Here is a 144179-nt window from a genome sequence, read left to right as displayed (position 1 = left end):
AAGGACTTGAGTTTTTGTTCTGCTATTCCATATTCACTTTATGTTTGGAGGCTTCTTATACAAAGCAAGAAGAGAGCAGGAGACTGACAAGTGTGGCTGCAGCATGTTATATTCTGGATATGACAAATCCATTACACCCATAGACTCACAGCAGTTGGAGTTTCCTATATGTGGCTGAGCCTGTAGATATCTCAGCATTAATGAGGGAGGGGCCCATGACACACCACACCTCCAGGAGTACAGAGCAGAAACTGATGACTTCTGGGAGAGGAGAAATTTTCCCTTTGGGGGGTTAGCTGCTGGTGTGTGGTACAAGTAAATATTAAACATTTGATTTCCACAAATTTAAGGTGTTTTCTTTCTTTTTTTTTTTTTTTTTTTTTTTGGTTTTTCGAGGTATGGGGTCTCAATCTAGCTCAGGCTCACCTGGAATTCACTATGGAGTCTCAGGCTGGCCTTGAACTTACGGTGATCCTCCTACCTCTGCCTCCTGAGTGCTGGGATTAAAGGCATGCACCACCATGCCTGGATTTTAGGTATTTTTAAACTTACCATGAACTTAGGTTTATTTTGTTTTTGTTTTTGTTTTTGTAGTTATGGACATACTCAGTATGTAAACAGCACATGTTGGTACCACCCTGTCCCTCATACTTGGCCCCCTCCCTCCAAAGGAACCCTCCTCATTGGGGATACAGGTCATCCCTATGGGGATTGTGGGTCATGCATCATGGAGGCAGTTGTCCCTTGGTGCATTTAAGGGAAACTAGTACTCATGACTATGGGCCCCCACCCAATCCATGTAATGGTTGAATCCTTACCAAGCCTTTTGGCCACTGACTCCATATACTCTTCTTCAGTCAGGATTTTGCAGTCTCCCATTGAGATAAGTAGGGCTCCAGTGTTGGTTGTGTGGTTTCTGTGATGTTGTTACCATATCACAGTGGACTGAGCTCACAAAGATGTTATTATCCAAAAGGGCTCATATCAGTAATTTGTCAAAACAATGGAGTGGTATAGAGTGGGAGCCAGAGAGGTTTCCACTTAGAATGTTCCCACATTATGGCATGGGAAGGTGGGTCATCCTGCTTCAGTGAGGCATGTTCATCTGTTCTTAAAGGGACTTACAACAGAAATGCTAGCACAAGTCCTTCTTATATTTACATTTCAGGGATTTACATGGTCTATAGTTGGATCTTATTTCAAGATTTAAAACAGATTTTAAATATTCATATAAAGACTTCCTGTCTTTACATAGTTATTGTACATTTTTTTGAAATTTTGAGTGGTAGGTTTCTGATAAGTATACTTATCCCCATTAATCTCCTGTGATTGTCTCATTAGTTCATAGCATGATAATCTGAGTTACAATGGTGATATTAATTGATTGTTATACTGATAATGTATCATTCATGCTGCTTTTTTGAACAGTAATGCTAGATTTAAAAACATGACTCCACTTATTAAAATGAGACTGCATACACAAAATCAAATAGAAAATAGTTTAAATAAAAGTCTATGAAATCAACTATGGGTTTAGTTTTCTTTGTTCTTTTCTCCTGGGAAAACATGTTTCCTTACCAAATGTTCTTCATTATTGATTCTTGTTCCCAACAAGTGACTTTTGATGACATGGATTATAACATAATAGCAATGAGCAGTATAAGTAGCTTTGTTCATCTGGAATATTCAAATAATCTCAGTGAAAGTTCATGTGACCATCATTTCAAAGCTGAAACTTTATATCACTATCATTTTCTGCTTTCCACACTATATTCAAGGTATATTGCCGTGTGTGTGTATATGTGTGTGTCTGTGTGTGTGTTTTGCATTCATGTGGAGGCCAAAGGAAACTGGCTGTTTTCTCAAGGAACAGTCTCCACCAGTTTTTCAGACTTGGTCTTTCTTTGGCTTGGAGTTCCTCATTAGGCTAGATCAGAAATCCTGCTGTATCTGTCTTCCCAGCACTGGGATTACAGGAAAACTGCCTCCACAGTCAGTGTGTTATATGAGAACTGGGTGTCAAACTCAGTTCCTCCAGCATGCTCAGCCAACATCTTAACTACTAAGCAATTTCCCCAGCCCCATATATTTGAATGTTTTAAGGCAGATCTGAAGCATAATCACAAGACACAGTTGGTGATTGAAGTGAGATTCGGAAGAGATTTCCCACATGATCATGGACTTTCAGACTGGCTGCATACTCAGTGCTTCCAGAGAGAGGGAACTTTCAGATGAAACGAGTAGAAAAAATGTAAGGTATGAGGCACAGGAAGCACACTGAGGGAAGACAAAAGGCCTTGGATGTGAAAGGTATAGTCAAAAATAAGTGATGTAGGGACATTGGGAGAGAGGCAGAGGCAGGCTGTGATTCTGATGACTACCAGTGCTGAGGAGGAACTTAGACAGGCCTAAGCAGGCTTGGAGGCCACTAAGAAAGGAACCTTCCCTCAGGATCACCTTTGGCCACACTTCTTTCCCTGGTAAAGAGAAGAGGATAAACATATCTGAGCTTTGATGAGGAAAAAGCAATATCCACCTTGTCAACAGATGAGAATTTTAGTTTACTTCTCTCCTGGATGGAGACAAGTATAAAGTACCCAATACATAAACTAACACTCACTAAAGAGTAAATCTAATAGATCCTGCCAATTACTTAGCCAAGAGCCCACCTCTCACCTAAAGGCTTTCTAAGAAGGAGGGAGGAATTGTTGTACCTTTCAAGACATCATGTTCTTTAACCTGCAGAAGCCACTTGACTACATGCCAGCTATCTTCTCAGCTAAGCCTGCCTGCATCTCTGAGTTCTAACTCCAAATTCCCAGGAATGCTTACCCAGCCACTCTAGGGTTTCTCACTATTTCTCTGAAGACATGCCCACCATTCCCCAGCCACATGCAGCTGCTTGCCAATCACCATTGTTAAATCTGCCCACTTTTTGGATTTTTACATGACTTTCTCTCTTTTCATTATTCATCTCCCTCTTCCCACAGTTTATGAGATTATGGTTTAACTTCTTTATGATTTTTTTCTCTTAAATGCTAATAAAGTTGCCCTCAAGCTGTCTTTTGAGTCCTTACTAAAATTCTTTCATTAACCCAACTAAGAACCATGAAAAGGAAGACCGGTTCCCTGAGAGAAACTCTGCTGACTAAAGGATAAACCAGAATGTAGAGCTGGAGAATGGAGGGCAGGTGGCATCGGGGTGGGGTGTGCACTGCTGCTAAGACCCCAAAAAGAAGAGGTGAATGGAATAAGTGTGGGAGAAAGAGGTCTGAACTGCCAGGTGACATGGAGAATGTAGCAATGGAGACAGCCTTAGGCAAGAGTGGAGTGGAAACAGATGAGACCATGGAGGGAATTGGAAGCATTCTCCTCAGAAGAGTCTTCTGTTTTCTTAAACCCAAAGCCAGTCCACCAGCCAAGAGAATGTGTACTGGGAAATGTTCAGACTGCTTCAACTCATGTTAGGATCACTTGCCACCAATAAAATCCATTGTACATATAAAGATCTTGTAAATGAATTTCCATGAACATTTGTAGAAACATCTAGACGTGTTCTTAAGGAACAAAGACCCTCAAGAGTCCAGTGATATCATAGAGATCCTTGTATTCAACTCCTACGTTGAAGTCACTATTTAGTATGCAGCAGAAGTGAGCAAAGAAGAGGTTTTACTTTTTCTTAGAGACTAGAAATGGCATAACTTAGTAAATAAGCAACTTTGCATTAAGTTATTTCTTTATGCATTCAATGCAATGATTTTTAAAACCCAATGTGTCAGATTTTCAAAATTTATATAATCCTAATTTAGAAAACTTTAATGTACAAATGTGACTTTCTCACTTCATGTCAGTATGTTCACAGCTCTTTTCCACCAGCATTTGTCTTTTGCCCTCAACAACTTTATTTTGAATTCCACAAGTACCGCCTACTCTTTGTCTCACTTTAAGAAAACCTTCCCACCACCCAGAACCTATTTTTCCATGTGATTCTGTGAGCTAATATGAGGATAAAATATAAAGATTGTCTAAACAGTATTCATGATCCTGACTGATGCTTAAGGGATTAAAAATAAATGCTTGATTCAGTCATCTTTTGATGCATGAGCCAGGTCTATTATATCTGCCCATGATCCTGGAGTCAACAATGGTTATTGGCCAAATGGAACCCTGTGTTCAAGTATAGTGCCATTATGAGCAGAGACTGTTAAGGTCAAGGTCATAAGTGCAGGAAGATGTGACCATTGGAGGCCTTCATACCTGAAACTCATAGTCTGTTCTTTCTCTTTTGATCCTGGATGATTGAATAGTGTGGGCCTTCAATGTCTCTAAACACTAAACACATGCACTTGTCAACAATGTTTTTATTCACCTTTTTAGTTATTAACACTACTATAAATTCTATATTTTTTATAAATGTGAAATATGCTTAGCACTGTCTGGCATAGATTATTATTTATTATAACTCAATATTTACCTTCTACTTACTCTTTATTGTACATTACATTAAAAAGATTATTAAGGGAGTATATTTTCTTTATAATTTCTATATCATATTACTCTTTTTAAGCAAGGTGTGATGGTATATATTTGTGTTCCCAATACTTAGAAGCTCCAGTAGGACAGCTCCAAATCTGAGGCCAACATGAGCTATATAGCAAATTCCAGGCCAGCATGTTCCACATAACATGGCCTTGTTTCAAAAATGAGAACAAAAAGTACAGTTTTTTTTTCCTTAAGTCCATAGACCCTCCCTTCCTGAGCAGGTCCTATAAATGTTAATTCTGAAAAACCAGGGAAGATGACAAGGTTGAATAATGAAAGAGCACATCTATCAAACACAGTGATATGAGTTAACTAAATGAGTGTCTTTTGACAAGATAAACCTCGCAAGCCTGTTGTCTTATGCATAACTTGTAACAGTGATCCTACCTAACTGCATGAATGTTGGCTGTGGTGTGGGAAAGCATTCTGAATGCAGTTAGTTGCTGTAAAATGGAAGTTTCCACTTCATACCTGATTTTTGTTTTTATTCCACTAGCTAGCTTTCCTTGACTGTGCACACCAAGCTAACTGGTTAAGGACCATAGACAGAAATACTCACTAGTCTTCTTGTTACACACTGTGACATTATGTATAAAACATGTCATGTGTGCCTTGCTGTAAGGTGAACCCATGCAGATAGGATCCATTCCTTTATTTTTGTATCTGAAAGGATAGCACAGTAATAAGTACATAGACCTGTCCATGCATGGTCTATGTACACAGAGCCCTACTGGAACCAGATTCCTCCATCAAACAAGCAGTTTGTTAATGAACTAGGCCTATACGAGGTAATGGAAGCTTAGTCATGGATGGAGGAACTATGAAAGAGAATGTAACTAAAACAAAAAAAAAAAACTATGGTTTTGTGTAATTTATAATTTAGTCTTAGCTTGGTGTGGTGATTCACATCTGTAATCTCACGACTTGAGAGGCTGAAGCAGATGGATTGGTATAAGTTCATGACAAGCCTGGACTACATATTAAGTTCCAGGCCAATCTAGACTGAAGAGTAAGACTTTGTCTCAAAAATTTAAAAATAAAATTTACTTTTCAATATAGAGACATTCATTTTTTAAATGAAGTCTTTGATTTTAGTAATACAAAAATGGCTATCATATATATATGCATATGGTTTACTGTCCTTGTCAAATACTAATCACTTATGTATAAAACTATACTTATCCTCATAAGTATATTGATGTGCAGAGTATTATTTAAATCTTAAAGATGCATGTTGCAGACAGGTTTGCATTGCTGGTAGAAATCACCAAACCAAGAGCAGCTTGTGGGAAAAAGAGTTTTATTTTGGCTCACATACTCAAGGGGAAGCTCCACAATGGCAGGGGAAAATGACAGTATGAGCAGAGGATGGAAAGCACCCTGAGGCCCACATATGATAGACAACAGAAACAGTAGAGTGTGCCAAACACTGGCATGGGGAAACTGGCTATAACACCCATAAGACCACCCCCAACAATACACCCCTTCCAGGAGGAATTAATTCCCAAATCTTTATCAGCTAGGAACCTAGAATTCAGAACACCTAAGGTTATGGGAGACACCTGAATCAAACCACTACATTCTGCCTCTTGCCCCCATGAACTGACAACCATACATGATGTAAAATGCAATGCATTCATCCAACTTTAAAAGTCCCCATAGTTTTTATCAATCCCAATGGCTTTCAAACATCCCCATAATCTAACTGAGCCATAATACAGAAAAAATAAAAATAAAATCCCCAAACAAACCATAATGGCACAGAATAAACATTCATACTACAGGACATGGCATTGGGCATGACAAATAAATATTCAACCAATACAAGATTGAAAATAACCACAGAAAACATCAAACTCTGTAGCTTCAAGTCCAACAACTCTAGTCAAGTCCAATAATTCTAACCAGCAACAACTCCCTGGAGTTCCAGTTCCACTCCTCTAGCTATGCTACCCACAGTCCTGGGAAACTTCATCCAGAGCTGGCACCTTTCCTTGGCAACCATCTCATAGACTTAGCATCTCCACTGGGTCTCCACTGCAACCCACGGTCCATCCTCATGGCTCCATGGGGTCCCCATGCAGACATCCAGCAAACCTGCTTCACACTGCCTATGGCCATTTCCAAAACACAAGACCATGTTGCAAACACAATGACCCTCTCTTTCTTGCATTTTTCCACAATACTAGGTATGGTGCCAATTTGTTAATCCAGGGGTGAATAAAGCAGACTTTGAAGAACAGGATACTTCTTGAGCACTCAAGCCCCTTCAAAAGAGTCTACATTCTTCCTTTTGCCCCAATGCAGGTCAGATGGCCCAATCTCAAAGGTTTTAATCTCCCAATTGCAGCTGAACAGGCAGCAGTTTCAGCCTAAACATTTCTTTCAGTGCCATATCCCTGTGCTGACACGAGTTTATTTCTATACAAAACAACCCTGCACAACTTCTCAGGACATGGGCATAACAACAAGCTTTTCACACAAACTGCCTCTGGCCCAGTCCAAGCAAAGCTCTTTCTCATCCTCATAAGCCAAGCCTCATAGTCCATAGTTCTTACTACATTGAGGTCTTTTTACTCTGACCAGAATAGTCCATCAAGCTGTGCTTAGAGCACTGCAAGGCATCTCTTAATGCCAAGGTTACAAATCCTTCCACATTCCTCTTGAAAATCAGTTCCAAAAGGCCAAAGCCAAACAGTCAAGTCTCAACCACCAACCCCACTCTATGTACCACTTTACTGTTGTAGTCAGGTTCATAATGCTGGTAGAAAACACCCAACCAAGAGTAGCTTATGGGAAAAAGAGGTTTATTTTGGCTTATTGGCTCAAGGAGAAGCTCCACGGTGGCAGGAGGAAAACAATGGCATGAGCCGAGGGTGGAAATTACCCCCTTGCCCACATAACATGGAGAACAGGAAGAGAACAGTGTTCCAAACACTAGCATAAGAAAACTGGCCATAAAACCCATAAACCATCTCGCAACAATACACTCCATCCAGGAGGCATTAATTTCCAAATCTCCATCAGCTGGGAATCTAGCATTCAGAACACCTAAGTTTATGAGGGACACCTGAATCAAACCACCACAATGCATTCATCCACCCATTCTTCCAACAATTATAAGTCCATATCAACCAAGTATCTATCATACCTCTTACTTCCCTGTCCATCTTTCTATCCATCCATTTATTGACCAATCCATCAGCCCATCAGCCCATTCCAACCTAACTAAATATCCATCCATCAGTGCACCTCAGCCATCCATCTGCTCATCAATGCACTCATCCATCCATTCTTCCACTCATTCATCAATCCACCCACCTATCAATCTATCCCAACCATCTACCTTACCATCCATCTACTCATCCATTCATGCACTTAATTATTTAGCAAATAACTTTGAATTGTAAAACTTTGTGACAATGTTTGTCCCACACTTTGAGAATGCAGCATCAAAAATGGGTATAAATTTCTTTGTTAATTAGACCATAGCAAATATAATAACTTGAAGAAAGATTACTAGAGAGAATTAGAGGAGACTGTCCTGTAATCCACCAACATAATAAACCATGCTCTACAGTTGGCAGCATTATCATTTCTGTATATAAATTATGGAATGTGGGATCAGAGTATACAATTGTCTCACTGCCCAATGATAGGGAGTGGCAGAGACAGACAGGATTCAAAGCATGTAACTTGCTATCAAGCTATGTGCATGTTATGTGTATACATACATGTAAATATGTTTGCTTATGTGCAAGTGTATGATTTTCAAATAAAATTGATGCAAAATTATAAGAATTATAAAGGTCCATGGGAATTTTACTTACTTCTTCCTTTTTAAAAAATATATTTAGATTACTATTGGGATAAATAGCAAGCCTTTTGTATGATAACAAATAAATGAGTGAAATTTTTTTTAGTTTTCAGTTAGTACACTGTTTTATCTATACCTGTAAATTAATATTTAAAATAAAATATATGATCAAAAATTCATTATACATGGAAGGGGAAAACATTACATAACAATTATTACAGTACTTACAACTGATCAAGAAAATTCTCACCTAAAATGAGGTTTGCCTTTGTGCCCTAGTTTAGGGGGGGGGCATCCTAAATTTAAAGAAGACTAACCTCTGAAACTTTCCTATCTACAAGTGAGTAAACTGCTTCTAAGAGCACAGCCTTGGAGGTGAGAGAGCTAACTCTTGATGCCCCCATTCCCAGTATGGGCTCGCTGCTTCTAGTAGCAGCCTGAGCGGGTGGGGGGAAGATAACTGAAGAGAAGTTTGGTTTAAGCCTTTAGTGAATCTGCTTGCAACCACTGTCACCACTGCTCTGAAGTCACTGTGGCTGTGGTTTCCTCTCTCCTCATACAGGTCCTCAGTGTCACTTTTATTGAACAGGCAAAATCCAGTAATACATAAACAAGTAATATATTGTATGAGCAAATGATAAGAAACTTTAAACCTTGGCTAATATTTAAACATTTGTTAAAGGAGAGGATTTAGGTCATGACCTGCTAGACTCTGCTCATCCAGACCACACACATTCTGATCATAAGAGCAATCACATTAAGTCCACCTGTCACCTTCAACATATCTGTAAGTCTAGTTCCTGACATATTATCTGCTATGCTATGATCAGCCCTTCTTAGGCATATATGTGTTTTCTGAGTTGAGAGTCCAACCAGGCCTCTGAAGAAAGGAACATAGAGCATCATATATGGTCAGTCAGCATCTCTAAACATTGATTGTTAATATTGGTCATCTGTGCTGTTCAGGCCAAAGGTATACCAAGGCAGAGAAGATTTAGTCACATTACTTTAAGCAGGTGGATTACACACTTGTAAGATTAAATTTAAAGCAAGTTGCAAGTGAGGAACTTAGCATCTCATAAAAATAATATTACACAAGTTAATTGTAAGGTCCATAATAAATATATATTCCAATATATTCCAATATTCCAATAAAAATATATTCCAATAGTTCTTTGCCATAGTTCATCACCATATTTCATTCCTATAGTTTATAACCACACTTTTGCATGTTCCTAAGGGCAGAATATATAAAAATTAATATGAGCTTATATGAGTGTTGAATTATTAGCCACAGCTATAAATTAAAATTCAGTATCCTTCAAATTAGTCAAATTAAGTTTTTGAGTTTCCTAAAAATAGAAATAATAATTTATCACTGCAATCTCATGTTCTTTAGTATGTGGAAGAAAATTCAATTTACATATGATAATTCAATTCATATTAACAGCTGTGCCTTGTAGGACTTTACATGTTAATTTTGGAGTAACAAAACTAGTATGCATATGAAAATAACAGTATAAAATAGATGATTATACTGGAGTTAACATCATGAGAAGAAAATAATCATTCATGCTTTTGAGAAGGTTACAGATGAGTGTTAGTTTTAAGAATGCATAATGCCAAAATATGTGCACCCTATCGAAGCAGATGAAAGAAGAAAGAGACAAGAGTTCACAAGGGGACTTTCTGGGGTGTGGTGTTGGATTAAAAGCTATGTTCATGATGCAGTGAATGAGAAGAAATGGGACAATACAGAATGTCAAATAATTCCACAGAGAGAGAAAGGTTGAATGGTAGAACATCAGTAATATCAAAGTGGATGATAGGACAGTTGCAAAGTAAAAAATAGATTCACACAGCAAAAAAAGAGCAAACAGAGCAGGTCTCCACCTGCAGGCCTCTCAGCAAGGTGAGGACACGAAGCAGAACCTCCGCCACTAGCTAAGGGAGGCAGCCACGGTGACAAGAGTATGCTATCCTTCCCAGTGGATAAATTCATAGAGATGATAGCCTCAATCCACTTGGGAGATTCAGTAAGACAATTATCCCTCATGCTTACCCAATCATCATTCAACAGGAAGTCCAAATTGTCACTCCAGAAGACTAGGAGAATTATGGCTAAACACCATCTTGAAATGGCATTACTTATCTGTTAAGAATGGACTATCCTGGCCAGGCATGATGGTGCATGCCTTTAATCCCACACTTGGGAGGTAGAGGTGGGAGGATCGCCATGAGTTCAAGGCCACCCTGAGACTACATAGTGAGTTCCAGGTCATCTTGGGCTAGAGTGAGACTGTACCTTGAAAAACCAAAAAGACAAACAAGAATGGACTATCCTGGATTATAGGGTGAGTTCTAGGTCAGCCTGTGCTAGAGTGAGGCCCTATCTTGAAAAAAGAAATACTGTTAAGAATAGATTATCTTTCTCTTTTCAGATGGTAATAACCACTGGGAGATTCAAAACTCACCAAAGGGCTGAGAAGAAGTATCAGTGGAGTTTTCAGCACTAAATGAGGCAGTTCTGCCACACTCTCCAAGGTTCATGGAGCCTTGTGGAAGAGAAGAGATGGCAGGAAGAATGTAAGACAACAAATGGGAGAAGGGCTTTGCAATCTTCCAGACACAAAGTGGCTGTGGTAGTCATGACCTCACAAAGTCTGGCTACACCTACACAAGACCTATATGGTGGGAGGGAAAAAAAACAAATGACATCAAAATAGAAAAGAAGTGAGTTGTAAAGAAAAAAAGGATTCAGGGCTAGAGAGATATCTCAATGGTTAAGGCACTTGCTACAATATCTAATGACCTGAGATCAATTTCCTAGTACCATATAAAGGCAGATGCACAAAGTGGTATATTCATCTGGAGTCATTTGTAGTGGCTGGAGGCCCTGGAACAACCATTCACATTCTTCTCTCCTTACAAATAGGAGGATTGCTGTGAATTCAAGGCTACCCTGAGACTACAGAGTGGATTCCAGTCAGCCTGAGCTGGAGTGAGACCCTATCTCAGAAAACAACAACAAATAAATAAATAAATAAATAAATAAACTGAAAACAGAAAAAGGGATTCAGTGGAGAGGAGACTTGAGGAAGAAAAGGGGGTGGAAGTTGATTATCATCATGGTACATTAGCTATATATTTGTAGGTTTTCTATAAAAAGTTAAAAATGAATGAGCTATCTATCTCACATTTGTGTCTGTGGTATTGCTGGTATAGTAGTTTAAATTGATTTAAAATATATTTTTCATCTACTTTTATTTGTTGGTGCCACTGTTACAATGAGTTATGTTACCTTCTTTGTGTATGGAATCAGATTCAGCCACAGAAATTCAGGAAAGAATAATTTTCCATGGGAAAAACGGAAGAACAAATGATAAATAGGAAAGAATAAATCATATCCAACTCCATAAGCCAACAAACTCTTAAATGTGTAGCAGAGATAGAAAAAAAATGCCTTTAATATGAATTCAAGGACCCAATCATATAAGTAGATGCCCTAAAAAGGCTTTGAAAAGTTTAATATCCCTTCTATAATAAATAGCCTAATGAAACTAGGAATAGAAGGAGCAAACATCAACATATTAAAGAGTTTATGTTTCAAACCTAAAGCCACCACTATATTTAATGGGGGAAGGGATAATATTTCCTGTAAAATCAGGAATGAGAAAAGGATGTTAACTCCCTCTAGTTTTGCTCAACATAGTTTTTGAAGTCTCAGCTAGGGCAAGTTATATAATAAGAGAAAGAGATAAAAGAGATACAAGTAGAAAAGGAAGAATCCAACCATGCCTATTTGCAGTCAGGTGAAGAGTTGTTTGGCAAGTGGGCTGAGAGTCTACAGCTGGAAACCAATGAGAAACCATTTAATGCAAGAGGAAGAAATGAAAAGTGAAAGAAACGTTACTGCCAGTGCAGGGCTTAAAGAGAAGGCAGGCGGAGGTGGGGAAACAAGTTGAATCAGAGAAGTGTTAAAATAAAGTGGCTTGTTCATCACTTTGACACATTTAGTTCTCAGCACAATCATGATAAAGAGTTAACTTGGTCTACAAATAACAAAAGGAAAGAGAAAACAAAAAGACTCAATGTCCTAGTCAGACATTGAAGCCATCCTGACAGTGTAACAAAACCTTAACTGAATGCTTTTTAAAGCTAGAACCAGGTTAAAAAAAAAAAAAAAAAAAAAAAAAAAAACACTGGGGAGTGAGATTGGATTCAACTCCAAACTCAGCAAGGATCTTGAGATTTATAGCCATAAGCCACCCACATCCCATGTTATTTCTATGGGAATTTGAAATTTGTGGAATATTGAGGGTTACAATAGCAGCCAGAAATCCAAACACACACTAGCTCCTAGGTCAGTGCAAGTCCCAGGCAAAAGGCCAAGGAAAGAAAGTACATACCTCTAAGCATAAGGATTTGTCACATCAGTCATTATTACCCTCCACAACATGAGACGTGTGAAAAGGGAGAAAGAACAAAATACACCCAAGAGACAAAGAAATCATCAGAAGCCAACTCAGGTACAATTCACATTTCAGAGCTGTTGCCAGTGATGTGAAGATGCGAGGAAAAAGGAAATGTATTTAGAAATGTCAGGAACCAAAATTACAACAAATTTAGTGCCACAATCATTTCTTGCTTTATCTTTATTCTAGAATGTTGGAATACCTCATTCCAGAAAATTAAATATGTGCCTGGTAGGCTGGCAGAGGAGGGCTGAACTTAATAGAAACAAGAACATAGAAAAAAAAAAAAAAAAAAAAACGATGGCTATTCCCAAGTCACCCACCTTGTAAGATGGAAACAAAGAAAAAGAGACATGGATAAGGTGATTCACAATCTGGAGATTGTTTTATTCATTATTTCTACCTCAAGGGGAAGAAGAAGAGAGTTTACTCTAGAGATGAGTTAGTGACTTTGTCCTGGGAACACAGATTCAGGTTACAACACATGCTATGTTCCAATGTGGTAGCAGTTTCATGAATTTTTTGCAATACTAGAGCAAAGGTATGTGAAGTCAAGTTCCCTTAAAACAGCTGCACCTACTTCAAACACCTTACAAGGACAATTGATAGAACCTCTGTGGCCATGGGGAAATGGAATATTGCAGATGCACAGTTTTGTCTATGTTTAGAACCTTTAGCAGCAATTTATTATATTCCTCGGTGTCTTGCCTAACATCCTTGTGACTACCAGGTGATCATATGTTACGAAATCTTTTTGGAATTTACAAAGAGACCACAAATTTCCATTAACCCAGAAGCTAAGAATATCATCATATAACATCTGAAGCTTTTAGTACAGACTTCCCTGCTTTTTTGTAGTGAATTTTAAAAATACCTTGATGTATATCTTTCTTTCATTCTGTAGCTATAGGCTTCATGAAATTGTTAACATGTTGGAATTTGAGATATTCAAAATCTGTGGTTCCAGGCTATGGTCACTCCTATTTAGCTTCAGAATAAACTACCGCCTGTTCCTTTTGAGGTGAGAGCTGTGTGTTTTATTTTGACAGCTATATATCCAAACCCTTTTCAAATTCATTGGTGGAGTAGGCTATGATGTCTCACGGCTTCAATCCTAGCACTCAGGAGGCAGAGGTAGGAGGATGCCATCAATTTGAGACCAGCCTGGGATTACAGAGTAAGTTCTAGGTCAACCTGGGCAAGAGACCCTATCGCAGGACAAAATTAAATAAAGTATGTAGATAAAAACATTGGCTAAGTAGGCCACCATAACATTCAAAACTGTGTTGGTGGAAGCTGCAGGTTTATTTGTGTACAATGGTGTGAGGTCAAGCACAGGTAAGAATTAAATGGCTTCCTAGAAAGCTAAAGATAGTCCAAAAGATAGCCTAAAGATAGCCCAAAATAAATTTGGCTCCCAACCTGTAACACTCCAACTTCCCACAATCAAAGTCATGAAGAATCGTTAATACATGTGTGGTTTCTGTTTTCTGGGAACTTCAGCTCGAATTTCCTCTCCTGAGTTTTCACAAGGAAAGATTTCATGGAACTTATAAATGACTTCACTTTGACTTTTAGACTGATCTGTTGCTTACTAATTGGGTGAGTTCAAACTAAAAGCCTCCTGTAATGGCTATAAGAGAAATGAGACTGATATTAGACATCCCAAATACTAAACAAAACACTATATACCCAGGATTTACTACCCAGCAAAGACTTTTTAAATGACTGAGTTATAAAGTCATTTCTGACAAAAAAGAGAATAAGAGGAGAAAGAAGAGAGGAAGAGGAAATGCAAAAAGAAATAATTCCTAGCAGACATGGTATATAAGGAATATTCAAAAACTCTTTGAGACTGAGATAATTCTCATCTTGTAACAAGAATCTACACACAGAAATGAAGGTTACTGAAATGGAAACAAATGAAAACAAGATTAAATTTGTTATTTTCTTGATTTGAATTGCTTTTAAAGGTTACCTACTCTAGCAAACAACAGCAGCAATTGCTGTGTGCTTATATCATATGTAAAAGTCAAAAGTATTAGAAAGTATTACAAGCAATAGGAGGCAGGAATTTAGAACTTATGGTTCTGAAATACCCACCATAGAGGGATTGGGTGTAAAGAATGCAAGAGCTCCATTGAGCTGCATTAATACCCCTTGGAGGAATCTACAGAAACAATTTAAAAGGGATATAAATAATAGATCAACCATAAAAATAAATAGAATCATAAAAGTTATTAATTAACATAAGACATGACAGAAAATGATAAAAAGAAATGGAAGGACAACAAACAATGAGTTTATAGACATTCAGAATTTTAATAAAAATATATTTATCATAATCTCATTAAATGTGAATGGAATGAACATAGCACTACCAAGAAGAACATGTCTTAGTGGGATAATCAGAGAGAAAAATAACTTATCTGCTACAAGAAATGAACTTTAAGTATAAAGACATGGGATAAATGTAGTGGATGAAGAAACATAAATTGCAGAGTGACTACTATATTCTTGCTGGATAATGCAAGAACCAGACCATAGCAGGAATTATATAAAATAATGGGATCAGTTTTCTAAGAAGACAAAAATATAATGAGTTTATATCTCTTAGCAATAGTTTCCAAATACTGTCATGCAACTCTCTGGAAATTAGGTGATTTGTTTTGTCATCTCTAGATGCTTACAGGAAATACATTATTAAGAGCAGCTTCTGCCCCCAGTCCTTGGCCTTGGCATTAGAAGGAAACAACACTGCCCTAAAACATCAGAATGGCTACCTTGCTGACTTCTCTCCTAGCTCCACTGCTAAGACTCTCAGCTGAGTTAACATATTCCCTGGCCTTTGTTTCATCCTTTCTGTAAATTGTAACACTAAAGTGGAGAAGGTGAACACAGACTGAGAATGGCTCTCTCAGTCAGTAATATGCTTACCCCACAAGTATGAGGACCTGAATTTAATCCACAGAATCTATATTTTAAAAGTTGGCTATGATGATGATGCACATGTTTAATGCCATGGTGGAGACAGGAGCATGCTGGGAGCATACTAGCCCTGCATTCTAGTCTAACTGGTAAGCTCCAGCCAGTGAGAGACCTTGCCTCAACAAAAGGTGATGGCACCTTAAGAACAACCCAGATTGGTCCTCTGTCCTCCATATACAAGCACATATATAACCCCCCCCAACACACAAGCATATATATGTGCATAATGATAAAGATTAGGAGCAAAGTAGCCTTATCCTGATAGGTAGTTAGCTAGGGACTGGCCCATGAAAACATGAATGCCACCTGCTCTGGCAAGACCAGACCTCTTGTCTTATTCAGTATAATTCAAGATGGCTGCAAGGAACATACTTCTAATCCACACTCAGCAACAGCAATAGCTTCCTGGTTTTTCCTTAGTTTCATGGGCTTAGCCCCATGGGTGGGCCCTTCCTGAGTCAATGTTCCTCTTGGGCCCACCAAACCCATTAGGTTTCTCCCTACCTACCTAAGTCTGGTGATAAGTTTCCTTCTAATTCAATGTTTGGTTCTTGTAACTGGACCTGAGTCACATATGAGCTTTCTCTGCCCCTACTTAGTTTTCTTAGCCTTTTACCCTTCCCAGACTTTTCTCTGTTTCCCTATGTTAGGAGAGATCTTCTTCGTCTCCCCTGCTTTTCCCATTCAGGATGGGAATGGGGAGAATTTCTTTTGGCTTATCTTTCCTTCTTAATCCTAACTGGTCGTAAAATAAATTGTATAAGGTACCCTTCCCATGAATCTGCATTCTTAATTCTTTGCAATAATGTAGGTAAAAAGCTGAGACATAAGAGCTGCTGATATAGGAGATATAAGCATTCTCAATCCCACATCATATCACCCATATAAAAAGAAAAGTAGGGCTGCAGGGTTAAGGTGCTTACCTGCAAGGCCTAAGAACTCATGTTCAAATCTGTAGGTCCCACATAAGCCAGAAACACAGTGATGCAAGCACACAATATTGCACATGTGCACAAGGCGACACACACATCTGGAGTTCCTTTGCAGTGGCTGAAGGCCCTGGTGCACCCATTCTCTCTCTCTCTCTCTGCCTTTCTCTCTCTCTCTCTCTCTCTCTCTCTCTCTCTCTCTCTGTCCCAAATAAGTAGTAAAAAAAGAAAAAAAAAGCAAATTAATCCATGTTTAAGCAGATTAAAGGAAAGCATGAAAGTTAGGGAAGAAATCATGATGAGAAGAAATAAAAATGACATGGAGATACAGCTTTGCAGATGTCAGAACACGGGTCTGTGTCCCATGTTACCAAATCAAAACCGATTTCTAGTATTGATTCCCTTTCCAAAACACACCCCATGTGCCTACAGCTGAAGTAGTTACAGATAAATGTAAATTGACGAATACTCTGATAAATAGGTAGTAATAATTCTCAAAAATGCTACCACTAAAATGACCATGGCAATGAGACACTCTCTATAATAAATTGAAGAGAGTAAAAGCACTGAAAAGCGGCTTTCTGAGCCTGATCGTGGGCCAAGACATTCTCTGCTACAAATATGTAACTGAGATGAAATACCTGAACAATCAATGTGAAATTTTCTGGCCTTGATCATGATTTTGTGATGGAGGGAAGCCATGCCCTTGTAGCTTCTCCAGTGGTTCAGAAAAATATGAATGTATGAGCACATGTATGTAATTGTGTATTTGTTTGCACACTTGTGTGTGTGTATGTGTGTGCACATGGATAGGAGAGTGAACAGGTGAGTCTTATTAAAGATTAAGGATATATGATTTCCAATTGGCATAGTGGGGCATTCCTTTAATTCCAGCACTGAGGTGGCAGAGGTAAGAGAATTTCCATGAGTTCAAGGCCAGCCTGGAACTACAGGGTGTATTCCAGGTCAAGCTGGGCTAGAGGAGGCCCTGCTTCAAAAAGAAAAAAAAAAGAGAGAGATGCAATTTCCACATAGTGATATAATAACTGTTAGATACATGTGAAGTTACATCAGAGTAAAATGTTACAACCCCATTGGAAATGAAATAATGGAAAGATCTGTACCTGAACATCTGTAAATCCAAGTCTCAGCCTTTTCCACTCTTCCACACAGTATCCCCCAATGTCTAATCATCCTCACAATTGTCCTGGATTGCATTAAGTGATCTATAAAGTTCACCTTTCTGGAGAGTAAAGATCAATGCAGGAGGAAGAATGTCCATTGGTTATCTTGATGGATCAATGCCTGGCTTAAAAGGCAGACATAAAATCATCAAATGCCATATATTAAGAAGACAGAACTTCCTAATGAGAAAAGGCAATCTTTCTGCTAATAGCTTTCTAATTGATATTTCCTCCAGATTATTTTTAGCTTATATTTTAATTGATGCAATAATTTGTACATACACATTATCTTAAGCTCCTTTACCCCAAATCTAGCCTAAAGTTTCCTCATCTTGCCTCATTATCTATACCAGTTTATGCCTAAGCACTAAGCAATATCTCATAGGGTATTGACTTCACACTCTACTTTCAGGGTGCCCATGTCTCCTGCTATCTTCTTTTGCCTTCTGAATTTCTTTCTATTTATGATACAAAGTAAAATAAAGCCCATTAAGCCATTTATTTACATGAAATCAGTGCACTTGTTCAGGCTTAGCATGTGGTCTGAAGAGAAAGATATTCAAGCATACATCCATTTTTTTCCTGATTGCACAAGGCAATTTTGTTTTGGGGGAATAGAAAACTGTGGAAAGCCAGGGTGCTCAGAATTTGAAATGAGGCCTTCCTCTGTTAACACTCTGTGCCTGGTGTAGACACTGAGACTTGATCATGGCTGTGTCAGCTGAGTTCCTGTACTCCTGCAGATAGCGGGTCTGAGGCCTGTTGTTCTAGCAGTTACACCCCTCTCTGCTTTTGAAGAGAGAGGCCAAAGCTGCCTGATAACTACCGATGTTTATATGCCATCCATCTACCCAAGCCTAGGATGTGATCTGTAAGGTGGGAGCCCAAATGTTATACCAAGATCTCCAGAAAAAGAAAAGCCATGCCTTTCTTAACATCTCCAAAGTATCTTCTGTGGCAACTAAAGGAAGTAAAAGGCTGAAATAGCCTTTGAAATTGTAACAAATTATACCTGACTGAGGGCAGGAGTGCCTGAAAGGGCTGAGAAGAGCGCCCCCCCCCCTCATCTTTGTACTGGACACTTAGAGTCAACCTACCATTCAAGGTGGAATGGGCCTCAGGTGACCTCAGACACAACCCTTCCTGGTCTAAACTTCTGACTAAAGTTAATCTCTATAAGTTAGAAATAAAATAAGACAAACCTCACAAAGGGTGGATTTTTCCTCCAAGCAAATCTTAAAAATGGCTCTATTTAGGAGCATACTGTGGACTTACTAACTAAGCTTGGAAATAATAAACTGAAAAGTTTGAAAAATAAGAAGTATAAATCTTCCCATATGTTTAAAGTATAATTTTATGATGATAAATGAAAATTAGCTTATTCTAACTATGCAAATAGCTTTATTATTTAATTATCTTACTCTAAACTTTAAAGTTTCTCAACGTATCAAGTCTGTGATTTATCTAACCTCGATTTATTTGACTTTTGCCATGTATCAGTGTAAATCACATTGGAGGGAACAAAGAAAGACACAGATAGTGTCCTTAAGGAAATAGCAAGATAGAAACGGAGGAATTCATGGGAACAACTACAGCATGATATGACACAGTGAATAATGAGAGCTCTATTTAAGATTGTTTGGTGCATGAACATCATGCAGTATTGAACTTGGATAAAAATTGCCCATTTGTGTTGCCATCATGCATGAATGAAAGGGCCACTGGCACATTGACATGTTGGAGCACACTGTGTGGCAATAAAGAGTTGGCCTCTAACCTAAGACTAGATAGTGAATTACATGTCATCCTGGGCTAGAGTGACACCCTGCCTCAAGAAGACAAAAAAAAAAAAGGTTGGTCTACTCATGAAGCTGTTCTTTTCTGAGTAGGCAGGTCTGTCCTTGTCGTTTAAGTAGTTAGCTATCTGTGTTGTTCCCCTTGGTTTCATTGTTTCCAGCTCTTCTCCTGATTCCCCACTATGCTCATTCCATCTTGAAACCACTGTGCAAGTCTTCATTCTCTGAGTTCTATGTATTGCTGCTACTCTGGGCTAGATTTTCTTCTGCTGCTCCCTCCATTGATGTCCTGAAGGAAATGACCCTCTTCCACTGTATTACACGTCACTGATGCACCAGTCTCCTAGGACCAAGACCTCTGTCAGGACATTCCTGCTGGGCTCACAAGTCTGACCTCCTACACAGTAATTCTATTTGGGAACTAGGAAATGAGCATTATCTTTCTGCTTCTCTTCCTTTCCCAGTTTAGGCAACAAAGGAAAGCACACTACATTCGTTAACTTCTTTCACAGAGCACAAAACAAAGACAAAGCAAGTTATCGTGAACATTTTAGTCTATTTTATCAACTTATTTTCCCAAGAATCTTTGCAGCTGAAGAACCTAAATTTTCAAGCAAAGATTATATATTAGTAACAGCAGTGTGATTTATGGTAGAGAAATGTTTACATTCAGATTTATTTAAATGTCTCCATATCTTAATGAAATGCTCTGCCTTAGCTCGAAGAACATCTCCTCAACAGCCTTGTTCCCATGCACCATGTCCACAATCCAGGACTCATATCACTCTGAATACTCAGATAGAGGGTAATGTGTTCTCTGACTCCGTATGATCTCCACCCCCCCTTTCCCCATTCTCTTCCTCTATTCTTGACTTCTCTTCTTCCCTCTCCCTCTTTCTCTTTGTCCTCTCCTTCCTTGACTAAATATTTTTAGTCAAGTTTTCAATCCCCTAAGAGTTTTAAAAATGATTTAAAAGTTGGCTGGGTGTGGTGGCACATGCCTTTAACCCCAGCACTCCAGAGGCAGAGGTTGGGGGAACACCATGAGTTCAAGGCTACTCTGAGACTACATAGTGAATTCCAGGTGAGCCTGGGCTAGAGTGAGATCCTACCTGGAAAAAAATATATATATATAAAGCTATTAGCTATATAAATGCATTATACAAAAAAAAAAAAAACACTCTAGTTGCTTCAGGTAAACATCTTTTTGGCTTTATTAATCTAAAAGAAAAGGACATTATTTAGAAGAAACAAACTTTTTTTAATTTTTTTTTTTTATTTGAGAGCAACAGACACAGAGAGAAAGACAGATAGAGGGAGAGAGAGAATGGGTGCACCAGGGCTTCCAGCCTCTGCAAACGAACTCCAGACGCATGCGCCCCCTTGTGCATCTGACTAACGTGGGACCTGGGGAACCGAGCCTCGAACCGGGGTCCTTAGGCTTCACAGGCAAGCGCTTAACCTCTAAGCCATCTCTCCAGCCCTAGAAGAAACAAATTTTAAAAAGAAATTAAGGGGAGGAATTACCATGGGATATATTTTATAATCATGGAAAATGTTAATAAAAATTTTTTTAAAAAGTAAAAAAAAATCAAAACATAAAAAAAAATTAGAATGAAAAAATCAATGCTATTTGTTTTTCCCCGTAAAAATAACATTAATTCCCTTAGAGCTTAAATTTTCAGGCATGTTTTCTACTTCACATACCTCAGTTTATCCATGAACTTAAAAGAAAAATAAAAAGAAGAAAACAAGTTTGAAGTTTATGTCTTGTCACTGAACATAAACTCTTCCAGGACATCTGTTCCACTGTTCCTTATGAGAACCTACTTTATGCAAGGTTAATGGTTTCAAATGGAGTTTTTCACCCAAGTTTCTAGAAATAGAGATTGTTATCAGGGATTAGGAATTTAATTCTGCATAGTATTAAAGAAAAGCACTAGATTTATAGATTGCCTTTTCAAATGAAAGGACAAAGAAGCCTGTTTCCTATTGAATGACAGGAATAGAAAATCCTTTCAAACTTGATCTTCTACATGAATAATGGGTCACCTTACCCATTCTTTGATCATCACCTGTTGTGCTCTCAAATGGACAATGGACCTTTTCTGTTAACTGTCTCAGGGAGTATAAGACAGGGGCACAGTCACCAAGTCCTGGTATATTGGTGATCTGCACGGAGAGGTTCCACATGTTGATCAGCAGTGTGCCAACCACTCGGAGCTGGAGCCTTGTGTGGCTTTTGTCCCAGCCCCGATCAGCTGCTCTCTGAATCCTGAATTCATCTGGCAGAGCCCAAAGCTCTGCAGTTTCCCCTTCAACTTAATTCCCTCACTGCTCATTTCAGGAGATTGTAACAAAGCAGCATGAACAGGCAAGGGGAAGAGAGGGCTTATGTCACAGCTCTTCTTCCCCACAGAACTGTAGGCTGAGATATAAGACTAATATTCATAAGTGGACATCTTCTCATGTCTTCACATAATGGAAGAAGGAAGGGCTCCCTCTGGTTCCCTTCTTTTTACTTTTCTTTCCTCCATACCTGTCTTCCTCCATCCTTTTCTTCTTTCATTCATTCCTTCCCTGCTTTCTTCCTATTTTTCTTGTTTAAATTACAGTGCCTCATTTCTTTCCTCCCTTCCTTCTTTCTTTATTTATTTTTTCTTTCTTTGTGATAGAACTTCATTCTGTAGTCTAGATTCACTGGAATTCCCTATGTTGTCTAGGCAGGAACCAAACTGTAACAATCCCCTATGTCAGCCTCCCAAGGGCTGGAATTGTAAGTGTAAGACCCCATGCCCAGCTGTTGCACTAAAACGCTATTGCTTTAGGGATTAGTTAGGATTTCTGTAGACCAATGTTGTAGGGACACAAACACCCAGCCCACTGTCCTCTCCAAGTCACCTGCTGTGATAACTTAACATTGCACTATGGGATCCGTATAACCCCTACTTTCTTTACAGTTGTAAATGAATTATTACAATCATGATTACAGAAATCTAGGAATTCTGGTGTGTCCCCATCAACACAGTCCAGAAGCCAGAGGAAAGGCGCAAAGAGTGATGGTGAAAAGATGAAAGGCAATGATGCCCTGATGCTGATGACCTGAAGGAAAGCTGACTTGGTATCTTTACATATATTATTAAATGCACTTAATATAATAGGGGCACCAACTCTTCTTTCTGCCACAATCAAACATCTTCTAGAACATTCCAATGACATAAACTCAAATTAGCTGGCCCATTCTACTTATATTTTTGTTGCCAGACAATAAAGTAGATATAGTCATTTATTTTCTGTTATTTTATTGCTTGTTATTTATGAGGAATTTTTAATCATTTCTCAGTATAGAAAATGCCAGCAGAACTTAGAGCTGACCAATTTGGGGCTGAGGAGATAGAAAACATGCTTTGAATGTCAGGGTTTAGGCAATTGGGAGTCTAACTTTTGACAAATTAAATTCAAGATGCCTATTAGATATTAGCATAGAGACAAGCCAGTGAATGTCCTTAATGTAGACAGACAATCTAGAAATGAATAGAAATGTACCAGGTACAGATGCTTGGAACAAACATGGGGAAAACACAGAAAAAAGACTTCTGTAAGAAGTATACTGGGGCAGAGAATTGAATGAGGTTTGAGGCGCCTGCATTTCAGGTGGGAGGAAAGGCAAGAGCAAGGTCAGTGAATGCATGGAGCAGGAACCCACTGTGAAGCCTGGATCCTGTGAACCTGGGAGGTGGAGTAGAGACATGCAGGAGGAAGTCCCAGCTATATCCTGATCAGCAGAGACTGCAAGAAAAGATGCTTCAGATAGCAACCACCGGCCACAATGGAAATCAAAGTCTGACCTCACAGATCCTGATTACTGACTGGTCTTCAACAGTCTGGAATTTACCAACATAGCCTACTACCATTTCCTTGTCCTACTTCACAATTCATGACTTCAGAAAAAGGCCCCATCTGGCTAGCCATCAGATTGCCAGCTCCCAAGAGATGGTGATCAGACCTGTTCTGAAGTAAAAGAACACAAAAGGGCTATGGACTCAGACTCCTTGCTAAGATGGGGCATATCATAGGCACCCTTCAAAGACTCTGGGACAGGAGACTGTCCTCCACACCTGGGCATAGCCCTTTGTACTCCTTCCATCCCATTCCTCTGGTCCATATAAGGAAAACCCTTTGGGGCACCTGCCTGTGCTCTATGTCACTTGTCCCCTTCCCAACCCACAGTGTCACCTATGGGGAAGACTAAGAGCTTCTCTCCTGTGCCTCCAACCTCCACTTGGCAGTTGGCCACAGTGATTCTAGAACTCACTTGGCAGGCATTTTCTACAAATGTCTACTGTTTCTTTACAAGGCATGCCTACTGATAAGAATGTAATTCAAATTGTTGAAAGGATACATCATTCTTTGTTAGGAGAAAGCTGGGCACAGCTGGCTCAATGCTGAACACAGGATGACAAAGGCAAGGAGAGAGGACACACTAGGACAGCCACAAGGGTGGAGTGTGCAGATGGCCAAGAAGGGAAGAAATGTAGACTGCAACAAGAGGGTGATCTGAGAGACCTCATGACACACACTCTAGGTGAGAAGGAAGAGTAGTGAGGGTTTAGGTCATGTGCAGGAGAGAGGGCAGTGAATGATGTCTGCTAGTGTTGTGAGAAGAGACCTCAGGGAGGGCAGAGGGGAACACTTGACCTCTTAGACTCTGCCTTCAGAAAAACCCGAGTGAGGGAAGACTTGGAATTCTGGCCTCCAGCAAGCTGTAAAGTGGCAGGTTAATGTGCTAGGCCTTGGGTGTTTACTTATCAGGGGAGTCAAACAGCAAAGCCAAGGAGGTCAGTGGCACATAGCACACAGTTCCTGGACTACAGCAATGCTCAGCATGCAGCAGTCGGCAGCAGTGGTGACTCGAGATGCCACTGGTTCGGCCATTCTTGTAAGCAGTTGTAATTAGAGACCTAGCTCTAGTTCTCAGCTGTGCAAAGCTGCCCTGTATGGCAGGCACACAGCTTCCTGCTTTGGGAAGGAAGTAAGTTGGCCCCCAACCCTGGTGCTCTTTAGCTCAGTCTGTTTAAAGCTGTGTTTCCTAGCTGGGCATCAATGGCCCTGCACTGAGGTTATCACAGGAGTTCTCTCCTTTCAGTATTTACAGGTCTGCTCACTGCCAGGAGAGGCACATCAGGGGAATGTGTTGCATGTAACCACTGAGGAACAACAGAACAGTTTCAGGGACACACACTCAAAATCTCGGAATCAACAGGCATTAGTTATGGTGCTGCCTTTCAAGATGTCTCCCTGTTCAGCTTCAGACAACTTGTTGAGAGTGGTAGTAATGTCCCTTCAGAAAGTTCAATGGACAGATGAGAACCATAACTCAGGAGCTATTATCTTGGCAGCCTCGCTCTATCCTCAGCCTCAGGGCTGACTGCAGGCCTTGCACATAGTAGACATTAAGGGGTGGGCTTTTTGTTGTTGCTTTTTTAAAAAAAGGCCAAAGAGCAAGATTGAAAAAAAGTGGAAATAACATTTGTTTCTGATGTTGATTTCATCAATAATTCCATCAGATATTTTTACTTCTCTCTCTCTCTCTCTCTCTCTTTCTCTCTCTCTCTTTCTCTCTCACTCTCTCTCTCTCTCTTTTGACACAGGTCTTACTGTAGCCCAAGCTGACCTGGAACTTACTCTGTAGCCCCAGACAAATTCATCTCATGGCAAACCTCTTTGTCAACTTCCAGGGTGCTGAAGCTAAAGGTGTTTGCCACCAGGCCTGGCTTTTTCTTTTTTTTTTTCTTTCTACTGATTTTCTTTGGCATGTCACCTTTTACATTTTTTCCATTGTCCCCTGAACATGATGTGTTAGAAGCCTCTCTGTAGTAACCCACTCTGTGGTAACATGCGTGATGCTCTATCTCATACAGAATGCCGGAGGAAGGGTGGGAAAGGAAGAGAGAGGAAGAGGAAGTGTGTGTGCTCGATTCATCCTTTCATAAGAAACTGATCACAATAATGAAACAGTGCAACTGTAAAGGGGGATCCTCCAAGGTCTCTTCTCTTAACACTATCTGATCGAGATATTTGTCTTTTGGGATAGGCTCTCCTTTTTTTATCATAGGCTGGCTTGAAAATTACTGTGTAGTTGGCCTTGAATTCAAAGTAATCCACCTGCCTCAGCTTCCTGAGTATAGGAATTACACATGTCTATAACTTTGTCTGCCTGGGATTAAATTTCCTTTTCTTGTTGTTGTTGTTGGTGGTGGTGGTTTTTTACATAGTAGGGTCTCACTCTAGTCCAGGCTGACCTGGAACTCATTCTGTAGTCCCAGACTGGTTTTAAACTCACAGCGATCCACTTACCTCTGACTCCCAAGTGCTAGTATTAAAGGTGTGTGTGTCAACCCCCTGGGATTAAATTTCTGATACTTGACGTCTGAGGGCACATTCACAACATAGCAGTCACAGAGATAGTTTTGTGTGTGTTGCACATGATCTGAACACATCCATACAGTGTATATAATGTAACTATGTGCTGACACACATCAAAGCAATTCCTGACATCCACAACCTTTAAGTAGAATACTGTTTGTTTGGTGGTTGGGGGAGGAAACCTTCATGGCAGGGAATCCTGATAGAAAATTGCCTTTGCTTCTCACTCTAGTGCATATATATATATATATATATACATATATATATATATATATATATGTAAATGTCTAGTTACTATAGCAACAGGCAGAAATGTTTCTCTGTATTTATAGAACATACATATTAGAGATGACTACACATGCTAAATTTCTATTTTTATATATCCAAATTAAAAGACTTTCCAACCAAAATGTTCTCTTTCTCCCCTTCTAACACGCATGAGAAAATGAAACTACTTTTTAAAACTTAGTATACCATGAGTCTCTAAATTATCAACCAAGAAATACAAGTATGGAAACATCTTTCAGAGCTTTGATTTTCACTGCAAGCCTTGCCCAGCATTGTACATATACTTGTACTACACACACACACACACACACACACACACACACATATATATATATACATTTATATACATTTTATACATATATTAGCATTATATACATTTACATATATTATTAAAATACATTATATACATGCACATAATATACATTTATACACATTATATTCATGTACATTTTATTTTGTCTATATGCATATCAAGGTTATGTAAATGTTATGAGCTCCAGACTGCCTGACCTCAGCTCTCTTGTGTCACAGTTCCATCATTCAGACCCATGATCTCCCATCTCAGTCTCCATGCATCCTGTGAGAACAGTTCCTGATAAGTGACCATGATTGGGCAGCAGCAAGAGATCCAGAACATGTCTGAAACCCTGAGTAGAAGGCATGTTTAAGGCCCAAAGATCTAAATTTAAATTTAGCCTTTGGTACTTACAGTTGAATCCATGGGATTCTATTTACTCAGTTGCAAAACTAGATTAATAACTCTATTGAACTCAAAATGTTATGAAGTAGATTAAATGAGATAATGAACATAAATCTCTCCACACCAGCCACAGCATGCTGCAAGCACTCAATGGACATTGATTAATAATCATATTTTTAAATGTTAAAGAAAAGCACAAGGTTTCTTCTGGCCAAATTAGTACCTTAATATCAGAGCATAAATTTCCAAGTGAATGTGATAAATACCTCCACATTGCTATTTTGCAACAAATTATAAAAATAGCAGGAGCAAATTTTGAAGATATTAGGAAACTAGCTCTGGGTAAAGTAGCACAATAAAAGAAAGGAGTCTTCCCTGAACCTCTTCAGGAGCCAATGAAAGCATATACAAGATGAGGTGGCAGATGCTATGGTAGGTTGAATGTGGACTATCCCATAGAGCCTCATGTGTTTGTGATTAAGGCTCATACCTTAACCCCAGCTGGTTGAGCCTTTGGGAGGTGGAGCCATGCAGGAGGAAATGTGTCATTTGGAATGGACCTAGAGGTTTATTATTCCTGCCCACTGGGTGTTCAAAGCTAACTCACTCTTATACTACACCTTCCTGCTGCTGTGACAAGATGTGATGTCCTAGCTGCCTACTTGTTCAAGCTTCCCCTGCCATGATGAAATGTTCTCTCAAAACTGTAAGCTGAAATAAAACCTTTCTTCCCACAAGCTGCTATTAGTTGGGTGGGATTTTTTTTTTTTCCCCAGCAATGGAAGGTAACTGCTACAGATGGTGAGGCACCATAAAATAACAGCACCATAAAATCAAAGTCCAATGAATTATGAACAGGGCCTTAAGGGTGCAGTGTGAGAGTAGGGTTTTGTCCGCAAAGCCCAACATTTGTCCTAATGAACCATAAATCACATGTTCTTAGTCTTCTCTTTCATCAGCATGATAAAAATTGTCATTGTCACCTGAAGGGGGCAGAAAGACCCAAAGGTGACAATCAATGACTCAAATGTAATCTCAGGCAGATGGAAATACCTGTGTCAAAAGGGCAGTTCTGGGGGCTGGAGAGATGGCTTAGCAGTTAAGTGCTTGACTGTGAGGACTAAGGACCCCAGTTCGAGGCTCAATTCCCCAGTACCCACAAAAGCCAGATGCACAAGGCATACATCTGGAGTTCATTTGCAGTGGCTGGAGGCCCTGGCAGGCTCATTCTCTATCTATCTGGTTCTTTCTCTCTGTGTCTGTCTGTCACTGTCAAATAAATAAATAAAATTTTTAAGAAAAAGGCAGCTCTTCAGAGTGAGGTTAAGAACCTCTTCATCCAGTGGGGAAAAGTAGTATTTGAACTGCACACGATAGAATGGACAACACTTCAGATGGGCAGAAATGGTGCCAGGAAAGAGGCAGACAGGGAAGGAAAAAGAATAATAAAACCCTGGCCAAGCTATTGTCATAAACTACTGTATGAGGCAGCAAGTGCTTAGTACATGGGAGGGATAAACTTTAATAAACTTTAAAATCTGCTCAATAAATAATGTAATTATCTCACCCATGAGTATACACTTGTCTTTGAACTGTTTTATTCCCCCCACACCCTGTCTCTCTCTGTCTCTCTTTCTCTCTCTTCTTACTCTATAGTCCATGCACTGGCCCTCCTGCATCAACCTTCCAGGTGCTAAAATTACAAGTGGTAAATACTGCTCTATGTTATAAACTTCTTTTTAAATATTTTATTTCTTTATTTATTTGAGAGAGGGAGGAAGAGGCAGAGAGAAAGAGAGAATGGGCAAGCCAAGGCCTCCAGCCACTGCAGATGAACTCCAGACACATATGCCCCGTGTGCATCTGGCTTATTTGGGTTCTGGGGAATTGAACCAGAGTCCTTAGGTTTCACAGGCAAATGCCTTAACAGCTAAGACATTTCCCCAGCCCAATAAACTTCTTTACTTCTCTTTCCGAAATGGTTAGATTGGGAGCAAAAATTCAAAGAAAGGGGGTGTTTTTAAATACTTTGGTAAACATACCTCACCTTTGAACAAATATATTTCTTTTTTTTCTTGGGAATATTTATGGGGCTTTCACAGTGTTATGGTTCAGGAATTCAGTATGAGGAAACTTGTACTCTCATAATATTGAGATTAAGTGTCCCTCTCTGTTTTGAGTTCTGATGCTGTGCAGGTGAATCCAACCTGCATGAGTGGAGGTGTGTGTGTATGTGTTCATGCATGCACATGTGCATATGCAAGTCACTCATGAATGAGTGTGATTGCAGACATGTGTCGTGGCACATGTATGGAGTTCAGAGGACAACTGTCAGGTGTTGGTCCTTACCATCTCCCTCCTTTGAGGTAGGTTTTCTCTTCTCTCATTATTCATTATATTCATTATCCTGCTTTTTTCAGGCTGGCTGACACTTAACCTTCTGATAGATTCTGCTGTTTTTGCTTACCTTCTTACCCACAGGCATGGGTGGGATTAAAATTGCTTGTCACAGTGTCTGGCTTTTTATGAGGGAGCTGGTGTTCTGAGCTTGAATAGTCATGTTTTCATGACAAACACTCTGTACACTGAGTCATCTTCCCAGCCCAAGGTCTTTCCTTTACTGGTTTGCAAGCCAAGTTTATACATTTTGACCCCAGGGTACGCTGCATATAAAACAGGACTTGGAACCAAAACATTAATTCTGGCCGAGCATGGTGGCGCACGCCTTTAATCCCAGCACTTGGGAGGCAGAGGTAGGAGGATCGCCGTGAGTTCGAGGCCACCCTGAGACTACATAGTTAATTCCAGGTCAGCCTGGGCCAGAGTGAGACCCTACCTTGAAAAACCAAAAAATAAAAATAAAAAAACAAAACATTAATTCTGTGTCAACAAACCATTCCTCTAACATGTCTTTAGCATTATCAAGCACTTGCCAATTCTAACAAATATTTGAGGTGTTTTTTGTTTTTGTGTTTTTTTTTTTTTATCTGACATACAAGAAGTTTATTGGCACTTCTAGAATTCTAGAATTCACACTCTTCTGCTGAGGTTCATTCTTGTAGCTGATGAACTTATGAGTCCCTAAGCTCCACTACACTGGCCTCTAAACAGAGACAAGCTGAGATCCAAATGTGCTCTCAAGGTCTTAAAAATGTATGTTCTTTGATATCCTTTAAAAGCACATCCCTTTTTCTGCAGTTTGCTATTAAGGGCTATTACATTCAAACACTTCAGAGTTACTTGTATAGTCAATCACCTACAATCAGAGGAATGGTATCAATTCTCTATGTTATTTAAAAGAATATTCTCTGGAAATAAATCTGCAAGAATGTGATTTTTACTGAATAGGACAAGCAATATTGATAAATCTTCTCTTAAGGAAAAAAGATTTAAATAAAATATAAACGTTATCCCTAATACATCCCTGGAATTTAGAAACATCATGTTCAAGATTAAAGGAAAACTGTGTATGTGATGTGAGAGAAGGGGGTGTGCTCGGCTTGCAAGACTGATCTAGGAGCCACAGACATTTAGAGAGAAGATATGACACAAAATACAGGTAGCCACAGCCATAGGGATCTGTGGGGTTTATCTAACTGGCCATGAGCTGAGATAAATATGGAGATGCTAACACTTGTAATCATTTCTTACAAGCATGAATAGATAAAATCAAGTTATTTTCTATTAAATGCTGTGTATATTATAAAATTTTTATATTCTACTAATGGGGTAAATTAATGAAAATGATATAAATGTATTAACACTACCTCTGCAGAACAAATGGAATGAGTTGATATTAAAAGGACAATTTATTGGATTAGCTTATGGCAGTCAAACAATAACTGTCTGCAGGCTTGAGAATGAAGGAACCTGGTAGCTTCCCAGTCAGCATTAATGCCTCATCACTGCAGTTCAGCACTGAAGGCCTAAAGAATAGCCGAACTGGACAGATGCAAGAACAAGTGACTAGCAAGGTGCTGCTAGGTAAAGGGCACTTGCCAGCCAGTAATAAAGGCAGTCAGGTGAAAAGAGGCTATGTCCCCTCAGAGCTTCCTTGCATATAGCCCACCACCAGGGTGCCACCCGCACTAGAGTAAGGACTCAAGGACTCACTCTGGAAGAAGGACTTCCTGTTTCAGTTGATCCTTCCTGGAAGCAACCTCATGGACCTACCCAAGATCTCTTCCCCCACTTTTCATAGCCCCCTTATAACTTCATGATTTACATACATACAGAAGTGTGTGTGTATGTATACAAAATTATTTAAATCTAGATTCTGCATATAAAGAAAATTTGGGGCCTGAAGGGATGGCTTAGTGGTTAAGGCATTTGCCTGCAAAGCCAAAGGACCAAGGTTCAATTCCCCAGGACCCACATTAGCCAGATGCACAAGAGGGCGCATGAGTCTGGAGTTTGTCTGCAGTGGCTAGAGGCTGTAGCATGCCCATTCTCTTTCTCTCTCTTTCTCTCCCTCTTTCTTTGTCAAATAAATAAAAAATAACATTAAAAAAAAGAAAATTTGCAATTTTTCCTTTCTGAATCTGACTTTGTTTAGGGTATTCCAATGAAATTCAAGGATCACTAGGGAATATTTTGAAACTTTCATTCCAAAAACCTAGAAGAAATGAATAGATTCTTAGATGGCTTAAAAATTTAATACAGAAAATATTAACAACTTAAACAATATAAATAGATTTATAGTAAACAATAAGATTGAAGAAGTAATTAAAAATCTCCCCACAAAGAAAAGCCCAGTACTAGACAGATTCATTGTCAAGTTATATCCAAACTTTTAAGGAAGAGCTAACAAAAAATGTTCCTCCAACTGCTCCACAACACAGAAGGGGAAGGAACATTACCAAACTCATTCTATAAAACCAGTATCATCCTGATACCAAAACCACATAAAAACACAACAACAACAAAAGAAAATTATACACCAATTTCCCTGATGTACATAGAAAAACATTTCAACAAAATCCTAATAAATCAAATTCAAGAACAAATTAATAGTATCATACACCATGACAAAGTTGGTTTCATCTTCAAGGTTGGTTCCGCATACATATATTACAATGTAATGCAATGCATAAATAGACTTGGGAAAAATCACACAATTATTATTTTTTAATTCTTTAAACTTGTTTAGACAGTAGGCTAAAAGCAAACAGTATTAAAATATTTACTTTATGGGCTGGAGAGATGGCTTAGCGGTTAAGCACTTGCCTGTGAAGCCTAAGGACCCCGGTTCGAGGCTCGGTTCCCTAGGTCCCACGTTAGCCAGATGCACAAGGGGGCGCACGCGTCTGGAGTTCGTTTGCAGAGGCTGGAAGCCCTGGCGTGCCCATTCTCTCTCTCTCCCTCTATCTGTCTTTCTCTCTGTGTCTGTCCCTCTCAAATAAATAAAAATTTAAAAAATATATATATTTACTTTATATAGTCCATATGTACAATTTGTTGGTGTTTTATTTTCAGGCAAAATATTGAAACAAGTATTATAATATAAACAAAAACTATACAGAAGAATTTGTCATAACAATAGTTTAAATTTATAATGTCTCAAAGGTTCATATATCTGGTAACAAACTCACAATCCAGTATCATTCTTTTCAAATGAAGTCTACATTTTTGAGACTCAAATTTCTTTTCCAAAGCCTAATTAAAAAATATTCAGCTGGGTGTGAAGATACACACCTTTAATCCCTGCACTTGGTAGGCAGAGGTAGGTAGGAGGATCACTGTGAGTTCAAGGCCACCATGAAACTGAATAATGAATTCCAGGTCCGCCTGGGCTAGAGTGAGACCCTACCTTGAAAAACCAAAATAATAATGATAATAATGTATACGTAGCTAGTCTATATGCAGCACATCTAAATTAATAGATTTCTAGGAATCAATATACATTAATGTTTTCTTCCTTAAGAAAAGTGAAGTTTAGATCAAGTTATAATCTTTACCACTTTGACACTTTTATCTTAATGTAGGAATTAGAAATAGCCCCTAACAACTTTGCAAACATAAATAAAGCCTTAGTTACTAAATTTTAAAAAAATTCTATGGATATCATAGAGTAATAAAGTGACTTTTTCACATAAATAGTTTGTAAAGGTATTTTTATCCAATTTATGATATACAACCTATATATCACAACCTCAAGTACTAGATGAGGCATTTATCTTGTTTATAATTTCTTTGGTTCATCCACTAGTTAGAGCACAGTTTAAACAACAAGTTCATCAATGCCATACTGACTAAATAATATGGCAAGGCAAATAAACTAGTTGAAAACAGATTAAACTTTGCATTTATAAAAATACATGTTTTATCATAGCTCATTACAACAGCTGCAGATGAATTAATCGTCACCTTACTACAAAACTAAATCTTTGTAAACAAGTTTACATTTTATTTTCAAGAACCAAATTGCATTAGTCAAGAACATCGGCATTTGGAGAATCTGAAAAAAGATAGTTCAAAGTATTGGGTCACTCAATGTATGCTTTAAGTTATCACTTGTCCAGTCAATAATGATGGTGCTTAAATTCCAAGTTTATCAAGATAAATACCATAACAATGGACTTAAGAAACACACATAAACAGAAACACTTGCAATGGCATAAATGGTGCCCGGCTAGTAACCTTCAGAATGAAGTCATCTTTAAACAAATCCTTCTGGGTACAGCTATTGTAGAAAAGAATGTTTTGTTTAGTGGCAAATTTTAAAGGGTTGTTGTTGTTTTGCTAGAAATTAACCTGGACCAGAGTCTCATACATGCTAGGCATTTAGTGCCAATTTTAAGTAGTTTTTAAAACAAAACTATGGCAGTGTAATTTCTGAATTACTAAGGACAATTACACTGATATTTCGTTCTGAAAAACTTTCTGCTGTATAGTTCTGTCCAATATTTGTTCAATTTCAACCTGTTTCACTTTAGTATTTTCCTGGTGGCTTTGCAGTGTTCTTTGGTGGTGTCATGATGCTTCCATTGCACACTGATGGCAACTACGCTCCTTTTCTGAAGGTGTTTACATAATTTACTTCACTCAGCAAAGCCAAATATTTTTGTATGTGTCTGGATATGTCTATCTTCCATGGGTATCTTCTTAAAAGTCTTCAGTTTCACTGGACTAGTACCATCCAGTCCACACATTCTAACATGTTATGCCATTTCCAAACGCGGGGCTTTCTTGACTGCTTCAGTGGAGGTAAAATGGCATAAGGCAGAGGCAGCCAGAATTCTGTATCACAAGTTCTATCCTTAAAGTACCCCCTCCTCTGCAAGCACCATCAGTGACATAAGAAAACTCTTAATGTTTTGGAATGTAGATTTCCTCAAGTTTAGACTCAATGAATAATGAAGCAATTCCACTGGGTTGAAGCATAATTTACTTATATTATTTTGTGTCAACATAAAACTATCAAAAAATTCTTGTGCAAGATAAAGTGTTTCCCTATGAAGTGTGTATACTTTACAGACTTCTAAAAGCCAGTCTAAGAATATTGACCTCATTTGGAGTTACAAGTCAAAATAAAGAACTTCAAAATATTTGTTATGAACATATATGTTCTCTTTTGAGCATCCCAATCTTAAACCTGGCAGAGGGGAAGGATTAATAAAAATATTTTTAAATCTGTAATTTGTAAATCTGGAGAAGTCACTTGCTCCTATTTCTTTGTGGGGTGTTCTGATGATAATGCAAGGGCTGGTTTTCCCAGACAATGCAGGTGGTCATCAATTCCTAACCTCATACTGATGTTTCTTGGTGACCTCCTTTTTTCTTTTCTGTTCTGTTCTTTTCTTTCTTTTCTACTTTTCTTGTTATCCTTTGCTATTTTTCTCTTCTTCACCTGGATTACCTCTGCTTCTTGGGGGAGTTCGACTGGTTGTTCCTGGCATGCTGCTGTATAGCTTGTAAACAGCGACTATGTGTGGATATTCTCTATGTTCAGGTGTATAAAACCTCTGCTGGCAAGACACTGCAGCCAGGAGCCTCTCAGTGGCTCCTCCTCTGTGCCAGGCCCCAGACACCAGGCTCTAGCATCTCCCTCCAGTTGGCTCCAGACCCTAGCACCCTCCCACTATAACTTTCTGATCTCCAGGTATCTGGCAGCTGCTCAGCACATCATCTTAGAGAGGTGACCTGAATGAGTTTAGAATGGAAAGGAAGTAGCCAATACAGGGATGCACCCTGGCTGCCACTCCAAGACATGATTGTCTTAATAGGAACAGGAAAGAACTTTGAAAGCCCTGAAGAAATTGGAAAGGAATATATATCAACATAATACTTGCTATATATGACCATTCTTATCAAGTATACTGGTAGAAGACTTAACTAGAGCAATAAGGTAAGAGAAGGAAATAAAAGGAATAAAAACAGGAAAGGAAGACATCATATTATTGCTATTTGCAGATGATATGATCCTGTTTTTACAAGACCCTAAGCACTCCATCAAAAAATTCAAGCCTAATATGCATTTTCAGCAAAGTTTCAGGACACATATTCAATATATAGAAATCACTAAAAAAATTAAAAATAAGCAAAATGCTTTATAATAGCTTTAAAGTAAACAAAATGCTTTGGAATAAACATTAAAGAAGAGAAAGACCTCACTGATGAAAACTTCAAGATATTGAAGGAAGAAATTGGAGAAGATTCTAGAAGATGGAACTGCATACCATACTCATAGATTGGTGGAATTAATAATAAGAAAATATCAAAATCAATCAGATTCATTGCAGTATTCATCAAAATTCCAATTACACTCTTCACATAACTAGGAAAAAGGTCCTAAGAATTTTATGGAAGCCCAAAGCAATCCTAAAGCAGAAAGAGCAAAGCTTAAAGAATAACCAAACTCAAGTTTTATCACAGAAACATAATAACAAAAACTGCATGACATTATCACACAAAAAGTCACTTATATTAATGGAACAGAATAGAAAATCCAGAAATAAACTTATACAAATACAGCCATCTTGTTTTAGAGAAAAAATATATATATATTGGAGAAAAGATGGCCTCTTCAACAAATGATGCTAGGAATCCTGGATAGCCACATGCACAGAATTAAACTAGATCCATATCTCTCATCCTGAACCAAAAACTCAATTCAAAGTATATCAAAGATCTGAACATATGACCTAAAACTTGGAAGCTACTATAGGAAAACATATGTGGAATACTTCAAGATATAGGTATAGACAAGTACTTTCTGAAAAAGAGTCTAATAGTATAAAAAATGATCCCAAGAATTACCATATTAAAAAGTACCTATACACCAAAGGAAACAATGGCAGAGTGAAGAGACAGCCCATAGAATATGAAGGAAACTTTGCCAGCAATGTATCCCATCTTGTTCTACTGTAATCAGACCTTGATATAAGACTGAGTGTTAAAGACCCACAAACATATGCATAGAAAATTATTAGAACTTACCATCAATGACATTTTCCATCCTATTTCAAATGAAACTATTATGCTGTCAAAAATCCTTCCCAAATAGAAAACAATTCACACTGTGAAATGCACTTCTTGTCATAATCAATTAAACAAGTGTCTTCAGGCTGCCTGTTAATTTTCTTAATCATGTAACTTGTTAAGAATTTAATTTCCAGGCTGGAGAGATGGCTGAGCAGTTAAGGAATTTGCCTACAAACCAAAGGACCCAAGTTCTATTCCCCAATACCCACATAAGCCAGATACACAAGGTGAAGCAAGCATCTGTTCATTGCAGTAGCTAGAGGCCCTGGTGTACTCATTCCCATTCTCTCTCTCTTTTCCCTCTCTCTCAAATAAATAAGTAAATTAAATATAAGAATTTAATTTCCATGTTTTTTTTTCTTGACTTTCTTCTATTTTCTTGTGGGTGATTTCCATTTATATTTATAATTTATTAACTCGGCATTTTGTTACATCACATTAAGTAAGTAAGGTGGACATACAGTGCTCTGAGCAGCAGAAGGATGGGAGGCCACAGCAAGTTGATTGCTTCCTATATTTCTGGAACTGTTTTTCAGATTCAGGGAATGGTTCTGGGAGTTACCACCACAAGAAAGATTGATAGTAATTTTTACAGTGAGTGTTTTACCAATTAAAAGCGTGTTGGAGCCAGGCGTAGTGGTGTTTGCCTTTAATCCCAGCACTCAGGAGGCATAGGTAGGAGAATCACCATGAGTTTGAGGCCACTTGAAAATACAGAGTGAATTCCAGGTCAGTCTGGGTTAGAGTGAGACCATACCTCAAAAAACAAAACAAAGAAAAATGTTGGAAAAAAATTATATAAAATTTAGCTTTCAGAAAAATGATGTGATGACTTTGACTTTGGGTTGTTTTCCTTTAATCTGCTATCTTAAAGATTGGACATTTGCTATAAATGCAAGTAGCAGCAATTATATCAATAGGTCAGTTTTATAAGCTAAATGCTTGCAATTTAAAGAACTTTTAATGATATTTTATAACAAAAATGTCAATAAGGCTTCCAACAGAAAAAAAAAAAGAAAAGAAAAGAAAAAGAAAACCTCAGCTTTTAGGTGTAGCAAGCTCGCCATCTACTGATAAGTAGGTTTACTCTTCTAAGTAGAAGTAAGTTTTAACTGGGAATAGGGCTGCGTGTAAATTAGTGGTGTTGATTTTTTAAATTAAATTAATGAGTAGCATTTACTACAAAGCATGAGGCTCGGTCCCAAGGAAGTTATTGAGGAGATAAACACTGCATTGAGTTCAAAATAATAAGTTTGGATCTGGGCATGGTGGCACATGCATTTAATCCTAGCACTGAGAGGCAGAGGTAGGGGGATTGCCATGAGTTCAAGGCCAGCCTAAGACTACATAGTGAATTCCAGGTCAGCCTGGGCTAGAGCGAGACCCTATATCAGAAAATAGTGATGATGATGATGATGATGTCTGTAGGGCGCATACAAAACACATAAAAAGAGAGACAAGGAGGTCTGTCAATGAGTGCTTCTATTTTTAGGGCATTCTGAAGGGACTTGCTATCCACACATTGTGTGCTCTGTTTACTCTGCTACCCCACATGCAACCCTCCTGCCCTGAACTCAGGCACTAGTGGTACTTTGAGTAACTATTTTGCATTGCTGTTTTGGAGAGGTCCATAAGGGCACCAAGATGTCAAATAAGAGGAGCATAAAGCTGGTACTAAAATAGAGTATAAACCTAGTGTCCAATATACAGAAAACTAAGGGTGAGAGAATCTGAAGCTGCAGGCTGCAAACAAGGAGCACAGCCTATGGCTGTGTCCACTGCAAAACAAGGGCCACAATCCATGTATGATCTCTGCCTCCGAGTCTGTGTTCTATATGGCAAATGTTGGGATGAGTGGAAACAAGATGGCTATCAATCAATGTCTAATATAGTATGTGATTAAAACAAACATCTAGTATGAATTCACTTATCAGCATTCATCTATGCCACAGAAATGATTATCCCAACCTACCATCAGGCCACAGTACAGTCACTCTTGCCCAATGTCCTATGTGCCCAAACTTGAACCTGTGAAGATTAAAGTGATATCCAGTGACGTCTTTTACTGTCAACTCGACAGGACCTAGAGTCATCTTTGAGGGTGTTTAGACTAGCCTCTGTGCATTTCTGAGAGAGCATATTGGTTAGGCTACTTAGGGTGGAAAGATGTACCTGAACTGTGGGCAGCACCCAGCCACAGGCTGGGTCTTGCACTTACTACAAGGGGAGAACTGGTTGAGCAGCTACTTCCCCACTATGGATCAGATGGGACCATGTCCTGCTGCCATGCCTACCCCTTATCATGGACCATAATCTGGAACTGTAAACTGAAATAAGCCCTTCTTCCCTTAAACTGATTTTTGTCAGGTATTTTGTCCTAGCAGTGAGAAAGTAACTGATACAAGTCCAAGGCCCGAGGGAGCCAGGCCCCTCTGCAATTCCTCATCTGTGCTAGTGCAGGAACATGTTTCTGATTTCTGCAGTAGCTTGTGTTTTGAGAAGTAGTGTACAGAACCTGTTTTAATCTACTCTTAACATGCTGTATGCAGGGAGATTGATCCAACAACTTTTACAGAGTGGTGGTAAGATACATGATCATGCAGAAACTCAAGAGGAGAACTTGCTTTTTAAAAGTAAAGATGAAGCTCTTACATGTGTTCATGCACAGTTAAGGACCCTAGTCTCTTCGTGAAACCAAAGGCATTTTATTTTAGAATAAATCTCTAAATTGGCAGGTGCCAATTTAAGGGGAAAGTGATTTATTTTTCCTTTGAAGGTAATGACATTTAATTTGCAAATCTTCTTTATGGCATTTCTAAAATTATCTTATTTCTAGCCAAGATTATTTTTAAGGAAAAGGATAGATAGGGATTAAAAACAGATTGGGTCTAAGTTTCAAAAGGCTTTGTAGAGAGGATTATTTTGATGTATTTTTGTAGGCATTTTATATGAAGTCTGACATTATTTTAGTGTTAGATCAAAATAGTATAAGCCAACTCCCAACCTTAAAAGTCCACTCTTAAAATATTGTTAGTGTGAACATTTCCATTCCCATTGCCTTTATACCTACATAATCACATAGCCACACCCACCAACTGCCACTGTCCAATAACACAGCAGCACAATTACTAGGCTGTTGGTACCAACATTCTGTTCTCAGTTGAGTCTTTAATTTACTGAGTGACTATATGTTGGACCCTTACTTCTCACTGATGTCTTTTAACACATTAATGATACTTACTTTACTTGCTCTCATTCTTTAACTCAGAAACGTGTTGCTTTAAACAATCTATGGTGTCTTAATTTCCCAGATTATATGACACACCAAAACCTGAATATATTCCCAGGGTTAACTTTGGGATAAATGGAATCTTTTACTGTGAACACGCCTCAAGGTTACCCTTGATGCGAGTACACTTGCTGTCCAGTGCTGTACAAGGTCAATGCTTCTTAGAGTCTTGTTTTCCTCATCCTATTCTAATCTAATGCTAAAATCTTGCCAAACTTCATTTAAAATGCTTACAAAAATATATCAAATGAACTCTCTCTGCCTCTTGGTTTCTTCCCTTTCCACCACCCTGTTTCTTTTCTTTTCTTTTGTGTTTTTTTCTTTTTCATTCATTTGGTTAGTCAACTACCTCACAGATAAATGATCCTCTGCTCACAAGTGACAAGGTTCTGTACTGCACTGCAGACCCACCCTCCCCTGTCCTTGCTGACAGCCACCACATGATAATTTCACTTCTTCCAGTCACTCTGCAAACCTAGAAACTTATGTCTGAGCCAAGTGAAAAAGGAACCACACAGTGTAACTAGTATTGCCTGAAAGTCATATTGCAACCACACAACCTCGGCATCCCAATATGCTTTTCTTCTTCAGAGGTAGTCTAGCAAGCTTTCTCACCTACATGCTTCTTTGAAGACACAGGGGCTTCCCAGGAGGGCACCACACAGGACATCTTCTGTGAACTGTCCCCTCCACTTCCTGCCAGCTTTCTGAGTGATTACAGATGAGAAGGAGAATGGCGGCAATGACAGCACAACTACTGATGATTTCTGACTACCTTCTGGGAGGTTTTCCTTCATTCTGGATGTATGCTGTGTATTACAGGCTGGATTTGAGCAAGTATCTTCTGCCCTGCAGTGACAGTTTCCTTTTTAATAATGGTGGTGTTGGTGAAGGAAACTATAAATTTAATGCTATCCAATCAGTCTTTTCTTCTGGGGTGGTTCCAAACTCACTAGTAATGATGGCAGTGAGAACATGTGCTGCCTTGTGCTTAAGACTGACAGCCCAGCCACAACCAGATTCCATCGAAAGCTAAGACAGAGGGAGTGGACAGTCCAGCCAGAAGGTCAGCCAGTTCTGGCAGGAACAGCTGAGGTTGGACTTAGTGGAACCAAATTGAAGCCAGAGAAGTGGCTTAGGAAACAAAAGCAACTTTTGATGTCAGAAATGGATATTTGAGTTCTGACTCTATGGAATATAGTTGTTATAGGTGTCCTGACCTGGCCTGAACCTTTCTTTTACTCTTGTTTAGCAAGCCGTAAATAGTCCAATGAACACAGGGTAGATGGGTGGAGTCTGAAGAAGCCAAGCGGATTATGGGGGAAATGAAATGAAGAATATAAAGGTGCATGCTTGGAAACTGAAAAGAAGTTGTCCCATTATTAAGGTATTGAATGGTTAAAAATAATTACCTTGACCTCTCAAATTGTGACAATAACATACTTATAGTGCAAAAGGTTTGCTGACACATGCCATGAAAATAAATTCTCCAGCATTCTACTCAGAAGCCAGGAGGTCATCCCCATCTTATTGTGGCAAAACTGACAGGCACAGATGCAAGGAGGTGCCTCAATTTACAGGGTCAGGGCCTGGCTCTGCTGACTTGAAATTCCATGCTGCTTTAAATTAAAAGAGTACAGTAAAAGCCATTTCACTGTTAGACACATTTTCTTTCCTGATATGAGGTTGATTTACACAATATCCAGCATATATAAACAACCTAAATGTTCACTTAAGAATTAATAGGTAACCAGGCATGGCGGTGCACACCTTTAATCCCAGCACTCGGGAGGCAGAGGTAGGAGGATTGCTGTGAGTTTGAGGCCACCCTGAGACTACATAGTGAATTCCAGATCAGTCTGAGCTAGAGTGAAACCCTATTGCAAAAAAAACAAAAAAAAAAAAAATTAATAGATAAAGAAAATGTGAATGTGTATGCATGTGTCTGTGTGTGAATGCATGTGGATGTGTGTGTATATGAATATGTGTATATGTATAAGTCTCTGAATGTCTGTGTGTATGTGTATATGTGTGTGAATGTGTCTTTGTACATATTACCCAAACTTCAGAGAGAAGGCAATCTTGTCATTTGTCCCAACATGAGGGGTGTTAGGTGAAACAAGCCTGACTCTAAAAGAAAAATGCTCATGGTTTAACTTACAAAGACTGAATATCCATAATCCAAAAACTTGAAATGCCAAATGCTCCAAATTATCAAACATCTAATGTGACAAGTTGAAAAGTACATACCATAAAACTCTTTCATGTATAAGATTATATGCAAAATCATATGAAATTACCTTCATCCTGGGTGTAAGGTGTCTGAAAAAATAAATGAATGTTGTTTAGAGTTTGTGTCCAGCAGAAAACATTCTGATATTAACTACCTTCAGTTTTATGTCAGCTGAGTGCCTGCATGGGTCTGCTCTCATCTGCATGTCCACAGCTTCTCTCTCCACATGCTTCCTTTCTCTTACTCTTGCCAAGTTCAAAATAAATCTGTTTCTGGCTTTCTCAGCCTTCACTTCATCCTTGCTTACACTTTCTGGATTAACTGCTCTGCCAAGCACAGCTGTACGAATGTGTCATCCCCAACATGCCATGCAGAGTTCAGCCCCAGTCTTCCCACCTCCACCTCCATTTTACATTCTAGAAATCCACTCACCCACCCGCCAGTCAAGGCTGGGCTCTCTACTCTGAAGTACCAGGTAGTACTTGGCCCAGAAAGAATTCTCTGGGCTCCAGCATTGACACGCAGCCATCTCTGTGAGGCTAAGGATAGGAACGGTGGCAGGCCTCTTGGCCTTCTTGCCTCCTTGGCCCACTTGAGTGACAAAGACACCCTGCACAGGGGCATTCCCTGGAAGTGGTCTGAGAGATGATGGTCAGGATTAAGGGAGCAGGATCAGATGGCGGGTGAAGTGGAAGGGAGAGTGGTGAAAACCACACTCTGCCCCTCAGCTTGTTCACTTACCAAGAGAGCACTCCCCCACCTCCCATTCAAGACTGCTCTTCATATCACCTGACTTTGGTCAAAAGAAGGGTCTGAAGTTCAGGCAGATCATGAAGGAGCAGGCAGATTGGGCTTCCTGATGAATACACCCCAGATGAGCAGACCCTTTTTCAGGGAAGGGATGTGGCCAGCAGAGTCTAGCATCTCTATCACACTTATAAGGCACTTCTCACACCATTAAACTGGTTTAAATTTGGTAAGATCTGATCTCTTTGAACAGAACTTGAGGAAAATAGCAGCATCTGTGGTTGATGTCTCTTTCTATCTCAAAAAAAAAAAAAAAAAACCTCATTGTAATGACTAATCTATAATAAAGTCCAGGGAAGGTTAGTGCTTGGAAAGGGCCTAGCACCCCTTATAAACCTTCACTGCCCTGATCTTGCTTAGGATCATAGGATCAAATTGGTAGCTAGTATAAATCCTTAGTCTCAGGTGAGAATGAAAAGCACGGGTCGGTACCATACACCATACTGACAAAGATAATTGATGCCCCAGCTGGGTTTTGTCAGTATCTGTCAGAACCCAAATCCCACGATCCTGTCATGTTGGAGTACCTGTCTCAGATGTAAAAACTCATGGTGATTTCTTTTATAGGTGAGGGAAATGTAAAAATTCTGTTTTCTAAAAAATATTTTTATTCATATTTGAGAGAGGGGGAGAGGGAGAAAGAGAGTAAAAGAGAATGGGCACAACGGGGCTTCCAGCCACTGGAAATGAACTCCACAAATGCATCTAGCCTACTTAGGTACTGGGGAATCAATCCTGGGTTTTTAGCCTTTGTAGGGAAGTGCCTTAACGACTAAGCCATCTTTACAGCCCCACAATTCGGTTTTTATTCAGAAAAAGATACTGTTTTCATGCAGAAACAATTCTGTTTCCATTCAGATTTGATGGTGGTAGAAAACATGTGAAAACGCCAATGTTTACAAGCTATTTATTCCAATACATTGTTAGTATGATCCACAATTTTCCTCCATGCCCTTCTGTGCATGTTACAGTACCCTCAGATTTGGTCCACATGGGAGCAGGTACACAGCCCCAAAGGTTTTCTCAGGGCCTGTGCATGTGATCTCAGAAGTATGTAACAGTTCAGTCAAATGTAATAAACACCCCGGTTGGAAGGATCCTATGCTTCTTGTATAAAATATCTTCTCCTGAGTACCCATTGACAAGTAATTCCTGCTGAATGGTGCTCCACTCTGAACTACATCAAGCAGTTCAAGCAAATAAGGAAAAGGTTGATGTATCTGACTATAAATCTCAGCAATAGTACATGCTTTGCTATAGAGAGAGAAAATATGTTGGAAGAAACAGCAAAGACTGTTTCTTGCTGGTCGGTGGCTAGAGTGGAATCTTATTACTCAACCCTTCTGGGGACTTATTTAGTAAACTCAGAGCACCTAAATTCATGACAGACTGAAAGTACCTTTAGAAATTAGAGTTAATTATCGAAGTTTATTACCAGTTACAAATGGCAGTATGTTTGTCTGAATAATGTTATTTCACTATAATTTATCTGAAGTGTTTTTGTATTATGTCTGTATTATTATTTCAAATAATCATATGTTTATTTCCACTATGGTATTCAACAAAGATCATATCATTGATTACTAATTCCACTTCATTTAAAACCCAGTCTATAGCAGGATATCATGTAATACACCTGCAACTTCAGCACTTGGAAGACTGAGGTAAGAGAATCATGAATCCTTGACCACCCTGGTATACATAGTGAGTTTTAGGTCAGACTGAGCTACCTAGGGATACTCTCTCTCCAAAAGTAGACAAGCAATAGAAATATATCTCAGCCTGGAGGGGTGGCTTAGAAGGGTTTCTTTTTGTCAACACATAGTAATAAAAAATATCTACACAAATACTCCATTTTGAAAAAAATCACAATAGGGAATGGCTAATCACTATAATTATTCTTCTTTCCCCAGAGCAAAATAACAAAACAAAACAAAAACTCCAAATCAAAGAAAAAAACTAGAGAAAAATAAAATGTAAACTAGGAACTAAAAAATGTAGCGTTGTCCTCTATCTCGCTTTTTGGATAAAGATTTGACACCCAAAGAACATTGCAGTAGGTAGTAAAGCTTAACATTTCATGGTCCTTACTTTCAACTCTGTACTCTAAGTGTTTTATATTGACCAATGAACTTATATAACAGAACAGTATTTTGAGCCCCTCAGCTACAGGCACCCCAGATGCGCATCAGTACATGAACGCTGAAGAGGAACAACACGGAAATGCGTACATATCCTTCAGAGCCAAGCAGGCATCTCCCATGTGCTAGTCACAGTCACAGAACAGACCCGAACCACCTGACCTTTGCTGTGCGGGGAGGAAAGAGCATAGACCTTAATGCCTACCTTTCCAAAATGGAATGTGTTCCTTAGTTCCCTAGGCTTCAGTGGCTAAGCAAAGTTAAAATGTCTGGCCAAGTAGTAGAATCACATAAAGCTGAAAGTGTATCCCTATACAGGAAGAAAAATGAAAAAGGATACTCCTAAAGGAATATTAAACATGGCAGTCATCACTATTTTCTTGCAAAGGTGACCAAAAAGTAATCCAATTTTTAAAAAAGGGAGACTTCCACATGTCAGCTAAATCTGGGATTAGGGAAGAAGGTTCTGGTGATAGAAATGGACTAGTTGACAATGAAGAAGGAGAAAAGGGGTCCCATCTGGTAGTAAAGTGAATGCGGGGGGGGGGCAATTTATAATGTATCAGGATACAAAGACTCACAAATCCTCTAGAGAACAAGGGCCTCATTTGCTGGGAAGGAGTTGTACAATCCAGACCCCAATTCATGCTGCTCACACTGGACATCAGGACACACAAGCAGGTTTAGATGTCAGGATAAAACTTTCTTGCAGTCAGTCATGTGCTTCTTTGACAGAATATATCAGACTATTGTTATTTTTAGACAGGGTCCCACTCTAGCCCAGACTGACCTGGAACTTACTCTGTTGCCCAGGCTGGTCTCAAGCCCATGGCAATCCTCCTACTTCAGCTTCCTGAGTGCTTGGATTGATGGTGTGTGCCATCATGCCCAGTATCAGAGCTTTTTTTTTTTTTTTTTTTTTTTAATGGAAAAACTTGTTGATATTTAGCAACATTTTCAGTGACATGGGAGGCAGACAAGCATAGGGAGCAGGTGAAACCTCCCAGAATACCACTTGACTTGGGCAACAAATATACCCCTTTCCTCTCTATGCATTTGAACAGTCTGAGATCTCTACCTGCACCATCCTGTGGGGACAGCACACTCCAAACAATGAAAAAAGTTTCTACTCCATAGCAACCATCCATGGCCAGTTTCTATTCAAATGCATTCTTAGATGTAGTAAGGATAGGAACATACTAGACAGGTTTGCCCCTAAGTGAATTTTTCATCATCTTAAGCCTATTCTTAACTGGATATACATATGATTAAAATCATCATCATGAAAAGGGACAGGCAAAGTAGAACAAAGGTTATGTAATCTAAATCTTCCAATCAAAACAGAGCACTATCCATACTATGCCCATGGCAACCAACCTCTCCTTCTCATAGACTCCTTAAAAAATAGCTCAGGGGGCTGGAGAGATGGCCTAACAGGTAAGGCATTTGCCTGTGAAGCCTAAGGACCCAGGTTCAATTCGCCAGGACCCATGTAAGCCAGATGCACAAGGGGGCACACGCATTTGGCGTTCATTTGCAGTAGCTGGAGGCCCTGGGGTGCCTATTCTCTCTCTCTCTCTCTCTCTCTGCCTCTTTCTCTCTTTCAAATAAATAAATGAATAAATAAATAAATAAATGAATAAATAAATAAATAAATAAAAATAGCCCAGGTAATAAACAAGGCCCTTGAGTAGTCTCCACTAGAGCAGCCTGTTGATCCACTTGGCAGTGTATTAAAACTTTTGTTATCACGTTGCCTTTAATACAGTCTTTGGCTGTTCACTACTTGGGTGTCCTTTCTTCAATTTTCTCAATAAAAAATTAACAACTGGGAAACAGAAAGAAAGAGATTGCTGGTAACATGTCAATCTCTTGGTGTCAATCAGATTTTTATGGCTATATGCTTAAAATTGACAACTATGTGATAGGAGACAGAAATTAGCCAGACATCAGGGTAACAAACCCCAAAAATGAATGGTTATTTATTCCTTGACTAAAAGCAGGAAATGTCACCAAGCTTGCAGAAACCCTCCAAGAGAGACTTCTAGATTATGCTTGCACCCTTCCTAGAAGATAGAAACTCTGATTCTTACCTAAGATTACTGGCAATACCGTAAAATCTGGTCCATAGTAATCTGTGGACCTCTCTTCCTCATGTAGCCACTCTCCATAAAAATGCAAATTTGAGTCTAGAGGTGGACTTCTCAACGACTCCCTCTTGTCTCTCTGGATAAGATTTCTGTCTTCTCTCATGGGCCTTCTCAAACTTGCTCTTGCTTTCCTGGGCAAGAGGTCCACCTTGCTTCCTTCTCTTATGTTCTAGGCTTAAAACCCCTTCTCTTAGTCCTCCTAAGGCTTTAAGTTATAATAAAATCTTTCTGAACCTTATCCTCTGGACTATGGATTTCATTCTTCAAATTCATAGGACAAGAATCTGGGAACACCCCAAATTATTGTTGCATTGGCAAACAAGGTAGCCAAAATTCCTTTACCATATGTAAGTAAGTGTTTGAGGTCATAATTAAGGTATATTTATTATTTGAAGTTTTAGCAAGTACATAAAATAGTTGTAGATTTCCAAGGAAATCTACAGTGTGGTAAGAACATTTTGGAAGTAAGAGGTAGGACTCAGTGCATTTCAGCATGAATTCTATGAGTACACACTAGGGATTACTATTCAGTGAAACAGATACATCACTGATGCTCCTTGAAATAATCAGCATCTCACTGGTCATGGATGAAAACACACATGATGATTCTGCTTTGTTAGGCAGTGAAGGTGACTGGACCGCAAAAATAAAGGCAGGAATGTCTGCTCTCACAATCTGTACTTGCTAGAGATCAGAGGATGATCTGACTTCATATCTCTTATCTAAAGGATTTCCCCAGATCTGTTTTCCACAAACAACATGAGCCCCTCCTGGGAGGGAATTCCCCTTTCCTATCATTTAAATTGAATCCTGGCATTGTGGTTTGTCAAGTTAAGGACCCATAACTTAGTGTCATGGCTGGCTTCTTCCTGAGCCAGCCCCTAGCCCAGACCAATCATTCCTTACTCTGGTTCATCTGAGCCAGAAGCTAAAACCTACCACAATAAGATTATAAATAGATTTGTGCCAGGAGACAAGTCCCTCTCTTGGGGCTACCTGACATCACTCCTGAACCTCTAGGCTCTGCTGAGCTTCCCCTCATCTTAACCCTGACCCATACTCCCAGCTGGGCTTTCCACCCTCTCCTGCCCTCCACATGGCAAGAGCTCCTTAATCTTTGTTTCTTTCCTCTCTAAATCCCTTTTCACATTTTTTCCCAGGCCGACCAAATGGGCTCCTAGGCCACATGAGTGTATTCATTTTCCTTCCCTTGGTTCTATACGTCCCTCAATAAAGGTGGTAATTTAATAATTATCCATCTAAGTTTGGTTTGCCCAATTCTTTGGTTAAATACAAGACTACAAGACAAACTAGGGATTGGGATTCTAATGCCCTGTAACAGCATGAATGCATTCTATTTCAAAATGTAACTATAAGGCTCTTTATTAAATAAACACATGCTTATTAAGTAACTAGAAGTTTCTTTTGTTTATTTTTTGTTTAAAGCAATTCATTTTGTGTAATCTGTATTTGTGTGTGGTGTGTGTGTGTTTGTATGTATGCTTCTGTGGGGGTTCTTATGTGCAAGTGTGTTTGTGTATACGTGTGTATGGGAGCTGGGAGTCAACATCAGGGATGTTTCTCAGTCACTCTCCACCACTGAACCATCTTCCCACCTCTTCCAATTTATTTTTTTAATATTTGTTTATGAGAGAGAAAGAACATGCCAAGGCCTCCTGTCACTGCAAATAAACTTAAGATGCATGTTCCCCTTTGTGACTCTGGCTTTATGTAGGTGCTGGGAAATTGAACCCAGGCTATTAGGCTTTGCAAGCAAATGTCTTTAACCAGTGACCCATCTTTCACTGGTGATTTTGTTGTGGTTATTTGAAACAGGGTCTTACTCAACCTAGAGCTCACCCATTTGGCTAGACTGGCTAGCCATAGGGTTCCACTTGTCCCTGCCTCCCCAGCACTGAGATTATAGGTACATGCCATCAAACCCAGCTTTTACATGGGCTCTGAGGATCAGAAGTCACACCTCTATGCTTGTGCAGGAAGTGCTTTACCCACTGATCCATCACTCAAGTCTTCTTTAAGCAGTTCTTTAGCTCAAACTCTCATGAGTCTAATAGATTTTTCTGCAGTAGTTTAAAAGTTTATGAGGTGATCAGATTCCAGTTGATTAGAACTGAGGGTTTCTCTTGGGACGCTCACAGACAAGCTATCTTATTGTGGACAGTTTTCATTCATACCTGTTCCAGACCCCTCACCCCATACTGCAAATTACTGGCTGGTGGAAGCTGGGCCTAGGTGAACCTGATTAAGGTTGAATCCATTTTAGATGCCCCTCCAAGTATTGCAGCTGCTTTTTAAACAGCAGGAAAAACCTATGGAGGTGGATCCCCAGGTTACTACTTTCCTCATGGCCATAACCATATACTATTGTCCTCCTTCATTTAATATGTGGATTTCCCATAGTCCTTAGCCAATCCTGAGCAAAGTCGCTTATTCTTATTGGGTTAACCAATCATATAAGAAAACCTCTGCAAGGCCCCACAGCCACATGGACATGCATGTCATACATCCATCCATCCAATCTGTTCTGTATTATGTGGCCAGAGCTACACCAGTAGTCTCTCTCTTATTCCTCCTCCACACCTCTCCCAGTCTGACTTCCAATTTCTCATTTGATCATCTTAATTAAGGGACACTCTTACTTTACATTATTATTTCATTGATAACTTTTAAATTAATCCTCCCAAAAAATGCCAGAAAGGAATATAAAAAACATAATAGAACACCAAACAGAAATCACAGTCATTCCCAGATAGGTGGCAAAGAGAGATTGTTTATGGATATATGCATACAATTTTAACATATTTATGTGTAAAATGTGTAATAATGGGCTATTATATAAGGATAGCATACAATCTCACCATGTCTTGTGCTAATAAAGTTGCTAGTTTTCATTATGGTGAATTAGCCACATCCCTATTTGTGGTGGTTTTATTCAGGTGTCCCCCATAAACTTAGGTGTCCTGAATGCTAGGTTCCCAGCTGATAGAGATTTGGGAACTAATGTCTCCTGGAGGCAGTTGTATTGTTGGGAGTGGACTTATGGGTATCATAGTCAGTCTTCCCTTGCCAATGTTTGGAACATTCTTCTCCTATTGTCCACCTAACATTGGCCAGGAGATGATGTCCACCCTCTGCTCATGCCATTGTTTTCCCACACCATCACTGAGCTTCCCCTCAAGTCTGTAAGCCAAAATAAACCCTTTTTCCACAAGCTGCTCTTGGTCGGGTGATTTCTGCCAGCAATGTGAACCTGACTGTAACACTATCTTAATATGATCTTAAAAATTTATGTTGTATCAAGACGGTTATATCTGAAATTTCTTGTGCTGCGTGAATAGCTTGAGACTCAAAGTGCATGGTCTTAAATAGGTATCAAATTCCCAACTAAATGTTTAGCCTAGAGACCTCTTCATGCCATCCATCAGGCCTCGCTACAGCTGCTGAGTGACAAACACTCCCTACAACTTCTGACAACCACCCAGGCAGGCAGTGAGAACAATCATTCCTCCACTGCAGAGTTGAGGCTACTGAGGCGGGCCTTGACACACAGCTGGTGAGTGACTGAGAGAGGCCAGAGGGCCAGTGTGGAGAAACAGTGCAGAAATGCTTAAGACAGTTCACATCTGAGTTGCTGTAGAAACCAGTTATAGTGATATGGCTTTAATGTCCATAGTTTCCATTAAATGTAGAGGCTAATTCATCCACTTTAACACAAATTCAGAAGGTGAAGGATTAACTTACAATTCACTGGTCACATTTTTCCTTGCAAAGAAAATGCTTGGCATGCTCCTGGAAATCAGACTTAAAAGTTGAAAAGTCACCGGGCATGGTGGTACACACCTTTAATCCCAGCACTCGAGAGGCAAAGATAGAGGATCACCATGAGTTCAAGGTCACACTAAACTACAAAGTGAATTCCAGGTCATCCTGAGGTAGAATGAAACCCTACCTAAAAAAAAAAAAAAAAAAAAAAAAAAAGTTGAAAAACCTCAAGATGAGGCTGGGGAAATGATTCAGTTGACAAAGTGTTTACTGTGCAAGCATGAGGACAAGAGTCTGATCCCCAGTACCCAGCTAAACACATCAGGTGAGACGGTATGCGCTTATAATCCCTGTACTAGAATGGCAGGAACAGAGGATCCCTGGGGATTGCTGGCCAGCTTGTCTAGCCTATTTGGTCAGAGCTCTAGGTCAGTGAAAGATTTTGTCTCCAAAAGAGGTGGATAATGTTCCTAAGGACAACACCTAAGGTTGATCTTTGCCACTGCCCACCAAACATATGCACATGTGTACCCACACACATGTATGTGCCTTTACATACTTGAACATGCATACATACGTGTATACCCCCAAATATACATAGTCTCAGGGTTCATTGTCTAGATGGTACATTTTACATTGGGATAATGTAATATGTAGTTTATATTATGAATGTTTTAATTTAATAATAAAATTAAATCAGAAATCCCCTCTGATTCTCCTTAAAAACATATATATATGGTTGTTTGAATTATGTGTCCCTCATAAACTCCTGTGTCTTGAAAGTTTACTTTCCAGATGATGGAATTTAGGAGGTGTAGCTGTGCTGGAGGAGGTGTATCAGTGGGGGGGGGGGGTAGACCTTAAGATTTATTAACTCTCAGTTTGCCAGTGTTAGTTGGCTCATTTTCACACTGCAGTGTTCCACCTGCTGTGGCAGAAGTGATGTCTGTCCTCTGCTGATATCACCCTTTCCCTTGCAATCATGGAGCTTCCTCTTGAGTCTGTAAACCAAACTAAACAATGTTCCTCCCATCAGATGCTTTTGGTTGGTTGTTTTATTCCAGCAACATGGAGATAACTGCAAGAGAACATTGGTACTGTGAAGCGGGGTCCTTGCTGTTAGAAACCTGACTGTCTCACCTTGCCTTTTGGAACTGATTTGTGGGAGGAATGTGGAAGGATTTAAAACTTGGAAAACGAGTTACCTTGCAGTGCAGAAGGCAGAGTTTCATGGACTATTCTAGTCAGAGTTGAAAGACCTGGAGGAAGTAAGAACTATGGACTGTGAAGTTTGACTTATGAGGGAAAGAACTTTGTTGACCCTGGTCCAGAAGCAATTTGTGTGAGAGGCTTGCTGCATCCTTCCTGCCTGTGTCCTGAACTTATGCAGAGTTGTGTTGCATCTAAATGAACTAGTGTCTATTTGAATGACTATAGCACAGAAAAAATTAAAAATTTCAAGCTAGAGATAGTGTTCATTCCGTTAAAATTGTTTGATATTACAGCTATTGAAATTGAGCTAACTGTTCTGCATTGGAACAGCTGAAAAATTCTTTTAAAGGCAAGGATTCTGAATGCTGAAGGAGTGTCCTTCTCTCAAAGTCAGCTTTATTCCTCCCTGGATTAATAATTTGGTAGCCCACTTGGTACTATGGAGTATAATAAATGCAGGAAGAGGAGGGTCATTACATTTGCAATGCAATTTTGTTTTATGGAAGTGGCCATGGGCAATGTGAAGCAGGCTTGTTTGAAGTCCCTGCATGGAGTCTCAATGGAGCTACGAATTGTGGTGTGTGTGTGTGTGTGTGTGTGTGTGTGTGTGTGTGTGTGTGTCTAATTTCATAAAAATGTTTTGCAGTATTTCTGATCTGCATTAATGAATAAAAGATGAAAAATTAGATTATGATGGAAAGGGCCTTCTGTTAATTTGATTTTAGTGAAAAGATTCATTACATATGGATGCCCCTATTTAAGATTTTTAAAGTCAAAAGAATTGAGTGAGATATGTGGCAAAGTCATGTGGAACCAGTATCCGGTATATTTTTACAAATAAAATTGAGCAATGATTCTTCAGTTAATAAATCCAAATATTATCATATTATCAAGTAAAGGAGAATGAATGGAAGAGATAATATTCTCTTCAAATCTGCATCAGTTTCTAGAAATCAACTTGCACTCTAAACAAATTGAGTAAATAACGCTAAAGTATGCTAATAGCCTCACTATGTGATAAAAATAATAACTAGTCAATGTCATACAAATATAGCCCAATTATAAAATTTATCTGGAAAGAATGAGTATGTGCCAGGCATGGTGACACATGCCTTTAATCCCAGCCCTCTGGAGGCAGAGGTAGGAGGATCATTGTGAGTTCAAGACCACCCTGGGACTACATAGTGAATTCCAGGTCAGCCTGGGCTATATAGTAAGACCCTATCTTGAAAAAAAAAAAAAAAGAATGAGTATGTTACCAAATTACTTTGAATGAAATGCCAGGGGGTGGGCAGGAGGGACTTGGTAAAAGAAAATGCCAGTGTTAACTATATTAGACCTCAATGTCAAAGAGAAGGAAAAATCACCATGTTCTCTTCAAGTGTTCAATACAACTTTAAAATGTGTACCACCAAATTAGTTGCAATATGTAAGGTTTATTAATTACAATTTATTATGCAATATTTTGGTCTATAAATATTTGTGCTTTGTTAGGTTATATGTGGCTGTGTTGGTTAAGCTGTTGTCAACTTGATCTGTTTAGTAACCCACAAACATTCCTTTTGAGTGGGTCTGTGAGGTTGCTTCCATGAAAGATTAACTGAAGGAGGAGGGTGAGCCCTTCCCCCAGAGTGGGCACTAAATTGGATGGGGACTTTATGAAAAATGCTCTGGAAGAAAAAAATTCCTTTCTTTCTACCTGGCTCCCTGAGCTGTTTGCTGCCTTCCAGAGTGGACTGAAGACCAGCAACCCCCCCTCCCAAGAAGCCTACAGGCCTTCAGTGCTGGATTGGAACTGCTGATGCATCTAGCCTTGTGGACTGAGCAGCTACTAGGTTCCTTGATTCTTGGGCTTGCAATTGCTATTGGATTGCCATAAACTATTCCAATAAATTCCCTTTTTATCCAATTCATTTTATCAGTTCTATTCCTCTAAAGAGCCCTAAGTAATACAATGACCATCTCTGCATGTGATTCTATTCAATGTTTACTAGATTAAATATGACAAAACAAATCTTTCAATCACTATGTATGCCATACAGACTTTGCCATAAACAAAAGTCACCACAGCCAACTCACCAAAAGAATTCTTGTAAATTAGGGTGACTTCAAGTCACTAGAAAAGTTACAAAATAACAGGTGACCAAAAGATCTTCTAAGAAAAATCTATAGTTCCTGCAAACTAAATGCAAATAAAAAAAAATGAATCAAAACACAGCATCTACCATGCTGGTTTTATAAAGATGGTAACATATTCTGCATTGTAAATATTACTTCAAATCTTGCTAATTAGGAAATAGGAACATGAAAGCTAATTTTCCATTAAAAATATTAGTGCTTTGGGGGCTGGAGAGATTGCTTAGTGGTTAAAGCTCTTGCCAACAAAGCCAAAGAATCCAGGTTCAATTCATCATGGCCCACATAAGACAGATGTACAAAGTGATACATGTCTCTGGAGTTCATTTGCAGTGGCAGAAGGACCTGGTATTCCCATTCTCTCCCAATCTCTCAATCTCCCTGTCTTTCTCCCTCTGCCTCATTTTTTTTCTCAAATAAATAAGTAAATAACAGTTGTTTCTTCTTTAAAAAATATATTAGTGCTTTGACTTCTGCTAACTCTTCTGTTTATTTATTCAAGTCAGTTTGGTTCTGTGCTGAAAGGAGCCATAGGCTAAGCTAGGCAGAGAAGATTAAGAGAACTAGACACAGGCTAGAGAGATGGCTTAGCAGTTAAGCACTTGCCTATGAAGCCTAAGGACCCCGGCTTGAGGCTCAGTTCCCCAGGACCCACGTTAACCAGATGCACAAGGGGGCGCATGCATCTGGAGTTGGTTTGCAGTGGCTGGAAGCCCTGGCGCGCCCATTCTCTCTCTCTCTGCCTCTGTCTGTTGCTCTCAAATAAATAAATAAAATAAACAAAAAAAAAATTTTTAAAGAGAACTATACACCTTAATTATTTATGGTCATCTGAAAACTGACTCTACATACTGGTATGCAGCTCATACCTTTACTGTTGCTTTGCTCATAATAACATTTCCTATTGCTTAATTATCTGTGTCCATTTTCTTCAGGTTTTTGAGTAAGACCCAAAAATCTTAGAAACACTCAGACAGAGACTACCTGTAACAACAACAATGGGCATATGTTTCTACTCATTTCAGGTGGAGGGATATTTGCTGGTTGACTCATTTGTTGTGTGGAACCCAATTACTGCTTCTTTGCATGATTTAGGAATTTAGGAGCCTTCTCCATCAGTAGAGTTTAAGGACCTGGATTTAGGAAGGCAGACCAGTTCCAGCCCTGGGACTGTTGATGAATCCACCTATCAACCAAACGCAGCAACACTGAAAAACATACATCTTACAAATATAGATCCCAAGAACATTTGCATTAGGCCTGTCTGTGATCAAGGGATCCAGGGGCCGTAAGAATACAGTCCTGGTGTTAGTAATTGCCATTCCAAGTTCTGTGATTCAGTAAAGATTTCAGTATTTAGATTCTTTTGTCAGTGTGTCATATTTCTTGGACACACAGATCAACATAAATTCTGTGTTGATTTTTTTCACTACTATTTCATTGGGAAACTTAAATCACAATAGAAATTTGTCAAAGAGATTTAGAATGATATAGTGAAAACTTGTAGTTTTTTTTCTTTAATTTTTATTTTCATGTGTGTGTGGGGGGGGGAGCCTCAGAACTCCTTTCCATTGCAAATGAATGCCAAATACTTGTGTGCTTTTTGCATTTGGCTTACATGGGTGCTTTGGGAATTGAACCTAGGGCCAGTAGGCCTTACAAGCTTGTGCCTTTGCTCATTGGGCCATCTTCTCAGTCCGTAAATGTTTAAAATATGACTGTTTTAAATATATTTACAAATTTAGAAAAAAATTTGAGTGTTTAAAAGAAGAAAATTGACCCAAGTTTCATGGTGATTTTTTCCCCATATTTCTTCTCACTGTAGTAATAATGAGTAAACAAGCACACACACAAAAGACCACCATTCAATATGCATTGTGTGTGTGTATGTGTGCATAGTCTAGTGCTAACTATATACCTCTGATGATAATCTATCTATCTAGCATCTATTTTCTATCTATCTCTATCTCCAATGTATATATCTTTACGATCTATCTACCCATTAACTATGGATCCAGGTACATATAAAGACATAATAAGTGAAAACTAAACTAGAAATAGAGAAAAATCAGATAAAAATAGCTAAAATGAACATGTATTGATATTAAATACAATTAATAAGAGGAAACATCAATGAATTCATGTCAAGTCTCCAAGAAAGCATTACAATCTTACATGTAGATAAATTTACCTAATGACAGTATTTGATAGAACTAAAGGCAGAAGTTATTAGAACTGTAAGGACAAAACAAAAATGATGTGAGAATTCTTTTGGGAGGTATCTCACAGTCTTCTCATGGTAACTGATATAATTACTAGGTAGAAAACCAAGAAGGCCATTTGAAAACTATCTTGATATAATACACCCTCCCAGACACACTCAAGGTGTTCTGGACTAATCTCACAGGAGCTTCTCAATCTGACCAAGTTAAAAATGGAAATTAACCACTACTTTTCACTCTCTGAAACCCTCTATAGATAGGAGACCTGGAAGTTTAAGTGTGTGGTCGTTTGAATTTAAAATATCCTCCATAGACTCATGTATTTGAATATGTAATCCCCAACTAGTGGCACTGTTCAGAAAGATTATGGAACCTTCAGGAGACAGAGCCTTGCTAGAGGATGTGTGCCCCCTGGAAGCAGGCTGTGGGGTGCTACCGCTCAGCCCTACTGGCTCCCTCTACTCCCACATGGATGCTATGAAGATATTGTGATGGTTTGATTCAGGTGCCTCCCATAAACTTAGGTGTTCTGAATGCTAGGTTCCCAGCTGATGGAGACTGGGAATTAACACTTCCTAGAGGCAGTATATTGTGGAGGGGGACAGGGCTTCTAGGCATTATAGCCAGTTTCCCCTTGCCAGTGTTGGGCACACTCTCCTGTTGCTATTGTCTACCTTATGTTGGCCAGAGGGTGATGTCTACCCTCTGCTCATGCCATCATTTTCCCCTGCCATCATGGAGTGTCCCCTAGAATCTGTAAGCCAAAATAAACCTTTTTTTTTTTTCCCACAAGCTGCTCTTGGCTGGGTGATTTCTGCCAGCAATGCTAACCTGACTACAACAAATACGATGCTCATTTCCTGCTCTTGCCAAGCTTTTCTTGCCATGAAAGCCACTACCCTTAGGAACTCTAATCCTGAACAAAATCTTTCTTTTCCTAAGTTGCTTCTAGTCAGGTATTTTTTTTCCCAGCAATGAGAAAGTAACTGATTCAACTTGTGACCTTGGCCTTACAGAATACAAAAGAATCAACAGCATTTTGGAAGAAGGGATGATAGGAGTTCTCAAACAAGGCCCGCTGCTGCACACTGGACCGTCCCCTTCAGGATTTGCTTGGGGTCAATAGCATGTCCAGGAGATAATCAGAACCTCTCCATAAGGACAGCAAAAATAAGACCACTGTGAATAACTTTATTGAGCTGTCCTTTGCCAAGAGCTGACTATGGATACACCTTTTAGCAGATGCAGAATACTGATATCAGAGCCAGAAATGGGGGGGGGGGCACAGAGAGATCTCCACTGTGCCTTCACAGAGATCCATGGCAGCAGCAGAGAAGGAGCCATAGGCAAGCCCCCAGACCACACAGTTTATTCGACATGCTCCACATTATTGATCAACTTTTAAAAATCTTCAAAATTCTGACGCACTCAAAAATGATATGTTTGTGTAGGGCTGCTAAGCCATCCCAGTGTAATAACAATATAAGACACCTCTGCCCCAGCAGTGTTAGAGCACCTGACACTTTGTGAGTCATACTCATAGTCACGAGCTGTAAGTCCTTGCTGGAAGAGTGTATTTCCGTTGTGCACTTTATCACAAAATATATTCACATTGGCTCTACAGGAACACAACGCAATCCTTTCCTTACATGGACTTATGTTCAAACCATGGGAATAATGGCTTCAAGGATGAATTTAAATGAATGGGATAGATCAGAAAATATTAGCCAATATTTCAAGCTCATTTTGATGAACTACTGTTAAGGTGCATGTTGCTTCAATGTCATAACAGTATCACGTTGCTTCTCTACTGCTATTGTACTCTAGTACTAAAAATTTATAGTAAATAATACACCATACACATATCAAACCATATACATATATATGAACACATGCACAATTTTTATTCATATTTATCACTATTAGCATTCTCAAAGCAATAGTATAATATTATGAACAAAATTAATTACCAAATAGAGTAAAAGGCAACATATTACTGCTTATTTTCTCATTATGCTAAATAAAACTCATCCATTTTAACTAATGTATGTGATAAAATGATTTTTGACCCATCAGTAACTTAATATGTTATATGCAAATGATATAAAAGAATAAGCTAGGATTTTCTTATGAAAATTTCAAAAGGGTAGAATATGTTTACATATTATGAATGTTTTTCAATGAAAAAGCAAAAAAAATCAGAGATTTTTTTCTTATCACTGCCTTCATTATCATCATAGAAAGATTCTTTGAGGTGAAAAATATCACAGACCAAAACTTTAAAGAAAAATACAAAGTAACATCACTTAGACAATCACAAGGTAAAAAACAAAGCAGCAGGGAGATGGCAAGGAGAATGAGGTTATTAAATGCAAGTAAGCAGGAATTAAAAGGGGGAAGAAAATTCTATTCACATGGAAACTGACATGAAAATGACAGAAAATGATGACAGAATAAGATGGGTCACTTAAATGAAGAATAACTGAATTCCTGGACTAACACTTGAGTAGAACAGTCAACAAAAGCCTGACATGAAGATTTTGCATATGATATCATACTGTGTCATAGCCCTTCCATTCCAACTGCCACAGATTAGCAAACCACAGTTCTGAGTATGTCTGTGAGGGTGTTTCCAGAGAAGAGTAACCAAGGGTGGGGGCAATATCTGACCTGTATGTGGGTGGCACCATCCCAGGGACTAGGACTAAGAGAGAATGAAAAGGCCATGAGTACAAATATCACTCTCTTTCTCAGTCTTCTGACCAAATGATACCGTGTTCTGCTCTACTACACCCTCCCCACCACAACAGTCTGAAGCCTCTATAATTTAAAATAAGTCTCTTACCCCTTGAGTTGTTTCTATCAACTAACTTGTCATCACAATAAATGTTTGGTTAGTGCACAGTGAATAAAACAGTAAATAATCCTGAAGAAGTTGAGTGGAATCTGCAAGATACAAACAGCCTGGAGAAAGACAGACCACCCAGCAAAACCAAGAAAAGAAAGCTTTTCACCCAAAATAAAAAGACAGATTAGAAAGACCAGGAAATTACATCGCTAAACACTGGTTTATATGTAGAATGAGGAGGGAATAGTCATGACTTCCATAAGAATCAAGTGAAATGAGGCTTTCTAAAACTTGGTGAAAATAATCCCCTTGTAGAGTTTATAGCTCTGTGGAGCATATCCATTTAAAGAAACACACAGCTTTGACAAAATTTCCAAAGTCAGCAAAGCCAACACTTCACTGAAGAAAACATTGCACCTGGAACTGAGAAAAGTACCTGAGGACCTGGGATCTCTCCAAAGCTGTGTAATGAGAGCAGAACTTAACCAGACCATCTGGCCCTGTGTCAGGGCTGTTGCAATGTCCCTTTTTGACTCCCAAGCCTCAGGGTGGTTTTCTATCTTACCCTTTTATTTCTTCACTCAGCATAAGTATAATTAGGCAAAAGTAGAGATTTTCAGTTCCCAGTGGCTGATGAGGCCATGGATGTATCTTTCTCACACCATTTAGGAAAACACCATTTGCAAAGAAATACTCATTAATGTTCTAAGATAAGTAGGCAGTTGAGTCTCTTGAATATAAGAAGTGTGTGACTTTCTAGAGATTCAAGATGAGTTGCATCCTAGAGGACCATGAGGGAAATCAAGAAACTCAAGATAGAAGAAATGCAAGTCACTTGCTTCAGGTTGGGCTCTGGAAAAAAAAATAAACAAACAAACAAAAAAGCCATCAGCTCCCCATGATAGTTATCAGGTACTAAGAGCACAAAGGGGTTTACTGTCCTCTTTAAGGTGACCAGCTGCCTCAATCTGTAAGTCACCATTACACATTTCAGTACTAGGAAACCACTACCAAAGTCACCAGAATCTGTGTCACAGTTTGTCCATCTCCATTTTGTGACTTCACAGAGGGAATTGGCAAGTACAACCTAAATAAACAGAGCCAGTTTAGACATGATAGAGAGATGTTTAGATCATGTCTGCAATCAATATAATAATGGACTTGATTAGAAATTACAGAAGGCAGATGGTCAACAGCTTCTCAGTTTTGCAGTAGGATGGCAATGGTCATGTGTTATGATTCTAAGTTCCTTGTTGCAATCATCTGAGGAGCTGTGGATTAATGAGAGATAGCATGGGCCCCTGTGGACAAGTCCTGACAGTCTCTAAGGGCGTCCAAACTACTCAGTATCTGATACTCAAGTTGTTATGCTAAGCATTCATAGTTCATCACAGCCAAGGACAAAGTTAGGTCAGCTAAGGACAAAGCCCATAGAAACCTTGACACAAGATTTGTGGAACCTCTACCCATGGCTACACAGGGTATAATCAGCACAGGGGGGAGAGGGGGTGGATGGCAGGAATTCATTGGGAACCTTATTATTGGCATAAAATGTCCAGAACAGAGCAATTAAGGACTCAAGCTTATAGAAACACTATCAGAATTTCCTCAAAGTCAAGTGCCTCAAAGTTGTCCAATGTATAATGTTGTATACTCGATTTCATAAGAATGCACAAGATATATGCAAACAACAGTGCAGGGCAAACCCTTCTCACAAATATGCACAGCATGTCTGTGTGGAAACATGACAACAAGGGGAGCCTAGCTGCATCTCTTGGGAATAATGAAGAAAATCCAAGTATGACATCCTAAGATTTGGAAAGCAATGAATGGGGGCTGGAAAGATGTCTCAGTAGGTAACAGCATTTGCCTCACATGCATGAGAATATCAGTTTGATCCTCAGAACCCATATAGAAAATGACTTATGGCTAAGTCCATGTGTAACCCCAGCAATGAGGGGCATTAGAAAGGAGAATCACTGGGGCTCTCAAGGGCCACTATAACCAAAAAATGATGGTCTCTAGGTTCATTTTGAGGCTCTGTTTCAGGGAAATGGGGTGGAAAATAATAGAAGAGGACACCCAACATCCTCTTCTGAGTTCTGCATACATCTACGTGGGATGTGCATACTTGCACACATGTACATACACCACACACCTATACACTACATCACACACACAAGCACACATGCACTCACGCATGTACACACGCACACACCATAAAATATGATGATTGAACCAGGAAGAATATTCCCAAAACAAGGAGTGTGGTTATATAAGAAACTTAAAGGGAGTGAAATTGTCAACACAAGTTCTAGCACCTCAAGAAGGAATGCAGACTGAACTATGATAAGGAACAAGAGGAGCCTGTGCAAGACTTTGTGTAGAACAGAGACAAAGAGGAGAGAAAATGAATACTAACAAATATAATCTAAATAAAAATAAGGAACCCAAATGGAAAAGATGTGATCAGAGGAAATTAACTGAGCACTGGATTTGCTTCAAATACAAAACTAAGATACTTAAATTACAATTAAATAGATAATTGATAAGTGGTTGTAAAGTAAAACTCATAGAGATGAACATTTAATCTCATTTTATAGCAGGTGGTCATTCACCTGAAACACCTTTATACTTTTGTAATAAACTGTGTTTTAATATGACTTTTATAAATTTGCAATTTACAGTAATACTACATGCTTCTTTACTTCAGAATTTCCTTCATCTCACTTCATTTATATGTATCCTGTCCTAAATTCAATCAAATTAAAGTTGATCCTTGAAACACTGAGTGCATAATATGATCTCTTGTTTAAAATAAAAACTTCTATTATTTTTGAGGTGTCGTGTTACATAGTGAACCATATGAGAACATTAGCATGTAAAGAAGAAAAGTAGAGTGACCTAACAGGGAGCTCTGGTGGCAGAGGGGGGGAGGCTCCAGCCCAAGGTCAGCTGCCCCATTGATCCTAGCCTCTGATGAGATGGCATATCAACCCAGTAGCATGGAACAGAGAAAACCTCTCATACAATCAGTCAAGAAGCAGAAAAGAACAACAGGAAGAGACCTAGCCCCAGGGCCCCTTCCAGGGTGCATTGCTAATGACCAAAAACCTCAAACCAGGCCCTACCTTCTAAAGGTTCATAGAACCTTCCAACATTCCCAACAGTACCACCCTGAGGCCCAAACATTTCAAACAGATGCCTTTGAGGATTACTGCCCTTATGCAAACCAGGGTAGTTGTTGTCTAGTTTTTTATGATCCCAGCAAAGTCTGCAGATCTTTTCTAACTTGGGAGACTTGGGGTGAGGTTTTGCACTCATCTTTTATCTCCCTATGTATGATTTGTATCATGCTGCCACTTTAATTTTACATTAACCCACAGTGATAGGTATGTGAACACTTCCAGATTATCCTGAACTCTCAATAGCTTGTGGTAGGGAGCTGTATTCAAGGCTCACCACTATGGGATGCACCTGAGAAGCCAACCTAGTCTTGCTGGTGAGATTTCTCCTGGCACCTCCAAGGCTGAAGAACTGGTCAATAGCATTTTGTGGGACCTGACTGCATATCGGAAAGTTCTATGGCATAACAAAGTGCTACGTTAGCATAATCCCCTGCATGTCAGTTCCATTATATTTTCTAATGATAAATGTGTCAGAGAATAATTTTATTTACTACAGGCACAAACTCAATTTCTTAGGTGAGTGATAGTGCCCTGTGAATTCTTAGGAATGCAGCAATCAGTGTCATTTCCGATTATCCATCTGGAACGAGACATGTGGACAGCAGCAGAACAGCTTAGATGCTACTCGGTTTCCTAATCACATAAATATTGAACATTTAATGGAAGAAAAATTTTCCTGAGTGTAATAGCATTATCATAGCCAGCATTTACCTTGAGTCCAGGTGGAGGACTTCCCAGCAGGCAAGCTGAGAACTAAGCACTGCAGAAGCCTTTTTGCAACTTGGTCTGACCTGTTCTTCCAGCCAATGTATCCTTTTCATGTTCATCTCTAGTTGTTTATTTTCATACTCTCATTTCAGTCCCTCTCATGGAAACAAAATTTCAATGTGTAGGTGTTGCAGTCCGGTTCACATTGCTGGTAGAAATCACCCAACCAAGAGTAGCTTCTGGGAAAAAGAGATTTATTTTGGCTTACAGGCTCGAGGGAAAGCTTCATGATGGCAGGGGAAAACGATGGCATGAGCAGAGGGTGGACATCACCCCCTGGCCAACATAAGATGGACCACAGCAACAGAAGGGTGTGCCAAACACTGGCATGGAGAAACTGGCTATAAAGCCCATAAGCCCGCCCCCAACAATACACTCCCTCCAGGAGGCATTAATTCCCAAATATCCATCAGCTGGGAACCTAACATTCACCTGAATCAAACCACCACATTCCGCCCCTGGCCCCCATAAACTGATATCCATACATGATGTAAAATACAATGCTTTCAGTCTGACTTTTAAAGTCCCCATAGTTTTTATCAATCTCAATGATGTTCATACATCCCCATAGTTCGAGATCTTTTAACTGAGCCATAATACCAAAATATAACCTCAAAAAACCCATAATGACACAGAATAAATATTCACACTGCAAAAGATGGCATTGGGCATAGAAAAGAAACATTCAACCAATACAAGATTTAAAACAACCAGGGCAAACATCAAACTCTGTAGCTTCAAGTCCAGCAACTCTAGCCAATGACAAATCTTCAATCCCGATAATTCTAACCAGCAGCAAGTCTCTGGCATTCCAATTCTGCCCCTCCAGCTAGGCTACTCACAGTCCTGGAAAACTTCATCGGGGCCGGCAGCTCCTCGGCAGCCATCTTATGGTCCCGGCATCTCCACTGGGTCTCCACTGCAAGCCACGGTTCATCCTCATGGCCCCATGGGGTCTCTAGGCAGGCAACCAGCAAGCCCGCTTCACACTGCCCATGGCCATTTCCAAAACACAAGACCATGTTGCAAACTCAATGACCCTCTTTCCAGCATTTCTTATACTCCACGATACCAGGTAGGGTGCCAATTTGTTAATCCAGGGGGGAATAAAGCAGACTTTGAAGAACAGGACACTCCTTGAGCACTCAGGCCCTTTCAAAAGAGTCGACATTTTGTTGCCCCAGCACAGGTCAGCTATCCCAGTCTCAAGGTTGTAATCTCTCAGTTGCAGCTGAACGGGCAGCAGTTCACCCAAAGATTTTTCTTTCTGTGCCATATCCCTCTACTCACACCAGTTCATTTCTACGCAAAGCAACCCTGCACAACTTCTCAGGGCATGGGCATAAGAGCAAGCTTCTCACACAAACTGCTAGCCCAGTCCAGGACAAGCTCTTTCTCACCCTCATAAGCCAAACCTCACAGTCCATAGTTCTTACTGCCTTCAGGTCTTGCAGCTCAGACCAGAATAGACCATCAAGCTGTACTTACAGCACTGCAAAGCATCTCTTGGGCCAAGGTTTCAACTCCTTCCACATTCCTGTTGAAAATCAGCTCCAAAAGGCTGAAGCCACATAGTCAGGTGTCTAGCAGCAATCCCACTCCTCGGTACCACTTTACTGTTGCAGTCCGGTTCACATTGCTAGTAGAAATCATCCAACCAAGAGTAGCTTCTGGGAAAAAGAGATTTATTTTGGCTTACAGGCTCGAGGGGAAGCTTCATGATGGCAGGGGAAAACGATGGCATGAGCAGAGGGTGGACATCACCCCCTGGCCAACATAAGATGGACCACAGCAACAGAAGGGTGTGCCAAACACTGGCATGGGGAAACTGGCTATAAAGCCCATAAGCCCGCCCCCAACAATACACTCCCTCCAGGAGGCATTAATTCCCAAATATCCATCAGCTGGGAACCTAGCATTCAGAACACCTAAGTTTATGGGGGACACCTGAATCAAACCACCACAGTAGGTTTTCTCTTTATCAATTCATTAAAAGCAATAGTTAAAACTTCACAAGAGCAGGGCATGGTGGCATATGTCTTTAATCCCCGCACTTGGGAAGCAGAGGTAGGAGGATAGCATGAGTTTGAGGCCACCCTGAGACTACATAGTGAATTCCAGGTCAGGCTAGAGTAAAACCCTACCTTGAAAAAACAAAACAAAAAAATCTCCCAAGGCCAAAATAAAGTATTTTAGGTGAATATCATTTGTCTTCATGTTAATAATTTTATAGTACAAAACATGGTACCAAACAGCTTGGTGACAACTAAATATAACTCAACTTAGAATGTCTTCAGCTTTGCAAATTTTCCCTGACAACAATGAGATTTCTTTGTTCATGCACATTTTATGTTTTAATTAAAAATAAACAAGATAGGGGCTGAGGAGATGGCTTAGTCAGTATTTTATTCAAAAGTATGAGAACCTAAATTCAGATCTAGCCCCCACATAAAAGTCAGCACTTAAGGAGAAGTGGGGAAATCTCTGGAGCTTAGCGGTTTACTAGTCTGTCTGTATCAGTGGCAAACTGTCTCAAAATAAGGTGGAGAATGACTGAGGAAGACACTCAACATTGACATCTGGCCTCCACACACATGGGCCCACATATGCATTTGCATACACACACATATGCTAACATACATTTGAACAATCATACATATATACATTTATACCACACATACACACAAACAAACACACACACACAATTTAAAAGGCAGCCTATATGGCGGTACACATCTGTAACTCCAGAATTTGGAAGATTGGTTCAGGAAGAACTTGAAGCTAGGATGAGCTACCAATTCTCAAAAAGAAAAGGAAAAGAAGAAAAGTGTTAAAAGATAAGATTAATCAAATTGAGCTGGAGAGATGGCTCAATAGGTAAGACCACTTGCTATGCAAGCACGAAGACCCAAATTCAATTTCTAGCACCCATGTAAAAAGCTAGACATGGCCACACAAGCCTGTAATCCCAGCAGTGGGGGGACACAGAGAGATGGACAGAGACAGAAGGACCACTGGGTTCTCTGGTCATCCACTATAACTGTAAGGTTCAGGAGTGAACAAGACCACTCTGAGGCAAAGATGGAAGCTTTTATTCAGAAAAAACATGAGCTGCCAGGACTGGTTCTTGAGAGCAGAGCAATTTGAGATCACAGATAGTGGGCTATATAGAGTTCTTCAGCTGGGGGAAGGTGAAGAAGGGAAATAGCAAGGGTGTGAGACCAGAACATTGACCTGACCTGAGAGGTAAGGGGGAAAGATAAGGAGTCAGGAAACCTAGACCTGGGGCATTGTTACTCAAGGAAGGAATGATGGCTGGGTGGCTCCTTGAGGAATGTGGATAACCCACTTCCTTATGTCTCTGTCACCCTCCTGATATGGATCCATTTTGTCCTGACCTAACAATAACTAAAACATGGTGTGAGCTCCAGGCTCAGTGAGATAGTTTGTCTCAGGGAAAGAAAATCAAAGAGCAACAGAGGAGGATACACCCAATGTCTTCCCCTGGTCCCATACAAGAGCACACAGGGCACATACATTTGCATATGCCATACAAATATACAAATACATACTTCTGGGCTCCTCCCCGGTGGGTAGGTAGTGCTGAGGAAGGACCAGGCCCGCTGGTTCCTCCCAAGGGGTTGAGGAGAAGGGTGGACATCGGACAACTCAGAACCTCTCCTAGTCACTAGAGAAAAACCACACTGAGTCGGGAGTCTTGTTGAAGCAGGAATCACTTTATTGTTACAAGCACTTGCCTATATAATGTTGGGAATGAAGGCGGGGATTCTAGGATGAGGGGAAAGGTAAGGGCCAATAGTAAACTGTGACTGTTGAAATGATAATTCCAACTCCTGCGCGGAAGTAGCAAGCAAGAAGCAATTAGGCATCTTGCGAGTCCTAGGTGGCCAGAGGCAGATCACCAAACTTTACCTAGGCTCAAGAAGTTCCACTAGGCCTCATGCCCAGGCCTCTCAAGGCCCAACAACATACCACATATACTAAAACATAAACCAATAAATAAATACAAAATAAGTAAATAAATGAAGAAATAAAACTCAAAGAACCCTGATAGCTTATGCACTGACTCTTCCATCTTTACTGGTCCTCACTCAGTGCAGTTGATAGACCACTGGGGTGAGGAGAGCTGACACTGTTCCGATATTCAACCTTATTTGGTCTTTGGAAATGAACAGAAGGAATTGCCAATTTGAAGTCAGCAATGACTCTGAGGAGCGTCTTTGTGGGATAATAAGAACTTGTCCTCTGCCTTAGGCTCTATCTGCCCTAGAGTCAGGTTATTGCCTCATAAAATAGGGTAAAGATTCTATGGCCACTTAATTAGCAAATACAACATTCATAGCTCCTTTTATGAGAGTTGTATTAGATGGCTCCTTGGTGCATCTCACTCAAAAACTTTGTAGCAGACTGGATCTGCATGCACACAGTATGCTAGAACACGGCAGGCTCTGCACGGCACAAGAGGTGATGGAGCAAATGACTTAAGACAAGCCACTGGTGACACTGGCCTCTCAGAGAATGTAAGAAGAGGGCAAAGCTGACAGTTTCAGCTGCAGAACATGTTTGAGGTTCCATAAAGTTTGCTGATGACCCTGGGTACTGATTCTTCCTTATGGAGCAGCAGCTCCAAGAACAGAGAGCAAGCATTCCATTGGGGAGTTCTATTCAGCCTTTGGGATGGAGCTTAGAAAGTGACTGTCGTGGGATCCATCAGGATTATCACTGGGGAGAATTCCAACTAGTAGGTGGTCTCACTTATGGAGTAAGCACTTACCTGAAGAATCCCTAGCACCAGTTTTGGACCATCAGGATGCTGCTGCCCAGCCTTGTGACCATATCTTGATGGTCTATGACAGCAGCAGCTCCAGACAGCACTTGGACAGATTCAGATATTTGTCCCTGAAGGTTGGGGTGTGAGTGAGTTTGCCTAAGATTCCATTCAGTTGTTCAAGATGGGCTGTAAGATGTTTCCTCTGGGTTGGAGATGACCATTGCTGTCTGAAGTCAGAGCTGTTGTGACTACCAGACCAATTCCTTCATGAGATCAGTCCATTAGCACCCCTCACAGAGGGATAATCAAAAGTCACATATTGTACAGGGGATCATAGGGTTCAGGAGCCTTCATGAATCCTCATGAGGTTCTCCCCTCCAAGTATTATACCAGAAGTAGGTTGATTGCAGATTAGGATCCTTCTATGGTGTGGCTACCTGCACAGGGCACAAGAAATTTCTCCATGGTGCAGCTGCATGTGAGTCACCTATGCTCCTGTAAATATCCCCAATAAAACTAATTGGTTTATCAAGATGTACTCAAATGCAGTTGGTTATTTGGTCTGTTGGTGTCCTCTCTACAAGAAATGAGTGAATGTCTCTTCATGACTCCCCAGGAAAATTCACATGACAAGGGTCACTTGCAAGAGAATTCTCCTATATCTTAAAACATTTGAGGCTATAAAATATATACTATTGGCAAACATGTAAATACCATTATAATAAATATCCCTATGGAGGACCACGTGCTTTGGGAAATATACTTGCCTAAATACTGTTGAACATGAAAAATGTATTTGTATCCAGCTCCCATATATTCTGCTTCCTTCCTAATTTAAACTCCAGATCATGTTATTTTTCAGAACTAACTTGATGTCAAAGTCTTTTGTTTATCCCTAAAAGTTGTAAACTCAGATCTTGCTAATCTCTCTTCAGCTCCTGATTTTAATTAATCTAAACTACAAGGCACTTTTATCATCATCATGAATTTGAATTTTCCTGTCCATGAACATAGAGCCCATATTCAGTAGGTTTGCATTGGCATGCTATTATCTCATGGATGCTCCTGCTATATTTTATCATAATTCTCATATTTTCTTTCAATTGTAAATATATTTTACTATTTGTCATCTGTAATTGTAGCCACTGTTGATCTATAGAAGTTTCCTTTATTTTCTATAATAACTATGGTATCAGTAAGTATGCCAAACAACCTATTTTTCTGGTTTTTGTCTGTGGATCTGACTAAATATTCTATATAATTGTTTAGTTTGGTTTTCAGCTCTTACGTGCATATCCTTTATTACATGTTTGTAAGTACATATTCACCTATAGAATGTGTATTATTTGTTATTTTGCTGTCCCTTTCTCTTTTCCATTTTTCATATATTTGTGCCTGGGAGGAGTGACTTAATGCCCTTATTTCAGTTTCCATGCCTCAGAAATCCATGTGCTGACTTGGACTTGGACCACTATAGTTCAAGATTGACATGAGTTTATGACCAAAATGTAAGCCTAGGTTGAAGCCATCTGGAATCTTGATCAACATGCTATCAACATTTGAATAATCAGGAAGAGCCTATATCATGTACACCTTCAGAGAACCACCTTTGATTTTAGGGATGTTGCTTCTTATTGGATTTTGTCTGTTGATCCCATTTGTTTATGTTATTCTAACTTGTATTTACTTTAGTTCCATTTTTCAGCCTGCAATTTAGGAATGAGAATTATTCTCTTCCTCTGTGTATCCATGGTTAAATTAGGATGGAGTTCATAGCCCTGGTGCCCATAGAAGAGTCAGATTTCAATGCTGGCACTTAAGGATACATAGGAATAAGTTATTCTCTAAGACAAAAAGATCTGAAATCACAAAGGCTGAAGTGAACTAACTCTCTGATTAGTACAAGATATGATGTTTTATGACAGTTGGATCCAGATGCTCCCCTTGTATTGATTATTTCCTCATTGCTGGGACAAAATACACTATCAGAAGCAAATTAGAGAAGAAAAGAGTTTCTTGTGGCTTGCTGGTCCAGAGGGTAGACTCTATAGTGATAGAGAAAGCAGGGTAGGAAAAGGAAGACACAGTCGCATGATCTTATTAGCAGGGAGGAAACTGAGCCAGAACAAGTGGTAGAACCAGGCACTGAAACCTCAAGGCCTGCCTCAAATGACTCACTTCCTGCAGCCAAGCTCCATCTCCTATGGGTTCTACAATCTAAACAGTGTCAGATTAAGTATTCAAACACGTGACTCTATGGGGACAGATTACATTCAAATCACCACACCCCTCCACTCCATTCTCTGACAATGAAGTGGTTATACCTTAAAGGTACCTGTAAATTCCCACAGCACTGCCCTTCATACCAAACCCACAGCTGTGAGCAAGCATGTACCTCCATAGACTGACTGAGTAGAAAGATAGGTCTTTGCTTCCTGAACAGCTGCAGCAAACATTTTCAGTCTTCCCTTTATCTCATAACCAGAAGTCCTACCACCACAACCTCACCAAGAGCACAAAAGTGGAATTTTTAGTTAGTAAAACAAATGATTTTACATGATAGGTAAGCAGGAGTTGAGGCCATTCCTGTTCTTTCCCTCGGTGTCTCTTTGAACAGACTCATAAAGCTAATGTATTCTTTGTCTCTAGGCCAAAATCTCAGGATACCCCAACTGTCTTAAGCACAAAATAACTTAGAAATTTTCCATCCAAGAGAGATTTGTGTTTACAGTTAAAATGGTCTTTCCAGGGCTGGAGAGATGGCTTAGCAGTTAAGATGCTTGCCTGTGAAGCCTAAGAACTCATGTTCAAATCTTCAGATCCCACATAGCCAGACACGGTGAGGCAAGCACACAATGTCACACATGTGTAGCAAGGGGACACATATGTCTGGAGTTTTGTTTTTTTTTTTTCCTCATGGCTGAAGGCCCTGGCATGCCCATTACCACCCACCCACCCACCAACCCTGCCCCCACTCCGGAGCTCTTGCTCTCTCTCTCTCTCTCTCTCAAAATAAAATTTAAAAACAAAACTTTTAAAACAGGTCCCTCCAAGGAAATAAATGGCATGTTCTGATCTGATATGTGTCTAGCCCTACTCCCTGACACCATCTTCAGGTACCTCCTCCATTACTCAGATAATTTGACTGGGTGTGATATGGCACCCCCATCCTATTCTCTACTGAGTACTTCTATGTAATCTTTGCCACCCATCAAGCAAGATGTTCAGTGGCCCTGCCTGAGTGTGGAATACTTTCTGAGCACTGCTGGCTGAAATTCCCCTACAGTGGGCTCACATCACAACCCAAGGAGGTAGGTTCACATCACCTTCCTGTGCAGGTCCTGGGTGGTATCAGCATGGGTGTTGCCTGAGAGCATCAGGAAAGCAGTACAGTCACCACTGTCCTTATCACTCTTCTCCAGAGGAGCTGGCCAGCCAGTGTCCAGCCTGGGAGGTCTGCCTGACTTAGAGTCAGCCTTATCCTTTATGTCCCTGAGGGAAATGGAGCCTGCCCCACTATGGCTCCTGGAGGCCAGTATGACATGACAGTCAACAGAAACACAATTGCCCTCTCCTGGGTTTACATAGATGGCCCTCCTCACTGCATATTTACTGAAATGTTTTGGGAGAGACACTGTGTACACATGAAGGGCATGTACCAAAGTATATTGTTAGTAGAATAAAGTGTACTAATTTGTAGCAATATATATTGTTTCTAAATTGGTTTCCAAATCTCAGACATGTGCCCTAGTTTTCTTCCCACTTGAGGTACAATTTTAAGGAACAATCCAAGTTTGTGCCTCCATTTATTACCAAACAGTTTGGAAATATTGCCACTCTTTCTTTAAGTTGTATTTGTTCTAGCTCCTGCCTACAGAAATTTCAGCAAAAGTATGTAAGTCATGACCTTGGGGGTCAATGATAAAACTTGGGATCATCTAGCATCTTGGAAGAAAGAGAAGCTAACCCTAAGGCACAGTGTTTTCACATAGGGGACACCAGGAAATCAAGATATCAGAGAGTTGCAGTGGCCTTTGAATGGTGATATCACTGGACAATGTCAAACTGACCCTCCAAACCACACCTAAAAGTTGGCTTTCCTACAGATCTATCAACTTCAGGTCTAATGAAGTAACAATTTAAGATTTCAGCCCATCTAAATACGAGCCAACTAAATACATTTCATGAACATTAAAGCTACAGGGAATTATTCTCCAATGTTTTGACTTTATTATAGTGGTAATTATGCAGTAGTTAGAAAAAAAAATTCAGCTCCGTGTTTTATTTTCTTGCTGTGTCTTCATTTAAGTCACAACTGAAAGAGAGGGAGGCATTATGAAGTGTTCACTGTGTTTTAACATTTAAGCATGTATTCATGAAATGAGTAGACATCATAGAGTGAGCTATTGTTATCTGGCCAAATACCTATTATCTGAAGCAAACATGCACTTACCAATTATTGTTCAGAAAACAAATGCAATGGAAGGAAGGGAATGTAACAGGGAGCAGTAGGAAGCAGCATAGAGCCAGCTTCACAGTGTTTCTTTCCCTTACAAGTATGGATTTAACAGAGGATGTTATTTCTCCTAAATGTCATATCTATATCTAAATCTATATATAAATCTATATCTATATCTATATCTATATCTATATCTATATATGTTTATACAGAGTATTAAATATTTTGGCCAGTTATCCTATAAATTTGTCAACCAAACCATTAAAATAAATTTTTCCTGGCTTGAAATATTGCTTAAATATCCCTACGCATAAGTAGACATCTGACTTACCTTTTCATATATCAGCCCTTTTCAGGCAGTTATCAGGATAAACTGGTAAATTAGCCAATGGACTTTTTTAAAAAGAAGGTTCATTTTGGGTTGTACCTTGTCTTATGATTCCATTATGCATTATGTGTTTGTGAATTAATGCTTTTACAAAAATCCCATTTGTCAAATTTATCACAAACCAGTATAGCACAAGTAATTCAGTAGTTCAAACAGAGAATCTGTTAAGCAGCAAGATGTTAGGCAAAGGAAGAATCTTTGATGGTGGCTAATTTATCCCTTTCCATTTTCTTCACCTCCTTTTTATCTAAGTGTGTTGTAAACTGATCATACAAAAGTGTCTTTGCACTTGGTGTATCTGTCAAATGAAGAATAAAGTGAAATGGTTGTGAAATGTGGGGAAACTTTCTACAGCATTCTGCAAATCTTTCAACTCAGCTAAGTGCATCTTTTACTCCTAACTGTTCTGGTTATTTATATAATGAATATTCAACATAATTTGTATTGGTTATCAGTTGCATCTGAGTATATGCTTCTAGATTACTTAAGATTTTTGAAATAATTTTATGCATTTATTTTAGAGAGAGCATGGGCACATCAGAGCTTCTTGATGCTGCAAAAGCATTTCAGATGGATGAAGTACTTTGTGCATCTGGATTTATATGGGAACTGGGCTTTATATGGCCCAGCATACTTTGTAAGCAAGTGCCTTTAACCACTGAGTCATTTCTCCAGCCCTCCTTGATAGTTTTTGTAAGCTATATTACATCTCAGTCAAAGTATTTTCATACATAAATCTCAACTGTTTTCACATTGTGATACTGACTTCTCCAACAGAAACATGTGAAGATAGTCTATAAATTGAAAAACTGGATCTTATTGGGTTAATGTGGTTCATAGCAGTAAAACAGAACGTTGGGCTAGAGAAATGGTTTAGCGGTTGAATCACTTGCCTGCAAAGCCTAAGGACTCATTTTCAACTCTCCAAGTCCCACATACACCAGATGCAAAATAAAACACAAGTGTACAAGGTCACACATGCACACAAAATGACATATGTGTCTGGAGTTTGATTATGGTGGTTGGAAGCCTTGCTGTGCCAATTCTCTCTTTCTTTCTCTATTGCTCTCTCACTTTCCAATAAAAATAATACAGAACTCTCCATACATTTCTCTGATACTTCATTTCTCTTTTTCTTTAAGTCAACATGATACCTTCTCAGTACTCGTTAGTGATGACGCATGAAAAGGCTGTCATGATCAGAAAGCAATAACAACAACAACAAAAATAAGGCCTCAAGCTAGGAGACTTTCCTCAAAGAGGAGAGTATAATGTAGTATCTCCCAGTACTTTCTTATGTTGGTGGCCTTGCTCTTGCTCAAGGTATCCACACTGAGTGTGTCTTTATTCTGCAGGTTGGTTGTCCCAACAGATAGACAGCCAGTTTGAGACATACAGGGAGCAGAAAAGTAACCACTGGTTATTCCTGAGTGCCAGGCTGGATCTTAAGGTTCCCAGCATTAGAATGATTGTAATTTGTCTGCAAATTGCATCTTAAGGGCTGGGAAAATGGCTTAGTGGTAAGGCATTTGCCTGTGAAGCCTAGGGGCCCCAGTTCAATTCCCCAGGACCCAGGTAAGCCAGATGCACAGGGAGCACATGGGTCTGGAGTTCATTTGCAGTGGCTAGAGGCCCTGACATGCCCATTCTCTCTGTATATATCTGCCACTCCCTCTCTCCCTCTCAAATAAATAAATAAAATGTATTTTTTAAATGTATCTGAAGAAAAGGAGAGTCCATGGCTGCAGGCCCCTTACATGTTTGTAAGACCCTCTCCTGCTGGAACGCTAAGCCTGCATGCATGCTTTTCAGGGACCGCAGGTGTGATAAATCCCCAACTGCTCATCACAACTAAATAACAGTTGTTGCTGTGGTAGTGTAGGATACTGGACACTCATGCCAGTATACTTAGAGTATCCTTTTGCTGGCAAGCTTTATCACCAACTTGGGGGCAAAATGGCTAGAGTACACATAACAAGTCATGAAAAAAATCATCTAGAGTTAAGAGGCTCAAAATTAGAGGACTGATGGGGGCTGAAGAGATGGCTCAGTCAGTTTAGGTGCTTGCCTGCAGAGCCTAACAACCTGGATTTGATTCTCTAGCACTCACATAAAGCCAGATGCACAGTGGCACATGTGTCTTGAGTTCATTTGCAGTGGCTAGAGGCTCTGGCAATCCATATTCCCTCTTTCTCTCTCTCTCTCTCTCTCTCTCCCTCTCTTCTATCTCTCTCTGTTTGCAAATAAATAAAAAAAAAATTTAAATTAGAGGACTGACACCACTCTTCCTCTGGTGAACGAGGGGTTTATTAGCAGTTTGGAGAGAGGTAATTTGGAAGGTAAGAGGGATAGTAAAGAAAGGTGAGAGAGGGAGCTCGTGGCTGCTGACCCACAAGCCATTGCTGATGCCTCTATGCTGAGGTACTTGCAGCAGGTGCAAGTCAATAGGTTTATGGGGGGAGGGTTAGAAGGGAAAGGGAGATGATAGAACCAACAAGTGGAAGGAAAATATAGAGATAAATGGAGGGAGAGAAAGAGAGGGAAAGGCATGTGTAAAGAAGAAAGCATATGAGAAGGCAGATGAGACAGATGGAGAAAGATACAGAGATCACAGAAAGATACAGTAAGACATAAAGAAATACATACCTCACTTCAGAAAAGAGGGTCAGAATAAAATGATTGAGCATATGCCATCTGGGTTTTCTATGTCCATGCCCTCAGGGCTTGTTGACATGCCTAGCAGAAGAGAAATGTTTATTTGAAGAATAGGACAATGGTCAGGGAAGGAGCCAGGATGGCTAGGTCCTGTGTTGAGTTTTGGTTTGGTGGTAAGGGGTAAGTAGGATATGTAGGAAGCTTGGAGACTCTTAATATCCTGCATGTACCAGGTTCCAAGACCTCACCCTTTCACTGGAAAGCCTCAAATGTTCCTATCTAATGCAGGCTGTTTCATTCACTATAATAAAATATAGAGTGGAGGTTTTCAGATGAGATTCAATAATCACAAATGATAACCAAAAACAAGAGAGGCCTGAAAGCTGGCCTAGATTAGGGGGTTTATGTCTAAATAAAATGAATTCCTATCCTTAGACTACAAAAAATATAATCTGATCTATATCTGCTTATCTGTATTGGTAACTTGTTATTTTGATTTTAAGGTCAGCAAAATATCGCAATTACAATTCAAGAAAGAGTATTATTCTCTGATAATATGGTCTGCTGCAGAAAATCAATTTCTCAAAATGCAAAATTCAAGCTGCTCTCTCTCATAAAGATGTAAGAGTTATAACATCTGTAGGACAGACAATTTTTCCAAATAACATTATTAGTTATGCTACAATTGGAGTCGTCAGCATTTTTATCCATGGAAGCATGGCATAATTAACTACATAACTCTTCTACACATCACACAAGTTACAGTTAAGTGTTCCTTCAACATTATCTCTGAAGAAAGCATGAGGACTGGGCCAATGATAATGAAATGTTATTACTCAGATTAACACTACTTTCAAACAAATGTGTGAAACCACAGTGACACAAGGGAGAAGTCTCTGGAATGGCCACATGTCCAATGTGCTCTGAAAGTGTTTATGGCCTCTCATGATCCCCAGTCAAACATAGCCAGAGATGTTGCCTGCTTCCTGAACCCTGCATCATAGGCTGAAATACACAGTGGTTATGTCTTACCAGACTCTGTGAAATACAGTGATGTATGAAGCTACTTGAATGCTCTAAGAAAACATACTGTGTGATATTATGATATGTGCATAACAATGAAAGATAGCTACATCCAGGTAATTAGCATATGCATAGCTCAAACATTGATCATTCCCATGTATGGGGAGCAGTCAAACTATATAGTTATTTTAGATATGGAATCTTCCTTCTACCTGTAATATCTCTCTAAGGCATACATTTCGCTCATCCTGCATAAATAAGTTGCATTGTTTGTTGAATTTCTTTTTTAAAAAATTTTTTATTTATTTATTTATTTGAGAGCGACAGACAGAGAGAAAGACAGATAGTGGGAGAGGGAGAGAATGGGCGCGCCAGGACTTCCAGCCTCTGCAAACGAATTCCAGACGCGTGCGCCCCCTTGTGCATCTGGCTAACGTGGGACCTGGGGAACTGAGCCTCGAACCGGGGTACTTAGGCTTCACAGGCAAACGCTGAACCACTAAGCCATCTCTCCAGCCCCCCCTTTTTTTTAATTTTTAAATTTTCATTAACATTTTCCATGATTATAAAAAAAATATCCCATGGTAATTCCCTCCCTCCCCACCCCCACACTTTCCCCTTTGAAATTCCATTCTCCATCATATTACCTCCTCATTATGTTTGTTGAATTTCTAAAAGTGTGCCCACCACTTCTGACCAGTGTCCCCAGCTGCTTGTTGGTCTCCCAGTACCTTTTGGTCACAAGGAGCACAGAAGGCAGAAGAAAAGCTCCATATGCTGCTTCCCACTGGCCAGAGCAGCAGGGGACTGGAGTTTTCTTCCCACATAGAAAATCAAAGTAAGCTGCAGTAGCAAAATGCAAGAAAAAAGGCAGAGTGGTGAATTCCAGCATGGAAAGCTGTTTTGTTGTTTTGACTTACTACTGGAGTGGAATACCACCGAGGCATATGTTGCAGACAAACCGCACATCACTGTAGTCCTCACTGCCCCGTCAACCAGGAGGTGACATCAGCATGGTAGGAACAGAGCCTGCCCAAGCCTGGAAGCTCACAGTAGTAAAGTGGAAAGCATTGTGCAAATGGATGACGGCAACAAACAGCCTTATGCACAAGGTATTGCTAGTTTTCCAAACTTCCGCCTCGAACTCCTCACTATCCTTCTTTTGAACCTTTATTTTTTTTTCATTTATAAATGAAAAAGCAGTTTTTATTTGAACATAACTATAAATTCTCAAAAAGTTGAAAAAACTATTCAGAGTGCTTTAGATTTTATCCAGTCTCTGCGCATGTCACATCTTGCATAAATATAGCATCAAAACCAGAAAATTGTAAAAATGTGGAATTAATGGTGACAGAACCATTCAACTTACATAGATTGTACTGGACACACATATACTCATTGTCTATGTCTCTCTCTTCCTTCTCTCTCCCTCCCCCCTGTGTGTGTGGGGGGGGGGGATGGTGTTTGGTTTAGGATCCACAAAAATGGTGAGAGGGTATAACAATATCTTATGAGAACCAAGTATTCAAGCCTTTATAAGGGAGTAGAATAAATTTTTACTTTTTCACAAGATCTGTTTCAAATTATATGAGTACAGGATTATTGGGATTTTATAGCATTATGTGAATTATGTAAACTGATTTTGAGATTTTAGGTGCTTTGGCTTGTATGGCCACCTTCAGGCCAGGCTGGGCAGTGCTGGATGAGATAGCCGGGTTTTGCAAGAGCTGCTGAATTATTTAACACCACACTCTGCTGGAATTTCTCCTTTCCCATATTTGCTTGTTTGTTTGTATGTATGTATGTTTTGGGGGTTTTGTTTTGGTTTTGGTTTTGGTTTTTGGAGGTAGTGTCTCACTCTAGCCCAGACTGACTTGGAATTTACTCTGTAGTCTCAGGGTAGCCTCGAACTCACATGGATCTACCTACCTCTGCCTCCAACATGCTGGGATTAAAGGAGTGCACCACCATGCCAGGCTTTGTATTTTTTTTTTTTTTGAGGTATTTTCTCCCTCTAGCCCAGGCTAACCTGGAACTCATTCTGTAGCCCTAGGCTAGCCTTGGACTTATGGCAATCTTCCTGAATTCCGAGGCATGTGCCACCACATGGGGCTCAAGCTTCCCATCCTTTAGACAGAGAGAACAGACTGTACTTGATTTTTATCTAGTCTCCTGAAGCTTCTGGCTGTAGGTTACAAGTTTCTCTTGCATCCATTCTAGGACTGTACGATGAAGGGAAATCACAGGTCTAGGACAAAGGTAATGTATCTGGGAATAACACTTAATATAAACAGATTAAAATACTGCGGTTTATTTCCAAACATTCAGCCTTAGGATCATTTAAAAGTGAACACATTGATCTGAGGAGATGGTTCAGCAGTTAAAGATGCTTCAGAAGCCTATTGACTGGAATTGAGATCTCCAGCAGTCATGTAAAGCAAACTGGCCCACTTGTCTATGATCCCAATGCATCTACAGCAATAGGCAATGGAGCCAGGAGGATCCCACAGCTGACTTGGCAGATATTCAGGCACTCACAATGGCAAAACAAACAAGAGAGATCCTTTCTCAAACAAGGCAGAAGGAGATCAACACCCTAAGATTGTCCTATGACATTTACATGCTTACACACTCACCCATACATGTACATACATGCACACACACACACACAATAAGAAGAAGAAGAAAAATAAATAAATATGCAGTTTAGGTTTGTATCCATGCAATCAGCCTTTACTTAAAACCTGAATGGACTAGCTACAGAAAAGAGAACTCTCAAGTTGTGAGAGTCCCTTAATACACTACCTACAGAAGACCATCATAAGAGGAGGAAAAGATCATGACATCAAAATAAAGGAGAGACTTATTGAGATGGGGAGGGGATATGATGGAGAATGGAATTTCAAAGGGGAAAGTGGGAGTGGGGAGGGTATTACCATGGGGTATCTTTATAATCATGGAAGATATTAATAAAAATTGAGAAAAAAATAAAAATATAATAAAAATGTAAAGATAAGTAAAACTCATAAAATCCTAAATTTCACAAGTTTGGTGACACAATGAAAGATAAAACATGGGATAAAATCAGAGAGCATATAAAGCTGCACTTAGGATCGAAATTATCCTTATTAACAAAACTGACTTCAGAAAATTACTTGCTATTTTTCCTTCTATGAAAATGACTCTTTTATTTTGATAGGATATTATTTTGCTAAGCAGTAATTATCTTTCATCTAGCAGAGTTTTATTCTTTAATTATCAACTTTGAAAATTCAAGAGAATTTATTTAGCCAAAAAGAACCATTCTAATTATGTGTATATGTGTGATCTATAGGATAGGACAGTGTGATCTGATCTACACTAGGATTAAGATATCTTCCAAGGGCTGAAGAAATGGCTTAGTGGTTAAGGCACGTGCCTGCGAAGCCTAAGGACCCAGGTTCGATTCTCCAGGTTCCACATAAGCCAGATGCACAAGGGGGTGCATGCGTCTGGAGTTTGTTTGCAGTGGCTGGAGGCCCTGATGTGCCCACTCTCTCTCCCTCTCTCTGTCCCTAATAAATAAATAAAAATAAAAATAAAAAGGATACCTTCCCAGTATTTTTTTGGGGGGGGGCGGGTGGCGCAATCCCACATATGAACCTGTTCTGAGATTATGGAGGGTCATGGATGGTTATTTCAAGCACATCAGCCACATCAGCATCTTGATTTTTAAGGTAATGAAACAAAAATAAAAGTGGTGATACTGGTTTTGATGAAGTCATAGATCTTCCATTTGCCAGGATGAAATAATAAATCTTCCATTTCCCAGCACATCACACTTTCTTATCTCATTATCAATTACTGTTTCTTTTTGGAAATCTGCATTAAGCTGAAGTTTACACTTGTTTTATCTAGGAATTTCAAAATGGATCATATGACTTGCCAATTCTTTTGACTTTACTTGTTTCTACTTATAAATTCTGCATTTTATTAAGGCATTACAAGTTCATTGTTAGGTAGAAAACTTCCTATATTGGTACTGATAACAAATAGAGTTAAGTAAACAAAATACATTTGCTTTTCTCTGTCAAAGAGGTTACTTAATGTAGTTGCAAAACACTGATAATTTGGGTGACAAGTGACCCTTCATGCCTCAAGAGCTCTCCTTGTAGCTGGGCTTGCTCTGAAGGGCAGGAGAGCCATCACTCCCAGCAGCTAGAACATCACTGACTAGAGCCCCTGTGACATGAAGCATGAGGCAATCGTTACAGTCTGGTCACTAAGCACTCCTACTGGTATGTATCCATGTGTCCTAATATCTGCACCCCTGCTCCCTTAACAAAACCAGGCCTCGGACTACAAGCACTGCTGTGAGACAGTTGTCAGACTCTTGGAGGGAGAGTATAGGCCATGGATCATCACAAAGCAGGTGAATCAAGAACTCTGGTGTGTTTCACTTTGATTCTCATGTAGATTTGTTTTCTGTTAACAATGGAGCTGGAATGATGGTTTTCATGACCTGCTCAATTTCAAGTTTCGCCCTCATAAAGGGAAGTACCTATTAGGAGATTGCAACACATTAAATTAGAGTAAATGTTAATGATATGCACTTTGATTATACAAAGAATTCAAAAATAAAATGCTCTTAAATACCAAATTAATGTTACCCTGATATTTAATTAAATCACAAATTATTAAACATTGCAGAGCTCATGCTGTAAACAACTCTACTGGGCTATTTCTCAGGACAACATTTTAATGCAATATTGTAGCTCTGATTTTTATCTCCTTCAAGTCATGGGAATAAACTCAGAAGAATTTAATATCATATGCCATTCAAAACATTCATAAATCTGGTATTCACCTAGGCTTTCCTTTAACCAAATATTGGTTTTGTAAATGAAACAAGTTATCTATAGTGCTCTATATAATTTATTCTGATTTTAGCTAGAAGCAACATCACCCTCATCCTTCATGGTTTGACATTCTGTAGTCCCCCACCTCTCAGTTCCTCTTTTCTTTTTTTCAAGTAGAAACTGGTATGGACAAGTCAAATACTGTTCCCATCCCCCTCCTCTGGCGTCCATTCCACTGAGGCCGCTCTTCAGTGGGGTTACTGTTATTCACCATTGGATTGTGGGTTATGAGCTGTGACAGCAGCAGTCAGTCATTGCAGGAGTGGGGGCAATGCTTCTGGATACTCCTTCCCAGCCTATGGCTCTTGCAATCATTCCTCCCCCTCTTTAACCATGTTCTCTGGGTCTTGGTGGGAGTATTATAAGTCTACATTAGTGTTAAGCTCTCAGCAACCTCTGAAATTCTGCTTTGATATATTTTGAGCGTTCTCAGTGTCTATTGTCATCACCCTGGCTCAGGTTGTCAGACTTGCCTTGAGAGCAGCATTTTTGCTTAACTCACCAATGCCTCTATGGTTTCGCCTGGGCCCTGGCTCATTTCATAATACAAATTCAGCTATCTTTTCCTTTTCTTTTTTCAGATATCTTGTTTTTTTATCCTGTTCATAGATTTTTGTTATTCTCGGGTTTTTTTTTGCTGCCTTCAGTAAAAGAAAAACAGATTCTCCTATAGAGAGTGAGAGCAGCATAGGTAAAAGAGAATCAGCACACTTAATTAAGAGAGATTTTGATGTGTGTATTCTCTCATTTGACTGAATACTAGAGGGAGCTTCTCAGTGGAGTCCATGAACCCTGTACCCATAGGATTATTGTCCAATCCTTGAGAGGCTTATTAGTATGTCAGCATCTCGGACTGATTCAGGTTAGGAGCCACAGATGGGTGAGACCATGCAACAATTGTCTTTGTCTTTCTGTCATTGGGTGAGTTCACTGAGAATGATCTGTTCCAAGTTCAACTTTCATTGTGTCATTTTTCCTCACTGCTGTGTAGAATCCCATCATGTATATATACCACATCTTGGTTATTCATTCATCTAATGGTGGACATCTGGGTTGATTCCAGCTCTTAGCTATTACAAATTGAGCAGCTATAAACATGGTTGAGTAATCTTTCAGAACTGAGGTGTGGAGTTTTTAGGGTATATGCCCAGTAAGGGAATACCTGGATCTGTTGGATATCTGTTTATGGCGAATAGGGATGGAATGTGGTAGTTTGGTCCAGGTATCTCCCATAAACTTAGGAGTTCTGAATGCTAGGTTCCCAGTTGAAGAAGATTTGGGAATTAACTCCTCCTGGAGGAAGTGTATTGTTTTGATGAGCTTATGGGTGTTATAGCCAGTTATATGCCAGTGTTTGGCATACCCTCCTGTTGCTATGGTCTACCTTATGTTGGCCAGTGGGTGATGTCCACCCTCTGCTCATTTTTCTGCTTCATTTTTCCCTGCAATCATGGAGCTTACCCCTAGAGATTGTAAGCTAAAATAAACCTCTTTTTTTCCCACAAACTGCTCATAGTTGGGTGATGTCTACTAGCAATGTGAACCAACTGCAACAGTAAAGTTGTACTGAGAGTGGGGTTGCTGCTGGACACCTGACTGGTTTTGGCCTTTTGGAGCTGATTTTCAAGAGGAATGTATAAGGACTAGAAACCTTGGCCTAAGAGATGCCTTAAAGTGTTGTAAGTACAGCTTGATGGACTATTCTGGTCAGAGTTGAAAGACCTGAAGCCAGTAAGAACTATAGACTGTAAGGTTTGGCTTATGCGGGTGAGAATGAGCTTTGCATGGACTGGGTTAGCTGTTTGTATGAGAAGTTTGCTGTTATGCCCATGTAATGAGAAGTCGTGCAGGGCTGAGTTGTATAGAAATGGACTGGTGTGAGCAGAGGGATATGACACTGAAAAAATAAAATTATGGGGCCTAAACTGTTGCCTGTTCACTTGAAAATTGTTTGACAGGTAAAAACTATTGATAGTGGGCCAGCTTACCTGCAATGGGGCAACAGGAATAATGTAGACTCTTTTAAAGGGGCCTGAGAGCCCAAGGAGTATCCTGTTCTTTCAAAGTCTGCTTTATTTCCCCTTAGATTAACAAATTGACACCCTACCTGGTATTGTAGAAGAAATGAAGGAAAGAGAGGATCATGGAGTTTGAAACACAGTCATGTGTTTTGGAAATGGCCATGGGCAGTGTGAAGCAGGTTTGCTGGTTGCCTGCATAGAGACCCCATGGGGCCATGAGGATAAACCATGGATTGCAGTAGAGACCCAGTGGAGATGCTGGGACCACAAAATGGCTTCTAAGGAAAGCTGACATCCCTGGATGAAGTTTTCCAGGACTGTGAGTAGCCTAGCTGGAGGGGCAGAATTGGAATTCCAAAGACTTGTTGCTAGTTAGAATTATCAGACTTGGAGCTACAGAGTTTGATGTTTGCCCTGGTTGTTTTAAATCATGTATTGCTTGAGTATTTGCTATGTCCAATGCCATCTTTTTGCAGTGTGAATGTTTATTCTGTGCCATTATGGGTTTGGTGGGGGGGTATTTTTTTTGGTATTATAGCTCAGTTAAAAAAAAACGGTTGGGGGCTGGAGAGATGGCTTAGCAGTTAAGCGCTTGCCTGTGAAGCCTAAGGACCCCGGTTTGAGGCTTGGCTCCCCAGGTCCCACGTTAGCCAGATGCACAAGGGGGCGCAGGCGTCTGGAGTTCGTTGCAGAGGCTGCAAGCCCTGGCACGCCCATTCTCTCTCTCTCCCTCTATCTGTCTTTCTCTCTGTGTCTGTCACTCTCAAATAAATAAATAAATTTAAAAAAATTTAAAAAAAAAAAACAACAACGGTTGGAAAATGTAATATGTATATATAGCAAAGACTTGATGATCTGGGCGGAAGGCACTGTTCTCATGGTGGCCTGCTCAGTGGGAACGTCCTGTACATGAATCATGCTGTGTATTCAAACAGAACATCCCTTAAGTATTCATATGTGTATAGATGGTTTGGATTTTTTCTTTTTTGCCTAAATAAATGTTATATGTTTTATGTCTTAAAAAAATAAAATAAAATAAATAAAAGATCTTGGACTATGGGAATGTATGAATACCATTGGAATTGATAAAATCTATGGTGACTTTGAAAGTTGGACTAAATGCATTTCATTTTGCATCATGGATGGTTAATAGTTTATGGGGGCCAGGGGTAGAATGTGGTAGTTTGATCCAGGTGTTCCCCATATACTTAGGTTCTCTGAATGCTAACTTCCCAGTTGATGGACATTTGGGAATTAATGCCTCCTAGGGGGAGTGTATTGTTCAGGCTGGCTTATGGGTATTATATAGCCAGTTTCCCCTTGCCAATGTTTGACACACTCTCTTGTTGCTATGGCCTACCTATGTTGACCAGGGGGGGATGCCCACCCTCTGCTCATGTCATCGTTTTCCCCTGCCATTGTGGATCCTGTAAGCTAAAATAAACCTCCTTTTCCCACAAGCTGCTCTTAGTTGGGTGATGTCTACTAACAATGCAAACCAGACTGAAACTACTTTACTGTTGCAGTCAGGTACACATTGCTGGTAGACATCACCCAATCAAGAGCAGCTTGTGGGAAAAGGAGGTTTATTTTGGCTTACAGGCTCAAGGCGAAGGTCCACAATGACAGTGGAGAATGATGGCATGACCAGAGGGAGGACATCATCTTCTGGCCAATGTATGGTGGACAATAGCAAGGGGATAGTATGCCAAACACTGGCATGGGGAAACTGGCTATAACACCCATAAGCCAGTCTCTAAAAATACTCTGCCTCCATGAAGTGATAATTCCCAAATCTTCATCAGCTGGGAACATAGCATTCAGAACACTTAAGTTTATGAGGGACACCTGAATCAGACCACCACACCCAGTAAGGGAATAACTGGTTCTGTTGGTAACTCTATAGTCAACATTTTTAGGAGTCTTCATATTGCTTTCCATATTGGTTGTACCATCTTACATTCTCATCAACAGTGAATGAGAGCTCCTATTTCTCCACATCCTCACAATCATTTGTTTCATTTGATTTTTTTAATGTTGCTATCCTTAAGGGGTAAGGTAGAATCTCATATTTATTTTAATTTTAATCATTTCCCTGATGATTCGAGATGATGAACATTTTCTTAAATGTGTGTTTGCCATTTGTATTTCTTCTTCTGAGGACTGCCTGATCAATTATCTGTCCCATTTTATGAGTGGGTTGTTTGATTTTTTTTTATTATTGTTTAGGTTTTTGAGTTTTTTGTAGATTCTAGAAAATAGGCCTCTGTTTGTGTAGCTGACAAAACTTTTATCCCATTCTGTGGGCAATCTATTGGCTCCACTTATTGTATGTTTGTTTGTGAAGAAACTTTTCATCTTCATGAGATCCTGATGGTTGAGTAATTGTTTAAATTCCTAGGCCACAGGGGTTTTGTTCAGTAAGTCTCTTCCCATTCCTATAGCATGGAAAGTTCCTTCTATTTTTTTCTTCCAATAGTAGCCGAGTTTCTGGTCTTATATTGAGGTCTTTGATCCATTTGGACTTAAGCTGTGTGCATGGCGAGATGTATGGATCAAGTTTCATTTTCCTGCATATGGTAATCCACTTTTTCCAGCACCATCTGTTGAAGATGCTATCTTTTTTCCATCCAACAATGTTAGGGCCTTTATCAAATATCAAGTAGCTATAGTTACTTGACCCAAAGCCCAGGTCCTCAATTCTGTTCCACTGGTCTATGTTTCTCTTTTTATGCCAGTACCATGTTGTTTTTTTATCACTTGGGCTTTGTAATATAGCTTTAGATTAGGTATGGTGATGCCTCCAGAGGTGTTTCTTTTTCTGAGGACTTGCTTGGATATCTGAGGCCTTCTGCCATTCCATATGAACTTTGAGATCTTTTTGTTTTCTATCTCCGTAGAGAAATATGTTGGGATTTTTATTGGTATTGCATTAAGTCTGTATATTGCCTTTGGTAAGATTATCATTTTCACAATGATAATTCTTCTAGCCTCCTGGCCTCTGTCTGTGCACAGGGGTGGGGTGGCAGTAAGTGGAATGGTGTTTGTGCATGGAGGTCCCTCGGGGGAATGCTAGCATGCTGGACTGGGTCCAGGAACAGGGTGGCAGTGAGTAGAATGGCCCTTCACACATGGAGCTATGCTGGCCTACTTGTCTGGGTCCACTTAGCCTGTGGTTAGTGCAGAAGGAACCTGCGGCTGGGACTATGGCTAGGACAGCTGCTTGAGAGGAGTGGGGGCTGGTGGCCCATCCAAGAGCATGGGGCCAACCCACTGGAGGTCTACTAGATTCTATAAACTCCTTAAAAAAACCCAATGAACACTAAAGGTCTTGCCTTTCCTTCCCTAGGAGGTGAGGCATGGTTAGGTAGACGCCATCTTGACCAGAAGTCCTATACCAATTCTTAGCTATTGTGGATAGAACGGCTATAAATATGGTTGAGCAAGTATTGCTGAAGTGAAGAATGAACCCTTTAGGGTAAATGCCCAGGAGATGAATGGCTGAGTCAGATGGCAGATATATTTTCATGTTTTTCAGAAGTCTCCATAATGGTTTCCATAGTGGTGGTACAAGTTTGAACTCCCACCTCACATCCTAGCCAACATTTATTAATGTTTAATTATTTAATGATTGCCATTCTGACTGGAGTAAGGTGGAATCTCATAGTTGGTTTAATTTGCATTTCCCTGATAGCAACGGATATTGAACATTTGTTTAAGTGAGTATTGGCCATTTGTATTTCTTCATTTGTGAATTCTCTATTCAGATCTCCACCCCATTGTTTGAGTGCATTATTTGATTGTTTTTGTTTTGTTTTGTTTTGTTTTGTTTTGTTTTGTTTTGTTTTGTTTGTTTTGTTTTGTTTTGTTTTGTTTTGTTTTGTTTTGTTTTGTTTTGTTCTGAGGTAGAGTCTCACTCTAGCTCAGGCTGACCTGGAATTTACTATGTAGTCTCAGGGTAGCCTTGAACTCACAGAAATCCTCCTATCTCTGCCTCTTAAGTGTTGGGATTAAAAACTTGCACCACCATGCCTGGCTGATTTTTTTATTTTATTTTTTTTAGTGCTTTTTTTTTTTTTTTTTGATTCTAGATATTAGACCTCTGTAGATGGTATAGCTGGTGAGGATTTTCTCCAGTTCTTTGGATAGCCTGTTGGCTCTATTTCTGATATTTCTGATTCATGAGATAACACTGTTATAGTGATTATCTAATTTTCTGTCATGCTGGGGTTTTATTCAGGAAGTCTTTCCCCACTCCTATATTGTGGAGAATTCAACCTATTTTTTCTTCCATGCATTTCAAAGTATCAGGTCTTATTTTGAGGTCTTGAATCTATTTGGAGTTGATTTTTGTGCATGGGGCAAAGAGTGGCTCTAGTTTTACTTTCCTGCATGTAAACTCTCAAGCACCATTTGTTGAAAACACTGCCTTTTCTCTAGTGCTAATTGTTAGCTATTCTGCCAAAGATCAGGTATCTGTAGTTTGTGAACTAAGGGCTGGGTCTTCTATTGTCTTCCACTGAATGATATGTCTGGTTTTGTTTTTTATTTTATGTCAGTACCATGCTGTTTTTTATAACTATGGCTTTATAGTATATCTTTAAACCAGGTATGATGATACTTCCAGAGATGTTTCTTTTGCTCAGGATATTTTTGGATACCCAGTGCCTTCTGCAATTCCATATGAAGTCTGAGATTATTTTTCTACCTCTATAAAGAATGGTGTTGGGATTTTTATTAGTATTGCATTGAATCTGTATATTGCTTTTGAGAAAATGGCCATTTTCACAATATTAAATCTTACTACTCATGAGTATAGAAGGTCTTTCCATCTTCCCATGTCCTCAATTTCTTTCTTGAGTGTTTTTTATGTTTTCATTATAACAGTCTTTCACTTAATAGGTTAGTGATAGTCCAAGGTATTTACTTTTTGTGGCTATTGAAAACAAAACTGCTTTGCTGATTTCTTTCTTGGTATATTTGTCTTTGGCATTTAGGAAGGCTACTGGTTTTTGTGTGTTGATTTTGTACCCTGAAATTTTGCTGACAGAATGTATCACCTTTACAAGCTTTTTGGTAGTCTTTTAGGTCACTTATGTATAGGATTGATGCAATATTTGAGGCTTCAGGAGGGGTCCCCAGAATTTATGAACTCCAAGTTTTGGGTTCTGTTCTACTTTTAATAAAGATTAATAAAGAAAGGCTTCAGAAGTATAAATTATGAATTACTAAGTTTATTTGGAGGAAGTCACACATTGTGTGGTATATTTAAGAGAGATTGGGGTCTAGGAAGGGTGGCTAATCATGTAAAAAGTAGGAAACATGCTCTCATGTGGAAACCCTATATAGTTCATAAGGTTCATTAAAGAGAAATTCAGGTCTTTAGAAAAGGATTGGAGTTGTAAGCACATGAAAAGTAGAACTTGGATGTACATGTATAGGGACTCAGAAAACACACATGGCATCTGACATGTGCTTTCTTGAAGAAGGAACATACAGAGAGACTCAGAAAGAACACATATGGCATCTGTCATGTGCTTTCCTGAAGAGGGAAAGTATCAAAACAGACACCAAGAAATACAGAGGAGAAATGAATAAAGAAGAGTGTTATACTCATGGTTACTCTGAATTTAGAGTAAGCACATGGGTATCAAGTGAATTGGTGAGAGCAGACACATGATGGATTAAGAGATCAGAGAGAATAATACATGTAAGTAAAGTAAGAAATTACCCCAATGTACAAATCAGAGGTAAGCAGAAAAGTTAGATCAAGAAAAAAATGCAATGCTTTCTCACCCCTGGGTGTCTAAGCGGCACAGTGTAAGAGCTGGAGAGACCCACACATACCTGGGGTGTCAGAAGAGAAGAGAGGGACGGTCTGGAAGGCAGTAGCCTTTATAGCATCAGATTCAGGTATGTAAGAGAAAGACCTGGTTGGCGAGTAAACTTGGAGGATGAACCTCGGGGTCAGCCATTTGTGGGTCAGCCCACCCAGGTAGCACAGTAGACTTTGGGCAGCAGGGTGCCTTGTAGATAGGTCTCAAACAGATGAGTTACATTTTAACCAAGAGTTTTGTTTCTGTTTCAGAGAAAGGTGGCATCCTATGATTATCTTTGAGCCTGAATCCCTAGCAGAAACTGCGAGTTTTCTCCTATCATCCTTTAGGATCATAACATCTACAAATAAAGTTATTTTGATTCCTTCCTTTACAATTTGCAACCCATGTATATTTTTCTGCTGTCTTTTTGCTTGGGATAGAACGTCAAATACTATGTTGAAGAGCAGTGGTGAGAGTGGCCACCCCATCTTGTTCCAGATATTAATGGGAACTATTTGTGTCTTTCCCCACTTAGTACAATTTGGGCCTTAGGTCCTTTATATATAGCCTTTATTATGTTGAGATATGATCTCTCCATTCCTAGTCTCTGAGCTGGTGAGATGACTATGCATTCTGTGTAACTGGGGTGGAATTTCTATAGATATTTGTTAGGTCTAACTGATCTATGGTTGTGACAGTTTGAATGGATATTCCCCAACAGATTCAGTTTTATCACAGCGTCTTTGTTCTCCAGCTGCCTAGCTAGAAGAGGTGTCACAGTGGGTAGATCCGCACAGTCTAGCACTAAGGTATGGGGATTGATTTGGATTTACAGTCAAAAGATACGCAAAGTGCTTTAGTTCTCCCTGGAGTTCCTAGAATGTGCTTGCTTGTGGTGTTGGTGGTAGTTTTTCTCTGTACTTAGACCTGAGAAAGGTTCTTCCAGAACTTCCCCTATATCTGTAAGCTTCAATAAATCTCTCCCTCCTATGACCTGTGCCTGGTGTGGAAGTTCACCCCAGAAACCTGAAGCTGTCTTCTAAAGAACTGCTACCAAGGAATGGGTTAGAGTTGCTGAGATAGATCTGACAATGTAGATTTTGGTCTTTTGGAACTTGTATGCTAAAGGAATTAAAAACTTGGTACTTGTAACTGAAAACACTTTCTGGAGTGGTAAACCAAGGATTATGGACTGTTTCATTGAGTGTTTGAAAATGCTAAATGCAGAGAAAATGGTATTTGAAGGCTTTGCTTATGAACTTTCTAAGGAGAACGAAAGACTGCAGAAAACTTTGTTGAAACTGAGATACTGGCATAAGGGCTGGCTGTATCCTGTTCCATATGACCAGAGAGTTTGATCAAGGTTAAATTTGTAATAGACTGATGTGCTTGGCTAAATATATGGAACTGATAAATTTAAGATTTAAAGTTGGCAAAACTCAAAACAAGTTTAAAATTTACAGGCACTGAGACTGATTGCTGGAACTGCTATTGTCAAATACATTAGCATTTGGAAAGAAGATGGGCCAACTGCTTTACATTAAGACATGGAAAAGATGCCTGAAGTGATTCCATCCAGAAAAGACTTAATGATAAAAATGCAAACTCTTTTGTAAGGAAAGAACTTGCTCTTCAAAGTCACTGATTTATTTCGTCACTGAATTAAAAATATGGCTGTGTCCTGCAGACCTGGTATTGGTTTCAGAAGCATTAAAAATGCATGGAGTGGATCATGAAGTGCACACAGTTCCAGGAGCTGCTGCTGAGACACAGCATGAAGCAGGATGAGATGACTCTGATAGGCTGGCAAAGCCATTGGAAAATGGAGCATGGTTTGCAATGGAGACCCGAAGATGTTTAGACATACCAAGACTGTGAAAGGGTTACCATAGAGTACTTTTGACTTGTGATAGAAGTGTTCCCTGGCTACTCAGCCAGGTGGAGGGTTGGAATTGGAAAATTTAGACTGTCAGTCACTGGGTATAATATCTGACTTGAACTGCAGATGGTTGATGTTTCTTGATAGTAATTCAGTTTGCATCATTGACAGTCAATCCTTGTTATGTCTTATAGCAGTTGGAAACGTTTCCTCCATACCATTGTATGTTAAAAGTATGTAATATGCTTTAATTTCATAGAACTCACAGTTAAGAGACAGTCTTAAATCTCAGATGAGACTTAGGACTCACATGAGATGAGACTCTTAAATTGATAAATACCATAGCGACCTTTGAAGCTGGACTTTGAAGTGAGATGGTTACGAATGTTTGGCAGGCCAGGTGTGGAAAGTGGTAGTTTGAACGGGTGTTCCCCAGTATATTCAGTTTTGTTAAAGTTTCTTAGATTTCCTGCTGCTGGCTAGAGGAGGTATCACAGGGGGTAGATAGTAGAGTCCATCCCTAAAGTGTGGGTGTGGATTTGCAATTGCAGTCTAAAGCTATGCAAAGTATGTGAATGCTTCCTGGGGTGCTGGGAGTGCTCTCTTGTGCTGGTGGTGGTTGCTTCTCTTTCTGTGTGTGGACCTGTGAAAGCGGGCCAGTTTCTTCTACCATTATGGAACTTCCCCTGCAAGTCTAAGCTTCAAATAAATTTAATTTCTCTTATAAACTGTGCCTGTGTCTTAGAAGTTTATCCCAGCACCAGGAACGGTCTACTATATGGTACTATAAAGATCTATTATGTCCATGCTGATTTTCAGCTTGGATGACTCGTCCATTGATGATATTAAGCTATTGAAATCCCCTACTATCAGAATTCCAGTGACACAGTCAGCATGAGGTATTGATAAGAAGTCCCCTACTATGATGGTATCAAGATTTATTTCTGATTTGTTGACAAGTAGGTTTTGGTATATAAAATGTGGTGCCCCTGTGCTTGGTGAATGTAGATTATATTATGATATCCTCTCAATTGAATTATTCCCTTGGTGAGTAAAAAATGGGCTTATTTGACCTTTATTTAGTTATTTTTTAGTTACCTTTGGTTTGAAGTCTATTTTGTCATATATTAACATAGCCACACCCACTTGATTCTTATTTGCTTGGAAAATCATTTTCAATCCTTTCACCCTGAGAAGATACCTATCCTTAGTGGTGAGGTGGGTTTCTTGAAGACAGCAGATGGAAGGATGTATTCTTTGGGATCCATTGTGCTAGGCTGTGTCTTTGGTTTGATGAGTTCAGACAATTAATATTTGATGTTATAACTGTGAGGTTCAATTTAATAAATGTTATGCTGAAAGTTTTATGGGGTTTGATGTTTTCTTGAGCATTGTACATTTTCATGCCAGCCCTGGTTTTGGTTTTTGTGTTCTCCCTCTTATAAACTCTTGAGGTTAGTTGCTTGACTCTTCTATGTGGAATATTCTTTGTAATTTTGGCTTTGTGTTCATATATCCATAAGCTGGCATTTTCATGGAAAGTTTTCCTTTAGCCTTCTATTATGAGTGATATTTTCACTAGATACAGTATTTTGGGTTGGAAACCATAAGTTTTTAGACTTTGAAGTACTCTATTCCAAGCCCTTCTGACTGCTACGGTCTCCATCAAAAAGTCTGAGGTAATTCTCACAGGATTACCTTTGTATGTATGAGTTGTATCTCTCTTGCTTCTTTTAGCACTCTTTCTGTTTTTGTTGTTTAAAGATTTAATTATAGTATGACAAGAAGAGTTTGTTCCTTGGTCTTATCTGGGTGGTGTTTTATCAGTTTCTTATATCTGTATGGGTCTCTCTTTTGAGAGAATGGAAAACTTTTCCTCAATAATTTTGTTGAATATGTTCTCTATGCCATTGGCCTTCATATTTTCCCCATCTGATATACTCATGATCAAGATGTCTGGTCATATTAGGGTATCTCACAATTCCCTCCTATTCTGTTCACATACATTTTTAAACTTATAAATATGTCTGCATTCCTGATCAGTTTCTTCTGTCTTGTCTTTTATTTCTGGGTTTCTGTCCTCTACATGATCTACTCTGTTAGTGAGGGTTTATAGGAAGTCTCTTAAAGCTCTATTCAATTTTTGTTTTTTATAGCCTTTTTCTGCATTAAATCCATGGCTTTATTAAGTTTCAATTTCAGGTTAAGGTTTGATTTTATTGATGTTTCTTTGAAAAATTCTTGCATTTGATCATGTCTTTATTAAGCTTAATCAGCTTATTGTTGGGATTTGTTGACTCACATTTAATTTGTTTATTTCTTTTTTTAGGATATTTCTGGATTTCTTCAATTATATTAAGCTGAGTGATGAAAACAGTTTTGTTGTAATAGATAATAATGTTACATTTCATTTATTCAGTTGTTCGTTTTTATAATGATTTGTTTCCAATCCTACTATTTGTTTGGATAGAGTCTCATTCAGTTTCTTTAATAAACTTAGCTTGCTCTCATTTGAGGATTCTATTTCTGATGTATGCTCTATGTTTTATTGGAGCCTTCAATTGTGGAGTTGGGAATTCTTGGTGGAGATCTCTGAGGTTGTGTCTTGCTTTTTTTTTTTTTTTTTTTTTTTTTGCATGGCGTTTACCCATCTTGGGGGAGATGTCTTTTTTTTTTTTTTTTAGGGAGAAGCAAATAGTGGCTCCTGTAGGCTCTTCAATGAGTGTTCTTTTTTGATTTTGAATGAGATTGGAGTGGGATGGTATTATATCCACAGATGTGCAGGTTATAGAGATTGCACTGGAACTGCCCTGGAGGGCAACTACTCTTGCATCCTGGGCCTGTTCACAGCAGTGCCACACCCAGAGAGCTCAGGAACTATGCTACAGCATGAACACTTGACCCAGTTTCCCCACTGTATCCTAGCTACACAAGTTGTGGAGGTTATACCGAGACCACCCTGGTAGGCACATCCCACCCAATACCCCTCCTACCCAGCTGGTCCCCATTGGAGGAAGAAGGACCTTTTTGAGATCAAGTGCCCCACCTAACCATGTGTGTGGATAATGGGCTACTCACCAGTGGGAAGTGAGCTATTCACCAGTATGCACAAGCCTTAGCAGGAGTATGAGATGCTGTACTGCTCTATGTGTGTCAAGCTTGTTCTACTTCAGCAAGCACCACCTGCTCCATGGGTTGTTTCCCTGTCACTGAGGACAGGGTGTGGAGGAAAGCTGAGCACCAAACTTACATGGCCCTAGTGGGAGTTAGGCAGTCATCAGCCTGCCTCAGCATGGAAGACTGTTAGGGTTCCTCCTTTTGCACCCGAGCTGTGTCACAGAGCATATAGGAATAACAGATTTCTTATTGTGCTCCTCCACACCCACCCAGTGGGAGTCTACTAGGTCCCTTCTAGTACTGAAGCCCCTCAAATCTTATCTTGGAGTCCCAGCATGGTTATAAGTCCACCATCTTAACCAGAAGTTCCTATCTCAGCTCCTCTTAAGTACAAGCTTGATGTATAGAAATCACTCTCATAGAATGAAAAACATCATAACCACAGGCTGGGCTCTCAAGTTGTCAGAACTCAATCTGACAGTCCAAATGTATGTAGATCTGAGGTCATACAGAAAACAAAAAACACTGTGGCTGAGTTTTATATTCTCAACCTTTAAGAACATTGAGGTTATAGGAACAGTACTCTGAGACACTTCCTAGTTAGTAGAGTTGTATGAGCACTATTGTGGAAAACACTCCACATTCCTTGTTGTAGACATTGTCGGCTTCTTTGTGTCTTCACACTGTTAGGGCATCTCTCAGGCAGCATTGGTGTTACTATAGGGCTTTTAGGAAAACTCTATTTCCTAATATGGGATGGAGAAGTGGCTCCTGTTTGCAATGGATTAACAAGACAATGAGAGAAGTCAATATTTTCTCTTCATACCCTTTACATGTCCTGGTCACTATCCTTAGGGATACCATTTATTCCTGATCCAAGCATGAAACCCTATGAGTACAGAAACATCATTGCCCACCTTGCCAGGTGACTGCCTCTATATACTGAAGAGACCAGTTGTGATGGCTGATCTCCATTGTCAGCTTGACTGGATCTAGAGCTACAGGTCCATTATGAAACTTTGAGAGGGATGATGTTTGGGTTCATAACTTTTTCCTTGGTGGTCCTGGTTGTCGTGGGAGCTGTTTCTGGCTGTGGCTACAGAACAGCCCTTTATGGTTTTCTTTTTATTTGCTCCGTTGGTATTTCCAGGTGCTTCTGCTCCAGTATTGTGTTAAAGGTCACAAGAGAAACCCCTCGCCACTTGGCAGCAAGATATTTCCTGTCCCTGAGGTCCCACACCAAACCTCAGCATTTTCTTCTCTCTTCAGGGTCACTGGAATTTGCTTCTTATATAATGCTCATGGCTTTAGTCAAACTTGAAGGAAGAAAGAGGGAAAAGTATTTCTATTTACCCTTCATTGGGACAGAAGTCCTGAGACAAGTTAAAGTCATGAATACTACATTTAAAATCGACTGAATGTATTTGGTGTTTACATAGATTTTTAGTAGTTTAAAAATTGCTTATAGAGGGGCTAGAGAGACAGCTGAGTGGATAAACTGCTTTCCATTCAAGGTTGAGTACTAGAGTTGAATCCCTGGACCCTACTAAAAACCCAGAAGCCATGGTAGGTTTCTGTAATCCCAGAACATTTCAATGAAATGGGATGTAGAGACAAGAGGATTTCCTTGAAAACTCATGCTAGTTGCAGTAAAGAACAACAGAGTGCGACTCCAGGGAAAAACTTTGCCTCAAACAAGGTAAGAACTGACCCTGAAATTGTGCTCTGACCACACACATCAAGAAACCTATTAGTTATGTTTCTCCTAAATTTCTTAGTGGGCACTGACCTGTAACCCCCACTTCCAACTTGGGGCTACCATCCACAATGAGCTTTTGATCAGAGAAACCTACAAGGTTTTCCAAAACAATATCAGACTTCTGTCAGAGTACTTGATGACCCACCAAAGGCCAGTGGTAAGACTCTATTGCTGAAGACTCCATACGCAGCTGACACGTAAAATGGAATGGCATGGCTGGAAGCCAGGAGAGAGTCAGTCCCCAGACAGTCAGCGTGTCTAGTGCCAGAAGGTGCTACATAGGCGACTGGGGGAAATGACCAAGATCTGTCCAAGCAACTCATTGTCTAACTTAATTAGCAACAAATAACCTGATGTGATGCCCACACAAGTGCAATAGTGGCACACAGCCATGGTGAGGAACCAACTGCTCTTGATTTGACTAACTGATCCCCTCAGTGGTACTAGACCCATAGCTGGAGCTGGGAAACAAGTCAGAACCATACCCAAACACAAGCCCACTCTCCAATATCAAGCTACCATCAATCATGGGGTGCAAGAGGGCCTACACCTATCAAACTCTCTATCAGAAAAGTAAGTGTTATCTCAATTTTCCGGGTGCTAACTTACTCTCCATTGGAGAATCTGCTTCTCTTTTTCAGATAGATGCAGACCCTAAGGAGAGAGCTGCCCCAACATACCTCAAAAGGGGCCCAACTGAAACTAAGGACAATTGGCGAAACAAGCAAGGGTGATGTTTTCCTGTGAACCGGATACCAGCACAAAGGGGAAGGAGACCAATGCAGAGAAAAATCAACTCCTACCAAATCAGAGAGCCAGAGCGTCAGAGGCCCCCAACACCTCAGCACTGAAGCAGACCAAAAATGAACCCAACATGGCTCAGGGAAATTTTGTGGAAGAGGGGGCTGAAAGAATGTCAGAGTCACATGTTGGGTCATGATTTGCAGAGACATTTATCATACCAATAACTGTGGGCTAACTCCACAATGCACGACCCATTTACATCAACAAGGAGGGTCCAATAGGAGGGGTAGATCATAGATGAGCCTGAACAATAGTACCAAACTGCCTGTATTTGCTGAAAAGAAAACTAATAAAGTAAATTTAAAAAAAAAGAAAAAATACAACTACAAAAAAAGAAACCTGTGCACCCACACTCACATATGCACATAACTGAACATCACATACCACATATGCAAATATGCATGCATGTGCACTTTATTTTAATTGCTTAGATTCACAAAGCTCAACCCTGGATCAATTAGTGTGTGCCTAGACTGAACCCTGGTGTAGATATTAGCTTTGATAAAGGGTAATGACTGAGGCAAAGTTAGAAGCAAAACAAAATGATTTCACTCCATAATCAAATATCAGTGATTCAAGGATCATCACCTCTGGATATGATAAACACTGAAGGTTTCCTCCAATGTCCATAATGGTCATTAATTTTCTAGGAAATATGTACTAAATGGGGTTAAAGAGAGGGGAAAATAAAGACAGATAATATCTTTAATGGTTACTAATTTTAATAAATATTTCAATAAACAAGAAAAATAAACATCTCATCTAGAAGTTAGCCAAACACTAAAGAATGGGCAAGCAAGGAGGGAGGGACTTGCAGAAGGCTTCAGACAAAAGAACGTGTCATGGACCAAAATGGACACACCTTCAACACAACTGCAGACAGTTGGTAGTGTTCATGTCCTGTAACATGTGTAGAAATACCATCAAGGTCTGTTTGACACCACCAAGAAATAATATATCTTCAGTTACCTCATCTTCCATCAATGAAGGAAAAACTGAGACTGATATACACTGCATCATTTATAATATTTGCAAAGTAAAGAATCAACCTGATATGTGAGCTAAATACATTCAAAACTGTTTTTAGCGGAGGAGATGACTCAACCAGTAATGTGCCTGCCTTGCAAGAATGAGAACCTGAGTTTGATTCCCAGAACTCATGTAAAAAGTGGCTGGCATGGGGCTGGGGAGATGGCTAAGTGCATAAAGCACTTAACGTGCAAGAACTGAAACCTCAGAACCCGCATAAAATACAAGGCACTGTGCTAAGCATTTATAATCTCAATGATTCCTATGGGCAAGAAAGGAGATCGAGATGGAATATCTGCCAGGAGTGTGGGGTCAGCTACCCTGGTAAAAGCAATGGTGAACAACATTGAGACCTTGCCTAAAATAAGGTGGACGGTGAGGACTAACATCCCAAAGTTGTCTATACTTTGGCCTCCAAGTGCACACCATGGCAAACATGTGGCTGTGTGCTCACACATATACACACGCATATACATATACAATGCACACACACCAAAAACACACAAACAAACTTCTGGGCACGATAGTCTAACTTATTTTAGATCCGGGGAAGATGACACAATATATGCAACTCACTGGCCAGCCAATCTAGCCTACTTTGCAAGTTCTAGGCCAATGAAAGACCTTGTCTCAAAAATAAAAGGTGAGCTGGGAGTGGTGAGGCATGCCCTTAATCCCAGCACTGGGGAGGCAGAGGTTGGAAGATCATCATGAGTTTGAGGCCACCCTGAGACTATGTAGTGAATTCCAAGCTAGCCTGAGATAGATTGAGACCCTACCTCAAAAAAACAAAAACACAAAAATGATGCATAATTCCTGAGAGTAACGGAACTCTATGACCTCCACAAACACATGCATACAGCACATCACCCCACTGCTCTCCCACACAGGTGTGTTTCCTGGCCACCATGGGGCCACTGCACATCTGTTTCCTAGGGCCATCCAGGATACTGCAGAGCAGGGTCTTGAGCAGACATGAGTGTAATGGGGAAAACACCCAGGAGACTGTGTCAGAGGACAGCTCATTTATTTGTTAGGGAAATGGGCTTATAAGTGTTCATTTAGCAGCAGGAAAGGTACAGGGTACAGGTTACAGGGGAATTTGGTGTGTGAAGGCTGCTGACTGATACCTCATTAACATGTAGGGTTAGGGTGGAGATATGGGTCATAGGAGGATTTGCTGTGTGGGCAGCTGCTGGAACATGATACCTCATTAACATATAGGGACCTTTCAGGTGAGTGGTAAAAGGTCACATGGCCATGGAGAACCCAAAACCTATGTCTCATCAGGAAGTTCAGATGCCCCAGGCAAGGGGAGGAAGAGGCCTCTCTTCTGCAGGTCTGGAAGTGAGATTATTGGTGTCTAGGCCTGACGCGGCCTCCTGTGGCCTGGGGCCCTTAGCTGTGCCTGACAACTCCCCCTTTGTTTTTGTGGTGGGGCAGTATCATCATATTAAGTGAGATCTTTATAGTCTATCACAGGTCTAAATAGAGCTATATGGTTCATGAGGACCTGATTGGTAGCAACCTTATCAATGTTAGTTATTTGTTTTTTGAGAAATTTGATAAGGCAGGGTGCCGCAAGTAATGGGGTTCCTATAATAAGAAGGGGCCAAGGAAGGAGAGAAGCCAAGTGACTAAGAGGTTAGATAACTAAGTGGTGGGGTTGTCAGGTTTGTAGCAGTCAAGTAACTCCTTGCAGAGTTTTTGAGGGTTTTAACATTTTCTTCAACAACATTTGATTCATTGACAAAAAAAAAAAAAAATCTTCCTCCAAGACCACACATATCCCCCCATATTCAGCAGTGATGAGGTCTAAGGCTCTACAGTTTTGGAGTACCACACCCGTGAGAGTTTAATTGTCTCTGAAGATAATCAAGGCTGTTGGTAGTTGATTATCATGGCCTGGTCAAGCTTCTCTCAGAAGTCCCCTGCAAGGTGGTTTGTTTGGACAAGGGAGGGTCCTGCAGCACCAAAGGCACCCAGGGACAGTGTCACACCAAGGCCCACCAGTAGGGGGATGAAAATCTCTCTCAGTTGACGCAGGTGGAGTTTGTAGGCTGCTTCTTCTTCCTTGGAGAGATACACCTGTGGAGCAATCCAGACTGGGGAACAATAAGTGGGAGAGGAAACATTTATGCATGGGGTGATTAGCCCTTCACACCACAGAAGAGCCGGTTTCTTGACTCAAGTGGTCCTGATTATGGGAATATTGAGGAGGAATTCAGCTCTGGACAGCTTGTAGCTGGACAGGCAAAGGGGCATATCTTGACTAGCATCAAAAAGGGGACTATCAGTAAGGTGGGGTTGGGAATAGTTCATTGTAGATGTGGGGTATTCAAGGGTGAAATTGACAGGGACCATGGCTAGCAAGGGTTGGGTGATGGATGCACAAAAGAAGCAGTCAGAAGCATTGGGGTGGTTAGTAAAGGGGAGAAGGTTGGCCACATATTGGATGTATTTTATCCAGATTATGGTGGCTTGTATTTGTGTGTGTGTGTGTGTGTGTGTGTGTGTGTGTGTGACTTGTTTTTCCTGTGAAAGAATGTGGTGGTAAGGAAGAACTGGGTAGGAAGCAGGGACAAGCTGTCTAGAGATATGAGGGTCTACAGAGGAAGATAGTGAGAGGCCATGAGCATAAAGTTTTCCTGTAACCCCCACCCACCAGCGTTCATCCCAAGGTCTAATATGGAAAGCGTTCATCTCTATAAAGGGTTTCCCATTGAAGGAATAGAAGGGCTAGGCATCAAATACTGGCAGATATCATGCCAGTCTTGGGGTGTTACGGAAGCCCCATAGGCTCTGGAGGAAGGACTTAGTCCATGGTGTATGGATCCCATCCTACCTGACTACCTGTCTGAGTTCTTTAAGGTCATTGGCCTGATATGGATACCAATGTAGGGGCCCAGCCCATGTTGGTTGGGAATTAACAGCAAAAGCTTTGACTCTTTGATTATATGTATTTGTATTGTTATCTCGGAGATTGCATAGCTGTTGTGTGAGTGTCAGTGAGGGGGCAGATGGAGAAGGGACCTGGTCAGGGGAATTTATCATGTTGGGATTATTTTGGCATATGTAACATGAGTCCAGAGAGGGACAGCCAGCATCATGAGGTGGGGCAAGGTGGTAGGAGCAGATAAAAGGGGTGGACAGAGGGGAGTCTGGGGGCAATATTTTTCTAACTTGTTGTATAGCATTTTCAAGAGAATTGAGGTCCACCACTGGGTGGCTCTCCAGGCCCTCCTCTTCGGAGTCATCATCCAATTTTGACATGGTGGACTTAGAAGACTAATATATTGCTCTATAACTGGGAAGAAAGAGAGAGAGTGGGGAGAAAGTGTAGAGCAAGTAGTTCAATCTGTAACTGACTGTGAACAATCAATTCAGATAACTCACTACCTTTGGATGAGCCCCACCCAGCTCCTAGGCTTTCACCTAGGGTCGGGTCTGGTAGACATGGAGACAGTGGCTTAGATGGTTGGTACACGGTCTTCAGGAGCAGAGAAGGGACCTCCTGAGTCCAGCCGCCTCCCAGACCCCAGAGCCAGCTTTGTAAAGGGGAAAGATGGGAGGGGCCAGGGCAGCTGAAGAGAAAAGCAGACTGAGCCATCTTAGAGTGCTTGCATAGCCGGCTGCCTTGCAGATGCTTGCCTTAGCAGAGAAGCTTGAAAGGAGATGAAAAGGTGGTGACGGGGGATTTTCTTCCTGACCTTTGCATCTTCTAGCCAGATAAGCTATGCAGTCCATATGTATGGGTCATATGGATCCCCAGAAATTATCCAGGAGGTGTTCTGGGGAACTTTCTTCCAAAAGGAGATGGCTTCCTTATGAAAAATCTTAAAAGCTTTTCTCTTCAGCTGCCCTGCTTCAAGTCATAGAGGACAGGAGGAGAATGGAAAAGAAGAGGAGAAAAAGAGATAGGGGGAGGAGGAAGGAGAGTGAGAATTAGCAGTGGACTCTATGGAAAACAGGAAGAAGAGCTTGCGGAGAAACATTTGGTGGCTCCAGTGTGCTTCTGTATGAATGTTTTCTAGAACCAGTGTGGACTCTGTGATACAGGATAACAAATGCTCCTAACACACCAGTGTCCAGGAGAATTGTATGATATTTCAACCATACATGGGCAGCATCTGCAGTGTTGATGAAGAATGGCTGATTCAAACATGAAGACGTAATCTCTCAGCATTGTGAATCCTGAGCATACTGCAAGGATCATGTATATTGAGTATGAATTATTTATCTCAAGGTGCTGTTTCACTGACACTTTGAGGTCAGACGTAATCTAGTGGCAAAACATTGAAACATAAATTTGTTGACAGGAAAATGCTTAATTAATGTTTAAAATTTGATGACTAGAAGGTTAAATATTTTATTAATAGGGATCAATCTGGTACATGTGTGATGAATAAACAGTCTCATATTAGAACACTTGTTGCACAATGTTTATGTGGATTCTACTTAGCATTCAGCCTTTTCCTTGGAACTACCAGAATATCATAACTAAAGGTGATTCATGCAGTACATGTGTCTTATCCATTCATTCTAAACATGGACTTTTGGTGGCCAGGCACAGTGGTGCACAGCTTTAATCCCAGCACTCGGGAGGCAGAGGTAGGAGGATTGCTATGAGTTTTAGGCCATCCTGAGGCTACATAATGAGTTCCAGGTCAGCCTGGGTTAGTGTGAAATCTTACCTCAAAAAAACAAAAAGTAAATATACAAATAAATCAATAAAATAAAAATGGACTTTCAGGTTGGAAAGATGATTCAGTGGTTAAAATGTTTGCTTGCAAAGCCTGATGGCCTAGTTTTGATTTCCCAGTATCCATGTAAAGCTAGATGCAACTAAAATTTGTAATGGAAAGAGGCTCTGACCTGTCCATAGCCCATCCCCTCCCCAGTCTCTATGACTGTCTCTCATTGTAAATAAATATTAAAAAATTCCAGGCCCTTACAGGAAACACCTGAACCACAAGACACTGGAAAGGGTAGGATCAAGTCTAACCTAAATCTTCTACATCTTCTCTCTCTCTCTCTCTCTCTCTCTCTCTCTCAATATATATGTCTCTCTCTCTCTACTCTCTAACTCTTGTATATTAGTTATCTTTTTCCTCATTTTCTTGGTGGGCACTGACCTGTAACTCCAAGTACCAACATGGGGCTACCATCCACAATGAGCTTTTTAAACAAAGAAACCTACAAGGTTTCCTAAAAGAATGACAGATTTCTGTCAGAGTTATTTGATGACCCACCAAAGGTTAGTGGTAAGACCCTATTGCTGAAGACACCATGTGCAGCTGACATGTAAAATGGAATGGCATGGCTGGAAGCAAGGAGAGACTCAGTCCCCAGACAGTCAGTGTGTCTAGTGCCAGAAGGTGCTACATGGGTGACTGGGGGAAATGACCAATATCTGTCCAAGCAACTCATAGTCTAACCTATTTAGCAACAAATAACCTGTTGTTATGCCCACACAAGTGCAATAGTGGCACACAGCCATGGTGAGGAACCAACTGCTCTGCTCTTGATTTGGCTAACTGATCCCCTCAGTGGTATGGGACCCAGAGCTGGAGCTGGGAAACAAGTCAAAACCATATCCAAACATAAGACCACTCTCCAATATCAAGCTACCATCAGTCATGGGCTACAAGAGGGCCTACACCTATTAAACTCTCTATAAAAAAAAGTAAGGGTTATCTAATGTACTGGTACTGATTTACTCTCCATTGGAGAATCTGCTTCTCTTTTTCAGATAGATGCAGATGCTAAGGAGAGAGCCACCCCATCATACCTCAAAAGGGCCCTGGCTGAAACTAAGGAAAATTGGCAAAGCAAGCAAGGGTGCTGTTTTCCTGATGAACCGGATACCAGCACAAGGGGAAAGGAGACCAACACAGAGAAAAATCAACTCCTACCAAATCAGAGAGCCAGAGCCTCAGAGGCCCTCAACACCTCATCACGGAAGCAGACCAAAAATGAACCCAACATGTTTCAGTGAATAATATGTTTATATCTAGTCAGTGCGTACCACATAATAAACATACTATTATACAATATATATCATACATGTTAGATAGTATGAAAAGCCTAATATTGTACAAAGTATGCTTAATATTAGTATAATTGAAAAAAGTGCAATTTGCAAAGTATGAAATATATTTTAATAGGTAATTCTGTTATATTTTGAGTGTGCAGATACTCATGTCTGTGTCTATAATCTTTCTATAGTGGTATTTGATGAAATATCTTTTAATTTGCTATAATTAAATACCTTACATAGCATTGTTATATATGAAGTTAAATGAATGCTAGAATTTATGCCAAGCCTGACAGTGGGAAGGGCTGACTCATTTTTTTTTTTTAAGGAAAGGCCCTTTTGTGTTTATGTCACTGAACCATGATTGATTTGAGTACATTTTTAACAATATGTTTTTTTTTTAATAGAAGCCCATTTATGATACAATCGGACATTTACAACAGTATTGTAGTCCAAAGTATTCCCTTTATATGAAGATAATGCTTTCAGAGAGATACTTGTTCTCATTTTAAGTGAATAACTGTCTATATTTTACAAATGATATAGCTTTCTTTAGGGACACAGGAGAGGAAAACTATCCCACAAGGAGAGAAGAGTGTAACAAGGTTCATTGCCTATTTGGATCACATAAATGTAAATTCTGCTATGAAGATTCCAAACTGTGACTGAAATCACGGCTAAATGGTTGTCATGTAAGCATTAGAACCTGAGCAGATCTGAAAGACTGAATTTGATCCCTAGGACCCACATCAATCATTGTGTATGGCTACCACTCTGTTACCCTAGTCACCCAGGGAAGCAGAGGTCCCAGAAATACCAGGTTCATAAAATGGCAAGGTCTGGGATGAACAAGAGTCGCTAGTTCAAAATAAGAGCTAGTGAAAGACTGTTGAAACAGGACATCAGACTTCTCACTCCAGCCACCTCAGGTGAGCACAGCCCTGATGCCTTGCAGGGCTGCATGGGCACATACACCTACATACACCACACACACATACAAGCAAAATGAAATGTGCCTAATATGTGATCATAGCCATGTCAAGTCACAGCTGAACGTCGTGGATCTGTATTCTCTGAAACACACTAACTTCTCCCCACCTGAAAAAGGTCATAGTCTGCATACATCAAGTGAGATATGCACAAGGATATTTCTCCTGGGGAGGAAACAGCCCTAGGCAAGTATTTTCTATAATAACCCATTTTCTCTTACTTAGATTGTCAATATCATTGGAGCAGAACAAATATCTAATAGAGTCAGTGAAGCATGAACACTGGAAATTGCAGGGTGCCTGTGATCAAGCATCACACCATTACTCTGAATTCCTCCCAGGTGGATTTTGAGGTGAGCAATCACCCTCTTCTTCCTTAGTTTCTGCTCTATCCCTTCTAGAGATTGAAGAATCATATTTGATCCTTAGACCAAAATGGCATTTCCCTTGTCTTTTCCTGTAAATGAGCTATTATTCTTCATGGCTTTTAGATAAAGGGGGGAAAAATATATATACATGTGGTTTTCCATGGCAAAAGGGAGTTTAGGGGTCAAGGCCAGAGAAGTCAGTCTTCACATTCAGCCAATCATGTTCCAGGCTTAATAAGACATACCTCTTCTTCCCAACGAGAATAGGGTTAAAGCAGATAATGTCAATTGAGAGTCATCTTCAACTTCTAATAAGGGAGAATTGCCACTTGAACTAGTACAACCTAGAGAAAAGAGAAAGACCGTAACCTTTAAGTAATAGAAAAGTGCCTAGTTCAATGCAGCTTATATATATTAAATTATATTTGAAAATTCATGGTTTATATGATTCTGTATAATGAAAACCATACTTACAGCATAATTCTTTTGGAATTTGAATGCCTTCTATCACAGTTCCTTGGTGTGACTGGAACTTGTGTTCTAGAAACAAAACTTTTAAGTAGCTTGGGATATATGGCAGGAAAATATATAGACACAATCTTATATGGTGTAAAATTTTATCAAATATTAATATGATGGATGTATATATAAGTTAATAGTATAGATTAATAAAATATGCTAATTTATCATAAGAGATGGAAGTAAAAAAAGAAAAAAACAACTAGGTGGTACCTTGTCTCCTTACCATAGCATCCTGATCAGTTACAGCGACTATGAGTGACATAAACTTACTAGCTTGTTAAAAATGAGATATTGTAAGGCCGAAAAAAGAGCTGAACTCAAGCCATATGCTCACTAACAGAAACCCACCTAAAATGGCACATATGGGTTTAAATTAATTGGCAGAAGAAATGTACCACGTTAAAACTAATCAAAACAATGTTAAAGGGGTACTCTTAATGTCAGTAGAAGCAAACTAGAGAACAGGAAAGAAGACGACTATCGCATAATAACCCTGGAGTCACAGAGAGCCAGAGGAGAAATGCTCCTGCCCAAGTTTCATACCTGAGCAGGAAGCTAGTGTACTGATGTGAGAACCTACGAACAAAGCACAGAATAATCATCAGTGTTTCCCCTATATTTCTGAAAGGCTTAATGTGGTAAATACTCTATCATTTAAACATATATCAATGTCAAAATTATCATTAACCTTTCCTTTATGTATTTTGGTAGTAAGGCAAGAATTCTATTATTTAAATATACATTGATATTGCATATGACTTCTTACATTCCAGAGAGAACATCAAATTTCAGGAACTACATTGAACAGTTATGGGTTTTTCTTTAAACCTAGTTACCTATTACCTAATTAGAAAAATGCTTAGATGATTATTCATTCAGGTAATCCCTAGGTAGGAGAGGGTTCCAAAAATATATTCCTATGTCAGTTTGGAACTCAGAAAGTATATTCTTATAACATGTACAAAAGCCATAAATGTAGGTTCACATTCAGTACAAGTTATTGTTATAGCCAGTCAATGATGCTAATAATGCCAACAGAATTATGTTCTTTTGGAATAGGAAATATTTAAAGTTTATTTGATGATGGAAATCATTCACTTACTATAAATAACTTAAATTGTTCTTTGTTATCTTTTTAAGTCATTTTATTTGTCTTTAAGTGTGAAATACCTGAGGTATCTAAATCAATTTTCTCCCTCAGATTTGTCCTATCTTTACAATGCGAGCCATAACCCAAGCAAATGAACTGACATCTAATCAAACTCCAGTGTAAGAGAAAGCACATCATTTTAAAAGTTATGTTTAAAACACAGCAGCTATGGTTTGCAGCACAGTATTGAGCCTGTCAATGTTTCATCATCCCTGAGTGAAAGACCCCAGACTTCCCAGAGTAGGTAATGGCAGTTAATAGTTTCAGGGAGTCAGGTTCATCAATAGTGTAGCCACTGGTAACTTGTGTATCCCATGATAAATAACCTTCTACCCATGATCATGCAAGCAGTCTTAATATAACTCAATGATGTTTTTATAATATTTTATTTATTTATTTAAGAGAGAGAGAGGAAGATGAAGAGTCAGAGACAAAGAGATAATGGGTGTGCCTCCAGCCAACTGAAAAGGAACTCCAGATGCATGTGCTCCCTTGTGCATCTAGCTTATGTGGGTCCTAGGGAATCAACCCAGGGTCCTTTGGCTTTACAGGCAAACCCCTTAACTGCTAAGCCATTTCCCCAGCCCTGGCCATGTTTTTTAAGACATGAAAATAAGATGGAGATTAATGGGGGAAGAAAGGTGTTAATGATGGGGGTGGGAATATGACAGGGTAATTTGGGGAATAAGATCAAAATATATTATATACATGTATGAAAATGTCAAAAATTAAAAAAATATATTCTTTAAAAATAAACACAGAAAATCCATGTTAATCATTTCTAATTGGTTGGGTGGCACTACATATATTCACACTGTTGTGAGGCTAAAAATAGTCTGCAGGATGTCTTCACCATGACTCAGGTACAAAATGTCCTTACACCATCCATCTACAAAACACTATACTGTCATCGTGATTCATCTGCAGAAAGCCCTCACCACCATCCATCTGTACAGCATCTTCACAGTGACCTCATGAGCAGAAAGCCCTCACTACCATCTACCTGCACAGAATCTTCACCACAACCTCATCTGTAGAAAGCCCTCACCACCATCCATCTGCACAGCATCTTCACCACGACCTCATCTGCAGAAGGTCCTTACCATTATCCATATGCAGAACACTGTCACCATAGCTCATCTGCAGAAAGTTCTCACTCCCATACCCAGTCTCTGTGAACTCAGAATCCAGTCTGACTGCTCAACAACCCCAGATATATCCCTTCCTTTATCTGTTCCTATGGCCATAGGTATCCTCTCCACTTCCTGGTTTGAAGGTCTTTCCTTTCTAAGAAAGGAACTATAGTTACTAGGGCAAATGTGTGTTAAGCCTTGGGGCTACAGCACATACTCTGGATGCAGACAGCCTGGAGTTTGCATCAGCATCTGCTGAGCTCCATAGATTTAGGGAGTTATTTCCTCTCTTACTCCTCCAGTCGACATGTCTACTATGTGACATAAATAATAAAACCTACACTGGACTTCTGATGGAGCAGGATGTCCACTTATTCATAGCTTTCTTCCTGCAAGGTAGAACTCATTGGAGGATATGAAGTGCCTGCCAGGTCACTAGGCGTACAAGTTACCTTCTCTTTGCTGAGACAAAATACCCGACTAGAAGCAACTTAGGGTGGAAAGGAGGATTTATTTCACCCTGCAGTTATAAGTTTCAGTCCATCATTGCAGAGAAGGCATGGTGACAGGAGCTTGAGGCAGCTGGCCACATTCAGTGCACAATGAGGAAGCAGAGGTGGATGCATGCTGGTGCTCAGCCAGCTCTTTTTTTTGTACAGTCCAGGACCCTAGCCTGTGGAATGATGCTGCCCATAGCTAAGGTGTGTCTTCCTACTTTAATTAGCATAATGAAGATAGTCCTTCAAAGATGATTCTCAGTCTAAACAAGCTAACAATCAATATAAACAATTAAATGGGGTCACTGTTAAGAAACCAAGTGGCCACTAACAATTTCCGTGATTACCATCATGTATGTTAGAGGTCCTTTCTTCACATTGTATCTGGAATAAGACCACTTCCTCCATCCCTGCTTCGACTGGACTTGCTCTCATATGTCCTAATATTCTTCTTTCCCCCTTGTCCTCATGCTCTCCATAGTTCTGCCAAGGCCTACCACCTGCCATGTGTTTCCTTTCAAAACCTCCCAGTATCTCAAGTTATTCAGTGCAAAGTGCTGTATTAACTAAGTGGAGATGCTATAATGTCAGCCTCCACTGTCTAGATAGGGTCCCACTTCATCTCATGGTGACCCTGCTGTTAATAAAGACCCTGCAGCACTCAGGATTTAGACTTTGGATCCCCATGACAGTCTCCCTAGGAGGATATCAGCCTTCTCCATCTTGGGAAGGCATAGCTACCATCAATACTTTTCTTTGGGTCCCCATGGTAACCAATCCTGGCATACTGCCTTGCCAGGGCCCCTGTCTTCCCAGCATCCTGATGTCCCTTGGCTCAGTTTAATTCCTCCTGTTTCCATAGGTCATTCAGATTCCAAGACACTGAGTAACACACATATTTACCCTGGTAATGACTTACTGTCTTTGTCTCTATGCATTTAGATGCCACAGGGCAGCACAGCATAGCTTACTTCCCCACATGTCAAAACAGTGCCTGATCCCAATAAATATGCTGTCAATATTTGCCAAACAAGTCAATTTGTTAAGCAAATTAAGTCTCAGACTTCTTCACTGCTCCTGATGGCTCTCAAAGTCTTTGAAAAAGAGGCTATAAAGTCCTGCAACTCCCAGGGAGCAGACTCATAGGATGACATATCAACTCCAACCAGCTCCCATATTGTGTAGCCTGGATTAGCCAAGGGAGAAAAAGAGAGACAGAGAGAGGGAAAAAGAGATGTCTAGGTCACAAGGGAAGGCACAAATTGAGCCTGGGGCTGCAGCGTCAGACTCGGGTGCAGATGGATCTGCATTTGCATCTATAGAATTCCATATATCTAGAACGTTTTATGTATATATGTCACATTTAGAGGCATGCCCCTTGGTCATGCATACATCCCTGTTTGTGTGCAATTGTGAAATATTTAGAGTTAGTATAAAAAATCATTTATCATTTTAAACAAGCATGTAAGATTTTTAATTATCTATAATATGCAGCAAGGCCATGGTATATTAATAGCAATTATCTCTTTTAGGAGTGGGGATTAGGCTCTAAACATGGCCAAGTTTGGATAGGCATATTTATGTTTCCCTGTTCTCAAAATCATCATTCTCTTTCCATAGAAGAAAATGAACATGTGAATTTCTCTTACTTTATAAAATTTACCAAAGTATTGCACCATTACCTTTGCTTTTTAAAATATTGTAATAAGTGATAGATTCTGTTAATTTAGTCATAAATGCCAGCGATTCTAACTTTATAAAAGATGGTGAATGCCAAAATTGGGAACATTGTGAAGCAAGTAGGTTGAAAAACTTAAGTGTGACAAGTTGCTCTCAACTGTCATTTAAATACCTAGGAGCAAACCACTTCACAGTTGAGGAGGTTATGTCACACAATGGCTGAGACAGCCATTTTCTGTTTGCCAACCCTTTAGTACTATCTCAGGGCTCTTCAGAGCCTAAATCATTCCTTAGCAGTGTTGAACCTGCGGGGTAATAGCTCACTTCTATGAGATCACCTACCCATGATGTTTTGTTGACCTCTGTGGAAACTAAAATTGGGAAGAGAAGAATAACTTGATCTTCAACCCAATTCCTCCTGTTTCTTCAGAAAGAACTGTATTTTAGTGAAGCTACTTGAATATCACACTCATGTAAGAACCAGTGGTTGGTTGTAGATTTCTACCAGGAGAGGCCTTCAAAGGAAAGGATATTCTTACATATCCAAATGCCTAGGTCATAAGAGACCATTTTTTTATCAATCTGTAAATATTTAAATCCAATAAATGGAAGGATCTCTATTGTTGGATGACTTCAAATGTATGAAGGAAAACAACTGTCTAGGGATTTGCTTTATCCTAACAATTACATAAATTATTATTTTGGGCCAAGAGCCCCAGGATCTATAAGTAATTCAGAACACATTCAATACTTGAAGTTTCTTTCCTTTAAGTCAATTCAAAATCATTAAGCAAAGCTAGCAACACATTGAGTGTGCCTTTAAGTAATTGGCACATTAACTACTCTATTCAGTAATTTGATTTTCATTGTTTGTACCAAGTAAACCAAAATCTAAATTGTATGAGGTTTACTTTTATTAGAGAAAATGTGATATGATGTTTAATAAATAAGTTAAAAAAGTTAGTTTCTATGCATGTTTGGAAATCATTCTTCTTTGAAATAATAAAGTATTGGCTCAATTCTGCTTCTATAACACAACTAATATTTTCTGGAATTACCATTTTATTATAATATAATTGAGTAGGATTGCATGCATTTAAATGTTTCTTTTATGTACAGGCACTTCAAAATTTAAAAAAAATATTATCATTACACCTTTTTACAGAATTGCAAAGCTGCTATATTTTTGTGACATGCAGTTAAATAATCATGTCATGTAAGTTTAGAAAACACATACCAAAGCCTGGGGAGATGATTCGGTGGTTAAAGGTGCCTGTTTGCAAGCCTGCCTGTCCACATTCAATTCTCCAGACCCCATATAAAGCAATACACAAAATAGCACATGCATCTATAATCCCAATGTGACTATAGCAATGAGAGGGTAGAGCCAGAAGAATCCAGAAGCTCCCTGGCCAGGTAGACACATATGCTCCAGCAAAAACAATGAGAAAGACTGTCTCAGAAAAAAAAAAAAAAAAAAAAAAAGGTAGAAGGAGAAGACAAGTACACCAAAGTTGTCCTTTGCACCACACACACAATAAGGCACATATAACTACATCCTCCACACACACAAATAAATAAGACACCAAAAATAAAAACATACAAGCCAAAGATATTGTTTTTTGCAATCTATAATAATAAGTATTTTCAATGACAGATTCCAAGAGAATTGCCTTCTTAATTACTTATCAAGTAACTACGACCACAAGGAATGTCATTTTTGAAATGGAAATGATGTTGATGGGTAAATGCTTTCTAGAATTGTGTTTCAAATCCTAAGAAAGAACAGTGACTCATATTTTGTTCACATTAAGCTCGCTTGTTCATTTAACAGCCACTCTAAAATGGACCACAAAACAGACTTTAGTATTTAAAATACAAGCTTTCATACAGGTGTTCTCAGTTTTAACTTTCTTGCTCTACTACATTAATCACAATATCTTGCTTTTCTCATTTGTTAAGCCCTTGCCAAAAATAATAACTGGAGAAAATTTAAACATGCTGTGATGCAGTGTTCAGTGAATCACTTGACAGCAACATTAAAGTAGCTTCCATTTCAGTTTTGATGATCTCTGACAACAATGTGGCTACATTACTGGCATTTTCTGATTTCTATCCTATAAAAGAGTACTTATACTAGAGAATTTCTACCGTTTTTATTAACCGTTGTGGTTCAGGTTAAACTTCTACATTGCAATTACAGATGGGAAATAACCATCATTAAGGGCAACATTCCTGAGTCATCATTATGCAGACCTAATGGAGCCTCCCTTGTTGCCTCAAAGAGTACTGCCACGTTTTCAGAGAGCTCCCTGCTAGAGATAAGACGGTCTTCAAAAGGCCTCTTTTTGCTTTTTTTTTTTTTATTTTATTTATTTATATTTTTTATGTGTTTTTTTTTTTTTTTTTTTTTTTATTTTTCGAGGTAAGGTCTCACTCTAGCCCAGGCTGACCTGGAATTCACTATGGAGTCTCAGGGTGGCCTTGAACTCACAGCGATCCTCCTACCTCTGCCTCCCAAGTGCTGGAATTAAAGGCGTGCGCCACCACGCCCGGCCTTTATTTATATTTTTTATTGACAGCTTCCATAACTATAGACAATAAACCATAGTAATTACCCCCCACACACACACACACTTTCCCTTTGCAATTCCACTCTCCATCATATCCCTTTTGCTTTTTAATCAGTCTCTCTTTTAATTTGATGTCATCATCTTTTCCTCTTATTATGATTGTCCTGTGTAGGTAGAGTCTGGCATTGAAAGGTCATGGATATCCAGGCCATTTTGTGTCTGGAAGCAGTCCTACACTTCCTTTGGTTCTTAGATTCTTTCTGCCACCTCTTCCACAATGGACAATGAGCCTTGGAAGGTGTAATAGAGATCTTTCAGTTTTGAGCACTCTTCTGTCACATCATTTCAATACTGTGATGCCTTATGAGTCATCCCAAGGTCACCATCATCTGAAAAGAGAAGCTTCTCAAACCAAAAGAGAGAATAGTGTTAATACATGTGTATGAACATTAAGAGAAGTGCTCACCAGGCAGTTTGGTAAGCATAGTATATACATTTAGCCAGACACTAGCAGAAGCTACACCCCTGGGCTTATGGCTTTCCTCCATCATAGGTGTTCAGTATCAGGCATGCACTCCCTACCATGGAGCAGACCTACAGTCCAACTAGAGAGCGGATTTTTTCCCCCGATGACAGACATGCCACTATTGCACCTATTGGGTTATTTGGCCTTGTCTGGCCACATTTAAGGCTTACAGTATTCACTATTTATCCCCACTGGTGATTTCTTTCTCTCCCATGGAACTGAATTCAGTATAGCTTTTTCCAGATTTCTGTCAGCTGGTTTACACAGAGGAGGTTTTCAGCTCAGCTCCAGCAGGATTGTTCAGTGATCTTGCAGCATAAGTATGTGGAGTCTTCTACAATAGAGTCTCACCATCTATTCCTGGTGGGAAACCAAGAGCCTTGGAAATGGCCATAATGTTTTGGAGACATCAGGGAACTCCCTAGCCAACAACTCACTCGAAGGTATCCCATATCTGATACTGAAAATTTTTGAGTAACAATCTATGGTTTATGGCTGTGTCATTGACCAAAAATGGAGGTTTCCATATGGCTTATTCATACCCTCTTAGATTTTCATTAGCCCTCCCCCCATCTTTCCTTTACTCAATCTCTTCTGCTGACCCCACATAGGCCTTTCCATCCCCATTAACTTGTTTTTCTACTTACGTATATATACAATAACATCATTTTAAGTTCCCCTCCCTTTCTATTCCCTTTATATCCCCTTTCTAGCTTACTGGCCTCTGTGACTGAGTTTTATTCCAACTCACATAGAAGTTCAATTATTTGTAGCTAGGAACCAGTAATGAGAGAGAACATGCAATGTTTGGCTTTCTGGGCCTGAGTTACCTCACTAAGTATAATCCTTTCTAGATCTATCTATTTTCCTGCAAATTTTATAATTTCATTTTTCTTTACTGCTAAGTAGATATAGAGATAAGGGAACCCTTGCACATTGCTGGTGAAGATGTCAATTGCTGTAGTTATTGTGAAAAACACTGTAGAAATTCTTCCAAAAATCTGAAAGACAAAACCATTATAAGCCCAGTAACCCTACTCCTGGGAACATAGAAAGGAAATTATGTCTGTACTAATGCCCATCATTTTTTCCATTTGCACAAGCAACCTCCAGTGTTCCCAGAATCACACACAGAGAACCCATCTTCATGTAGAATAGACTCAGTGCAGGTTTGTGTGTCCAGAGAAGGTCCCTGAGAGAGATGGCAACCAACACACCTTTAGAAGTCACTAGTCACAGCCAGAAGAATAGCTTGTGAAGTCATTGTCATAGTTCAGGGATGGTAACAAGGTCTGAAAAAGACAACAGGAAGTTCTGCCCACTAAAGATTGATGCTCTGGTAGGCATGCTTTCCTCCATTTCTGGGTATTAGAGGCCCACTTCCCCTAGGGCCCTGATGGAGGACATGACTGTGTGATGAGTTCAGGTCAATGATATGTGTAGAGAATTCAATACAGAGTTGTAATTCTTGTTTTTGTCTTTGCAAAGGTGTATGTGTGTGGTGTGTTCATATATGTATATGTGCATATATGTGTAATCTATGTGAAGGCCAGAGGTTGATGTATCTTCCTCAATCACTCTTCTCCTTATTTTTAAATTTATTTTTATTAGTTATGGACATACTTAGTATGTAAACAACACATGTTGATATCAGTTTTTGAGACAAAGTCTCTTACTGAAACTGAAGCAGACCAATTCAGTTCGCCAGCAATCCCTAAGGGTCTCATGTCTCTGCCTCTTTAGTCCAGGGATTATAGACGTGTGCCACTACATCCAGCTTTTACATGGATGCTGAAGATGCTGGTCCTCATGTTTGCACAGAAAGCACTTTGCCCATTTGGTCATCTCTTCAGCCCCAAAGATGTCATTCTTGAAGCTGGATTCCTCAGAATCCATGATGAAAACCAAAAAGGCAGTGAGATTCAAGTGCCACAGGTGAAAAAATATAAGTTAGATCAGAAAGTTCTATTGATTACCTCATGAAAAGCCATTTTCTCATGAGCATCTGCACAGAGCTAACTTCAAAGGTGTGGGAGGTGAGCTTTTGCATACAGCAACCTTACTGAGAATCTACTGTTAGTCATATTGACTTGACCTGTCTCCTGTCTGCCTTGTCTCCTGACCTCATCATGCAGAGGCAGAGAGGGTCTTATCTGAATCCCCAGAATCCTACCAATGGGCTATGGCTGTGGAGGACTGAGTCAGTCCTTCCTACAGAGTGGTTGTCATGAATCCCCATATGTACTCTCTTAGTAAAATTTGGTTCTCCTAAACTTCAGAATTTTATAAAACTGTGTAAGACATTTTCCTTCACCTTAAACTAGACCACCTGATTCTAAATATTCAAGACCAATGTGCAAAAATTAGTACAGAAAATTAAAAACATAAATTCTCTTTACAAGTGACACGGCTGCAGTACTTCTGTATTTGACCTCTAAATTCAGTGGACCCAAAAGACTACAGACCAGAATTCAGACTTTTGAGACATATCAAAATTCCCTGACAGGTATGAAGGTTGGTGTTGAACAACAGTTTCCATGACTTTCAAGTTTCATGGATCTTCTGGAAATTTTAGGGTTCCGTTTACAAGGATTCAGCAAAATAAACACAAGGAAACTTCACTAGAATGTAAAGTGTGCTTTAAGTATAAAAGTCTTAAACCTAAACATAAAACAATGTTCAAACTAATAGAGGAAATGAAAAAATATATATATATATATATCTATATATATATATATAGATATAGATATATATATATCTATATATATATATATATATATATTCTAAAGCATACTAAGAGTAAGTCAGATTTTATTCCAAGTTTGAGACTCTACTTTCAATTTTCTACAAATAACAATCAACCCAAAATGTTCCTTAGGCAGCTGCTTGCAGATCTCCATACTAAGTCTGCCCACTATTCTGAGTTCTACTGCATAAAGTGTAACTTTTCCTTTCTCCCTTTCTGTCTCTTCTTGATATACCAGATGAAAATCTTAGCATATTTACCCTGGTTCTCTGGGGTTTCCTAAGAAAATCTCCTGCTTTACCTTCAAAACAATGTCCCTTCTAGTTGGCTTCAAAGTAGAAATGAAAGATGTGTAGGACTATTTTCAAGCTTTTCCTACAGGACCATGTAGACTTTACCAAAATTTTTTTAAAAGTCAAGAGAAACAGGTGTGAAAGGTACATTGTATATCCAGGTGGATACAAAGGTTTTCTACAATTGCTTAACGTTTTTTGCCTTTCCCTCTTCATTTGCTCACAATGCATTCCACTTTAAGAGCATATATTTTGTATTATAAAATTATGATTTATTAATAAGCCATTTTAAATATATTTTAATTAATTTATTTATTTGAGAGAGACCAAAGGAGAGTGAATATGGGCATCCCAGGGCCTCCTACCATTGCAAATGAACTCTAGATGCATGTGATTTATGTGGGTATTGGGGACTCAAATCCAGGCCATCGGGCTTTGCAATTCATTGCCTTTAACCACTGAGCCAACTCTCGAGGCCTAATAAGCCCTTTTTATTTTATTTATTTATATAATTTTTTGGTTTTTGGAGGTAGGGTTTCACTCTAGCCCAGATTGACCTGGAATTCACTATGGAGTCTCAGGGTGGCCTTGAACTCACAGCGATCCTCCTACCTCTGCCTCTCGAGTGCTGGGATTAAAGGTGTGCAACACCACACCCTTATAAGCCCTTTTTGTGTGTGAACCTTTACACACTATATATCACACACAGACAGGGTTATTTCACATATTCTACTTACTAATGAAAGACCTGGAAACCAGACTGGCACTATGACAGGCTTCAGTAAGGCCCTGCCCTGGGTAGGCCTAAGTTTCAAATTCCTGCTTAGGCAGAGGACCTGAGTCAGCCCCTAGATATGTCCAGGCCTGCCCAAGACTTTCCCAAGACTTGTGGCTTCTGCCTCTCTACCCAGCCAATCAAAAGAATACAAGTACAGTTACTGTTTAAACCAACCAATCATGTAACCTACCCCTACTTCCTTGTTCAAATACTTATAAAAACCCTGCCCTCCCACTACTAGGGGCTCTTGCACAGATACACTGTGCTGGTGAGGTCAAGAGTTGGAGCTTAAGCCCAAAATAAAGCTCTTTGCCTTTGCATGCATGTTTGGTTCTTCTTGGTGGTCACTGTGGGCCCCAAGAACTGGGTATAACACTTTCCTCTCTCATCATAATCAAATCTGGTCGCTTATCCTGCCTGTATAGATATGCAGATTTTAACTTTTTCGTTGGCAGAACAAACATTAAGTGATCTCACCACCAAAATAAACAAAAACAGAAGAAACTTTTCTGGAGGTGATGAATAATATGTCTATTGCCATGATTGAAGTGATGGTATTATAGGAAGGCAGGCATGTTCAAGTTAATCAAATTATACACATTAAACATGTAGCCACTTGGGTATAAATTATACACCCATAAACATGCTGAAAAGAAAGTGTTAGGTGGGACCATGCTCAGAACAAAGGACCTAACATGGCAGCCATGCCTTCCAATAACCCCACCACCCACATTCCTGAGCATGATCTGGGCCAGCAGTTTCAAGACTCCCCTGCAAGACAACGGCTGGTCCCCCTCCCTAGTTGGGACCTTGTAAGGAGACCTCTGCCCCCTCCCATCCTTGAAACAGTTACTTTCCTCAGCCTGCTCCTGGCTCCTAGCTAACACATCATCTTCCCCCACCCTCCCCTTTAAAAGACCTCTATCTTAGGTCCCAGATGAAACTTCTCTGGCCTCGTGTCTGGAGATCGGTGAATTTCGCCTGAAAGCTGTACAAAATAAACCAGAACTAGCTTTACTGATAGGGTCCCACGCGTCAGTAAAGCCTTTCATCTGGTGCTGAAATCCCATGTGGAACTGAGCTCCCCGTCCCCAGGATCCAGGTTCCTGGTTGACTGTGGGAGGCCTCTCCTCTTCTGGCTGTGGAACCGGAACCGTCATGATTGGTCACCTTCTGATTCACGGGAAGTTGCCTGCTTTTTAGCCTCGGCCTCTGAAGGCCCCTGACCACGAAGTCACGGCCACGCCAGGACAAGCCCTTCAGTTTTTCTCCACTGTAAGGTAGCCAGGTATCCTAAGGCATTGGGAGATCCACTATCCTTCTGTTTTGGGCCCAGGCCATTGTGTGGGACACCTCACACTGGTCTCTGGCCCCTGGCTCAGAGCCTCTGGCCTCAACTTTAAAATGGTCAACTCTGAGTCAAAACTAGACCTTCAGTAGCCTCTGGGCTGTAGGTAACAAAACATATCCAAACTGGAGCTCTCGCAAACACCTAATTTTTTACTCTCAAAAAAATTGGTGGGGGGCTGGAGAGATGGTTTAACGGTTAAGCTCTTGCCTGTGAGGCCTAAGGACCCCGGTTCAAGGCTCGATTCCCCGGGACCCATGTTAGCCAGATGCACAAGGGGGCGCACGCGTCTGGAGTTCGTTTGCAGTGGCTGGAGGCCCTGGCGCGCCCTTTCTCTCCCTCCCTCCCTCTCCCTCTCTCTCCCCCTCCCTCCCTCCCTCCCTCCCCCTCTCTCTCTCTCTCTCTCTCTCTCTCTCTCTCTCTCTCTCTCTCTCTCTCTCTCTCTCTCTCTCTCTGTGTGAGGCCATTGATCTTCCCTCAGAGGGAACAGGGTAGTTCTCCTAAGCCCCATCCTGCTGGGACACAGTCACAGTCTACCCTACCAGGGGCATGCTTCATGTGTGGCCAGGAAGGCCTCTTGGCCCATAAGTCTCCTAATGTACTGCCATCCATCAAGCCATGCCCTATATGTTGACACTTAAGTCACTGAAAGTCAGACTGCCCATGTGTGGGCTCATGGTCCACACCAGGTCATGGAAGTCCAGCCCCACAAAGTGAGGCTCTCCAAACTCTCCCAGCATTAAAGCTTCTTGGGTTAGCAGAGGACTGATGACACCCAGACTCTGAGACTCCCATTACCCTCACCAAGCCCAGAGTAAAGCTCCAGGTAGTAGGTAAGTCCATCACCTTCTTGGTGGACATGGGATCTACCTTTTCTGTTTTGCCTGCCCACTTAGACTCTACGATCCCCTCATTCATCTCTGTTACAGGAGTTAATGGGGTTCCCTCTTTTCCACCAAAGACCCTACCTCTCCCCTGCTCATTGGACAGACACTTTTTTTCACATTCATTTTTAATCATGCCTAACTGCTTAATTCCCCTATTGGGCCGGAACATTCTCAGCCCCTTTGGGGCCATACTCTCGCTAGCCCCTCTGCCTCTCTGGAAACAAATCTCCTTCTTCCTTTAATAGCTTCTCAAACCTCCACACCATTCTGCCCTATTCCTTTCCTCCCACATCCAGTTGATCCCCAAGTATGGAACATCTGCAATCCCATAATCACCACACATCATCAACCTGTCTTTATCCGTCTCAAGGACCCTTCCTCTTTCCCTTCACAACCCCAGCTTCCCATTTCTGAAACACACTGCCGAGGACTCAAACCTTTCATCACCTGCCTCATGTCACAAGGCCTCCTTAGAACTACTGATTCACCCTGTATAATCCCATCCTCCTAGTATGCAAACCATCTGGTGCTTATCACTTGGTACAAGACCTCTGACTTTTCAGTGAGGCAGTTGTCCCTGTTCACCCGATAATAACTAACCCTTATACCCTCCTGTCTCATATCCCACCCAATACCACCTATTTTACAGTCTTAGACCTCAAAGATGCATTCTTTACAGTTGCCCTCCACCCTGACTCATACTTCCTTTTCTCTTTCACTTGGGAACATCCTGACACCAAGTCCTCCAGGCAGCTTACCTGAATGGTCCTCCAAGGTGTCCAAGACAGTCTTTACTTTTTTGGCCAAGCTTTAGCCAGAGACCTCTCCACATGCAATCTAGAACCCAGAACTGTCTTACAGCATGTAGATGACCTTCTACTCTGCAGCCCAACCCTCCCTCTGTCTCAATGAGCCTCAACTTCCCTCTTAAATTTTCTTGGTAATAAGGGCTATAGGGTGTCTCCCTCCAAAGATCAGCTTTGCTGTCCTACTGTAACATACCTGGGAGTCCAGCTGAGCCATGAATTAAAGACCTTAACAGTAGAAGCCAAGCTCTCTGTGACCTCCAGCCTCCAGAGAACGCAGTTCAATTTCTCTCTTTCTTGGGTCTCATGGGATTTTTTTCACCATTGGATCCCTAACTTCACTGTCACAGCTAAACTGCTATATTGGGCAGCAAAAGAGACACTTACAGGATCCCTATCCCACCCTAATGTAGTCCACCACCATTTCTCATTGTTACACAGTGCTCTTTTCACAGCCCCGGCTCTGGCTGTCCCAGACTCCTCCTGACCATACCACCTCTTTACAGACGAACGATCAGGAACAGCAACAGATGTCCTCACCCAACCTATTGGAACCATATAACTGATGGTGGCTTTCTTGTCTAAATAACTACATGCCTCAGTGTGCAGATTACAACCCCACATATAAGCCCTAGCAGCTACAACAAAGCTGATTCAAGAGGCCCTCAAGATCACACTGCTTGAACCTGTCACCAGCATCTCTTTTCAACACCTGATAGATCTCTTAAGTCACTCCTCTCTTTCCCTGCTTGGGAAAGGGTACAGACCTCCCACCTGCTCTTCTTGGACAACCCCCAAATCTATCTAGCAATGTGTTCTACCCTAATCCAGCAATACCCCTCCTTTCTTCACCCCTCCCCAGAGTCCCCCAGTCATTCATGCCATGAGCTAATAGAGGTTGTCTAGTCCCTTCAGCCGGGTCTCCAAGACATACTCCTCACATCACTTCAACTAGTTCTCCTTGTAGATGGAAGTTCCTCAGTTGACAGTTCAGGTAACCAACAAGCAGCCTATGCTGTGGTCATGCTTACTGATGTCCTAGAGGCTGCTTACCTGACAATGGGCATAACCTCCCAAAAGATAATCACACTAACTAGGGCCCTACATATCTCAAAGGCTTAAGAACTAATATCTGTACAGAGTCTAAATATTCTTTCTCTATAGCTCACATTCATTCAGCCTTCTGAAAGGAGAGAGGGTTCCTCACTACTAGAGCTACCCCAATTATTAATGGGCCCCATATAGCCAAGCTTCTGGAGGCCTTCCAACTCCCAGAAGAGGTGACCATTATCCACAGCTAAGGACACTGTACCTCTAAAGACCCAATAGCCCAAGGCAAGGACAGGGCTGACTCTGTTGCACAAAATTTAGCACTGTCCTCAGGCCCCAACACAGGACGGATCTGTTTCCTATCTCTGACATACCAACCTAATTACTTGCCGGATGAGGAAAATGAACTCCTCAAAAAGGGGGCCACCTGAGATAAAGATGGCTGAATGTTTAAAAATAATCAGCTAATTCTCCCCACAAAACAGGCCACCACAATCTCTGGCATTCACCAAACTTTACATATTGGACCTAAAACCCTTTACAGGATCCTGGAATCCCTGATGGACACCAACAGCCTCCAAACACACATCTCACAGGTCCAGTCCACCTGTCGGATATGCAGTCAAGCCAATCCACAAGAAGGCCTACAACTCCATCAGCCCCTGCACCAATTACAGGGATATCAACCAGGCAAATATTGGCAGATACACTTTACCCACATGCAATTCCACAAAAAACTTCATTATTTCTTTAGTCTAGTTGATATTCTTACAGGCTGGATGGATCGAGGCTTTCCCAAATTCCAAGGAGACTGCTGATGTCATGGCCCAGATACTTCTAGAGCACATCATACCAATATTTGGGGTCCCATTGACCATCCAGACAATGGCCTGGACTTCACTTCTAAAATTGTCTCATGAGGATCAGAGACCAATAGTCTTATTAAATAACAGTTCACCAAACTCTTTATTAAATTTAAGCTGTCTTAGCCCTCCTTTCTCCCTGTTGCTCTAATCCACTTATGAGCTGTCCCTCACTCCCCCACTGGGCATAGCCCTTTCTAGTTACTGTACAGGAGACTATTTCTGCTCTCTAATCACCTTCCTACCCTAAACCCCCAATGGCTAACTACCTCCCCTACATTTCCCTTCTGGGCTTCCTTCTCTGTTCACACACAGATAGATCCCTACCTGCTCCACTGACTACTAATACATCAACGACAACCATTACTACCTCAGATTCTATCTCACCTAGGGATCAAGTCTTTATTAAGCAGCTTGAATCCAGACCTCTTGAATCCAGGTGGGATGGACTCTACACTGTGATCCTCACTACCGCCTCAGCAGCTAAACTTCTGATGACACTCCTGCTGCTACCACATCTCCAGGCTTAAGCAAGCTTCAGGACAAAATGGCTGGTCTGTACATCAAACAGGTCCTAACCCCTTAAATTCTCTAACCATCCTGCTCTTACTTAGCCTAGCTCACACCCCTTGGGCCAATGACTGCACTTCACCTCCTTGTGAGTTCCACTTTCAGGTCTGGTCCTTAGACAAAAAGGAATGACAGATCACCCTATTCAGCTACACTTCATGTGCTTTTGGTTCCTGCAGTGCAGTACACTTAACCTTTGATGCTGTCTCTATGTGCTGTCACTAATGTTCCAATGAAGGAATCCAAAAAGCAAGAACCATATACTTTTGCTTTCAAGAAGACAAAGTTTCCTCAATTGTCGAGATCTCACGGGATGGAAAGGCTGCCCCTTCTGGTGATGCAAATACCATTCTTCATGGAGAGTCTACCAATAGATGGAGATAATTGGAAACTTATCACACCTGTGTCATTATTCTGAGATAAAGTCACATACACTATCCCTGCATCAAGGCAGCCACAAGACCTGACCTGGGATCAGTGGCAAGACCGATGGAAATATGTCACCTTCAACATACCTAACCCCAGCTCCTGGCAGAGCCACATAGCAGCAGAGGGATTCTACTACTTTCCTGGATCACATGGGAGGGGTAAGCTCCAAACAGTCAAAACTCTTCAACAGTCCAGGGCCCAAAATGCTTTGGCAGTCCTCAGTCAGACCGGCCATAGTACTTCCCTATCCTTACAGAGTCTGCACTCTTTCCTCCATTACTCTTGGAAAACAATCCTTTCTGGGGCCCTGGAACTCTTATAAAACCACACATCTCTTAACTCCAAGATGTGTTTTCTTTGTTATGCACTCCAAGGGCCTGCCTTTCCACTTCTGGCAAAGATCTATGTTATCTGTATAGATAATTGCCCAAGACATCCCCTCTCCTGTCCTCTGTTCATACCCCCATACCTCAAACTCTCTGAGTGCTGGTCTCCAGCAGGGATACAATGTTCCCCTGCCACACAAACCCATAACCTTGTTTCAGACTTGTCTTTACCTCTTGGGATATTATTCTTTTGCAACTCATCACTTTACTGCTGCACTTCCCCCAAGTGGAAAGTCCCATGCAATCTAATCACCTTGATCCCCAGCCTAACAGTCTGTACTAAAGGAGAATTAGAATTATAATATCAACAATATTCAAGTGCCCTGGAATTGCTACAAAGAAAAAAAATGAGGAACAACGCTAGCTGTACTGGTTGGAGTAAGCTTAGGCACATCAATCACAGCATCAGGCATGGAGGGAGGAGGCCTAGGGCACAAGCTGATAACAGCCCAACACTTTTCCCAAGAGCTAAATGACCTAACTGGAAGGCCACCACAATGGCCATACAATCCCTACAGTTTGAGCTATCATTGCTGCCACAGGTAATGCTACAAAACAGGAGGGTTTTAGACATACTAACTGCAGAAAAAGGAGAAACATGTCTCTTTCTCAGGAAAGAATGTTGCTACTATATAAATGAATCAGGCCTTGTGGAGACCTGGGTAAAAACACTACAGACACTGGGTGAAGACCACAAATGCCACTTCATTAACCAGGCATCCTCCCCAAACTGGTGGCAATCCACGCCTCTGCCCTAGCTTGCCCCACTTATGAGTACATTAAGAATGACTTTTTTTTTTTTTTCTATTAGCCCCTTGCCTCCTCTGCTTCCTCCAGGAGCACATAAAGGAAGTTTCCAGGGTGTCCATCAAACAGATGATCTTACACTCATATGTTCCCTTGAGCATGGACCCGCCAACTTCCGACGCTACCTACCCCATGTCAACCCCAACCAGTTTTGAAGTAGCCAGGACTTGAGTCAGCGTGCATATACCCACAAAGGTCGGAATGTTATCACAAAGGTTGGAATGTTAGATGGGACCATGCTCAGAACAAAGGATCTAAAATAGTGGCCATGCCCTCCAATAACCTGACCACCCACATTCCTGAGCATGATGGGCACCCGCAGTTTCAAGACTCCCCTGCCAGCCAATGGCTGGTCCCCATCCCAAGTTGGGACCTTATAAGTAGACCTCTGCTCCCACCCATCCTTGAAACAGTTACATTCTTCAGCCTGCCTCTGGATCCTAGATAATACATCATCTTCTCCTTTAAAAGGCCTCCATCTTATGTCCTGGATGAAACTTCTCTGGCCTCATGCCTCAATATGGTGAACCTCACTGGCCAGAGAGCTGTGCCAATAAACCTGAACTAGCTTTATTGATCTGGTCTGATCTGGTTCCGCATGTCGGTCAAACCTTTCAGAAATCATCAATGATGGAAGAAGGCAGGAAGCAACAGATTCATAAAAATAAATCTGTGCACATAAAGATATGGCAGTGAAAATATCTCAATCCAAATAGTAGAAAAACGAAAGCAAAAAAGTGGAGTTGAAAGAGGCAGGTCACAGATCTATGTGACAGTAAACAAAAAGCAAATCACCAGGTTCCAAAGGTTAGGACTATTGCAGAAAAACACACAAACCCACAAATTCATGAAGCTGACTAAACAGGAAACAGGGGAAATCAAAAGAAATTCAACCAATATCCACAAATCTCAATGTTCTGAAAACTAAAAGTGAAGAAAAAATGTTACTCAATGGGAGAGAAATGACAGCTCCCCAACAGAGGGAAATCAATTCCAATGGCAGGAATTTCTCATCACAAACCACAGAGTTCAGGGTAAAGTCACACCATTTCTAAGTGTGAAAAGAAATGAATTGTAAACCCCAAATCCCAAATCTAGAAAAAATATTTCTCTGGGAACTAAAGGCAAGCCAATCTGGCGGTTCTACTCCAAAGAATGAATAAAGAACTTTCTTGAAGTAGGGAGGAGGTAAAGTTAGTGATACAAGAAGAAATGCTTGAACCCAGAACAGGGTAAGAAAGGGTATCACTACAAACCCAGTAGGTTTTTCTTTTCAAGTTCAGGTAATAGTATTTATACTTGAAAAGTGCTAACAGTATTTTATAGGGCTATAAATATTTGTTTATGAAATATTTATAACTATAATTATAAATTATAGTTAGATATTATATTATATATATGTTATAATTGGAGAAGGTAAATTAATATGAAGAAAGTTTTTGTTGCTATTGTTGTTTATTGAGGTAGGGCTGAGAGGGGGTACAGTTGGGGTGACTAGACACCTGAAGGTAAAAAAGGCAGGAAAGTTTGTACTTGTTAGAAGTCAAAGATGACCTGACTTTTTATCCTTTGTCTAGCTCCCTAGTCCTATTTTTCAACAAACAACTAGGACACCTCCTGGGAGGAAGGTATTTTATAGGAAACATTGTGGTTGATCAAGTTCAGCCCCCTGAACTTAGCCCCTAGCCCTAGCCAATCAGTTGTAACTTTGGTTCACCCAAGCCAAAAGACATCCTACCACTATAAGGTTATAAATACTTTTGAAAGGGTAGGGCAGGCTCTCTGACTACCTGAGAACTTCCAGCTCTGTGTAAGTTTTTCTCTTGGCTGGGACTGGGCTGGCTCAGCCAGGGTCTAGGCCCAGGTCAAGCTGGGAGGGCTCCTTAACCCTTACTCTTCTCATGGGCTCTTTTATTCCCTCCAGCTCCCCAAATGTTAGGAGCTCCTTGAATTTTCTTTTCTCTCTTTTATTTCCATGTTTTTTTTTTTCTTCCAGGCCCTCCATGTGGGATATCTAGCCATGTGGGTACCTTTCCTTGGTTCTGTATTCCCTCAATAATTATAATAATTTATAATTATCACTCTCAATCTTTTTATTCAATTCTTTAATTATAATTAGAAACAAACCTAGGGTTTGTGGTTCAAGGACTTTCCTGAACCCCTAACACTCCATTACAGTTGGCAACCATGAAGGGACAGACTTGAGAAGGAAAATTATGATTACTATATTCTGGAAGAAAATGGAAAGAACGTTTTCCAGCTTGGAAAACAACTCAGAGTATTTCTACTGCTTCTGCCCACCTGTTAAACACTATCTCTGGCTAAGCTTTTGTGTTCCTGGCCCACCTAGTCTTGTTCCACCCTGTAGGAATAGTGTTATAGAAATGCACACTATCTCCTGGGGCAGCCCCAGGCACTGCCCATCTTGGAGGGAGATGCACTTAATTGAACTTATCCAACCCCTATCCACACTTAGCAAGGCTGAACTCCTCTGGAGTTTGGGAGCTGGTTCTGCTGAGCCTAGTGGAAGGGCCTCATGGCCACATGGAAACTCAGGAATGAAAAACTCAAACTAAATGTCTTTTAAGTTTTTTTCCCCCTTTTTTCCTTTTTCCATTACAAGCACTGTGCCATAAGACACGTGCTTGTCGGTGGCGGATGGGGAGATGGAGCTCCAACACTCTGGGTTCCTCCCCTCCAGTGGCACTGGCCTCTGTCCCATTCAGTTGGAGACTTGAGATTTCTCCTCTTAAATGGAGCGAACCATCATACCAAGACTGTGGGTCTCTGGCTGCCAGATTAGGGGGAGACTTAACCTACCCCAGCCAAGCCCCAGGCCTAGGAATTTGGAAGATTTCTTCAACAGGCCTGGATCCCATCCACATGCCTCCTCCTCCCCCACAGGGAGCTGAGACCTATGGCTTTGTCAGCTGGATGGGGAAGGTAACCACAGTGTCCATCAGAAAATATAGACTATGGGGAAGACATGCTTAATTGTGCTTCCTAACTGCCATGATTTTCTGCCAAAGTGTCCTATGACAAGTATATCTTTGCGTATAAAAAATGAAATGAGTAGGCCTGATGGCACATACTTAACTCTCCTACCCACTTGCAAATCTGAGACAGGAGAGTTCCAATCCAAGGCTCCACTGTGATAGCCTGACACTACATTTAAAAACCACAAGACTTTTAAATTCCTTGGCAAAAATAAGTATATAATTTTAATTTGAACTGTACCTGATAGTTTCTTTTTTAGGGTTTAAACAAATGAGATGTTGTTTATAGACACCTTTTGGTTTCTTTATTATGTGTGATAACTTACAGTATGACTATCCTAGTCCACACAGTCCAACAGATCTCTCCTGAAGGTTTTTGTTGGCATTTGATTTATTTCAAGGTTTCTTTTGGTTTTTGTCTTTAACAGGTCAGATTTCACTGAAGCTTACAGTGAACTGAAATTTTATATATAAACAAGACCATAATTCATTACATGGTATCATAGATATAATTATTGAGTTTATGTTCTAGGTCAACTTCAGCCTGCATAAAAGTTATTGAAAAATGAAAAATGGAGCTGGAGAGATGGCTTACTGGTTATGGCACCTGCCTGCAAAGCCAAAGGACTCAGGTTTGATTCCCCAGTACCCACATAATCAGATGCACAAGGGGGTGCATGCATATGGAGTTTGTTTGCAGTGGCTAGAGGCCCTGGCATGCATTCGCGTCCCCCACTCTCTCTCTCTTAAAATAAATAAATAAATATTTTACAAAAGAAAAGCAACAAAATCTTCCATGAGGTGATGGCTCATAAGTTGCCAAGTATTTTAAGAGATTATAATGGTCCTGTTACTTAAAAGGAGGAGGAAACCAGGCCAGCCTGCTACAAGACAAAAACAAAAAAACATTTTAATTGCTCTTAATAAAATCATTTCCAGGCTGGAGAGATGGCTTAGCAGTTAAGCACTTGCCTGTGAAGCCTAAGGACCCCGGTTCGGGGCTCAATTCCCCAGGACCCATGCTAGCCAGATGCACAAGGGGGTGCATGCGTCTGGAGTTCGTTTGCAGTGGCTGGAGGCCCTGGCGCGCCCATTCTCTCACTCTATCTGCCTCTTTCTCTCTCTGTCTGTTGCTCTCAAATAAATAAATAAAAGTAAACAATTTTCTTTAAATCATTTCCAAGTGTTATTTGTGGTATTGATAAAGATTATCCCCAAAATAGTTATGCCATGTTTTGCCTGTATTCAAAGGCTTATAACTTTTAAAAATATATTTCATGGAGTTTATTATTAGGAGATATCTCAAACCAATGGGTTATATAAAATTAATAGATATTATAAGACAAGTCTGGTTGTCAGGTAGAGAATTTTGGTGACATAAATACTGCGGAGATTGTAAGTTTTTCTGTTAAGGCTGCTTCTCTACAAATTTCTAATAATAAGATGACTAATTATCCCTTTGAGGCTAGACTGCTTGCTTCTTTGTTAGTGGGTAATAACATTAATCAATTTGCTGAACTTTTTCTTAATATTCTTATAAGAAAGTCTTATAAGAAAATAGTCTTATAAGAAAGATGGTTAATTATGGGTTAAGATGAGATGATTAAAGGAACTGGGAAAGAATTTTTCAATGTTGGACATAAAGTGCTTGCTAAAAATGCTTTTCTTGAGGGAAACTGAGATCAAAATGTTAAGATATATGGGTGAATGTGTGTGTGTGTGTATATATATATATATATATATATATATATATATATATATATATATATAAAGGACATAAGAGATCTAAAAAGACCAAATTTTGCCTAACATTAATTTCCTTTTACAAAGAACAAAATACTAATTTTCAGGCTAAACATCAATAAATACCATACCTAAAATTAAGGATTGTTCAACTATTTACAGACTATTAAGTGTGCTCTAAAAGTTTTATATAAAGACACAAACTTAATTTAAACTAAATTTACATTAGACACAGATGATGTCCTATGCTAGGCTGGCCACAAAACTTGTAAGCACAGATGTAATTCACATTCTTTGGAGGTCTAACTGGGTTAAACACAGACAATGCCCTATCACCTTGAGTATTAAAAATGGGTAAATTAAATTCCCTGGGCAAAAATAAGTAAGCAATTTCAAAAGTCAAAAAATGGCAGGATGCTTAGCTCTGCTCTGTCATTTCCTTTTGCTCTTGCTAAGTGTTATATGCTTTTTAAAGTCATGGAAAACTGGACTCTTGGAAAAAGGAATGGTGCCCCCTTTATCTCATACCCCATGCAAGTTTAAGCCATGTGTCCCCCAGACCCTGTCCAATTGTCTCTGACAAAGAAAAGATAGTAACAAACAACATATAACTTTGGTTCTCTTTATAGCCCCACTTTTTTAAACACCTAAAGCTATCTTTATCAGATAACATTTCTTTCTAGACAAAAAGGTCAAATAGATAAATTGAGTCAAGGTATTTGATCAGGTTAAAATCTATGTATAGAAGACAAATATCAGATTCACCTAAAATGCATATCAGGGTAGAAACAGCTATGATAAAAATTCATCAAGCAAGTGTTCTAAGCAAGTAATCTCTCTCATCTATCTTTCTCTTTCAAATATCAAAGGATATTATCCCTATATTTAAGGTAGTAAACTCAGAGATTACCTTCAAAACAATAAAAACAACCCTTTAGTCTTAAACATTCACTGACCTGGCAGGCACCCTGTGATAGTTAAGGTGTTGTCAACTTGATCTGTTTAGTATTCCACAGAACTCCCTTGTAGGCAGGTCTCTAAAGTTGCTTTCAGGAAGGATTAGCTGAAGGAGGAAGTCCTTCTCCCAGAGCAAGCCCTTCCCCCTGAGTGGGCAGCCGTTTTCAGAGGGGGACTTTATATAAGGAAGCTCTGGGTGAAAAGAGGACATTCTTTCCTTCCACTTGGCTGCTGGAGTGGCTTGCTGCCCTCCAGCATGGATTGAAGGCCAGCACAAACTGAAAACCAGCATCAACTGAAGACCAAGTGGGCTGAAGACCAGAGGCTCCTCAGGAAGCCTCCAAGCCCTCAATGCTGGATTGGGACTGCTGAGGCATCTGGCCACGTGGACTGAGCAGCTACTGGGGTTCCTTGGTTCTCAGTCCTACAACTGCTTTTGGACTATTGTAAGATAATCCAATAAATTCCCTTTTTAATATAATTAATTCTAGCAGTTCTGTTGCTGGAGAGAATCCTGACTAATACAGATTTTGGTACCAATGCAGTTCTAGAGAAACAGAATTATAAGGATGATTTCTCTAGTTGGCTTGGTGCTTGCTATCTGGGGTTGCCTTTCCAACTTCAATGCTAATAAAGGCCTTACTGGTGATAAAGACAACACTTTGACTGGAAATAAGGAGGGCACTAATAATCCCTGGTGACTCCAGTTGCAGCTGCTGTACCAGATGTGGTTGCTTTTTTTGGGGGGGGAGGTATTTTTATTTGAGAGTGACAGACAGAGAGAGAAAGGAGAAAGAGGCAGAGGAAGAGAGAACGGGCACACCAGTATCTCCAGCCATGGCAAACCAACTGTAGATGCATGTGCCACCTTGTGCATCTGGCTTATATGGGTACTGGGGAATTGAGCCTTGAACCAGAGTCCTTAGGCTTCACAGGCAAGCGCTTAACTGCTAAGCCATCTCTCCAACCCCAGATGTGCTTTCTTTACTTGAGCAGATTAACACATCTCCTGGTACCTAGTATGCAGCTATTGATCTTGTGAATGCTTTCTTCTCCAAACCTGTCCATAAGGACCACCAGAAGCAATTTTCTTTCAGCTGGCAAGGTCAGAGGTACACCATTACTCTTTTACCTCAAGGTTATATTAACTCTCTAGCCCTGTGTCATAGCATAGTTTGTAGGGATCTTGATCACCTGTCCCTTCCACAAGGTGTCATGTTGGTCCATTATATTGATGACTTTATGCTTATTGGATCAAATGAGCAGTAGGTGACAATCACTCTGGAGTTGCTTGTACAGCTTATGCACATCAAGGGATGGGAGATAAATCCATCCAAAATTCAAGGACTTTCCACCTCAGTGAAATTTTTAGTTCAATGATGTGGGGAATGCAGGGATATTCCTTCTAAGGTGAAGGATAAGTTGTTGCATTTGGCCCCTCCTACCATTAAGGAAGAAGCACAATGTCTAGTGGGCCTATTTGGATATTGGAGACAGCACATTCCTCACTTGGGTGTCTTTTACTCCATCCCATATACCAAATGACTCAGAAAGCTACTAGTTTTCAGTGGGGCCCAGAACAAGAAAAGGCTCTTCAACAGGTCCAGGCTTCTGTGCAGGCTGCTCTGCCCCTTGGGCCATATGATCCAGCAGATCTGATGGTACTTGAGGTGTCAGTGGTAGATAGGGATGCTGTTTGGAGCCTTGGGCAGGCCCTCATAGGTGGATCATAGCAGAGGTCCTTGGGATTTTTGGATCAAGGCCCTGCCATCATCTGCAGACAATTATTCCCCTTTCAGAGAGAGCTCTTGTTCTGGTATTAGGCCTTAATGAAAACTGAACATTTGACAATGGGTCATCAAGTTACTATGCGACCTGAGCTGCACATGGGTGTTATCTGACTCACCAGGCCATAAAGTTGAACATGCACAGCAGCAGTCCATCATCAAGTGGAAGTGGTATATATGTGATTGGGCTTGAGCAGGCCCTGAAGGCACAAGTAAGTTACATGAGGAAGTTGCCCAAATTCCTACGGTTTCTACTCCTGTTCTAATGCCTTCTGTTTCCAGGCATGCACATATGGCATCATGCTCTGTGATCAATTGACTGAGGAGGAGAGGACTAAGGCATGGTTTGTTGATGGTTCAGCACATTATATGAGCAACTCCCTGAAGTGAAGAGCTGCAGCATTATAGCCCCTTTCTGGGACAACTCTGAAGGAATGTGGTAAAGGGAAGTCTTCACAATGGGCAGAACTTCGGTTCTGGCTGTGCACTTTTTTTGGAAAGAAAAATGACCAGATGTGTGGTTATACACTCATTCATGGGCTGTGACTAATGGTTTGGTCGGATGGTCTGGGACTTGGAAGGAGCACAACTGGAAAGTTAGTAAGAAGTTCATTTGGGGAAGGCATATGTGGAGAGAACTCTCAATGGGTAAATGAAATAAAGATACTTATGTCCCATGTTAATACTCATCAGAAAGTGACCTCTCCATATAGGCTCCTTTAACCCTTCTTACTCCCCACATGGCAGGAACTCCTTGAGTATTCTTTTCACTCTTTTTTCAAAAAAAAAATTAATTCATTTTTATTTATTTATTTAAGAGTGACAGACAGAGAAAGAGGCAGAGAGAAAGAGAGAAAATGGGCATGCAGGGCCTCCAGCCACTGCAAACAAACTCCAGACACGTGTGCCCCCTTGTGCATCTGGCTAACATGGGTCCTGGGAAATCAATCCTGGAACCGGGGTACTTAGGCTTCACAGGCAAGTGCTTAACCACCAAGCCGTCTCTCCAGCCCTCTTTTCTCTCTTTTGTTCCATAGATTTTTTTTCCAGGCCCTCTACGTGGGATCTCTAACCATATGAATACCTTTCCTTGGCTCTGTACTTCTCCCATTAAATATAATAATTTAACATTTATCCTCAGTCTTCTTTTTTATTCAATTATTTAATTAAAATTAAAACAAACCTAGGGCTTGGGGTCCAAGGACTTTCCTGGACTCCTAACACCATGTTACAGGGTATCACTCTTAAGAGCTTAGAATAACTTGGAACTGACTCTGTAGTCTCAGGCTGACCTTGAACTCACAGCAATCTTCCTACTTCTGCAGCTGAGTGCCGGGATTAAAGGTATCTGCGAGTAGCCCTAAAGGGGCACCATGTACCTGTCTGAATGATGCACATGCCCTCTGCTGTGTGGGTGGCGTTTATAGTCTTTTCATTGCATCTTGTTTCAATTTTAATTTGATTTGGTTTTTTTTTTTTTTGTTTTTTTTGAGGTTGGGTTTAGTTGTAGCCCAGGTTGACCTGGAATTCACTATGTAGTCTCAGGATGGCCTCGAACTCATAATGATTCTCCTACCTCTGCCTCCCAAATGGTGGGATTAAAGGCATGTGCTACCACACCTGGCTCAATTTTAATTTTAAATGTGTTTAATTTTACTCAACTGAAAAAAAAAAGTTATTACAGTGTAAGGTGTAGCAGGGCACAGGGAGAGATGGGGAACATCACAATGCAAGATGAGGTAGGGCTGAGGGAGAGAGACAGGGATGCAGTGGCTGATTGGTTACACATTGCATCATTCTTTTTTTTTGTCTCTTTTCTAATCATTCATGATTAAGATCTACCTGTAGAGTAGCTTAAGGGTGAAGACAACCAAACTCATCCTGAGACTCTAAGACAAATGGAAATATCTGACTGTGTCTCTTGTCATGATTCAAGTAGATATGTATTTGAGAGCTAGCTATTGATTTCAGGTATGCCTTGGAAATTAAGACTTGAAGAGACAGAAAAGTGGAAAAATAAAGATCCTACTTTATCTGGCTCTAATCAACAAGTATACATTCAGTGATGAATTCTAAGTCCCACACAGGAATAAATCCATCTACAGGGGGTTTAGACTAAAAATGCACAAGTATCAATACTAACAACACAAGGTGTGATGTGAATATGAAATGAAAGACAATGGTCAAACACTTCAGATAGTGTCGTTGATGTATTTAACAATGAAGTTATGTACATTGATTTCTAAAATATGGCTCCTTGAATCATAATAGAACTGGGTGAAGAATCTTTTTGTAATTACATAGATTGAGACTAATCTATAAGCCACAGTTTTGTGTGTCACTGTATGTGCTGTGCACAGAGTCTGTCTGACTATGGACCAGGATGTGGGATCAGAGAAAGGGTGTTTGTTTTCTTTTGACAAGGCCAGCTTCTCCCAAGATGGACTCTGCAGGCCAATCTCTGCTCACTGCAGGAAAAGGAAACGCCACCTGGTCCTTAGACCTATGAGCCCCGTGGCTCCTGACAAAGCACTTCTCACCTTGCTTATGACATACGACTTCCATCACAAAGGGTGTGAAGACACGGCCTGTTAGCCTCCACACAATAAATGAGAAATAACTTAGTTCTGGAGGTGAATCATTTGGACTTACTCAAGCCATAGTTTTCTTTACTATCAAGAGATTCCTCTGACATAGAGAATCAGAGACCTTGTAAATTTATTTTAATAAATCATCCTACAACAGTTTCTTTCAAAATCCTCTTGTGAAACTCTTCAGCTTTGATTTTCCAAAAATTTAGATAAAGAGAGAGAGAGAGAGAGAGAACTGAAGAAAAAACTATGTGTATTATAAAAGTTAAATTTCTTGGTTTAAGTCAGACAGTATGGCCTAGCCTCCTGTGTGCCTCCCGCCATCTACTCCTTCCATCCATTCCTTCCATACTCTCTATATATGTATATACAGGGCAAACAAGGAGGCACTGGGGCACTGTGGCTGAATACTTTGCAGGAAGGCCATGTCTTTGTAGACTGGTCTCCCTCCTTCTCCAAGTTGTTCCAGTCCTCTCCCTGAAGGATATTGGCTTCCTTGGGATTGGTGACTCCTTTGCACATAAATACAGAAATAGAGCACCAGGCTGAAGATAAGACCCAAAGAGAGCATCTCCTTAGCATGAGGTCCTCTACATGGAATCCTGCCCCCACTGTTGGAGTGGAGGTGGAGATGGGACTGACTTTCCAGACAGATCTCTAATCTGGGGCTTGGGGATATTTGTGGTTGTCTTGAGAGGTATGCTTCAGTCTCAGCATACGTCAGAGGCCTATAAGCCTAACTTCAGGGAGGGATGAGCTGTGCCTCTCTGGCCATCATGGAAGTGTGAAGTCTATCTATCAAAAGGGTGTAGAATCATGGATCCAAGAACCACACAGTTGTTAAGACAGTGGATATCACAGGAATGCAGGGCTGGAGATCCTGGCCAGGTAGTCTAACCTAACTGATGAGTTCCAGGCAAGTGAGAGACCCTATCTCAAGAAAGGTAAACAAAGCCTGAGAAAGGACATACAGAGTTGTCCTCCGGTTTCCATATGCACACACACACATGTACATTATCCTCCACATACAATGTACCCACGTGCATGCAGACAATCGTACACATATGCACCATGCCATACCCACATGCAAACAAAAAAATGATATACACATTACATATACAACACAAACTAGAATTATATGCACTATGGACTATAAATACAATATAAATCTATAATACATTCATGTTAATAAGTTTATGTTTCATATACATTTCTTTTCCACGGCTGATCCTTCAGCATTATGTAGGAAAATGAGAATGAGTTTTGTGGGTAATTAGCAATTTGGAGCTCTGGCCTAGAATGTGAATCACAGAGACCCTGTATAGAAGATACATTGGAGGCTGCCCGCAGGGGCATGGTAGGGCCCAGAGATGTTATACCCTTTGCCCCAGACACATCTTTAAGGACAGCAAGCTTTGCCTTGCTATAGGATGCTGCTGTGAAATCCATAGCTGGAAAGGTTATCTTTTATGGGGGCCTAGAACAGTTTTGCAACTTTTTTTTTTCACTTAAAATATTGTGAAAAATAGACTCTATATTCAAATATGTAACTGCATTATGAACTTGTAAGTCATTTAACATAACAAAGAAGGTTATTTTGAAAGTACCTCAACTGCCTAAAGCCCTATTATGATAATATTATAAAGTTAGAATCAACCACTATCTATAGGTGACAACCATTTAATGTGCCTTCACCAGGACCATTTTCTACATTTAGAGCGTGATTTCCACATTTCTTTCTTTTGTCCCAACAGCAAATTAATCATAGGGATTTTGCTCATAGCAATTGTGACTTGAATGGTTTGACGCATTTTTTTCACTACAATTCTCACTGTAATTCATAACTGAATAATTGAATAATAAGAATTCCTCTGGTGAGATGGTGACTGTTTCATTCTTTATTCATAATCTTTTTAATTCAACAATATATGCTTTTTGTCTACTAACTCACTTATTAAAATTAAATGGAATTTCTAGACATAAATTGTGCATATATTTGCATAGCTAAATTGTCTTTTAGCAAAGCATTAGCAGAGAAATAAAATAACAGTAAAGCAAGCCAATTAATTAAATTTGTGAATGTTTGAATTCTTAAAAATAAATAAGGGCTGAGTTATTCAAACCCAAGAAGTATACTTCACATGTAAATTAAAGAACACTTAAATATTAAATAGTCAAAATGGCACTTTACTGAAATGAGTATATAGGATATGTGCCATCTGAATAGAATTAAAATAAGACTCAGTGTATCCATGTAGTTTGAAATATGTGCATATATGTAGATATATGTATATAGTATATCAGATATATGTATATTTATACACATTTGTGTATGATATGTAATGAAGTAAAAAGGTTCAGGTTGATGTGGGGAGCCCAGGAAAGTCCTTAAGCCCCAAACCCTGAGATAGTGTTTGTACTTAATCAAAGAATTGGGCAAACCAAACTGAAAAGGGTAATTATTAAATTACCACATTTCTTGAGGGAAGTACAGAAACAAGGGAAGGAAAATGAATGCACCATTCACATGCTGGGCCTGAACGAAACAAGAGAAAGGAGTTAGGGAGGAACAAAGAGAAAATGCAAAGAGTTCCCACTACGTGGAGGGAAGGAGGGGCAGAGAACCCAAGTTGGAGTTGGAGTCAGGGAGTTTCCCCCCTCTTCTCAGCCCAGCCAGGACAAGACAAGAGGAAACTCAACAGAATATGGAGGTTCAGGAGTGATGGTCAGGCAGCACTGAGAGAGGCTTTTCTTCTGGCAGGCATCTACTTATAACCTTGTAAGGGGTGGGCCTTACCTTTAGGCTCAGGTGAACCAGAGTGAGGGCTGATTGTTCTGGACTAGGGGTGGCTCCAGAAGAGATAGCCATGGTGCCAAATCCTGGGGATTGAATTTAACCAACCACAATGTCAGGATTAGATTTGAATTCTAGGAAAGGGGACCTCCCTCCCAGAAGTAGCTCAGGTTGTTCATGGAAAAACAGATCTATGGAACTCCTTTAGACAAGAGATAAGATGCCAAATCCTTTGATCTCTAGCAAGTGCAGATTGTAAGGGCAGACATTCCTGACTATACTTTCTGGGCCCAATCACTGTAACTACCTAATAAAACTACCTGACTCCTTTTCAAGGTTTCCATGAGGTGTTCTGAGCTTGTGATTCTTTTAAATATAATTTTAAATTTTTATTTATTTATTTGAGGGGCGGGGGAGAGACAGAATGAGTGTGCCAGGGCTTCCAGCCACTGCAAACAAACTCCAGATGCATTTGCCACCTTGTACACCTGTTTACGTGGGTCCTGGGTAATCCAACCAAGGTCCTTTGGCTTTGCATTCAAGCACCTTAACTGCTAAACTATCTCTCCAGCCCTGAGCTTGTGATTCTTGACTAAAGGACTGGTAACTATGATATCATCCAAGGATTTTCAAAATGAGATCAGCCTGGCAGACTTTCACCTTAACACCACTTGTAACTTGTGACTTATAGAATATGCCAAGAGCTACACCCAGAACCTCAAGTGAAATAGGATCCCCCAAACACAGAGCTCATTGAAAGACCTTCTCTGCCTCTGAGCAGTTTCCCCAGAAGAAAGTCAGCGCAGACAACAGAAACAGTATGTCAATCTGACAAAGACCTCTTGGTAACTTCTCAGAACTAGTCACCTTCAGGTCCTCTGAGGCAACCTGAGTATCATTCTTGAGTATCAGAATTCCTGCAAAATAGAAGAGTGAAGAGTCAGTCCTATAGGATCCATTCTCCTTAGACAATGTCACAATGTGTGATATTTTACCACAGGTGATATCTCAGCCACTGACAGGATCAGAGAGGATAGACGCTGGGTTCTTGAAAGATATGGAATAGTGAGAAGGCAAAGAGAAGATGTCAACTTAAGGTTGCCTGAGTCCTTGCCACACAGGTGTCCACTAGTCCACTCTTCCCATTGTCCCCACACCTTCCTAAATGTGACCTGTGCAAGGGACTGCATGGTTTCTGGGGTTGGTTTTTAGGTCTACTAGGAAGAGCAATCCTTGTATCATGTTTCAGTTGCTCAGGCTGTGGGCTCTGCAGCCTGAGCTCCCTGGGACTCCAGACACTTCCCTGCTGTTGAAACTCATTTGCAACTTGGTAGGAGTCTCTCCTCCTCGCTGCAGGTGGAGGATTTTGTTTCTGCCACATTTAAAGATTCTTAGAAGGGTTGGGAAACTACTACATAGCCTTAAGCAATTCAGCCTCTCACAGCCTTCTCATGGATGGTAGCAGGGAGGGGCTGAAACAGGGGAAGGTAGCTCCTCTCCCTATTCCGGGACCCTCTTTAAGCCTCTCCCTCAAGAGGTACACAGAGGAGACAGGGAGTAACAGACCCTGGAGCAGGAGAGCAGAATGCACTCTTGAGGACACACCAGGAGACTATGCATAAGCATTGCTGCCCAATGGACCCCAGAACCTCAGCCAACTGGGAATATCTCACCATAAATTCTTATACAATGGAGAAGGTAAAAATATCTCTTTGACCTATTATCCATAATTTTTAAGCTTCTAGTAGTTTGTCTTGATGTTTATATACTAACAATTTTAATAGTGATGCTGGTTTCATTGTCAGCATTCCTGAATCTGTGTCACTAGCGAATAATGCTGTAATAAATTGAGAAAGAGGAGACCAACTTAAATGGATTAGCGGATGCACTTGCTGCAGAACTGCTAACTTGGAGAATTAGCAATAGGACCAGCTTTGAACATTTAGGTCACCTCAGGAACGAGTGCCATCATTCTAATAAGGGGATGCGGATTAGTCACCAGCCACCTTGGGACAGGAAATGAATTCTCAGTCCATTTCAGGATGGAGACAAAATCCAAGTGCTGGAAACCCAGTTAGCATTACATACAGCTAACCAGCTAGCCTGCCACAAAGGTGGCAAGTGGAGGAGTAAGATGCTGTCTTTTCCAGAAGGCTGACCCTGAGGCCTTGTGGACATTTCCTATGAAAATGGCCTTTTATTAGGAGGCACTGTGCTGCCAGCAACACAAAGTAATTGTCAGTAGGTAATTCTTCTCTTAAATGGCCAAGACATGCATGCATGGTCGAAGGCTCAGCATGTAAGAGGTGAATGAGGACTTTCAGAATACAATGCTCAGGTGAAGAGTGACTGGTTAATTTAAATATAAAAGAACATCAAGGCAGAGAAGGAGCCCAGCACTAAAAGAAAATTCACCTAGACATAGAACTTTACCCCAGAGGAAAAGTATGTATTTAAGTGTGTCAATCTCTCAATACTTAGCTTAAGCAAATTTCAGAAAGCAGGGAAGAAGGTCAGAGACAGCTATACAGAGGTGGGCTAAACACCAGTGCAGACAACCTGCTATAGCCAGTGGCCAAGAAAGGCAAGGAGATGTCAGCAGCCTCCTACCAGGGAATCTCAGCCATGCTTAAATGGAGGATATATTCAAAGAAACAGGAAATGTGTTCAGGGGCTGGGGAGATGGCTCAGTGAATGTAGTCTTTATTGTGCAAGCATGAGTATCTAAGTTCAGGTCCTCAGAATTCACTCAAAGCTGGATGCAGTTGCATGAGTGTCTGTAATCCCAGTACACAGTTGTATATATATGAAATCCTTCATCAAGTATGAAAATGTTGTATTCCCTCACTCATGAGGACATTAGCAGGAAATGCCTTCGTATATATTTATGGGCATATATTAGCAAAAATGACAGCCTGGGAATTTACCATAAAGTGTAAGGAAATTCTGCCCAGTGGCTGATACTAAAACTATTAAAGTTCCTTTCAAATATTCCTTTCAGTGAAAATGTCCTTCCTTCCAGGAAGACTGGCTTAAATATTTAATCTTTAACCATTTTAACCTCAGCCACAACTTACTACACTGTTAGAAATCATGCACCCCTGTATTCCTCTTAGAACCTCATTTCATGTCAGATTATATGATGAGAATATGGGATATGTTTGCAGTCAAGCAAGATAGGAGTGGGAAATACTACTGCTATGGGTCAGGGTGAGAAGCATTGTTGAAGAATGAGTGCATGGCTTTGCGTTACATACTTGCTGGCCAAATCCATCCTGTTGGCATGGGTAGGGAACAACAAACGAAGCCACACAGGACAGTAAGTTACATTAGGATATGCTACATGCCTTAGAAGCAGAACCTTCTATGGACACCCAGCTCTGAACCTAAGGAATTAGTTGACCCCTTCCATTCACAGGCGAGGGTATATTATCCAAGCTTCCTACATTATTCAGGGGTGAACATACTGCCCCGGTATAGCAGTACATAACCATCTCTTCAGAAATTTTAAATAATTCTATTGACTATTTTCCCCAAAGTTTTCTAACCATAGAATCAATATGCTACCTGTATTATCTTATGTTAAAGAATGCATGTATATGACTATTCTCACTTGGCTACTTAACAAAGTGATGGTAGGTCCATTATATACAGGAGCTCAAGGTGAACTCAATCAAATGATCATGCACTATTCAAGTATATTAAGAAAGCATAGTGATAGTAGGAAAAGTGAAGGAATTGGCCTGAGATAATAAATCCACAGGAACCAAAAGTTCCATCATCTCATTTCATGTACTGTGTGTGTTCAAGTACTGTGTGTGAGTTCTTGAAACTCTATCACAGGACAACACAGCCCTTTTGACTTGGGAGGGAGATTTACTGTTCCCATATAATATGGGGAAAAAACAACTTGTTTGAGAGACAGGTGATAATATCTTAATTATTTTGGCTTATGAAGTATACATATGTAATAAACCATGAATGTATATACTTTTCCTGTTAAACAGTGAAACAAAAAATTGCAATCATAAAGGAGTAGAGAAGTTACAGAGATATCTCAGTGGTAAGTACATTTCCTAAGCAAGTATGAGAGCCTGAGGAGGCCTGAGACCTTCCCAGTTAGAATCTCCAGAACACACATAAATAGTTGTGTGTGTGTATGTGGCAATATCAGTCATGTAGGGAAGGGAGATGGGAGAATCATTTACATTCCCAAATGGCAAGCTCCAGAATCAGGGAGAGGGTATGGATGTTCTCCTCTGACCATTGAAGGAAAACCCCAAAGATACTGTATTAGCATACGCATGTGCATACATCACACACTTCACATGTACCACACCAAAACTAACACACACACACACACACACACACACACACACACAGAAATGGTCTGGGAGATTTTTCAGTAGTAGTAGAATCTTGTCCTTGAAAATAAGGAAGCAGAGGTGCTCATAGAAAGTGAAACATCCTCTAGTGAACAGACCTAAGGGAAGCCATTTTAGGCCACTCAGCCATCTTGACACTTTAAGGAGCCATAGGAGATTAAAGATTAGCATAGAGCATTAATTACAAGAATGTGGATAGGTCCCAGTAAGGCATCTGGTGTTTTCTCTCACTCTGAGGTCAAGATGTCCTAATATTTGGTATCTGCTTCATACCTGGTGCTAACTGCAAAATGTCTGCTTTTGTAATCATGCTTGCTTGCTTGCTCTTGTTAAGGACAATTGTGTGTGGAGGGAATTTTTCAGACCATTGTAAAGGAATGTGGTTTTGCCTTTAAAAACTCACTATAAAAGTAGAACGGGGCCGCTATCCTCACTGTGAGGGGACAGTTGCTGGCTGGCTGAATAATGACTCTCCTTTTTAATTTTTATCCTGGCAGTTTTCTGTTCATTTCTGATCTTGGAGTCACTACAAAGGGAAGCTTTGCACAGTCCATTGTTGTAGTCAGATCATGTGATGAAAATACTGAATGCATTCCACAGGGTGTTTAAGAAACCTTATGTTTAGGAAAACTTAGGAAACCTTACATGTAAAATTTCAATTAGGTAAGAAGGTGAGGAGACTTTATCTACAAGCATCAGCTACTGGCCTGGACATTCCAGCTGTTCTTTGGTTCAAAATCCTGTGTGGATAAGTGGAAGGAGGTGGGAAAATAGAGACAATGGTAATGAACTGTTATTTTGAGAAGCTTGGACTTTAAGCATGTGAAATGAAATGTTGAACTGGAGTTGATATTTATTGCTCAATTTAGAGAGGAGGGGATTTTGTTGGCACTGTGTTGTTAGGATGAGATACATGGCCACAGCTATCAGATGTGGGTAGAATGTAAGGGACACAGAAATGTTGGGATGAGAGGAGAGTAGCATGCATAGATTGATGAGCTTGGCAAGTAGGAAGGGATGCTGTGAAGGATTCACAGATAGCTATCAATATCCATTTAGAAACTGAACAATAGGGAAAGAAGAAGAGACAATCCATCCTTTCAAAACCTCATTCATGGTTTCTATCCACAGAACAATTTTGGTGTACCTATTAGATAAATGTGGTTTATGAATGAGGATTGTTGTGTGCATAGAAATGACTACATGAATGATATTGGTATAATAACACCTGTGTTTCCTTACCCCTATTTGAATGTCAAATTCCATTTTAGCTAATATGGAAATAGAAGAGGCTGTGTAGCTCAGATATGAAGACTGTAGCTCAGATAAATAATCAAGGAAATGATCAAATTTTGTCATGTGGTATTTCCAGCACAGAGCACATACATGTGGGTCTCTTCCCAGAGGAAGGACCAGGCCCTGACTACCACCCACTAGAATCTCAACATATAAATACTCAATTCCAAGACAGAAACTACTATGTATATGCCTTTGACCAAAGAGTAAGTAAACGTGTGAGGCCTTGGACAGCAGGGTAACTTATAAGGCCTTTGAACCAAAGCCTTATAAGTGTTAGCTCGTGTCCTTCTCCACATTGGCAGGACTACTTTCTTCACAAGGAAGACTACTGCTATATTTGTGACAGATGACCCAGCTAGTTACCCTCACAGGCATTCCCCTCACCCCGGCCCCAGCCTCTCTGATAATACCAGTACAGTCTCAAAATAGACCACAAAGGGTCTTGGGAACTTCTTCCATTGTACTTCTTTCTATGTAAGTTCTCAAGTTCTCATTGAAAAAAAAAAAAAAAAAAAAAACAGTGAGGAGACTAAAGGGAGAGGAATAGAGATGACACAGAGAAAAGAAGACACTTCTGTTACTGGTGTCCAAATACTTTGAGGCAATAATAATTGTTATAGAAGACACAGAGGTATATAGGGCCTTTGGGGGGAAAGGTTGTTATACTTGTGGAATAAATTCTGGGTGGACTTTTCCTAAAGATCTCATATATATGAGTTATTCAGTTTCTGTAGTTTATATCTGTGAGCTCATAAAATTATTAGATATATTATACTTTGTAAAGATATTTAAATGTCCTCCTCAGTAGAGTATCTCCACATGAACTTAAGTGTTTGAGGGACTAAGTGGTTTATGAAGATGATAGATAGACAGACAGATAGAGGATAGATAGGTATATACATACATAGAGAAATAGATTAATAGCTAGTTGGCAGATAGATGTCTGATACAAAAGGTAGCTAGACGATAGACACACAGATTATAGTAGATGACCTGTATGTGTTTTTCCATGTTCAGAAACATGTAACTGTAGTTACACCAGTTTTACTAACCATTTTGCAGAAGTTAGCACATAATGCTCAGTAACTTTGGAAAGACTTAAACATTCCTAAAATATTTATTTGTAATTGTTTTTTTCAGA

The 144179-nt window shown here is 40.1% G+C and overlaps 1 pseudogene; it reads right to left on the bottom strand.

Moving 5' to 3' along the window:
- Positions 1–34342: 34342 nt before the first annotated feature.
- Positions 34343–137429, bottom strand: LOC101595261 (annotated as a pseudogene).
- Positions 137430–144179: the final 6750 nt, after the last annotated feature.

The sequence above is a fragment of the Jaculus jaculus genome, chromosome 12 (genome assembly GCF_020740685.1).
Source record: "Jaculus jaculus isolate mJacJac1 chromosome 12, mJacJac1.mat.Y.cur, whole genome shotgun sequence".
Taxonomy (NCBI): Eukaryota; Metazoa; Chordata; class Mammalia; order Rodentia; family Dipodidae; genus Jaculus; species Jaculus jaculus.
This window is presented reverse-complemented; position numbering and strand designations above follow the sequence as displayed.